The 116536-nt window shown below is 45.6% G+C and overlaps 2 protein-coding genes across 2 annotated transcripts; one reads left to right on the top strand and one right to left on the bottom strand.

The window, feature by feature from the left end:
* The first annotated feature begins 2371 nt into the window (after positions 1 to 2371).
* Positions 2372 to 4696, top strand: LOC135885036 (uncharacterized). The gene is made up of 2 exons (XM_065412676.1): positions 2372 to 3069; positions 4136 to 4696. Exons 1-2 carry the CDS (start codon positions 2538 to 2540, stop codon positions 4594 to 4596), a joined length of 993 nt encoding a protein of 330 aa, XP_065268748.1. The 5' UTR covers positions 2372 to 2537; the 3' UTR covers positions 4597 to 4696.
* A 13790-nt stretch (positions 4697 to 18486) lies between these two features.
* Positions 18487 to 113836, bottom strand: BBS4 (Bardet-Biedl syndrome 4). Its single transcript, XM_065412690.1, has 16 exons — positions 113807 to 113836; positions 102381 to 102432; positions 67226 to 67305; positions 47918 to 47981; positions 46787 to 46898; positions 46004 to 46076; positions 43366 to 43419; positions 37390 to 37517; positions 35780 to 35834; positions 34308 to 34376; positions 32974 to 33126; positions 32651 to 32822; positions 28244 to 28313; positions 23014 to 23155; positions 21707 to 21917; positions 18487 to 18638 (listed from the first exon to the last, which is right to left on the bottom strand). Exons 1-16 carry the CDS (start codon positions 113834 to 113836, stop codon positions 18487 to 18489), a joined length of 1617 nt encoding a protein of 538 aa, XP_065268762.1.
* Between the last annotated feature and the right edge of the window lie 2700 nt (positions 113837 to 116536).

Below are 116536 nucleotides of genomic sequence, written 5' to 3' on the forward strand. Positions count from 1 at the left end.
CTTCCCTTTGAGAATTAGCTGAAACTGTAAGCCTACACTTGCACAGAAGCAAAATACAAGTCTACTTCAGTGTTGATTGAAAACTCAATATGACTGGCATGTCTATGTAATCCAGTTTCTTTCCCCGCTATAGGTATGTAAGACTCGCAACTGCAGACATTCTGCATTCAGGAACGGATTTGTTAAGTTTAAAAATGCTGGACTCCAAACATTTTGGTAAAGGTACAAACAATGATTATACCAAGTAGCTGCAAAATTTGCTGTGTGTGGAGTCTGAGGAAACTATGATAGGAAGAGGATGTTTTTAGTTGCCATATGAATGAAAAGTGAAACAGATTGCTGCAGTCAGAAGCAGCTTTAATGAGAGACATTTTCTTAAGGGAAAAGGGTGTCTCTCTCTCTGTCCTTAATCTATCCAAATCATTGGACAGAATTCTACTCTTACAAACCACAACCTGTTCACCCTGGCCATGCATTCATCTCAGTTATTTAGGCCTACCACAATCATCATCAAGAAAACCAGAGTATCTGTAGTATCTAATGGAGACAGGTTAGGACTTGAATCTTTCAATTGTACCCTGCAGCATAAAGCTTGGTACAATTGAACAATTAAAAATCTTCCATCTGTAACAATTACTCTCCAAGCCATGTCTCCTGTGTGGCACAGTAGATCTAAGTTTTGTAGCAAGGACCCTAGAGTCATGTAGCCCTGTGGGAACTGTATAAGTCAGCAGTTCACCTATTGGGGCCAAGTCTGTAAAAGCATCCCTGTCCTGTAAGGGGACCAGATTGAATTTCTTAGAGTGAATCTACCTGATATAATTGGCTGTAGTTGTGGTTGGTTGAATCTGGCAGCGCAAACCTCTTCCCACATATTGTAAAACTAGCAGAAGGTGGCTAATGCCAGTCTCTCCTCAGGCTGGTATTGCTGTCTGTGGAGTTTTCCTGTAGGGAAAACCAGAGGACTGATGTAACATGGACTTGTGGGTGTCACACATTTAAAATCAGATAAGCCCCAGAGGGTGCTGTGTGAGGGTATAAATTAGGAGCTGTTGCATGCCTTCCTGACACCACACAAAATGGTGTCCAGTCCACCTGTAACTACTGTTGGCTTGTGGATTCAGAGGAAACCCAGAATGGTGGAAAATTCTCTGAGGAAAGAGTCTGCAAAAGGTGAGACAAGATAATCATGATGGTCCCTACGGGCTTTAAAGTCTGAGTCTCCTCTGCATCACCAGGGCAAGAGGAAGGAACCAGCTCTGTAGTGCACATCCTACAGTTAGTGTCTCATTCTAGCTTTGCCTTGAGGTTTGATATTCATTTCAGTCAGGGGACTTGAATAAGAATTCGTTGATATCCAAACTCCTCCTCCTTCACTAAATTGTATCTTTAGTTTTGAAGGACAGTGTTTTACCATTTTTGTAAAAAAGGCCAATTTGCATCTTTGACTAACAGGTCTGAGGCACCTGCCATTAGGATAAATGTACATTATTGTGCAACCTTTGTGAACATAGACTGTGGGCACCAAAGCAGTAGCACTACCAAAGACCATGCATCCTGCCAATTTAGGAATTAATCCTTTGCTTATGGCGGGTGCAAATTTATTCAAAGCCAGCAAAGTATGTGGATTTTTGACCTAGAGACAAAAGAAAAATATGTACAGGCTGTTGGTTACAGAGCAAGCCTGACTGCTGTGATATTTTACACATTTCTTCCAAAAAAAAGTGTCAAGACCTTAGAATTTCAGGACAAAACCTAAGATTGCATGGGCATAGGGCAGAGTCTGGCTCAGAAAGCGTACATTAAAATCCTGGAGTTTTAAAAATATTTTCAAAAAATAAATCTTAACTTAGCTATTTTGACTAACCCCATTAAATAGGCCGCTCCCATAGATCAAAACGAACACTTAAAATTCTACCCATCTTAAAGACCCAGGACCTGATTTTCTTCCCATTTAGATGAGTTTTACACTAGTGATACTAGAGATACTACTGACTTACACCCAATAGGATCTGAATTTGAGTTCATTTTAATTTAGAAACAAAACCCTGAAAAATGATAAACTAGGGAGTAAAAAGTAAAGTTTGTTAGTAAGGTTCTCTGACCCACTAATATTTCTTCCTGGGCTTTCTTGTGACCTGGCATAACTATGGCCTGGTCTACACTATGACTTTAATTCGGATTTAGCAGCGTTAAATCGAATTAACCCTGCACCCGTCCACACAACGGAGCCATTTATTTCGAAATAAAGGGCTCTTAAAATCGATTTCTGTACTCCACCCCGACGAGCGGAGTAGCGCCAAAATCGATTTTGTCATTTCGAATTAGGGTTAGTGTGGCCGCAATTCGATGGTATTGGCCTCCGGGAGCTGTCCCAGAGTGCACCATTGTGACCGCTCTGGACAGCAATCTGAACTCGCATGCATTGGCCAGGTAGACAGGAAAAGCCCCAGGAAAATTTGAATTTCATTTCCTGTTTGCCCAGCGTGGAGAGCACAGGTGACCACAGATAGCTCAGCTCATCAGCACAGGTAACCATGCAGGCTGATAATCGAAAAAGAGCACCAGCATGGACCGTACGGGAGGTACTGGATCTGATCGCTCTATGGGGAGAGGATTCAGTGCTAGCAGAACTTCATTCGAAAAGACGAAATGCCAAAACTTTTGAAAAAATCTCCAAGGGCATGATGGAGAGAGGCCACAATAGGGACTCAGATCAGTGCCGCTTGAAAGTCAAGGAGCTCAGACAAGCCTATCAAAAAACAAAGGAGGCAAACGGTCGCTCCGGGTCAGAGCCGCGGACATGCCGCTTCTACGCCGAGCTGCATGCAATTCTAGGGGGGGCCGCCACCACTACCCCACCTGTGACCGTGGATTCCGGGTCGGGGATAGTCTCATCAGCTACACCTGAGGATTCTGCGGATGGGGAAGAGGAGGAGGAGGAGGAGCAGCTTGCAGATTGCACCCAGCACTCCGTTCTCCCCAACAGCCAGGATCTTTTTCTCAGCCTGACTGAAGTACCCTCCCAAGCCAGTATCCAAGACCATGACCCCATGGAAGGGACCTCAGGTGAGTTTACCTTTTAAAATATAAAACTTGTTTTAAAAGCAAGCGTTTTTTAATGATTACTTTGCCCTGAGGACTTGGGATGCATTCACGGCCAGTACAGCTACTGGAAAAGTCTGTTAACGTGTCTGGGGATGGAGCGGAAATCCTCCAGGGACAACTCCATGAAGCTCTCCTGGAGGTACTCCAAAAGCCTTGCCACAAGGTTTCTGGGCAGTGCAGCCTTATTCCGTCCTCCATGGTAGGACACTTGACCACGCCATGCTTGCAGCAAGTAATCTGGTATCATTGCCTGACAAAGCCTGGCAGCGTATGGTCCCGGTGTTTGCTGGCATTCAAGCAACATCCGTTCTTTATCTTGCTGTGTAATCCTCAGGAGAGTGATATCGCTCATGGTAACCTGGTTGAAATACGGGAACTTAATTAAGGGGACAGAGGTGGCCGTTCCTACTGGGCTGTTTGCCTGTGGCTGAAAAGAAATCCTTCCCTGCAGTTAGCCAAGCACGGGGGGGGGGGAATTGGCCCTGAGCTTTTCGCGTTTGGCTAGCAGGGATCTTCCCTGTTACCAGCCACGCGGTGGGGGGAGGGGTACATTGATCGTCCCAGAGAATTCATGGCGGGAGGGGGGGGAGGCGGGGGGGTTAGTTTGGTTTCTGCAGGGATCTTCCCTGATACCTGCCACGCGGTGGGGGGAGGGATAAAGCGATCATCCCAGAGAATTGGATGGGGGGGGGGGGTTAGTTTGTTTTCTGCCGCTGAAGGTTAACAGGAAAACCGCAGCAGTCAACAGGCTTTGCTTGGTATGTGGGAAAGGAGGGCGCAGAAGCCGAAAGACAATGGCTTACCATGGCTGCCTGCAAGCTGAATTCTGTTGCCCGGACCTGCGTCTGTGATCTCTAACACCAAAGCCACAGGCACTCAATATTAAGATGGAAAATGCGACCTTGTACTGAAATCACATGTGCTGTGTAATGTGAATAGTGTTTTTCACCATGAAAGAGTATAAGCATTGTTCTGTAAAATGTATCATTTTAAAAACTTCTCTCCTTTTTTTCAACCCTCCCTCCAGCAGCTGCAAATTTTTCAAGCCTCCCTCCTCTGTCCCGAAGGCTATCTCAGATAAGGCGGCGTAGAAAGAGGACGCGAGACGACATGTTCACGGAAATAATGGAATGCACCCGCAATGAAAGAGCTCATTTGAATGAGTGGAAGGACACTGTATCTAAATTTAGGAAAGATGCCAGTGAACATGAGGTCATGAGGGACGCTCGAGATGAGAGGTGGCAGGCTGCAACGCTGGGGCTGCTGCGTGAGCAAACGGACATGTTCCGGCGTCTGGTGGAGCTTCAGGAACGGCAGCAGGATGACAGAGTGCCGCTGCAGCCGCTGTATAACCTCCCTCCCCCCTCACCATGTTCCATATCCTCCTCACCCAGACGTGTAAGAACGCAGGGGGGAGGGGGGAGGCTCCGTGCACCCTCCCACTCCACCCCAGTGGACAGCCCAACCAAAAGGCTGTCATTATATTGAATTCGTTCAGTGGCCTTTTACTTCCCTCCTATCCTCCTCCCAAACCTCACCCAGATTACCTTCTTGGTTCTCTCCCTATGTTTATAATCACTTAATAAAGAATACATGATTTTTAAACGATAGTGACTTTATTTCCTTTGAAAGAAAGCTAGGGGAACGGGGAGGGTGGGTTCCTTACAGAGAATGAATGAGTCAATAAAGGGGGCGGGTTTTCATGAAGGGAGAAACAAATAGAAATTTCACACTGTAGCCTGGCCAGTCATGAAACTGGTTTTCAAAGCTTCTCTGATGCACAGCGCTTCCTGGTGTGCTCTTCTAATCGCCCTGGTGTCTGGCTGCGCATAATCAGCAGCCAGGCGATTTGCCTCAGCCTCCCACCCTGCCATAAAGGTCTCCCCCTTACTTTCACAGAGATTGTGGAGCACACAGCAAGCAGAAATAATGGGGAGATTTCTTTGGCTGAGGTCAGAGCGAGTCAGTAGCGATCGCCAGCGACCTTTTAAACGGCCAAATGCACATTCTACCACCATTCTGCACTTGCTCAGCCTGTAGTTAAACAGCTCCTGACTCCTGTCCAGGCTGCCTGTGTATGGCTTCATGAGCCATGGCATTAAGGGGTAGGCTGGGTCTCCAAGAATAACTATTGGCATTTCAACATCCCCAACGGTTATTTTCTGGTCCGGGAAGTAAGTCCCTTGCTGCAGCCCTTTAAAGAGAGTAGTGTTCCTGAAGACACGAGCATCATGAACCCTTCCCGGCCAGCCCGCGTTGATGTTGGTGAAACGTCCCTTGTGATCCACAAGTGCTTGCAGCACCATTGAAAAGTACCCCTTGCGGTTTATGTACTGGGTACCCTGGTGCTCCGGTGCCAAGATAGGGATGTGGGTTCCATCTATCGCCCCACCACAGTTAGGGAATCCCATTGCAGCAAAGCCATCCACTATGACCTGCACATCTCCCAGATCACTAGCTTTTGTAGCAGCACCTCAGTGATTGCTTTGGCTACTTGCATCACAGCAGCCCCCACAGTAGATTTGCCCACTCCAAATTGATTCCCGACTGACCGGTAGCTGTCTGGCGTTGCAAGCTTCCACAGGGCTATTGCCACTCGCTTCTCAACTGTGAGGGCTGCTCTCATCTTGGTATTCTGGCGCTTCAGGGCAGGGGAAAGCAAGTCACAAAGTTCCAAGAAAGTGCCCTTACGCATGCGAAAGTTTCGCAGCCACTGGGAATCGTCCCACACCTGCAACACTATGCGGTCCCACCAGTCTGTGCTTGTTTCCCGGGCCCAGAATCGGCGTTCCACGGCTATAACCTGCCCCATTAACAGCATGATCTCCAAAGCACCGGGTCCCGCGGTTCGATAGAATTCCATGTCCATATCCTCATCACTCTCGTCGCCGCGCTGCCGTAGCCTGCTCCTCGCTGCCTGGTTTTCCAGGTTCTTGTTCAGCATAAACTGCACGATAAGGCGCGAGGTATTTACAATGTTCATGACTGCTGTCTTGAGCTGAGCGGGCTCCATGCTTGCCGTGGTATGGCGTCTGCACTGTTCACCCAGGAAAAAGGCGCGAAACGGTTGTCTGCCGTTGCTTCCTGGAGAGGGGGGAGGATATACCCAGAACCACCCGCGACAATGTTTTTGGCCCCATCAGGCATTGGGATCTCAACCCAGAATTCCAATGGGCGGAGGAGACTGCGGGAACTATGGGATAGCTATGGGATAGCTACCCACAGTGCAACGCTCCAGAAATCGACGCTAGCCCCGGTACATGGACGCACACCGCCGAATTAATGTGCTTAGTGTGGCCGCATACATTCGACTTTATACAATCTGTTTCCCAAATTCGAATTATATAAATTCGGATTAATCCCGTAGTGTAGACATACCCTATGTTACCACTTTAATATGTGCTTTGAGTTAGAGCAGCTTATGATGGAACTGATGGTGCTCTTGCCATATTATGAAACAGCCACATGATACTTTAAGGTTAGGCAGTTTAAATTAATCTCACGGGTTCACAGTTACCAAATTTGCTTAGTGAGAATAATCCTTAATCAGTATGACTTAACGGTTGATAAATGTTGCCACTATCTTCCTGGCTACCTGTTGAAAGAGCCCACACAATAACCAGCTGAAACTGGAAGGCAGCATCCTGCAGTTCTTCACTCCAGCTCCACTTAACTCAAATGTGCTTTTCCAGGCTAAACAATGGAATACACAAAACATGAGTTTCACCCAGAACATTTCTCATACACTTGTAGGGCACTGTATGTCTATGAGGGTCTCCTTCCTATATCTGATAGCAATAGTGCCAGCTCATCACCACTACTTGGTATTTTGAACTGCTTTTGTTGAGTAATAGAAGTGGAAAAATTACTCTAGCTATTCCAAATGCTGTTATTTCAGTTATCCCAGCTGCAATGTCATTATTGCCAGCTCTAACTTATACTCATCAAAGTTGTCTTATTGCTTTGAAACTTTGAGCTAGAAAATGAATCAGCAGAGTTAAAAGCTGATTTTCTTTATGAGCATAAAAAAAAAAATCCCCAAACTGTAGCTTCATTTTTGTAGACAATTAAGCCCTGTATTGTGGGCATGTGAATGAATGTTAGCCAAATGGGCTGTAAAAAAAAAAATCCAGTACTTGTTTCACTTTTGTGAAGGGAAGGCTGGAGTATCAAATATGCTCTAAAATAATTTTGAAACTGTTCACACCTGCATTTCTCTCTCTTCTCTATATTGCTATGAATCATGCCATGAAACCCACATAGGTAGATGATCCAAACCTTGATTAGCATTAGGCTCCTGAGCAGGACTTTCCCAGATGTTCTGTAGGCTAGGCAGTGTCTTACCTTCCAACTGCTGCTGACAATACTTGACCTCAACAGCATGGCATTAAGCCAGCAGGCCTGTGGCTGTTAGTTGCTGGTTAAGGGCAGGTGCGTTTGTGATATGTTCATTTCTATCAGTATCCAGCACAGAACTTGCTCAACTATACAGCTGCAAAATTTACCCTTATCCTTTCTTAAATTTGATCAAAACAATCCATCATTTAAACCTTGCTTTAAACTGTTTAAAATAAAGTCTGGCAAAAATAGCTTGTGGATCAGTGCAGGGCAGATAGCCCTTGAAGTTGCTTCACAGTGGCCTTGGTACTGTGATCCCTGCCCAACAAGGATAGAGCTGATTCCAGACTCAGCCATTTAAATTCTAGGGCTCCATTTTTAAGGGCTGTTTTCTTGCCACATGAAGATGCCCAGAAGTGTCACTAAACTATTTACTTTTCTTCCTGTGTCTCAGCTCTTTCCCTGTGCAATGTGGGAAAGCTGGCTAGGTCCACTTCACTTGGTAGGCCTTTCTTTTAAAAGGAAGGGGGGGGGGGAAGCAGGTCCTGAAATTGTCCTATCATTTACCTTAGCTTTTAGCACCTCTCAATAGAGACTGCATCAGCTGATGGAACCTAGTCTGCTGATTTCACTCAGCTGCAGTTGTGGAGATGCCAATTCTGTGTATCTGTAGACACCTGTGGCCTTTTGTAACACTTGATGTGGTGCAACCTGCAGCGTGTGGGTTTGTCTTTCTCTCTCAAGAAAGTTATTTTAAGAATGGTTAAGAATTTTAAGGTATAGGCTGCTGCTTCTGGCATGTGCAACACTGAAATACAAGGCATTATAAGCAAAATAAAAGGCATGTCCTATGTTAGACTGTGAAATCCATTGGTAATGACTGTGCTCTGCCTTGGTGATTTACATGTTTTAATTATGTGTTCAACTTTCAGGAACAACTGAGTAATTATTTGCCACAGGCAGTTTTCCAATCATTTTCTGAAATATGGTGGTGGCAATTGGGAACAGACTCTTGAGAGAATGGCAAAAGCATAGCATAACCCAGTCTGATTACATTAGTAATCTGTACCAATTTCTGTATATTTTTTTCTCAGAGCTTATTGCTTAGCTGGGAAAAGAACACTATTCATTTGTAGATATCCCATTGGTTCTTTGCATTAATCTTGAGATATCTGGCATAGGTGCTGGTATACATGCATAGACCAAATTATTTTAAAGTGGTGCTGTCAAGTACTTCTGGCCCAAAACCAAGCTATTGGAGGAGGGTGGTAGGGGTGTTGCTTCTGTTTTAGAATATAGGTATCTACTCACTAGCTAATATAATACAGTGCTATTAGAACGCAGTCTACTGAAAAGCATGAAAAACACACATGCAGCAGTTGTACTCAGTCTGGATACTGCACCAAGCAGTTATCAGCAATAAGAAATGGCTGAGCAAGCCAGAGGAACTGGTGCTTCTCAAAGCAGATCCACTGCCTTTATTTTCCTTTGCACTGGGTGAGACTTACTGTTTACAACCCTTTGTCATTCACCAGACAACTAAAGCAGAGGCTACAACAAGGTACTGTATTTGAATGACAGATGTGAGAATACAGCAGAGAGATTACTAAATAGATGAGACAAGCCCCCTTCCAGCTCTGAGTGAGGTTGGGAAGTCTAAACTGGATATATGAATGGAGTTGGATCACTTCTTGCTGCCTTCTCTCTTTTCTTAATAGAATATACACACACACAGGAGCTTAGCTGAATTTGATTTTTTTATAGTTAGATACTGATTCTAAAAGGTTTTTTTGGATTATTAATTTAAATTTTCATAGTTGTGGGAAATTATTGGGGGTCAGAATAATAATTTAATGACATTAATTAATATTAATATTGAGATTCAAAATGTTAGTTACCTAAATGGCACTAATGCAAGCAATACAATACATTTTATACACATTAAGATGGAACTCTAAGTAATTCTCAAGCAGCATTGGTTTTACTTAGGCTATCTAAATTTCGATCATCATAGCTGGAATTACTTTTTCATAGGTTTGTGTGTGTACAGTGAGATCACTAAGACTAATCTTTCCAAGCCTAAATACATACGTGGGGCTGGTGCCGTCTACATTGGGTTTATAACAGGAATGTTCTCAAACTACATAAGAACGGCCATCCTGGGTCAGACCAAAAGTCCATCTAGCCCCGTATCCTGTCTTCTGACAGTGGCCAGTGCCAGTGCTTCAAAGGGAATGAACACAACAGGCAATTGTTGAGTGATCCATCCCCTGTCGTCCACTCCCAGCTTCTGGTGAACTGAGGCTAGGGACACTCAAAGCATGGTGTTGCATCCGTGCCCATCCTGGCAAATAGCCATTGATGGACCTATTCTCCATGAATTTATCTAGTTTCTTTTTTTAACCCTGTTATAGTCTTAGCCTTCACAACATCCTCTGGCAAGGAGTTCCACAGTTTGACTGTGTTGTGCGAAAAAATGCTTCCTTTTGTTTAAAACCTGCTGCCTATTAATTGACCCCTAGTTAGACTCATAGACTCATAGACTTTAAGGTCAGAAGGGACCAATATGGTCATCTAGTCTGACCTCCCGCATGATGCAGGCCACAAAAGCTGACTCACCCACAACAGAATCTTCCAGCCTGCGACCCCTGCCCTATGCTGCGGAGGAAGGCGAAAAACCTCCAGGGCCTCTGCCAATCTACCCTGGAGGAAAATTCCTTCCCGACCCCAAATGTGGCGATCAGCAGAACCCCGAGCATACAGGCAAGATTCTACAGCCGGACCCTCATTTTACCCGCGATGGCACGTTAATGCCTAATTGACTAAAATCACGTTATCCCATCAAACCATTCCCTCCATAAACTTATCAAGCCTAATCTTGAAGCCAGAGAGGTCCTTCGCCCCCACCGTTTCCCTCGGAAGGCTGTTCCAAAATTTTACCCCTCTGACGGTTAGAAACCTTCGTCTAATTTCAAGCCTAAACTTCCCCACGGCCAGTTTATATCCATTCGTTCTCGTATCCACATTAGTACTGAGCTGAAATAATTCCTCTCCCTCCTTGGTATTAATCCCTTTGATATATTTAAAGAGAGCAATCATATCCCCCCTCAGCCTTCTTTTGGTTAGGCTAAACAAACCGAGCTCCTCGAGTCTCCTTTCATAGGAAAGGTTTTCCATTCCTCGGATCATCCTAGTGGCCCTTCTCTGTACCCGTTCCAGTTTGAGTTCATCCTTTTTAAACATAGGAGACCAGAACTGCACACAGTACTCCAAATGAGGTCTCACCAGCGCCTTGTATAACGGAAGCAGCACCTCCCTGTCCCTACTAGAAATACCTCGCCTAACGCATCCCAAGATCGCATTAGCTTTTCACAGCCACGTCACATTGCCGACTCATAGTCATCCTGCGATCAACCAGGACTCCGAGGTCAGTTCTTGTGTTATGAGGAGTAAATAACACTTCCTTATTTACTTTCTCCACACCAGTCATGATTTTATAGACCTTTATCATATACCCCCTTAGTCATCTCTTTTCCAAGCTGAAAAATTCAAGTCTTATTAATCTCTCCTCCTATGGAAGCCGTTCCATACCCCTAATCATTTTTGCTGTCCTTTTCTGAACCTTTTCCAATTCCAATATATCTTTTTTGAGATGGGCTGACCACATCTGCACCCAGTATTCAAGATGTGGGCATACCATGAATTTATATAGAGGCAATATGATATTTTCAGTCTTATTATCTATCCCGTTCTTAATGATTCCCAACGTTCTGTTCACCTTTTTGACTGCTGCAGCACATTGAGTGGATGTTTTCAAAGAACGATCTACAATGACTCCAAGATCTCTTTCTTGAGTGGTAACAGCTAATTTAGACCCCATCATTTTATATGTATAGTTGGGATTATGGTTTCCAATGTGCATTACTTTGCATTTATCAGCATTGAATTTCATCTGCCATTGTGTTGCCCAGTCACCCAGTTTTATGTTCTAATGAAGTTTCTTGCATAATAGCTCAAGTAGGATTATAACCTTTGACCAGACTGAAATCTCAGGGAATTGTGGGATGTCAGACTTCTGTCTGTTGGGTTTCCCTGAGCAAAAGGAACAAACACAGGTTGGCTATTGTATACACAGCATCTGCTATCTCAGAACCAGCAATGGGAAAGGCATATATGAAACCAGCTGTGACTTTTAAAACTTAATCTGGTGTCATCCTGCATCGGGATGGCATCTGAAGAACAAGCCATGGCACCTAGGGGCAAATGAGCTTGTTAAAATGCAAGAGCCAAAAAGCTTCCTTAAGAACGTCTCAGGAAAGCTGCTGTTTGACAATACAGCAGGGATCGGCAACCTTTGGCATGCGGCTCACCAGGGAAATCCGTTGGCAGGCTGGGACAGTTTGTTTACCTGCAGCATCCGCAGGTTCGGCTGATCGTAGCTCCCACTGGTCGCGGTTTGCTGTTCCAGGCCAATGGGGGCTGTGGGAAGGGGCAGCCAGCACATCCCTTGGCCCATGCTGCTTCCTGCAGCCCCCATTGGCCTGGAACAGCAAACCGTGGCCAGTGGGAACTGCGATCGGCCGAACCTGCGGACACTGCAGGTAAACAAACCGTCCCAGCCCGCCAGTAGATTTCCCTGACAGACTGCGTGACAAAGGTTGCCGATCCCTGAACTAGTGTCTGAGCCTCTTTTTTTTCCACTGTACAATATCTGTGAAGCACTGCCACGGGAAATTCTGTTTCTGTGCAGTTTGACTTGTGGGAGGGGAGAACACATGGGAGAACCTTCCTTGAGGTAAAATTAATGTGTCTTTTCTATTATAAATATTCTGGGACGTGAAGTACTTTTTATATGCTATGCTTTGATTTTTGTAGTGCATTTCTGTATAGAGTTTGTCACACTATTTTAGTAAAGCTTTTTTTCCCCAATCAGCTTACAAAAGTTGTCTGTCTTCATAGAAGGGGCTCTGCCAAGTGCAAATCCATCTTCCTAGCTTGGAACAGCATGTGTGTGACTGAGTTCTAGGCTACTCTTGGCTGAAATGACAGCCTTTGCTGCATATCCTTTCCCCTAGAGCCTATTACTAGAGCCCGATGGGGGCACAAAATTTGTATTCGCAAACATGGTCCATGGATATCCTCATCAGTGGATATAAATTTGCAGAGCTCTACTTATTCTAGCACGTGTTCTTGTGAGGTGGCTTAGCACGCCTGTCTTTTGCCTACTTGGAAGCTAGATGGGACAGTGTAAGCTGGTCTGTGGTGTGGATGTGCTTAAAAGAAGCCAGGGGCACCCATGGCTCTAGAAATCAAACTCTCAGCTCTTTCTGACCTGCTGCTGTTTCCCTCTGACATACCTACTGATGGAAAGAGAAGGAAAACTCTCACTTCAGTATTATGTTTCAGGCCAGCAGCTTGTTTGGGGGGAAGGGGAACAAAAACAGCATAAATTCCACTGAAAAATCCCTACACTTACCTTTTTTTCATTACCAGTCTTGCATCACTCTCCATCAGCCAGGTCAGATTTGGAGAGTACTACTGTGAATCCATTGTATGCAAAAGCACATGCTGAGCTCCAGTTCCATTTATTATCATCATCTACAGTCTATATTTACACATTTAAAAATGCTCCCCAAAGTTAAATTCCCTCTTCGCTCATCCCAAGTCTCGAGAGTAACAAGGACCCACAGTCTGAGTCCACAGAAGGAGAATGCTCTGTTTGATCCTCTCTGCCTACCTCTCCCCAAAGGTTATTTAAAACACCGCTCAGTATACCACCCCTGTGTGTACTCTGTAAACATGAAATCCCTGCTGTACAAGCATCAGACGATCTTAGCATCGAGGAGCCTAAAAAAGGGGCTACACACTTCTGGGGACAGGGCAAGTACGGTGTAGCTCTTCAAGTATCTCCTCTGTTCTGAAGATCAAGGTTTGTGGCTCTTCATGAGCCACACCACATTGTGAAACTGTCAGTGGGACAGCAGCTGCTAGAATCAATTAAGTGTAGCAAATGTATTTCATAACCTGCTAGAAACAGTCCTCACAGTCCTTTCCCCACCCCTTTCCTTCCTCTGCTTCCACAGGCACTGTTCAGACTAAGATTAACAGTTCACTACCATGGAGACTAGTATTTGGGGCAGGGGGATCACCTTCCCATAGGCATAGGCAGTCACCACCATTCCATGGTCTGGTCACCTATTTTATGTACGAACACAAGTGGCTGTCCCCTCCCTAGTCTGAAAGGGGTTTTAATGTAAGGTACAAAGCAGTACATCAACAAGAGAGATTAAAGCAACTTTGTTTTGCTTATAAAATTAATAAGTCTTCCTCTGCCCACGTTTAACTGTATTGCACCTAAATGCTGAAGAAACTGCACAGAGAGGTTTGAAGGGGGATGCTGATGCTGAAGCAAATTGTGTTTATTAAAAAAAAATTCTCCATACTTTAGAAGTGAAGAGCACTCCTTGCCCAGCTTTGTGCTCTTCCAGTAAAAATCAATCCTCTCACGTGCACCCCATGGAAATGACAGTAACATTCAGCATGACTATTTCAATATAAAACTGCACCTAACACGATACCTAAATCATAACTGATCATTCTAGTAATTTGCTTCCCGTTTCACCTACCATTTGTCTTGTATATGTAAATTGTAAGCTCTCCAGGGAAAGAACTCTGTTTTGTACAGCACCTAGCCCAGGGGGGTCTTGATCCAGAGGGATGCCTCTAGCAGCTACTGTAATACAAAACAACTGCAACACCAGTTAAATGGGTTGTGACCTACCGTATATACTCGTTCATAAGCCAATTTTTTTTAGTAAAAAAGGGAAGCACCAGAGACGGGGGTCGGCTTATGAACGGGTATAGAGAGGGAGAGGTGGGATACAGCCCCTCCCCCCAACAGAGGGAGCAAGGAGAGGCAGCACAGCCAGCAGAGCCAGAAGGGAAGAGGCGGGGCCAGAGTCTCTCCGCTTCTGGCCACGCTGCTCTCCCCCCAGCCTCCGAAGCAGCTGCAGCTCTGGGGCTGGCAGGCTGCAGCCGTGCCGCTCGGCCCCACCACCCAGAGCAGGCTGTGGCCGCGCCACTCGGGCGCCAGAGCATGCTGCGGCCACGCTGCCCAGCCCAGCCCGCTGGAACACGCTGCAGCCGCGCCGCCTGGTCTGGCCTGCCGGAGCAGGCTGCGGCCGCGCTGCCCAGCCTGCCGGAGCAGCTCCAGCCACGTCAGAGACATCCTTCCCTGGCCCTCCCCAGATAAGGTGGGAAGGGGAGAGTGTGGGGGTCCTGGGCTAGGGGTGGGGTCATGTGGGGTGGGGTCACAGGGGTTACTCCCCTGACTCCCAGCTTCTCCCCCCAGTGGTGAGCTGGAGCCGGTTCCCAAGCTCCGGCAGCTCACCTCCCCCTCCGCCCCTGAATGCTCCGCCCCCCTTCTCCTCCTCCTCCCCCTCCCCTGCTTCCCGCGAATCAGATGTTCGCACGGGAAGCCTGGAAACAAGCAGCAGCAGGTAAGCTGGGGCAGGGGGGCGCGAGGAGGGCTCCAGGGAGGTGCGGCTCGGCCCCGTCCGGCTCCAGCCCGGCCCCAGCCCAGCTGAGCGGCTCCCTCCGGCCCTGGCTGGGCGGCGCGGCTCCAGCCTGGCCCCGACTTTGGCTGGGCGGCGCGGCTCCGGCTCCAGGCGGTGCGGCCCCGGGCCTGGCTCTGGCCTAGGTCCTGGTCCTGGCGGGGATAAGCAGCATGGTAAGAGACCGGGGCCGGAGGGAAGGGGGGGTGTTGGATAAGGCAGGGGCAGGGAGTCCCGGGGACAGGGAATGGGTGGGGGGGTTGGATCGGGCAGAGGTTCTGGGGGGGCAGTCAGGGGATGGGGAAGGGGGGGTTGGGTAGGTGTGGGAGTTCCGGGGGTCTGTCGGGGTGGTGGTGGATGGGGTCGGGGCAGTCGGGACAGGGAGCAGGGCGAGTTGGGTAGGGGGTTGGGTCGTGGGGGGCAGTTGGGGGGGGTCTTGGGAAGGAGTGGTCAGGGGACAAGGAGCGGGGGGGTTGATGGGTTGCGGTTTCTGAGGGGGACAGTCGGGGGGGGGCGAGGTGGGGATGTACTCACTGGGTGGTTCCCTACCGGGTCTTCGGCGGCGGGTCCTTCAGTGCCGCAGAAGACCCGGAGCGCCGCCAGGTGAGTCATCCCTGCCGGGGTCCCGTCGAATCGGGCCCCGCACTTCCTAAAGCCAGCCCTGTCCCCACCAGCTGCTGTCCCGGCCCGTCAGGGTAAGCAGCTGGCACGCCGGGACATTTTGTTTACTTAGGTTTACCTCCATGCTTGTGGACGCGCGAGGTAAACAAACCATCTCGGACCACCAACGGCTTATCCTAATGGCCTGGGAGCCAAAATTTGCTGACCCCTGCATTATAGGATTGGCTTATGAACAGGTTAAAATTTTTCCATTTTTACTTATCCATCTTGGGGGGGGGGGGGGGTCGGCTTATAAACGAACCGGCTTATGATTGAGTAGTTTAAACAGGGCACTTTGGTTACAAACCAAAAATTGTGAACTGTTGCTGTTCATTTAGTGTGTTTACTAGATCAAGATCTCATCAGCCATTTGTCAGCTAAACCCCCAAAATACATTAACTTTGGTTCCTGATTGCGCTTTAATAACCTTAAAATTGCATTAGTGTCATTTTGCACAATCGTAGCTAATTGGAACGTACAACAGGGGGCTGCTGTTATTCCCAGAACCTGGCCCACATTGCACCAGGCATTCGGTGACTAAACTAAGGATCTGGTAAGGTTAACTGCCCTCTCTTGTTGATTATGCAAAATAACACTGATGCAACTTGAACGTCGTTATCCCATAATACAGCTAAAATCAGACTTGTAAATGATGCCTAGGCTAGCTTTCAGAGGTCTGAGCACCTGCTACACTGACAGCAGTGGGAGCTGTAGGTACAGAAAACCTGTGAAACACGCTGTAGGTTCCTACAACACTAATGAAAGGTTCCTTGCACAAGTTTTTAATTCGGTGGCTTAAGGCGTATTAGGGGCTTGAGCCGTGATTAGAGTGATCGCAATCACTGTGGGGCAAGGCGGACAAGGTCTACACCATCCAGACATTTTATGTAGATGGCGGTGGTTCTGTTTTATGTTGAAAAAGCAGGTTTTTTTGGCTGGAGTGTTCAGCTAGGAGATACAAACTGTTAGTGGGTGAAGGGCAGAGAAACTGGCCTAACCTTTAGTTTAACTAGTCTCTTAACTCAGAAGGGAAACAGCCTCATATGGTGCCATTCAGGTGTGAGGTGCTTAGCCTAGCTGCAGCTGCTGGGGAAGAGTTTCCCCTGCCAGGCTGGGGTAAAGTTGACAATAGCTACATTGTTCAACAGGTGAGAGCTATCTTAGCAACAGGAAACTTTAAATGACCGAATTGGTATAACTAGCGGCAAGTTATGAAATGCAAAGCCTAGACCCTGCTCTCACCCTTGTGGGGAAGGGAGCACATTGAGGATCTTGCTGTGTGGTCTTTGCCAAATAAGCTTCCTCAGTCAGGTTGTCCCAGCAACAGCCCTGGCTCAGGCTAACTATGCTACTTTCTTGAGCACTAGTGATTACCACAAAGGGCTGTATTTGAGAAGCCCTTAATATGGTCCCCTCCTCTCCATCACTTCTGGAGAACAAGACAGCCCAAGTGCACAGGCGCTTTGGGTTACCGCCATTTCTTTAGTGGTAATAATCTTCCCCCTCCCAGCACGTACAGGCTGAATGGACTGAAGTTTAAAAAACAAACAAGGTGCCAGTTCTCCCTTGTGGGCTGCAGTCGAGTCTGGAAAGGGTTGGAACTGATGGAACTGTAGAGACGGTCACTACCCAGGTTGTCTAACCTCAATGGCTTTATTAAAATTAGACCAGTTAGTGTCAACAGGATTTAACTTATGGGGGAGGGAGGGGATCAGAAGGTAAGTGACCCTAAGGAAACAGGTTAATTCTCAGTTCCAACACATCCTCGTGCCTGCTACCTCCCAGCTTTCCTGAGGCCGTGAGTCTACGTTTCAGGAAGAGAACTCTCCTCGGGTGTAAGTTCCCAAAAGAGGTTACAGCTGTAACTTCCCCAGGGATGCTGGAAAAGGCAGAAGTGAAAGTAGCCACTCTTTCCAATTCTGTTTGGCTCTATCAGCCTGTCCCTTCTCACTTAGTGACTGTGGGAATGGAATCGGTTCCAGCCTGTCACCACTAGAACTAACAGAGAAATCAGCCAACTCAAGGTGCTAGTAACTTCCAGGAGAGCTGGACATTGAAGGCAAATTACTCCATACTCTTAAAACTCCCACCAAACAGGCATGCAGGTTGCACACATCTCCCTCTGAGCAATGCAGAGTAGCCTCTCACATTATCTTCAATGAGCATGGCCTGAACTGGTGCCCCTCCTCCAGATCTGCGTTTAGGGTTGTTTCACTCCTTGGACTGATCTGGCTTCCACTCACTTGTCCTGTTAATTTTTCTAGCTTCTCCCCTCCTCCAGTTCTTCCACTGACCTTATTACAGGGGGCTAGTAGAGCTTTCTCTGAGCCAGCTAAAAGGCTCACTTGCTAAAGGGGCATGATCCTCTCTGGGCTCTATTTAGAGAATTGGTCCAAGCAACTGCTTTAAAAGCTGTACAGTCACTGTAGTTGGCCTTGCTAAACCATCCTGCTGACTCAGCCCATCTCAGTGATTCAGCACCTAAGCACTGTGTGCAATGCTACAGCAGCCCCTCCCTCAAGGAAGGAGGGGATTGCACCTCCATTACCTCATGCAGTCCCACAGCAGCACTAGTGGGCAGCTCATAAGAACCTCTTCTGGGTGCCATGGAGCAAAGAATCACTGAGACAAGGATGAGGTCAGGTGCTAATGTCACTATCGGCATCCAGCTGCATTTTGCCTAAGCTCACAGTATGGTGAAGTCACTGCAGGCCATGCTGGGGGCAGCTGCCCTTCCCCGCTGCTTGAGTTAAGGGGTGGCAGTGAAATTTTGCTCCCAACAGCCCAGCAGGCCCCGCCCCTGCCCAGCCCGTCCAGTGCTGCTGTTCTATTCTGTGGTCAGCCTGCTTTTGCGCTTCTCTTTTCTCCATTCTTGGGGCTCTGTAGGGGATATGGTCTCTTCGGGGCCTGTTTCTGAGCCCGGTTCAGGTTCCAGAGGCAGCGACGGGGGCTTTGCAAGGGGAGCCGATGCTCCAGCACCTGATGATACAACACAGGGTTACAGCCACGGTCCCATACACTCCTCTTTATGCCACAGGAAACGGCATCTAATTGTTAAAGCAAAAGGCTGTGCCTGCTGCTGTGACCTAGGCATGTTGTATGAATTTGGATGGATTATATGGGCTAAAGGCATTAACACAGCCCAGTCACTGTCCAACACTGACCAGTGTTAAACAAGGCTTGGTTTGACAGTCTCTTTGATGGTATCACAGATGGCAACAACTGTCCTTTTCGGGAACAGAGCAGAAGTTAGTTGAGGTGAGCTGAAGCTGTTGTTATTGCTGCTGTTGGTAAAGTCCCCTCATCCTTGGTGATGGCTGGGATTCAGCTGGAGCTGGCAGAGGTGGTGATATTGTCTGGGTCCCTCTCTCTGGCCTCGTCTGGACACCTCTCAGGAGCAGGATGAAGGCGGCCTGGGGTCTCATGATGGTGGAGCTCGCTCCAGTAGCCTCTGATTGTTCTTCCCTGCTTCTTTTTGTTCCTTCATACTTTTCCCACAAAATCTGTCTTTTAAGGACTCAGAAAGGGAGTGGTGGGTGGAATACCCCAGCCCAGCCCCACATTATTGTGTCCACCAGTTAGGCCTAGTATCCGACACATTCATTAATTTCCAGCTCTGCATCTTCTGTTCTTAACAAGCACCATTTCAACAGTAAGTGGGGAAGGAGCTGTAAGGGGTGTGGGGGCAAAGTGGTGCCAGCTTAGAGCGGGTGTCGGAGGCATGGGGGAGTGGGAAAGGCCAGAGGCAATGCATGGAGTGGTCACATGCCCCCCACAACAAATGTTACGTGTCACCTCTTGTGTTCTCTTCCTTCTTCACGTTATTTCTTCTCTTTCCTATCCCTCTCCTTTTCCCTTCTGTCTAATAAGAGTCTGGCCTAGCTGGCCAAGACTGCATATTTTGCAATACTGCTGTGAGCCTGTGCCCAGAGAGGAAATGAAAAGCAATGCCCTGAACAGCCCGAGGCTGGTACAAGTTTGCCAGGTATCAGAGTGGCTGATGGGACCATGTGCTGGGCCTGTGTTTTTCCAGCAGTGAGTTTGCAAGTGAAACTCAACACTAGAGACAGAAGCTGCATTTTTATCCTTGCTGTTCTTTTCTCTCCTCTTTTGTCTGTGTTTGTCCTGTTTTGTCTTCTTAGGAAATGGGGTTGGACTTTAGCAACAACTGCAGCTCCAGCCCAGCTCAACTAACTTCTCTTTTCTCTCCAAAGGACAGTTATTACCATTTTAATAACTCTTCTAAAAATGCTCTCCAGATAAAGGGAAAGGGCTGTTGTTAAAACGAAAGCCTTGTTTAATGCTTTACATTTCAAAGGCTTTAACTGTTTTTCCTTCTTTTTCTGTATCTTTACTGAAAGGTTACAAAGACATTCAATGGTGTGTTTGCCAAGTACTGGGCAGGCTGAGGTCTCTGTGTGTCAAGCACTGAACCGTGTTTAATGCTGTTTCATGTTGGACAGTTTCAGAGTCATGTTCACACCTTTGACTCTTTGGGACCTGTGACCAGGTGGACTAGGCCCTGAGGCCCCCTGCTGGAGGCCTCGTGGGCCTGCCCCCCAGAAAAAAGCAATAGAAAGGTCCTCCAAGCTGCCTAGAACGGCAGCGGGCTGGATAGATCAGTCTGCTGACAGGAACCGGGGGAGAGGAAGGAGCTGGCTGCTGGGACTCAACTAAGATGGGCCATGGGGAAGTGGCCCAGGGAAATGTAGAGCAGCAATTACTAAAGAGACGCAGCATGAAGCTGCTATACTTAAAAGGTTCCCTGGGTTGGGACCCGGAGCAGTGGGTGGGACTGGGAAGGGAGGGAATTAGAACTGGGGCACCCCACGGAAGCAGGCTACACTGGGACTGACTCAGCAGGGAGCTGTGGTCAGCGAACTGAGCCCAAGAGGGGTGGCTCAGCAGGAAGCTGGGGTCACTGAGGACTCAAGTACGGGCAAGGAGTTCCCAGGGAAGAAGCCCGTGGGGCACTGCTCTGTTCCAGAGTAGGAGCCTTGCAACCTAGCCGGACCAAGCAAGGATACCGTGATGGGCCCTGCTGGATTGGCTAAAGACTGAACCCAGGCAGGGCTGCAGAGGAGGACACACCAACTGAGGGTCCACGATGGGCCCTGCTGGACTGTTTGAGAAGACTGTGCCCAGGGAGGGCTGCAGGACACTGGGGACATTTTGGACTGTGTGCCCCGGGAGGGGTTTGTTTGTTGCACACATGGACAGAGTGAGACTCGGCCAGAGGGCTGCGTCACCAAAGACTTGCCTGAGGAGCGCAGTGGCCAACAGGGGGCACTGTGAGCAGAGGAAATTGAGAACACTGCAGGCGCACACACACACACTCGACCAGGGGTGCTTGTGAGAGGTTAGTGTACTCCGTTATAGGACCATCTGTTCCATCCACATTAACACAACACGCCCCAACAGCTTCAACAAGGAGTAGCCTGTCTCGCTGTTGCCCATTGACTGATGATGATTTTATTCTATTTTCTATCTGCAGTAGGATGGAACTCACTAAAAGGGAGGGGTCTGGCTGCTGCTAGAGTCACCTGGAACAGCCAGTGTTTGTTTTGTGAATGAGAGGATGGCCCCCCTCCATCTTCTCCCCTCTACCAGGAGCCTGCCTCTCTCTTCTGCCCCCTCCAATCTCAGCCATCTGTTTTCTAATGAATGAAGACAAGGGATCCCACTGTTAACATCACCTCCTTCCCAGAGCCAAGGGAGGAAACTGATCTTGCCACTCGCCAGCATGGCTGGGACAGGAAGAGAAACTGTTTGATTTCAGCAACCTCACAGGAGCATTACGCTACTATAACGCAATGCTCGTACTCCATAGGGAGAACACTTTTGTTCCACACACACTTAACTCATGGAGTTGGGCTTGTCACATGCCAAGTTCTTGTGCCTACATGTGCCACCAAGTAAGTGTCTTGCTGTACTCCATATCCCAGGGTACAGGGAGTGGGACAGATGTGCCCACTTGGCAGTGAATACTTCCTCTAATCCCAACACCCTCTCCTCTCATGCCATACAGAGATGCAAAAGAGACCTACCTGTAGAAAGCTGCATAGTCTTCCCATACCCAGCTGCTGAAGACATGGCCTGACCCAGGGCTTGGTTAGAGCCCAGAGGTTGCTGAGTGCTGGAGGGTTTGCTAGATGTAGCGGCTCGCTGCTTTAATTTGGAATCTTTGATGGGTTTAGTCCAGACCAGACTCTCCCCCGCCTGCAGGGCAGCTCCCACCTTCTGGGCCACATCCACCATCTTCTCGTGCAACAGAAAGAAACAGAGGAGAAAATCACCACCAGGAACACTTTCGGCAGGAGCCAGGGCAGCAGCGCCTGTCCAAGCGGGGACCACTATGCCTCAGCTTCCATCTGTGGGTTTTAGCAGCAGCTTCACTCTAGAGCTGGGCTTAAAGCAATGGCCGTGACCAGCTTGAAGGGAACGTGACACACAGTGTAAGGGTTTCCCAACAGGAGATGGCAACTCACAGTGGCCTCCACTCTGGTGGTAGGCGGCGGAAGTAAATGGTGCCCCTCGCTGAAGGTGCACAGCCTGCCTTTCTTGAAAAAGAATGCAATACACTACACTCTACACTCAGCCCTCAGAAACCTGGGTGAGGAGGAGCTGATTGTGAAGGTTTCAGATGAGGTCACTGACTTCTTCCCCAAATCTCAACACTCAGAGGATGGGAGCTGGAAGGAGACACTGCATTTTGTTTCTTACCAGGAGCTACGAGCTCAGATTCCAGTGTCACAATACACTTCACAGAGTTACACATAACTGGCTAGCGCAGCCACAGTGCTGTAGAGAAGCACAGCTCTGACAATCCATTTGCTTCAGAAAGAATCCTGACTTTTTGTTCATAGATTGAAAAGCCTATTTTAACAGCAGAGATGAAGCAAGTAGCTTTCACTGGGCACCTGGTCCAGCTAGGTGTGTCTAGATAACTGACCCATTCTCTATTAACTGGACTCTGGTCCCAAAAGGTATAGGGACCCTCCTGCTCACTGGATACCACTCGGGGTTTGTTTATGTGGTGGGTTACATGCTGTACGGAAGCGTAGTTTCCGAAGAGCACTGAAAGGTTCACATTAATTCGGCCATGCAGACCCTCCTGAGGCACAGTGAAGGTTCCCTAATGGTTCTGAGCCAGTTAGGATGCACTTCAGAACCTTTAGGGACCCTTCAGTGTGCCCAGCAGGGTCTACTAAGACCAATTAATGCACCACACATCAGTGCACTCCAGAAATCCCCCCATCCCCATACAGCACATTACCCCACCATGCAGACAAGTCCTCTTACAGCACGGGATCACCAGCTACTTGCTTCCAGCTGGCTGTTCTTATTAACGTACCTCAGGATCAAAGTCAAGAGCGCTGTTCTCCTTCAGGGCATTGACCTTCTTCTCCATCTCGTGGTATTGGCATAGTGCTCCCTTCTTATCCCCCTGGTTGTAGAGCAGCACAGCGTAGTTCAGATTGACCAGGGGATTACACCTGCAGCAGATAGCCCACAGGATCAGTAACATACACTGCCAAGAGTAACATTCTTAAATCTCAGGTGAGAACCTATCCTGATACTAGCACTGTGCCGAGCTGGCTACACCCAGCAAAGCTGGAGATCCCACGCTACACAGACTAAACCAAACAGCCTCCAGGTACTCTGCATATAACCATGGCAACCTTCCTGGGAAGCAAGTGCTCAGAGTGATGCAGTAAGATTGCTCTAGTGTTACCGTTAAGGTTGTTCAGCTGTTTCTAGTTGAAGCCCCTGGTTTCTGCTGCTCCTAACCTTTCAGGCTGACATGTAATGTTCCATGCTTGATCTCTGCTGGAAAGCAAGTTGTTTTTGAAAGACCGAGCACATCTGGTTCAGCAATTCTGAAGTAGGAAAAATAATACACTTTCCTCACCCACTAAAAAATTGTGCAACATTTGGGATGAGCTCTACAGGCAAAACGGCTGGCGCTGTCCCTTACAGTGGGGTGCAGGAATGGCCCCAGAGAGACAGCATGCATGAGTGTGTTCTGGCTAAGAGTGGGTTTGCTGCAGAGCAAATAGAGAACACCAGGGCAGGGTGAGCTTCTGTGCTTCTTGGCAGGTGTGTAGCTATGGAGGCAGCTGGGGAAGCCTGTCTGATAGGGGAGCCATGAACACAAATTGGGTTTGTGTGCACAGTTGTATACAACTTATTCCAAAATGGCAGCAGGCACCCACCAGTTTGGTGGGGAAATTTTGTGCTCAGTGAACTTTGTGCACTGAGCGAGTGAAGTATTCCACGCAAACCTGGTTTCAATGTTAATGGCTCCTCCGACTGCTTAGCCTCCTGCTAAAGTCCCTCTCTCCAAGCTAAACCTGGTTGGCCAAGTGTCTTTGTACCCGAGGACCATCCAAGGACCACTGGAGGGGAGCCCCACTGTTGCATTCCTTAGCAGATCTGCAGCTGGAGTAAGTGCCTGTAAGTGGTGCTTGGAACTGCACTGTGCGGCACCTTTGTACAAATTTCCTCCATGTCTCCCATCCTCTGCCCCTGGGGGAGCTGAGTGAATTGGCAGCTGCGAAGTCAGGCTGCTTGTCAACAGGAGGAGGTAGGAAGCATCCTATGGACCCCTTATCTGAACACCCGCAAATCTTAAAGTGCACAGTGGTTCAGTGTGGGGGGGTCTTTACACTGTGCTGGGAGAGCCCTGCTCTGATCCATATAAGGCTTCCGCTGCTCTGAAGATTTGCAGGAGAAGGGCTCTCTCCTCACAACTGTGGGACAAGACAAGCTGGTGGCATAAGGCCACACAGTTCCAGGTTCTGGAACTGACACATGCCACTGACAGTGTTTGACAAGCCAGTAGAGCCTCAGGATGCTGCAGAACAAAGCTCTCACATCCTTTTTTCCCCCATCTTCCTTCCCTTCCACCCCAAAAGTCTGTAAGAAGTTCCATACAAGGACAATGTTAAAAATGTGTCAAAGATTAACTTTGCTCCTTTATGTGTATACAGTCTAAGAGAAATAGTCGGTGGTCCTGTACCTGAGGACTGTCTTAATGTGTGTGCACAAAGAGGCACCGTGTCTGTGGCATTCCCCGATGTCAGAGTGCTGTGCGGTGCGGTCCTACCACTCTCTGGATGCAATGCTGAGTGTTTATTTCAGAAACGTAGTTTGGCTCCCAGAATTCTCAGTCTTCAAAACTTCCAGGCTCTTAGTTAACGCACAGTAACCCCATGCAGTACCTTTCCCTCTGGCAGTCCCTGCAGTGCTCTGACAGTGCCAGTTGTGTGGGCAAGCTAAACGAGCGAAACAGTTGACTCCCTCTGCTCTCTGTTGGTTTATGGACATCAGTGGCCAGGTCCCCTTTCTTCCTTGAATAGATAACGCAGCTTACATTCTAACTGAGATTCCCACATTTTGCCTGAGGGCTGCACTGACAACTCACTAGGAGTCTGAACTCGGCACAATCTTTGTAGAAAACTGAGCAAAGCGACTGCCTCCTTGTGGATACAAACAGGTGATCCACTGAGACAACAGGTCCCAGCAGGCAATGCTCTGTCTTGATCCAAGTGGCCTGATGCTTGCAGTGCATTCTGACTTGCAGGCTGAGAGATAGAGAGCTGTGTTTGGCCAGGCCTTCTTTAGAATCAAAATCACCTTCCAAGGGGAGGGAGACTAATAAGCGAGTGGATTAGAGGCACAATTTATAGTTGTACTTCTCCCCCAGGGAGGATGACCTTGCATGTAAGAGCAAGGATGAAGCATCTGCATCTATCGCAACACATGCAGAGCAAGTGGGCAGTGCTTCTGAACGTTGATCAATAAAGTCGCGTGAGGGGGCTGGCACCCAATCCCGGTGTGAAAAGAGGCTGTTGGTGCTGGCCAAGGAGACCAGCACCTTTATTTTCTTCTACAAGACAGAGGCCATGCTCTTTGTGAAAGGTTCAAGTGCTAGAGACTGAAGCTTTGCAGACATTGTCTGATAAGCAGCAAATCAGACTGTGTGCAGACCATGACCAGTGTTCCCTCTAATTTTTCCCACCCATATGCAGAATAAATTTTGTTATGTGCACCAATAGGGAGGTGATGTGACACACATCACCTCCCTATTGGTGCACATAAATTCATGTGGTGGGGTGGGGATGAGGGGTTCAGAGTGTGGGAGGGGGCTCAGGGTTGGGGTGCAGGGTGTGGGTTGGGGTGTGAGCGCTCTGGCTGGGGGTGTGGGCTCTGGGGTGGGGCCGGGGATGAGGGGCTCAGTGCTGGGGAAGAGGATAGAGGTGCGGGGCTGAGGGCTCTGGCTGAGGGTGCGGGCGATGAGGAGCTCAGGGCTGGGGCAGAGGGTAGGGACACGGGGTGGGGTGAGGGTTCCAGCTGGGGGTGCAGGCTCTGGAGTGGGGCTGGGGATGAGGGGTTTGGTATGCACTAGGGCTCCCTGGGGCTACGGTGGAGAGAGCGGACTCCCCCCCGCCCCCCGGCTCTGTCTCCCCGCAGCAGCACCTGGGCTCGGGGGGAGAGGCACCTCTCCCCCAGCTGCGGCAGGTCCGGGCCGGGTCAGGGGCACGTCCCCCAGCCGCGGCAGGTCCGGGGCCAGGCTGGGGTGCCTGTCCCCCAGCCGCGGCAGGTCCGGGGCTGGGCTGGGTGGGGGAAGGGGGAGGGGCGCCACAGCAGGTCTGGGGCTCGAGGAGAGGCATCTCTCCCTGCCGCAGCCCTGAGCGCCAGCACGTTGTATAATAGGCAGCTGTGCAGCTTAGCAGGAACTTAGGCCATGACTATGTGTCATGGGTAAGGAATGCGACAATGCCGTAACAAAGGAGACTGTTAAAAAAGTGATCTGATCGTGTTTAGGACCTAACTTATTAATTTCCTTCAACACAGAAGCTATTTCTAAAGAACTGATCCCACATCTAAAAACCTCACTGCCTCTGTCAGAGCCCAGGAAATAGATACACCGTGGAGAACAACATTTATGCAAAAAACACTGGGGTGGGGGTAAGCGAGAGCTGATTTAGATGAGCTGTCTCCAAAGAGCAGAGAAGGAAGTGGACAGGTAAGACAATCATTATTTAAGGAAGCAATAGGAGAAAGGAGACCCGTATATTAGCCACTGCCAGAAAGAGGAGACATCTTTTATAAAGACACCCACAAGCTCCTTTTCTTTCCAGACCTCAGTCTGGCACCCAGGGCAAATATCACGCTGCTGCTGCTGCTATAAAAATTATTTATGGAGATGGAAACAGAAACTGTAGTCATCTCCCCAGACAAACTGTGTGAGATATGCCAGAAGAGAATATCCGTGGGAATGGGAAAACTGGAGAAAGTACAAGGGATGTCAACTGAACAAACCACAGAGATCCAAAGCTTAAACAGCCTGAGTTTGCCTCCCAGCAATCAATGGCCGTTGGCTTTAATGTCAGCTTTTATGCGGTTTTGTTTTTCTGCTAATTCTACATGGCTGTGGCATCATGAGAGTGCCAGGTAGTTAGGCAGCGTTTATAAAGTTGAATTCTAATTCATGCGCTTTGATCTACCCACAGAACACACTACCAAGCAGCCAGAATGCGCTCCTTAACTCATCTGATCCCCTGACAAATCACAGAGGGCTTAGATTCTGAAAGCTGGGAGAAAGATAAAGGACTTGGTGGGCACTGAATTTGGTTTGAATGTTTGTTTCAGACAAGCAGCGTGCTCCCTTATTGTAGGTATATTGTGTAGTGTTCACAAGTTACCTATGACATGTTATTGGCAAAGGTGCAGTTCTACTCTGAAAAGCAACTCAGTAAAAAGAGCACAGTGGGGAACTGTGTATCTTGTCTCTCAATAACTCTTGTCTAAATGTGCTCAGTTTATGAGCTTTCAAACAGCTTTGCAAATTCTCATTGGGTTCCCTAAGTCAGCCTGAGATTTTCCTCCCTACACCTCTTCATAAGTAACATTATGCAGGCCCCATTTCTTCAATGAGATTGCATGGTTATAGTGGAAACTGAGGGCAGGATTTGTCCACATGATTTGACCACAGTTAACAATACTGCTGATGCATGATTGGGAAGAGACTCCAGCTGTCTCTCCCAGTGCTGTGTAGGGCTAATAGGGGAAAGAACTTTGCTACTAAAGCGAGCAGGTCAAATCTCAATACATATGTGCTGAGTGAGGGGCTGTGTCCATGGTCACTTTGCAGAGCACAACTGCACTAAAATATCAAACGTGTTTAAAACCCTGTTGTTCTTTTTATAGGCTTTGGGACTTCTATCATTTCTAAGGCTCCACAGAGGAAAACTACCCGTCACCACTGCCATCCAGCTCTTGAGAGAGGAGACTAAAAGACTGGTACTGTGTGGTTCACCTTGTGGCCATTACAGATTAAATGTTTACCATTAGTGATGGCTCTCCTTATAGCCCTATTATCAGTATTAACATAATGCCTAGAGGCCCCAACCAAGATCAGGGCTCCATTGCCGTAGGTGCCGAACGTAGACCTAATGAGAGATGGCCTCTGCCCTGAAGAACTTACGATCGAAAGAGACCAGAGGGACAAAAAGGGAAACAGATGAGCAGTGGGGGAGAAGCGGCTTGCCCAAATGACCATCAGGATTAAGACTTACTGGTCCAGCGCTACAGCTTGCTCATAGGATCGTTTAGCATTCTCAACATCTTCGAGGTTTGTCAGAGCCACTGTCCGAAGAAACACAGGAACACAAATAAGCTCACTAGCAATGCAAAGCCTCCAATGCACTCCTCAGAAATGGATTTTTCTGCTTTCCCAGGCATAGAGCCTATTTGCAAAGGATAGTTCTGAATGTCAATGCTTTATTCCACTGCTCTTGGAGCCCCTGCATCAGAATCAGGAACAGCAATGGCACCTCCAGAGAAACGGATTTTAAACTGTTTAGCTAGCTGAAAGCATGGGACAAACATTCTTGAGTTAGAAGGTTCCTATTAAACCTGTCAATCAAGATTTTTGTAGCTAGCTATGCCCACTCCATGGCATGCCTTGCTTATATGCAGAAACCAATACCACTATGAACACTTCCCACACCCAGCCAACTGCAGTAAAGAAAGTAAATGGAAAGAAAATGGTGAATTCTCTGTAACTTGAAGTCTTTAAACTATGATTTGAGGACTTCAAGCGACAAAGAGTTCTGTGGCATCTTATAGACTAACAGACGTATTGGAGCATAAGCTTTCGTGGGTGAATACCCACTTCGTCAGACGCATGTGGTGGAAATTTCCAGAGGCAGGTATAAATATGCAGGCAAGAATCAGTCTAGAGATAATGAGGTTAGTTCAATCAGGGAGGATAAGGCTCCTCTTCTAGCAGTTGAGGTGTGAACACCAAGGGAGGAGAAACTGCTTTTGTAGTTGGCTAGCCATTCACAGTCTTGGTTTAATCCTGAGCTGATGGTGTCAAATTTGCAAATGAACTGAAGTTCAGCAGTTTCTCTTTGGAGTCTGGTCCTGAAGTTTTTTTGCTGCAGGATGGCTACCTATAAATCTGCTATTGTGTGTCCAGGGAGGTTGAAGTGTTTTGAGAATGCTTGGTGAAGATCTTGTAGGTGTTGATCTCTGTCTGAGGGGTTGGAGCAAATGCGGTTATATGCGCTTGGCTGTAGACAATGGATCGTGTGGTGTGTCCGGGATGGCAGCTGGAGGCACAAAGGTAGGCATAGCGGTCAGTGGGTTTTCGGTATAGGGTGGTGTTAACGTGAACATCACTTATTTGCACTTATTTGACCAACACCTACAAGATCTTTACCAAGCATTCTCAAAACTATGATACCCGCACGAGGAAATAAGGGAACAAATCAACAGAGCCAGATGTGTACCCAGAAGCCTCCTGCTGCAAGACAAGCCCAAGAAAGAAACCAACAGAACTCCACTGGCCATCACCTACAGTCCTCAGCTAAGACCTCTCCAACGCATCATCAGTGATCTACAACCCATCCTGGACAACAATCCCTCGCTTTCACAGGCCAGTCCTCGCCCACAGACAACCCGCCAACCTTAAGCATATTCTCACCAGCAACCACACATCGCACCATAGTAACTCTAACTCAGCAACCAATCCATGCAACAAACCTCAATGCCAACTCTGCCCACATATTTACACCAGTGACACCATCACAGGACCTAACCAGATTAGCCACAACATCACCGGTTCATTCACCTGCACATCCACCAATGTAATATATGCCATCATGTGCCAGCAATGCCCCTCTGCTATGTACATCGGCCAAACTGGACAATCCCTACGTAAAAGGATAAATAGACACAAGTCAGATATTAGGAATGGCAATATACAAAAACCTGTAGGAGAACACTTCAACCTCCCTGGACACACAATAGCAGATTTAAAGGTAGCCATCCTACAGCAAAAAAAACTTCAGGACCAGACTCCAAAGAGAAACTGCTGAACTTCAGTTCATTTGCAAATTTGACACCATCAGCTCAGGATTAAACCAAGACTGTGAATGGCTAGCCAACTACAAAAGCAGTTTCTCCTCCCTTGGTGTTCACACCTCAACTGCTAGAAGAGGGCCTCATCCTCCCTGATTGAACTAACCTCATTATCTCTAGACTGATTCTTGCCTGCATATTTATACCTGCCTCTGGAAATTTCCACCACATGCATCTGACGAAGTGGGTATTCACCCACGAAAGCTTATGCTCCAATACGTCTGTTAGTCTATAAGGTGCCACAGGACTCTGTCGTTTTTTACAGATCCAGACTAACACGGCTACCCCTCTGATACTTGAGGACTTCAGTAACTCAGCCAGAGGTTATGGGTCTATTTCAGGAATGGAGGGGGGGAGGGGTGTGAGGTTCTGTGGCCTGCAATGTGCAGGAGGTCAGACTAGATGATCATGATGGTTCCTTCTGATCTTAAAGTGTATGAGACCAGAAGTTGAGTCCCAGTCCCAGAAAGAAGAGAGACATTAGCTATCTGTCTGGATTTTAGGCATCCTGCAATTAAGCTACCTGCTCAAAGTTAGGGCTTCTATACAGGTTACCCAGTGGCGGATTTAGAGTTAGTAGGGCCCTGTGCTCAGCTTCATTTTTGGGACCCAGCCAAGAAAAAGAGCATTCTCTCTTATCTCCCCCCACCCCTGTTTTTCATTCTTTTTTCTTCATCCTCCTCCTATAAGTAATAAGAAGTAAATGAAAATAAAGTGAGGTACCTTGATTGTTTTTGTACTCTAACTTATTTTTCCACAGACCACTTGAAAATCGCTGAGTGTCTCAGTGGACCACTTAATGATCTTTCCAAATATAGTTTGTACCGTTAGCTAACTATTGTAAAGCGCTTTGGATAAGAGCGTTTTATTAAAAAAAAAAAAAAAATGTAAAAAAACACATTGGGGTGCAGGGTCTGGCCATGAGTTAGGGTGCGGGAGGGGGCACAGGGCTGGGGCAGGGGGTTGGGGTGTGGAGCGCTTACCTGGGGCAGGTCCCGTTTGGTGTGAGGGGTGCAGGTGGGGTTGTGTGCAGGAGTCAGGGTGGGCAGGGGGCTGGGGGGCTGCAGGAATCAGTGAGGGCAGGGGGCTGGGAGCGTGAGAGGGGGGTGCAGGAGTCAGGGTTGGAGGTGCAGAGTCTGGGAGGGAGTTAGGGTGCAGGAGGGGGCTCAGGTCTGGCCAGGAGTTAGGATGCAGGAGGGGGCTCAGGGTTGGGGTGTGGAGCACTTGGGCAGCTCCCATTTGGTGTGAGGGGTGCAGGTGGGAATGTGGGGGGGGAGTGCAGGAGCTCCTGTTTGGTGCTCAGCAGGGATGTGTGGGGGTGCAGGAGTCAGGGCACAGGGTGTGGGGGGGCTGGGTGTGTGCGAGAGTCATGGCTGGGGGTGCAGGGTCTGGGAGGGAATTAGGATGCAGGAGGGGGCTCAGGGTTGGGGCAGGAGGTTGGGGTGTGGAGCGCTTACCTGGGGCAGCTCCCATTTGGTGCAAAGGGTGGGGATGTAGGGGGGTGCAGGAGTCAGGGAGGGCTGGGTGTGGGGTGATGCAGGAGTCAGGGCAGGGGGATGGGGTTCTGGGGGTGCTTCCAGCCCCCTACCCCAAGCGGCTCACAGCAGCGGGTTGGGGGGGGCATGTGTAGGGTGAATGCGGGGGCCACACCTTTGCTCTGCCCTGCCCCGCCCCGATTCCATCCCCTTCCCCAAGGCCCAGCCCCCGCCTCCTCCCCTGAGTGTGCTGTGGCCCCGCTCCTCCTCCTCCCTCCCAGAGCACCGGCAAACAGCTGTTTGGCGGCGGGGGAAGCGGCATGCTCGGGGAGGAGGCGGGGGAGGGGAGAGCTTGGCTGCCAGTGAGTGCGGAACCTGCAGCAGGAGCCCCAGGAGCCGGCAGGACCAAGCTTCTGCCCCCGCAGCTGCCCGGCCCTTGGGCCCTCTGTCGTTGGGGGCCCCCATGCTAGGGCACCCTGTGTTTTACTGTAAATCCACCTCTGAGGTTACCCAGGTCGTTAAATCTCCCAGCACCTCTGCCAGAGTAGAGAGAACAAGGTGAATCCCCCTCTTGAATGTACACAATCCCCTTACCACTGGAGTTGCAATGCCTGGTTTCTCGTTTTTCTAACCTTGGATTTAGTGCTGGTGAGGAGTGCCGGTGAGGAGTGCCAGACTGAGGATACCACAGAAACCCCAGTGCTCTAATCACAGAAGTCATTGCATGAGCAGCACCAGTGCAAACTTCTCTGCATCACCCCACAACGGTCCTCCCACAAAAGCTGGGACCAGCCATGGTGGTTTGGGGGGGGACGTACACACTAGTCTATAGCAAGAACTGTATTTCGGCGCGTGAGAAGGCACTGACTTTTGGTCACTGCTGATCTGATTTCAAACCAGTCCATGACCTGGTGATGTAAAACTTTTGAATACCAGAGTGCTGAGTTATCCAGTCTCAGATAACAACTTGCATCACCTCTTGCTTTCCCACCTTAAAATCTGATATTTCCCAAAGACGATATTCATGCAGCTCTGTGGGGTAGGAGTAAGGGGAGAGGGCAGAAGGGAAGGGTCATTTACCTGCCAGGAGCATGTAGAGCTCTCCCATCCGGGGCTGGAAGTTGACAGCGGCGCTGAGAAAGTGGAAAGCAGATGCATACTGCTGCATTGTCAGGTGGACTAGCCCCAAATTGAACAGAATCTTCCAGTCAAAGGGAGCTAAATAATTGGCTCGCTTCAGGCAACTAATAGCCTGCAAAGAGGAACAACATTGCTAGTAACATGCCTTGAGTGGTCAAGACTTTCTCCAGTCTCCGCCACAGAGGGAGGATCCTTGTTTTATATTTGTTCTTACACAAATCAAATTAAATATAGATGGAAATGGAAGGGAACCAGGAACTTACTGCCACGTATTTCTTCTTGCCGAAGAAGCACATTCCAATGTTGTTCCATAATGGGGGGCTTTCAGGCATGGTGTAGGCTACTACCCTGTACTTGGTGAGGGCTACATCAAAATCACCGTGAGTCTGCATCATACTGCCAGCTGCCAAGATAGCCTTCAAAAGAACTCGACAGTGAGTGGTTGAGGCACTGAGCTTCCCCAAACATGGTGAGGAGAAAATGCTATAAAGTTATTAAACTAAAAACAGGCCAATGGTCTGAGTGAAGATTCTCTTTGGGGAACTCTGCTAGAGAATTGAGAACAACTGGGAAATCTACATCCTGGCTAGGAGAGGGCAGGGCATTGGGAAGGGTCCCACGCTTCCCACATTCTCTTTCCTGATCAACGTGGCTAATAAATGCTGCATCCTGACTAGCTAATACTCTTTCAGTGATTCACAATAACAGCTTCCAGAAGTCTGGGCTCGAAAAGGTCCAGATACTAATTGTTTCTTTTATATGACAAACTGGAACAGAAACCTTCCTAGGGCAACTTAAGGGGAGATGAAAACATTCCTTAACTCCAAGGCATATACAGCAAACCCTGGACAGTTCACACTACTGGCTGAGGGTGACAGCAAACTACTGAACATATGTGATTAAAAAGAAAATCAAAGATACTGCACCAAAATTAACTTAGTTTAAACTAAACTACATTTGTCCAATAAATTATTTGTAATACTTCTCAGCGAGCTGGCGTAAAGTCTGGAAAAGTAATGTAGTCTTCATAATAATAATACTTGGTTTGTATTTATTCATTGCTTTGCCATCCATAGATCTCAAAATGATTTACATTATCCCCATTATTCAGATCCCATCCTCAACTAGCTAGACCAAAGTTACACCCCACTATAGCTGGGAGAAAGACCGTGTATGAATTATGATCTTTGCAGACTAGCAAAGGAATGATGTTCCACCACACCATCCTTATTCACTTGTGTCTGTGTTCTGCTCCAGAAAGTCGCAGAGGTACACTGAATTCCTAGGAACGTGGTGCACAGCTCTTGTGATGAATTGCAACAGTTTGAAGTAATAAGTTAGAGAAAAGCAATTTCCATTTGTTAAAAATTCTTGTATGGAAAATATATGAAACTTTCCATTAAAAGCAAATAGGCCCCATAGATAACATCCTCTATCCTCATCAGATGGAGGTCACAGAAATGCGTTTTGGAACAAGCTTTTTGGGAGCATGGCCCCCTTTTCAGCCCATGCTCTGGTACTGGGGATATTTTACACAAGAATTAGTTTTGACGGGCCTGTCATCCTTAAATCGGCTTGTATATATTCTTTATGGTACCTTATAATTGGTGGGATCATATGTAAGTGCATTTCCAAGATGTTCAAATGCCTTCTGATAAACCCCAAGCTGGGAAAAGACAAAGGAGTATCAGAAATGCAGGCACAGAAGGGTTAAACATGCAGATAACAAACAGTGCTTTTGGTTATCACTTAAAGTAAGAGATTCAGAAGAGTTAGCTTTATTCTGTTGCAGTTACATTCTCACGTGTGCAGTGTTCTTACTTCACAATCCACAACCAGCTGGAACAAAATGGATTCCTCTGATAACAGAGGGAACACAACTCAACCCGATGCAGACTGTCTAGCCCAGTAAATAGATTTCTATATAGTTGTGTTGGGGAATAAAAACTATCTGGAGAATTTTTTCTACAAAGAAGCAGGGACTGACTTCCTGAGCACCATCAGCCACAGAACAGATTCCCTGACCACTTTTCCTCCCTCCCCATGCTCTCCACAGCGCCCTTCCCTGGACAGAAATGCCCCAAAGTCTATCTGCTTAGACTGCCCTCAACTACTGAAGTCAATGGGACTTGAGTGCTCAGCAGCACTGCAGGCCCATACAGCAGTGAGGCTAACCCTGATCACATACTTAAGTCCCACTGGATTCAATGGAGATACTCAGGAATTACACTGGTATAATTAAAATATAAATTCAACCCATGGTGTCTCGTGTTGGTCCATGAATTTATTCAAACTCCATTACCTTCCTCCTCCCCCACAACTGCACCAGTGCCTATTGACAGAAGGGATCTAACCCTGCTGTGATTCATGGAGACAATCAAGACTGGCAAGGTATTTGGAGTGAATTTTGGAGTCCAGGGATGTGACACACCACAAACAAGGGAAGTCACAATGTGGACAGTTGTGCAAGTTTCTGCCCATGCTACTCTGCCCAAGCACCATACTTTGCTCTGCCTCTCCTGCTCCCTCCACAGCTCTACTGATGTCCTTCAATCTTGGCCTGCAGCCCCCTTGAGCAAAGGATGACAGCTGTACCAAATACTGCAATGAGGAGGTAGTTTGGGAGACAGATGATCTTTCGCTCATGACCCAAGTCCCTAGTGATAAACGTGCCTGTGTTATTTAAATCAATTCCAATTTTCTCCAAGGTGCATTAGTGTTAAACAATTTCATGGCTGCTTTTCTAGGAGAATAACTCGCTAAGCTCCATCCCCAGAAACAAGGTAATGACTAGTCATGTTTTATTGTACTTGGGAGAATGAGTAACACAATTAGGGCAGTAGCCAAACAGAATTCCTGCTCTGGCTCAGAACCAGAAAATCAAGTTACTCCCCTTCGGGAGCCAAATGAGAAAAGAAGAGACAGAGGAGCAAGCTCCATCTTGTCTGATGTGGCCTTTTGAGAAATATGTCAAACTCACATGGAGATGAATAGAAATTTACTCCATATGCAACTGCCAGGCCATTTAAAATATAATTAGGTCCACATAGTAGCAACAGTGTTTAGTACCTGCAAATAGAGTAAACCCAGGGTCGTAAGGAGCTCTGTGTTTTCTGGAGAAAACCTGAAATACAAAACCCAAAGTTTTACAATGTCTTGGCAGTATTAATACAAGGTGAAGTATGGAACCCCTGAGACTCCACTCAATGTAAGAAATATCCCTCTTACTACTGCTAATATAACCAACTAATATCACCCTCACCATCACCACGTGGTGTTTATGGCACGTGTTATATCTGAGCACCTCAAAATGTTTTACAAAAAGTAATCTCTCCTCATGCCCCTCTGGGAAGTAGGTAGTATTTTATGTGGGTAAAATGAAGTGCAGGAGGTTAAATGACTTGCTTAAGATCTCTCAGTGAGTCAGTATCAGAGCTGGAAACAGATCTGCTTTAACCACAAGGTCACCTTTCCCAAGGCAGAATGCAGGCGATAGCTTTGTGGTTGATGGGTAACATACACTACCCCATTCAGCTGAATGGAGAACAACACTGACTCACCCAAAATGGACACTTACAATGAAAGTGTCACGTGTTTTCAATTGCAGTTTGTGATTCCCAAGCCCTCACCTCTAACTCTACCTCATGTACAGTTTTGTAGGCTCTTTAAAAAGCCTCCCCATTTTCAAGGCCTTTCAAGCAAATAATAAATATAATGAATAATGAGCAGCAAAGAGAGAAAAAGCAGGTTGGGGACACCACATACTAATGAACTAGCTGCTTATACAGAGAGTTAGGTTCCAAACCCCAGTTTGGAAGGTGCATTGTGCTAACACCTATAGGTCTCAACCAGGTTGAAATCCCATTGTGCAAAGTGCTGTACAAGGAAAAAGCAAGGACTGTCCCTTTCTCAGAGTTTGGAATCTACAACAGGCAAGGCATACTTAGGTTGTAAGGTCTTTTTGTTCTCTGTTTGGTTATGATAATACAAATAATAAATTACACCACCACTGACAGGTGGATGAGAAACAGGAGAGGATTGGGTAACAAAAATAGGCTGCTTTAGCTCAGACTAGCTGTGTGCACAGTTCCAATGAACAGCAGTAATTGCCAGTAGTCTTTCCTGGATATTTGTCCACTATGCAAAACCACTGCTAATTTAGCTGGTGTGGGACAATGCAGATCAGGATTGAGGGACTGGGCTGGAAAACTCACAGCACCAGCCTGGCTCTAGCCTCACTTTTAGACCCGCACTTTCATGCACCAAAAATTCACCCAGTGAAGTATATAACAATCCAGTAAGTTCAAAATGGTCGTTGATTGCTCACTGCTCTTGCCAACAGTAAAGCTGTGACAGTCGTGAGTAGCAATCATTCAGCTCTGTGTTTCAGGCTTTAGCACATGAATCATGGGATTTGAGAAGGGGATTTTGTATACATTTGCTCCAGCACCTCCATTCATGTGTCTTCCACTCTTCTCTTGGCAAGGGCTTCAAAGAGGTACCTCTGTCCCTGACACATTGTCAGCTGGAGTAAGAGTACTGCAGCCAAGATCAGAGATGGTCACACAGCTGGGAAATTCCAGATCTGCCCAGAAGCACTGTCGTTTTAAAAACATAAGACACATTCCTGAATTCACCAATCAAAATTCTCCTAAGAGGTGGGGGGATGAAATTCTTACTCCACTGCTTTCTTATAGACTTCGATGGCTTTGTCGGTCTCCCCTTGCAGCAGGTGAATTTTTCCTAGCATCATGTATGTCAGATCATGCCTGTTGAGCTGCAAGGCATCATTCAGCTGGTCTTTCGCCTACACACAAAACCACACACAGAACAGAGAGAGTAAAATCAATGTGGTTGCAGAGTTCACAGTGAAGCAATGATCCAAAAACTGTCAGCTGTGAGCACCAACCCTCGTGTTACTACATAGAGAGAAAAGGGATCAAAGGTTCCAGCCAAGCTTGAAGAATCTTATTATAAAGGCCCAGCCTATGAGGTGGTTGTTGAAATAAGCTCTGCAACAGGAGTCATGAGTTTTTAGGGAGAACACTTCAAAGCTGAGCACTTCAAGCCAAAGCAAAACATATTTATCTGCCAAGAGAGTACAGAGGCCTGTTTGTTCCTGTATGGTATCCGAGATCCCTTGGGGGCTGCTAAGTTTGTTACCTTAACATATGCATTTACAGTTCACTTCTCTGCAAAATGCTCATGCTAGCAATGAGCCAGGATTGCCATGTAAATGCAGAAAGAATTCATCAGCTCTAGCCAGGCACACGTAAATCCCCTCCAATGGGGAACACTTCCAAACTCTTGTTACTATAACATCTTCCTCCCAAGCTGAGCCAGTGGGAGGGCAATAAAAGTTTGCAGCTTTCTAGCACATGGCACATTAAAAGAAGAGATGCTGACAAGGTAAAAGACAGAAACAGCCAGCAGTCTCCAGGGGCTTCATTATATTTTATAGGTCCATGTGATGTTATGTAAGAAGTATGCACTCCCCAGAGATAAGGCTGTCAGACTAATGGGACACTTTATAGCATAACAGGTCCCAAATTTGAGATACCTTTTTCTTTCAAACGTAGTCTCATATACATATATTTTCCCCATAAGCCAAATGAATGAACAGACATCATCACAGATGGCAGGTCCCAGATATGGACCTACCTTCTAAACATCTCGCTGTTGCTTTGCAATGATAGGGAAAGGAGTATGAGTAGAGCCCTGCACACCTGTGGATGCGGACATCCGCGGCCCATGTTTGCGGATTGCGGATCAGATGCAGATACAAATTTTGTATCCGTGCAGGGCTGTAAGTATGAGCTCAACACAAGGATTGCAGTATTCTTAATAGAAGCAGTTTTAAAGGAGGCCTGACCTAAGTACAACCTAGCTGTGATGCCGACTGTAACAGATACAGTGAGTCCACCACCCTGCTTGATGGTGCACTTGGATTGTGTAATTCAATACTGATTTTAAGATGAATACAGCTCCCACCTGAGGCAGCAGACAATATTTATTCTCTGCCAGGGATTGATTGGTAAGAGAATTTTTACATTTTTAGAGGCGGGGAGTGGGAAGATCATATTGGGAACCAATCGTTCCCTTGAAATGCTGTGTTTTCCATCTCAAATGGACACCTCACAAAATCAACACCAGCAGCTCAGTTCTCATCAGGGGAAGCCATGCAGTAACATCTAAGTGACTAGCATAAAATGACATGTTTGGAGGGAGTGCAAGGGGATCGAGAGTCCAATTTCAAATTTCCTAGGTGTTCTTTTATTAGTTGCTAAGCGCCAGAAGCACTGCCAATGCATCCACCCCCATTCAGCCACTCCACAGCAGCGGGGCTGCTCTGTGACCTCTGCTCCAGGCTTCCTGTGGGAGTAGCTTCCACACCACTAGCAAGCCCATGCCATGGAGGCAGGGAAAAGAGGTGAGCCCCTCCAGCTCAGCTGCTCTGCAGTGTACAGGACCCCTTGGTACCTCCAACATGGAATCTCCAAATCCTGCCCTCAGCCCTGTGCAGAGCCCTTCCTCAGCCCCTGAGAACTTCCCACCACTGAGCCCAGCTGCTTGGACCATATGCTGGGGCCAGGATTTGGGCCTTACACCATTCCCATCTTCAGGAAGGTACATCCCACGGGTTATAACCACCTCCATGAGGCTAGAAACTCATCTACACCTTTGTAAAAGGCTCCAAGACGGAAGGAGCATCCCCTCGTGTCAGAGTGTGGTTTGTTATCCAGCTAGACAGGCAAACTCTAGGGGTCATCTCAGAATGGCTAGAAGACTTCTTTGAAAAATGGAAATACTCTCTGGAAAATCCTAGTTCAGACAAGGCCCATCGGACCCTGTCTAGACTAGACTTCTTGGTCGCTTTGTAACCCAAGTTCACTGGTTGCCAGTTTACTCAAGTTAATTCCCACAACTGCAATGGCAAATATAAACACCCCACATTGCTTTTAAACAGGAAATGAAGTTTATTCTATGGCTTAGCCTAGAGTGAAACACAAACATTTGGGAAGATGACCACATTTGCAGTTATAGTCCTGTTGGTTAACTTGAGTGAAGTGTCAATCTTGAGTTACAGCATGACCAAGAAGTCCAGTTTAGACAGGGTCTGGGAGGCTTCCACCATCCCCTTTCGGCCACCTCCAAACCTCACTTCACTCTGCACACTGCCAGGGGGATACATCTGTTAGTTAGGGACTCATTAGTGGCTGATTTGTAAAGGGTTGAATGCCAGAATTTTACTGATGTAGCTTCTCTTGTAAGTTTATAAACAGAGAGCTCTGTTGTATTAATGTAGATCAGGGGTAGGCAACCTATGGCACGTGTGCCGAAGGCGGCATGCAAGCGGATTTTCAGTGGCACTCACACTGCCCTGGTCCTTGCCACCGGTCTGGGGGGGGCTCTGCATTTTAATTTAATTTTAAATGAAGCTTCTTAAACATTTTAAAAACCTTATTTACTTTACATTCAACAATAGTTTAGTTATATATTATAGACTTGTAGAAAGAGACCTTCTAAAAACGTTAAAATGTATTACTGGCACGCGAAACCTTAAATTAGAGTGAATAAATGAAGACTCGGCAAACCACTTCTGAAAGGTTGCCGACCCCTGATCAGGGCTGGTGCAAGGCAAGCGTCCTAGGCAAAACTTCCACCTTGCGCCCCCACCCCCACTCCCTGGAGCATCGCTTATTATAAAAACTTTCAAAAATGAATACAGTGGAGTTATACCTTACGCGGGGGTTAGGTTCTAAGGTCAGTGCGTAAGAGGAAAATCGCATATAGTGGAAATTACCATGAAGTAGAGTACACACAGTATACACTAGAACAGGGGTTCTCAACCTACGGCACGTGTGCCAATGGTGGCACGCGAGCCGATTTTTTTTTTAATGGCAGGCTGTGGGTCCCGGCCACCGCTGAGCCCGCTGCTGGCCTAGGGTTCCGTTCACTCAGCCGGCAGCGGGCTGAGTGGGGCCGGCCGCGGGCTGAGCAGGCCGGCGGCCAGGACCCTAGACCAGGAGCGGGCTGAACTGCTCAGTCTGGGGTTCCATCCACCGGCTTCTGCCAGCCGGGGTCCCAGCGGCCGGCCCTGCTCAGCCCGCTGCCAGCTGGGGTCCCAGCCGCCTGCCCCACTCAGCCCATGAACGGAACCGCAGGCCGGTGGATGGAAGCCTGGGTGAACGGAACCCCAGACCATTCACCCAGGCCGGCAGGAGGCTGAGCGGAGTCTCCGGCCGGGACCCCGGCTGTCAGCGGGCTGAGTGGGGCCGGCTGGGACCCCAGACTGGCAGCAGGCTCAGAGGCGACTGGGACCCGCAGCCTGCCATAAAAAAAAAAAAAAAAAAATATCAGCTTGCGTGCCACCTTTGGCACGCGTGCTGTAAGTTGAGGACCCCTGTTCTAGTGTATACTGTGTGTACTGTACTTTATGGTAATTTTCACTACATGCGATTTTCCTCTTATGCTCTGACCTTAGAACCTAACCCCCGCATAAGATGTGACTCCACTGTAGTGTAAAAAAAAATTTTTGGGCCCGCTTTTTGGTGCCCCCAAATCTTGGCACCCTAGGCGTCCGCCTAGTTTGCCTAGTGGTTACACCGGCCCTGCCCCTGATGTAGATGGAATAAATAGGCCCAAAGAATCAAAAGTGTTAACATGACCTTCAGAGTATGTCTACACTGCAATTAGACACCCTCCCCACTCGCAGGGTCCCAGAGCTCAGGCTTCAGCCTAAGCCTAAATGTCCACACTGCAATTTTACAGCTCCACAGCCTGGGCCAGCTTGCATGGGCCAGCTGTGGGTGTTTAACTGCAGTGTAAATATACCCTAACTGTGCAACATTAAACAGTTTTAAACAAGGTTTGGTATACAGAGACCTCAGCCTGCTTAGTGCCACGGTAAACACACCATTAAAAATTCTTTGTAACCTTTCAGTACAGAAACAAAAAGGAGGGAAAAACACCTAAAGCATTAGAAATGAAAAGTATTAAGTGAGGCTTTCATTTTAACATCTCTTGTTCCCTTTCCCTTTAGCTGTTTGACTTTCCTTTGTTTGAAAGTCTCCTAGATGGTATTAAAGATGGTAATAACTGTCCTTTGGGGGAAAAGACAAGTTAGTTGAGATGGGCTGGAGCTGTCATTAAAGTCTGATCCTGTTTCCTAGAAGGCAAAACAAGACAAACACATAGAAGGGAAAAGAAAAGAACAGCAAAGATAGGAAATGCAATTTCTGTCTCTGGTGTTGATTCTCACTTACAACCTCACTGCTGGAAAAACACAGGCCCAGCGCACAGTCTTATCAGCTACTGAGAGAGTTGGCAAACTTGCACCAGCATCAGGCTATTTAGGGCATTGCTTTTACCTGCCTCTTTGTGGTCACAGATTTACAGAAGTGTTGCAAAATATTCAGTTTTGGCTAGCTGAGCCATACTCTTATTAGACATAAAGCAAGAGAAAGATAAGAAAGAGAAGAAATAAGTTGGGTCAGGAAAAGAACACACAAGAAAGGGTGTGGGGCAGATGAAGTCTCACATCCCAGTTAGTGTTCAAGATTTAGCCAAGCCGATGGAGGTAGCAGTGTCGTCCGGGTCCCTCTTTCTGGCTCAGTCTGGTCAGGCCATCTCTCAGTATTAGGATGAAGAAAGTCTGGGGTCCCTGGAGATGGTGGGGATGGCAGCCATGATAGTGAAGCTTGCTCCTTTCCTGTCTGTCAGTCAGCATTGTGGTAGCCCCTCTGCTTATTTTCATCTCTCAAAGTCTCTTTTTGAGAACCCCACAAGTCAAGTGATGGGCAGATTATCCCATCATTATTTTGTCCACCAATTAGGCCTAATTTCTAACAGACCTACTTTGGTTCACGGATTTCCAGTCCCACACTTCTCTTGTTTACTAGGCATGATCTCAACAATCCTTGAGGTATGTCAATAGGCCGTTTTGTTTGACTAATTTAGATTGGTGTCTCCATTTTGTATCTTTTCCCATCAACATTTATTGGTATTGTGACATTTTATAAAACTTTCACTCACTTCTTATAGTTGCACTCACAATTAGGGTACACCTCTACCTCAATATAATGCTGTCCTCGGGAACCAAAAAATCTTACCGTGTTATAGGTGAAACCGCGTTATATCGAACTTGCTTTGATCCACCGGAGTGCGCAGCCCCGCCCCCCTGGAGCACTGCTTTACCATGTTATATCCGAATTCGTGTTATATTGGGTCGTGTTATATGGGGGTAGAGGTGTAAATTTGTAGACCCCATTATCACAACAGATCAAACATTTGAAACAGCTAAGAAACTAGCCTGACTGTACGTGATCCCTTTATCAGTAAAACTACTGAAAAGAGAATCTCTAGTGATGTCTTAAGGCTTGTCTATATGGTGGGGTAATGCGCACCAGAGAGGTATGAACTCTACAGCACGTGAATTCTGTTGCACACTATCTGGCCTGTGTAGACCCTGCTGGTGCACACTAAAACTTCCCTAATGTGAGAAGTTTTAGTGCACACCAGCAAGGTCTACACGGACTAGTTAGTGCACAACACGTTGGTACGCATTAGAATTCACACCCATCTGGTGTGCACTGCCACACCACGTAGACAGGCTCTCAGTGATGTTGTTTGGACAAGACAAGCACTCAAGTTACCTTGTTGAAATGCTTCAGGTACATGTAGCACACGCCCAGGTTGTGGCAGATCTCCTACGTATAAAGGAAAAAGCTGCATAAGGGTGAACTTGACACTGGATAATCAGAAAGAGACTAGTAACAGTTATTGGTTTGGATGGGAACCTCCATGGACTTTGTAGTTCAAAGAACTTGCTACACTTCAGCCATTTTGATAATCTATTTGGTTTGATCCTCAGCATAAAGAAGAGTACATCCCAGGGGAGGTGACAGCAAGAGAGCAGTGAGGACAAAAGAGGGAAGGCCTGTGCAAAGGGATCTATACTTGGCTGAGACTGCACTGGATTCCCAGTGGGGAGATATGAATCCATCACATGTGACCTCTATTATACCAAGAGGCCCTCTCAAAACATCCCTAGCCTATGATAAACACAATTTGAAAGTGGGCCTAGCTGACCAGAATACAGGTCCAGTACCAGAGAGGCTGAAATCCTTTCAGCATGCTAAATATGCTGGTGGCACCATAGGAAACATTTACACCAATCCAGTTCACGACTAAGAATTTGTTAACAGACAAGCTACATGCTGTCTTTTCCCATTTTGGGGGATGTGAGGCACAATGCCAAGCAGCAGAGCAACCCCATAAGTTTCCCTTCTTCCTCTGCTAAAAACGTACCCCACTTTACTAGTGTAGAAATTCTCTACATTCCCTAGGTAGATCTCTAGCAGGGAGAATGCAGTCTATGGAATATTTTACCCTATCACAACAGAATGGCCCTCTCCTATGCACAACCCTTTCAGTTGTGAAGAACGGTAAAGACACAAAGCGCAACTCAAGGCTGGGTTGAGTTGGTAGGGTGCTTCCATACAAGGAAAGTGAAAGTATCAACTCTGACTCCAGCACTGAGCGTGTTATGGAGATACCTGTTGATGCCTGCCAGATGGGGTAGTAAACTATAGGTTTAAAGCCATGCCCAGCACATGCCACAGATAGTTTGTTTTCTTAGGGTAGGTCTACACTGCAATCAGGAGGTATATTTGCAGCACTTGGAGACATACTCAAACTAGCTTTAATCTAGCTAGATCAAAGTGAGCTCAAGGAACAACAGCAGTGAAGCTGCAGCAGCATGGGCTAGCGCCACCTGCCTAGGATGCAGCTGCTGTCCCTACTGCCATGGCATCACTGCTATTGTTACTCGAGCTAGCTAGATCAAAGATAGCTGGGGTGGGTCTACACACGCTGCAATCACATCTCCCGACTGCAGTGCAAACTATCCTTAGGAAAGAACGGGGTTGAAAGGCAATCCATTTGATAAAAGCAGAGCTTGGTGACAATTTTTGGCTGAAACATTTTCCAGGTAAAAATGCAGATTCGAAGACCCCAAAATATTTCCCAAATTACTGTTGGTTTTGCCAAATTGTTTCAGTGGAAAAACAACAACAACAAAATTTTTAAAAAAATCAAAACGTTTTGATTTTTCAGTTGGAAACAACTTGCATGTAGAAATTTCCTTTATTTTTATTTTAAAACAATCAAAAAGGTTTAAAAATGGTCCAAATGTTTGTTTACGCTGAAACATTGCTATTTTGTCAAAATGAAACATCTTGTTCAATCCAAAATTATTCATTTTCTTTTTTAAAACACTCTTTGATTCATCAAAAATTAAAAAAAAACACTTTCGTTTTGGTTTGACCTGAAACTATTTTTAGATTTTTCAGAATTGCCAGCGTGTCCTGAAACGTCCATCATTTGCACAGCTCCAGGAAAAAGTTGTACTCACTGTTCAGCACAGAGTGGGTGGAAGAAGAGAAAGCAGTACCAAATACCCACACATATTGGGCCTAATTTATAGAAGTGCTGAGCACCTAAAGGCACAGATGAAGTCAATGGGAGCTGCAGGTGCCTGAGCCTCTGGGAACCAGGCCCAATACACTTTGTTTTAAGCGTGCATATGATCAATGGCTTGCAGCATGAGAGCTCATGTGCAGAAACACAGCACTTCCCTTGGAGGCTGTTCTCAAGGATCTGTGAACCACGACCTCTCTCTTTCCTCACCTCCCGCCAGCTCACTTTACACTCATTGCTCTTTGTAGATCTCTTCTTTCAGCTCTTCTCCTACTTGGGAGGGTTTTATTTATTACTAGTCCTGTAACAGTGGACCTGAATTTTGCAAAGACAGACAATACTCAGTGCAGCCCATTGGTTATTTGGGGGCGGTTTTGCACTACTTTAGGTACCAGTGGAACAAGTTACCCAATTACCCACAGGATGGGGAGGGATAGCTCAGTGGTTTGCTCAGTGGTTTGCGCATTGGCCTGCTAAACCCAGGGTTGTGAGTTCAATCCTTGAAGGGGCCATTTAGGGCTCAGGGGCAAAAATCTGTCTGGGGATTGGTCCTGCTTTGAGTTAGATGACCTCCTGAAGTCCCTTCCAACCCTGATATTCTATGATTCTATATCAGTGGTACTGGAGGGTTTCTGGACTGGACAGGTGCTTTCCATATCTACCCTTGAAGTAATCTAGCTCAGTGTGTACTGTACATGGCTATGCAGGGTTTGACTGGAAGGCTGATTTCCTGCAGAATACAAACATGTTGCATGGGTCTATGTTTGACTGTGCCTCAAGAAAGATTCTAGTGGCAAAAGGCTCTGTACTTACCCAATCCTTCTGGTTGAGTTTAGCTGCTTCATTGTATACTTCAATAGCTGCTTTGTGTTTTCCCAACAGAAACCTGTGAAAGAATTTCAATTTTTACTTTTCTCTGCCCTTTAAGCGTGAGGTCACACTGTGCAGCCACCAACCTACCAGCCAAGGAGAATGATATTATTTACATACCCCAAAGGTCTGCATACTGCTTTGCAATCTACCAATGACATACCTCTGTCCTAAGAAGTCTACAATCTAAGTAGGAAGAGGATCTCTTTGTAGTGAGTCAATGCTGATCTCTAGCAAGCCAGAGGATCACTGATGAGAGAAGTGAGTGCTCCCTTCATCGTCATGAATGCACTGCCTCTGCAATACTCTCTTGACCCAGGGAGAAAGGCACCTAATAATCTTTGCAGATCTGGGACTAACTCCCACAGAGACAGGTGCCCAACACAATCACATGCACACAGGCAGGGCTCAGTGGTACAAACCTGCACAGCACATACCTGCATTAACAGCTCTTGATCTAATCATCAGTATTACTTTTCCCCAAGCATTAAAAATACAACGAAGAAAAAAGTCATGAAAGAGCATCAATGATTACAACTAGACAGATGCACTGTGCTAGAGATCCTAATTTAATAGGGAGTTCTCGTCTATGGAAACCAATCTAAGTGCCGATGGTGAGGAAACATACTTGGGATCTAAATGGTATTAACTTTGCGTCTGGAACAAAAACAAAGCTTGCCATGTACTGTGTGACACTTCAGACTGCAGGAATAAAATTACACTCACAATGATCGCGCCACCTGTTTGAGGTTGTCAGCACTCTGAGGATTTAGAATGGAACATGTCTGAAAAAGTTCTAGGGATTCTTGAATCTTCCCTTCTAAACGAAGTATCAAGGCTGCAAAGCAACACACACAAGGCAAATTAGTCCATTACCCGGTAGGGAAGACAAGCCACATCACTGGCAGGCCTCGACTGTACAGGGAGGACAGATGAACTGTAACAGTTTCCATTCAGTTGCTCCCTCTATTACAGCAACATAACCAGAAACTTTCATTTGAGCGGGCTGAGGTGCCAGCGCTGACTGAGCTAGGGTGCACACAGGACTGTATTTGCTTCGAGGCTGAAAACCACTTTAGAGGGGAGGGAGCCCTAAGTCTTCAGTAACAGAAAGTCTGAAATTCTCTTAGCCCCTGAAATGCTCCAGTGTACTGCAATTTGAACTGCAGCACTGATGCCCACTGATGACCTTCAGATCATCCCCCCGCCTGCATTCTGCCAACATGACACAGGGAACTTCAGCCTTCAGGGCCATGTTCCTTTACAAAATAAATCTTTCTTTTCATCCCTAGAACAGATTGTGGTACTCTAAAGAATCGAGGGTGGTTTGAGATAATACTTTTCATTTTCATAACATTCCAAGGCAATGAATTGGCACTGGTTATGTTCTGACTGTGTAAGCAAACACAGGAGCCACTGCATACTGAACATTAATGCGTCCTTAAAGGAAACCATAACTAAACAGTTACCTTAGAGAACATGGTTCTAACAAAAAACACATTTCATATGACACAGTCAAATGCAGAGGGCCAATTATAACCAGAGCCAAGCATCAGCAGTTCCAGGAAGATCTGAAGATATCAGGTCACCAAGAAAAACTCATGTACTCACAAGAAGAACCAATCCTCATCTATTCATTAAAGTGTTAACCCTGGATTTCAAAATTAAACCAGGCAAGTAGAAACATTTCAGAAGTTATCGCATGTCTATTCACTCAACCACATTTTCATTAAATCCTGCTAGAGTTCACATATGGTATTTATATTTGTGGTTTTTTTTTTTAAAACAGGGAATTGCATTTCAAAGCAGAAGTAACTCAGGATGACAGATTATTTTCATAGTCTTCATCTGGCATACCTTGAACATAGACTGCATATTCACACATTCCCTGAGTCTCGTGGAGTTGCTCTTTGATAGCAATCTGAAACAATGAAGTGAAAATTATATCAAACAGAATTCCTGTCACCAGAGCATCTGTTGGACAGTTGAACATTATTCCCTTATATTAAAGGAATAGGCAATCCAATAATATAATAGTTTACAAAAAAACCTATAAAAATCCTTCAGATATCAGTATTTCAGTAAAGAGAAACTGTATATTTAAGGTGATGTTTATTTCAGTCTGGCTAAATATCCACGCCAATCTAGTTGGAAAGCATGTTTTCTATGTACTGTGATTAACTCAACTGCACTACACCAGTGCTCATAACACAAAGGCACAATATCTTCAATCTTTAATTTACCCTGAATTTAACAAACTGAATTTGAAAACAAACACCATACAGTGCCTTACTGCACTGCTCTTGCTGATTTCCTTCCACTTATGGATCTGGCAAAGAAGACACTAGGTAACTTCCACATGCAATATAACAATAATGTTCATCAATCAGAGTTTGTGCTCTGAGCTGCCCTGTAAAATGACTTCTGAAATAAATGTTTCCACTTCACCCGTCAGCTGTAGCAAATTCCTGGGGATAAACTCCAGTTCTATTAATGTTTTAGACTTCCAAAATTTTAACAATGGTGCTATCAAGAACCATAACTAAATTCTCAATACTTGTAATTTGCAGAGCTCAGCTTTCAAAGAATGTTTATTTCCATCACACAGCACTTTTGCAGCAACAGGACTGGACCTGAGAAACTGAAGGCAGTGTGTGCATGGATGTGTGATTTTTTTTAAAGGAATATTTTGATCACCCTTCTGAATGTGAGGGAAGGTTGTTCACGATAAAGATGGTACCCATACAACAGAAGAATGGGGAGAAGAAATCCAAGACAGAAGCTCCCTATCAGAGAAAGTTTCAGTAGAACCCCTTTACGTTCTATATGGAAGAACTGCACTGGCAGTACTGTGGCCCTTTTACTATTGCCCCCTTCATTCCTATTGCCAAAGATAATTAGATATTCCCCAGAGAAAATCCCACATGGAATCTATAAAAACATCCCATGCTAACAGAGGCCTCCACTCCAGGTGCTTTGTGAAGAAATGAATAAAAGTGGAGCAGCTGCAACTGAATCAACAAAACCAGAATGAACAAGTGATACTTCTTGGAGTAAGGGGAGGAAGGAACTGATAAAAGTGTCAAACCCTTACTGGCTATGTTCATGTGACTGACGGTCCGGGATCAGGCTGGAGATACTCCATAGTGCCAGCTAATCTGAAGATTTCATTCTACTATACTCTGGTCATGTAACAGAATGAAAACATTTCAAAAACCAGATTGGACCTTTGAGAGGACAAGGAGTATGACTAAGAATTGATTGCACTGATCTTTCACAGAAGAAGGGCTCTGAGGTTTCTCCCTCACCCACAAACTGGCTCCTTAGGAATGGAGAAGATGGGAGTGGGAGAGGTGGAAAGGGGACTTTGTCTCTTTCCACTCTAGCAGTAAGTTGGTGCTGCTCTGATACTCCTGCCAGCAATGTTATCAGCACCAGCAACCCCCACCTCAAGCAAGGAGCTGAACGAAGGGACTGGAAATAAGGGGGGGGAAATTGACCTAAAATCTAGCTCATAAGGAGTTTGAGGGAGTATGAGTGGGGAGGTTATTACAGTGAAACCTTATCACTGTGAAATGTTTTGTGGGGTTGAAAATGAGGACACTCTCACTTTAGCATGTGTGGATGGAAGATGCATATGCTAAGATCCAAGGTGAAAGAAAACCCGGGGTGAGACAGCAAGACAATACAAGAGAAAAGAAACCCCAGGCAGCCCTTCTGCTTGGATTTGTATCTGCTGATCTTTTAGCTAACAGACTCCTCCCACAAATCTGCAATTTTGCATTTACAGATTAGATTAGTACTAGATGTTCATAAGAAGATCTCTCACCCATTTCTAAATACTCCATTGTAACACCAGAACTTAACTGTAGTCAGCCATTTTGTGTGTCCAGTAGGGTGAACAGATGTCCCGATTTTATAGCGACAGTCCCGATTTTTGGGTCTTTTTCTTATATAGGGCTCCTATTACCCCCCACCCCCGTCCCGATTTTTCACATTTGCTGTCTGGTCACCCTAGTATCCAGCCACTGCTAGATGAAAACCAAACACCACAGAGTCCTAAAAATTATTCCTAGCTAAGAGACAAGGACAAACAGCTGCATGTTTGCAATTTTGCTAATTTAAATGTGAGGAGGGGAAAACGTTAACAAATCATAAAACCATAAAAATAAAAATGAATAGCGATCTTGTATTTGGGTGCTTCTAATATATAAGTTTATTATGGCTAGAAATATTAGGATTTTTTTATTAATAAAAATAATAAGCAATTTGCTAAAACTAGAAAAACTGGTAACCTACTAGGGGTTACTATAAATTATGTGATTTGTAAAAGTTAGCTATAAAAAAAGTAAAAGTAAACACCTTGGAACAGCCCAAGGGAGCTTTTCTTTGGGCAAGAAGCTGACACCTAAACTCCCCAGCAGCTGGACAGAAGGAGGGCCCCCAGAAGCCTGGCTGTTGATTACTCAAAACCATCTCAAACTCTGGGTAACTATAAAGTTTTGGAATGTGTAGGGACGCATAGCTCCCGAATCGTCAGCTCACAGGTGCGGCACACTGTGTCTGTGGCTACAAGGCAGGAGTGGCCTTCACCCCAGTGTCTGTGATTAGGAAACTTACTGGCTGACTTGATCATCACCCTCGCAGCTGGCTTTCACGTGCACAAGATATGGGTTTGTTATCTTATGTTGTTGTACACTGTATGCTTCTTCTATGCGCAAGAATTTAACCAGTTAGAAGGGTTGTAAGCAGGGAAGTAGAAAGAATAAAAACCTCAGGGAAAAGTCCCTGAGGGTTTTTTTTTTTGGCTTTCTGGCTACCACAGACCAGGCTTTCTGTTTCCTTTCTTCTCTCGTCGCCACAGGAATGCTCTAAAACCTACTGCTACAGCATGAGTGTGTGTATGTGCTTGAAAGCTAATAAAAAGTAGTTTTAGGTAAAAGCACTCTTGTTTGTACCAATCATTTATCAGATGGAGGAGCTGTGTCTCATGGATTTATTCCTGAAGAGAAACAGTTAAATTATCACTACTTTGGGTTCAGAAAGCCCTGGGTAACACCCACTTATTGATTATGGGAAGCACATTTTTCCATCCACACAGTATCAGTCTCTTAGAGCAAGAGAGGACAACAGATAGCTCTCTTTTAGAGACATTTGATTAATTCTTTAAGCCCTGAAAAATCACATCACAAAAGTGCTTGTGCTAAAGACAATGAACTATAATCCCAGTTTTTCCTCCCCAATTTTCCTTAACTTGCTGACAGAATTTAGGAATCTTGGTACAAGAACAAACAGGGTGAATTTAATGAATTAAAAACACGTGGTTATTTTAATTATTCCTTCCTTGTGTGTAACAGAAAGCGGAGGGGATTTTAAAAATGGATGAAGGGGGAAGAAACTGGATTTGAAGCTGCAAAATAATCTATGAAGATGCACACAATGAAGAGCTGGATTTCAAAGTGAAGTCTTTGACAATCTCTGTTTACTCTCGGGTAAGTGTGTATCTGCATCACAAAACTACTGAACACAGTCTGGCACCAATGCCTATGCTACTGACTGTATAGGAATAGCAGAGGGTGTCACAGCCTAGGGCTGTGTACAGAAGTTTGTCTTGCATCTGGCCGGCTTCCAAGGCATCAGGATTTAACAGCCAGTACCATCAATCTCTTATTTCAACAAGCAGTAAAATTTACCAAAAAACCCTCAGAAACACCAAAACAAAATTGGAGGGAGTGGAAGTGTAAAAGTACTAATCAAGTTAACCCTTTCATTTCTGGAAGGTGTAGGTGGCGGAACAAGTCATTCTGCAATGATGCTTAGCATCATTGGAAAATATGGGGATTTTAAAAACTCTTTAATAGACAGAAGTCGGGGGGAAAAGTCAGGCAGAATTCAGGTCAAAGTTATGAAAATCAAGAACTAATGCAAAGGAGGATGCCTCTCTCAGAGAGCTGATAAAGGAATGACTGTTGCCATCAGAGTTTACAGATCAGAGTCACTTCTTAGCTAAGCCTTGACAGGGCAACTGTCAGGGCCAGTGCAAGGAAGTTTCGCGCCCTAGGTGAAACTTCCACCTTGCGCCCCCCCCCCCAGCCCTGCGGCAGCTCCCCTCCCCCCCGCCCTGAGGTGCCCCCCCCCACTATGCTCCCCCCCCCGGGGAGCCATGCGGCAGCTCCCCACCCCAGCTCACCTCTGCTCCGCCTCCTCCCCGAGCACACCGCCCCCGCTGTAATTCTCCTCCCCTCCCAGGCTTGCGGCGCCAACAGCTGATTGGCACCGCAAGCCTGGGAGGCGGGAGAAGTGGAGCGACGGCGTGCTCGGGGAGGGGGCGTAGCAGAGGTGAGCTGGGGTGGGTAGCCCTGCGGCAGCTCCTCCCTGAGCACACCGCCCCTGCTCTAATTCTCCTCCCCTCCCAGGCTTGCAGTGCCAAACAGCTGATTGGCGCTGCAAGCCTGGTAAGCGGGAGAAGTGGAGTGGCGACCGCGCGCTCGGGAAGGAACGCTGTAAAAAAAAAAAAAAAAAAATTGGGGGCACCACTTTTTGGCGCCCCCAAATCTTGGCGCCCTAGGCAACCGCCTACTTCGCCTTAATGGTAGCACCGGCCCTGGCAACTGTTCATTCAATAAACATCTGCGCAATAATGGATTTTTAAGGAATAACCCAAACACTATTTAAACCTCATGCTCTGCAGTGGACTAGATCACTGTGGCTGTGACAATGGGAGGGGCTGATCCACTCATTCCCTCATTCTTTAAGACACTAGACCTTTATATACTTCTTTCTGGAGTCTGCTTTGTGAGCGTGTACCCACAAGTGTGTGCACATGAGCACATTCATGAGCAAGAGAGAAAGGGATATCCTTTCGTAGGCCATAGCCCTGACCAATCCTTCTGACTTTGTTCTCAATGTTTCATTTTGTGAGCCACCAAGACTTTACAGACTATTGGGGCTTCACAGACCAGTGTGAGAGCTGCTGCTTCACAACTGATCTACAAAGGAAAAGAATGTTAGGTTTGTTCCTCTTTAAATGCAACCAGCTTAATAGAGAGGGGAAGTGATTTTTATTCAGACTGTCAGCACTGATTTTGTTTACACCTATTTAACTCCAAGATTTGAGAGAAAAGCTTTCTGTGTTAAGGATTCAAAGTGCACCTTCAATTAGTAGCTGAGTGAGCTCCCAGTCAGCCAAGAAGTTCTCCAACAAAGATAAGGGAAAGCCAAGACCTGACATCCCTGACATTTCTAAGGGGGGGGGGGGGAAGAGAAGGAGGGAAGCAAGCAGGAGTAGCAAAAAACCAATCCAACCGCCAATTCCCCTCCTCCTATCTCTTTGCAGGTCCCCTTTAATGAACTGTGTTAATCTTGTCTAGAGAACATACTGTTTAAATGACTTACTATACTCTTTGTCTGCTCTGCGTTACAGTTCTGCACCACTGAACAGTTCCAGCCTATTCACCAAACTGAAGACATATCAAAAGGTGCAACATATTATGTGTAAAATGAATGACCTTCAATCAAGCAAAGTCAAGACCTTTCCTCTCACTCTCTTATGGGAGGTGTTTGCCCAATGCAATGTCTTACTGCAGAGGCAACAGAATCTTTGAGAGACTCTGCACTATGCAATAGAGTTATAATCATCTGGGAAAACCTATCTGTCACTAGAAAAAAAGGGAAGCCTGTATTCATTTTGATATTTGAGTTTTAAAAGGCTGTAAGGAGAATCAACTGGGGGGGGAAAAAAAAACACAGTTAAGAGTAACTGTTCTTCAAGATGTGTTGTATGTCAGTTACACTACAGGTGTGTATATGCCTTGTGCGCCGGTGCCAGAGAGTCTTCCTTAGTGGTACATGTAGGGGTGGCCCTGCTCACTATCTAGCTCTTTGTGCTATGAGCAAGATATAAAGGGCAGAGTTGGCTCCACCTTCAGTTCCTTCACACTGGAACCTGTTAGTAGACTCTGATGCATCAGGGAAGGAGAGTGGGTCATGTAATGGATATAGGCAACACATTTTGAAGAACAGTTACGAGAAGGTAAGTAACTGTTTTTTCTTATTTGAGTGCTTGCATATGTCAAAAAGAACAGGAGTACTTGTGGCACCTTAGAGACTAACAAATTTATTAGAGCATAAGCTTTCGTGGGCTACAACCCACTTCTTCGGATGCATATAGAGTGAAACATATATTGAGGAGATATATATACACACACATACAGAGAGCATGAACAGGTGGGAGTTGTCTTACCAACTCTGAGAGGCCAATTAAGTAAGAGAAAAAAAACTTTTGAAGTGATAATCAAGATGGCTCAGTACAGACAGTTTGATAAGAAGCAAGTGTGAAAATACTTACAAGGGGAGATAGATTCAATGTTTGTAATGGCTCAGCCATTCCCAGTCTTTATTTAATCCTGTGTTGATTGTGTCTAGTTTGCATATCAATTCCAGCTCAGCAGTCTCTCGTTGGAGTCTGTTTTTGAAGTTTTTCTGTTTTAAGATAGGTAGGTACATGGTATATACCTCACGAGGTAGAGCTCAGAGCCTCATTGGAAGAGAGATTGTAGGACTACCTTGCTACATTTGCATCTTACCTTGAAGTGGCAGAGAGCGCATAATGTCTGGTGAAAGCATGATCTGAGGACCACGTTGTTGCTGTGCTGATGTCCACGATGGGACATGTGCCAGAAATGCTGCTGAGGTTGCATGTGCTCTGCTTGAGTGCACTGCGAGTCTATCCGGAAGCATTACTCCTTTAGCAGCATAAGCCACCGCAATGCAGCTGGTGATCCATTTGGAAAGTCTCTGAGTTGTGACTGGATGGTGCCACATACGTTCTGTGTATGGAACAAAGAGATGGGAAGAGGCCCGAAAGGGCTTTTCCTATGCAGGTAAAAAGCCAACAAGCGACAAACATCGAGAGTGGTGAGCCTTCTCTCACCCTGTGTGCATGCAGTTTTGGAAAGAAAACTGGCAGGTACATAAATTGGTTCATGTGGAATTCATAGATCACCTTGGAGAGGAAGTGAGGGTGTGATCTAAGATGGACCTTGTAGAAAACAGTATACGGTAAATCAGTGACCAATTCATTCAGTTCACCTACCTCCTGACAGAAGTGATGGCCACTAAAAATGATACCTTTGCTGATAGGTGCAAAAAAGAGCATAACACCAAAGACTTGAAGAGAGGTTCCATTAGTGCAGACAACACCAAATTCAAATCCCAGGAAGGTATTGGTTTTCAGACTGGTGGGAATAACCTCTCCAGACCATTCAAGAATCTGATAGTGATGGGGTGAGTTAAGACAGTCTTGCCATTTATCAGAGGATGGAAAGCTGAAATGGCAACCAGATGTACCCTAACAGAGCTGAATGCTAGACTGAAATCTAATTTGCAAAAAACAGTCTAGGATTGTCTGAATGCTGGCCTGAGTTGGACACACATTATGGGAGGCTCCCCAAATGGAGAAATGTTTCCACTTAGGTAGGCAGCTCTGGGGGAAGGTTTTCTGCTATTAAGAAGAACGTTCTGGACAGCAAATGACCAATGCACTTCCTCTGCACTCAACAGCATGATTCATCAGTGGTGAGGTGCAGTACTAGAGGATTCAGGTGCAGCATGGATGCATGGTTCTGCATTAGGAGGTCTTTGGTCACTGGCAATGGTAAGGGTTCCCGAGAGGACAGTTTGTGGAGGTCTGAATACCAAGTCTGTCTTGGACAAGCTGGAGAAATAAGGATCATTCTGCTGTGATCTTGCTTGAGTTTGATGAAGACCCTGGGAATCGGAGCACTAGTGAGAACACATAGAGGAGGTCCTCGTCCCCCGGAAACAGGAAAGGTTTCAATACGGACCCACATCTGTGACTTGCCTTGGAAGAGAAATGGGGACACCTCCTGTTTGACCGAGTCATAAATAGTCCCACGGACAGAAAGCCCCCTATGTGAAACATCCAAACTAGAAAGTTCATGTTGAGAGACGTTTGTGGTCCAAGTTGAAGGATCTGCACAGACAATGCACCAGGCCATTTTGAACCCCTAGTAGGTGAGATGCCTTGAGAGTGACTGAGTTCCAAATAAACAAGTTCCATAACTTGACTGCCTCCTGGCAAAGGCTGTTGGATCTGGCGCAACCTTGCTTGTTCTCATAAAACACTACTATGGTGTTATCGGTGAGAACCTGGACAGTCTTGCCTTGGATGTGAGACTGGAACTACTAACATGCATAAAGTATCACTTGCAACTCAAACATTTATATGGAGCTTGGCTTAGTAGGCAGTCCACAACCCCTGGGCCTGGACGGGGCTTGGATGTTGTCAAAGCTAATTCCCCACTCTGGCACTTCGAGTGCAGAAGGTGGGGACCCGCAAGGATTCTAACAATTAATACTGGCCACTCCAGGCTTGTATTAAAGTCCCAAGGTTACAACTTCTCTCTGACTTTGGATGGGTAGATGCTGCCACCGGCCAAATGCAGAACCCCTTTGAGAACCAAGGAAGGCTCATTTGGGAATTCCTTCCTGTGGGGTACCCTCCTTTCACACACCCCCTCCGGGAAAGAGCTGAGAAAGAAAAACAAAAACAAAACAAACAAAAAACCCAGCTGTTGCCACCAGCTAGTTAAACAACATATGCACAAACCTCTTAGGACACAAAAACCCAATCCTGTTCTTAAAAAAGGTAAATTTTATTAAAAACAAAAAGAAAAAAAAATACATCTGGAACTTAGGCTCTTGCTAGATTTAAAAAGAACAAATATAATAATTAAGCATCAAAAATGGTTTTCTTGAGGTCCAGCTTAAAGGTTACAAGCAAAACAAAAGCACCTGGGGTTAGCACAGAGGAGTCCACAAGCCATAAAGAAATAAAAGAGATAAACCTAACTGCATCTTCCTAGACATTTCTTGAGCTACTTACATATCTGGGATTTCAAATGAGGAGTTTCTAGGTATGATCTGATGGTTTTCCATACCTGGCTTAAAGCGTCTTACAGCATTGCTGCTCTGTCTCTCCTCTCCGGGAGAACAACCAGAGATAGACAAAGGGAAAGTTTTCCCCCCGATTTTAAAAAGTTCTAACCCTCCCATTGGCTCTTTTGGTCAGGTGCCCACTCCCTTCCTTTTACCTATGGGCTTTTTTAACCCTTTACAGGTAAAGCAAGTAGAGAACAGCTACTAACAGGGATTCTGTAGCTAACTGGCTGGCTGGGTGTCCATAAAAGGGAGCTACCCCCCCCCCTTCATTTATAATACGCCCCCTCCCCCCCCCCCCAATCATAGACGGTGCTGGCCAGACTGGTTCAGGTCGGGTCCACACCGGCTGGGATTTCTTCCTGGAGGTTTAAGAAACAGAGTTAATAAGATACATGCACCTCTAATTTTAGTACTAATTACATGAAGAACTAAACAGTATTTTTCACATTTCAAAGACTACAATGACTTAGAATACAGGAACATTTTTATCAGGCTGATTCTGGGAAACTTTCCCAGCAGAGTGCATCAGCCACTTTGTTAGAGGCTCCTGAAATGTGTTGTATTTCAAAATCAAAGTCCTGAAGAGCTAAACTCCACGGAAAAAGATTTTTGATAATTTCTTTGACTGTGTGAAGCCACTTCAGTACATCATGGTCAGTTTGCAGGTGGAAACGCCATCCCCAAATGTATGGGCGTAGCTTCTCCAGAGCATACACAATGGTGTAACATTCTTTTTCTGAGACTGACCAGTGGCTTTCCTTCTCAGAAAGTTTTTTGCTGAGGAACACGACAGGATAGAATTGTTGACCTGGTCCTTCCTGCATTAAAACTGCTCCTACATCACGCTTGGATGCATCTGTGATTACGATGAAAGATTGGTTGAAGTGCAGGGCCCTTAGTACAGGGTCAGACGTAAGGGCCACCTTAAGCTTGTTAAAGGCTTTCTGACACTTTTCAGTCCACTGAATTGCAATTGGCTGCTTTTTCCTAGTCAGGTCTGTCAGTGGGGTGGCAATTTGGCTGTAGTGTGGTACAAATCGTCTGTAATATCCACCCAAGCCCAAGAAGGATTGGACCTGCGTCTTTGACTTAAGGACAGGCCAATTTTGGATAGCATTTACTTTAGCCTTTAGGGGTTGATAGTTCCTTGACCCACCTGGTGTCCAAGGTACGTTACCTTGTTTAGGCCTATTTGACACTTTTTAGCCTTAATGGTTAATCCTGCCTCCCTTATGCGCTGGAAGACAGCTTGGATGTGTTCCAGGTGTTCTACCCAGGAATCTGAGAATACAGCCTCATCATCAAGATAGGCGACTGCAAATTCCCCAACTCCAGCCGGAAGGTTATCACCAGTCTCTGGAAGGTGGCGGGTGCATTTTGCAGTCTGAAAGGGAGCACATTAAATTCATACAGCCCTACATGGGTGATGAAGGCTGACCTTTCCTTGGCGGGGTCATCTAGCAGCCCTTGCCAGTACTCCTTAGTTAAGTCTAAGGTGGAGATGAACTGGGCAGGTCCCAGTTTCTCCAATAGCTCATCTGTGCGTGGCATTAGATAGTTTTCTGGGTGAGTTACAACATTTAGTTTACAGTAGTCCATGCAAAAGCGGATTTCCCCATCGGGTTTGGGAACCAGAACCACTGGAGAGGCCCTTGCACTCTCAGAGGGGAGGATTACACCCATCTGTAACATGTCCTTGATCTCCCTTTCTATTGAGGTTTTGGCTTCAGGAGCCATCCGGTAAGGTTGGGCTCTAAATGGGCAAGCATCACCTGTGTCAATGGAGTGGTACACCTGTTTTGTTTGTCCTGGGGTGGCTGAAAACATTGGCACGAAGCTGGTGCACAGCTCCTGGATTTGCTGTTGCTGCTTATGCCCTACGCCACTGTTGCTTTTTCCTTCATAGTAGACTCCTTCAGGTCACTCAGCGTCATCTCTCTCCTGAGCTGTAAACTGGAGAACCTTGATTTCTCGGGAATAAAAAGGCTTTAGAAAATTAACATGGTATACTTTAGGTTTTAGGGTAGGGCCTGGGAATGCTATGAGGTAATTAACAGCTCCCAGGCGCTCTCAGACCATAAATGGCCCCTCCCACGATGCTTCCATCTTATTGGCCTGGAGCAGTTTCAGGACCATGACTTGGTCACCTACTTTGAAGGAACGTTCTCTGGCATGTTTATCATACCAGGCCTTTTGCTCTTGTTGAGCATCCTGTAGGTTTTCTCTAGCAAGGGCTAGAGAGTCTTTGAGGGTGTTTTGCAGGTTGGTTACAAAACGTTAAGTTCCTGGAGAAGATGTAACCCCGTCCCATTGCTGCTTCACCAACTGTAATGGTCCTTTAACTTTGTGGCCATAAACGAGTTCAAAGGTTGAAAATCCCAAACGGGGATGTGGTACATCCCTGTAGGCAAAGAGCAACTGCTGCAATACTAGATCCAAATCATTGGAGTGTTCATTTACAAAATTTACATATCATGGCCCCCAAAGTCCCATTAAATTTCTCCACTAGGCCATTCGTTTGATGGTGGTAAGGGGTGGCAACCAAGTGGTTTACCCCATAAGCATCCCAAAGACGTTTCATGGTCCTGCCAAGAAGTTAGTTCCCGAATCCGTAAGGATGTCGGAGGGCCAACCTACCTTGGCAAAAATGTTTGCCAATGCCTGGCTCACGCTTTTAGCCCTGGTGTTGCTTAGAGCTACTGCTTCTGGCCATCGGGTGGCAAAATCCATGAAAGTCAGTATGTACAGCTTTTCTCTGGGTATCTTTTTATGGAAAGGGTCCAGAATATCCACAGCTACACCCTGAAATGGAACCTCAATGATGGGGAGTGGCTGGAGAGGGGCCTTGACTTGGTCTTGGGGCTTTCCCACCCTCTGGCACACCTCACAAGACCAGACATAGGTAGAAACGTCCTTGCCCATTCCCTCCCAGTGGAATGACTTCCTCAAACAGTCTTTGGTTCTGTTCACCCCAGCATGGCCACTAGGATGGTTTTCTTGAGGTCCAGCTTAAAGGTTACAAGCAAAACAAAAGCACCTGGGGTTAGCACAGAGGAGTCCACAAGCCATAAAGAAATAAAAGAGATAAACCTAATTGCGTCTTCCTAGACATTTCTTGATCTACTTACATATCTGGGGTTTCAAATGAGTTTCTAGGTATGATCTGATGGTCTTTTCCATACCTGGCTTAAAGTGTCTTACAGCATTGCTGCTCTGTCTCTCCTCTCTGGGAGAACAACCAGAGACAGACAAAGGGAAAGTTTTTTTCCCCCGATTCTAAAAAGTTCTAGCCCTCCCATTGACTCTTTTGGTCAGGTGCCCACTCCTTCCTTTTACCTATAGGCTTTTTTAACCCTTTACAGGTAAAGCAAGTAGAGGACAGCTATCAACAGGGATTTTGTAGCTAATTGGCTGGCTGCGTGTCCATAAAAGGGAGCTATCTCCCCCCCTTCATTTATCACAGATGTGCTCCCCATCCCATGGCTAAGGCATGTGTTACCATAGTCATTGATGGGAGAGAAGGGAACTCCTTTGCACATGTTGGGTTGGCTCAGCCACCAGTTCAGAGAAGACAACATGGTGTCTGAAACACAAAACAGCTCATCTCAGAGGTGAATCTGAGGATGATAGACCGAGCTGAGCCATGCCTGCAGCGGTCTGAAGTCTGGTGTGCAGGGTGACGTATATACATGCCGCCTCATGACCTAGAATCCTGAGGCAATCCCTTACAGTGGTCCGGGGATGCTCCTTGAGGAACACACATAGGTCCCTCAGAGTTTAAAACCTGGAGAGAGGCAGAAATGCCTTGGCAGATGTTGAAATAGGTATCACTGCTCTACAGCCAAAATGCTTCTGAAATAAATGTAGTCAAACTTTACTAATTCTGGGTCACTGAGAATGAAAATGATGCTTAAAATTGTTGATTGGCTCTAGTTTTCAAGATATGCTATTGGGTCAGTATATACGACCCTTGACTTGGGAATGGCGGAGGATAAGTGAGTTATAAAGGGAAGGGATCTCAATTTAAACCAGAAATGACTAAAATACATCTTTGACTGGATCTATGAATAAATCTATGACTGGGTTTGGACAGTACTTGCTTTTTAGGCAAAACAATGAATGATGCAATCTGAAGCTGGTATTGCGTCATACATGATATGAATTGCATCATGTTATTCCTAGAAGTCATGGATGATGCAATCATAACGAAGCTTACATCACTCTGCTCAACAAATTGCCCTAGATCAGCTCTAGAAATCATACAGTGTCGTGCTCTCTTATTTGTCAGTGTTTGATTTTGCAAAGGGACACATTTCTGTTTAGCCAAAGTGAGCAGAGATGCCTCGTACTTGTGTGAACAGTGCAGATAACTTCTGCTATGTTTGTGGTGAAGTGACTTTTGCATCACAAAAGCGCAGTATAACCACTATGGTTAAGAAAGCCTATCACCTTTATTTGGCTGCAAAATTGGAGATCAGGACAAGAGGTGGGCCCCACACATATGCTGCAACACTTGTGCAACAAATCTTTGCCAGTGGTTGAACAGGAAAAGGAAATCTATGCCTTTTGCAGTGCCAATGATTTGGAGAGAGCCAACAGATCATACCAGCAATTGTTACTTCTGCATGGTGCCTCCAGTTGGGAAAGGTGCATCAAAGAAGAAAAAGTGGACTGTGCATTATCCAAACATTCCATCAGCTATACGCCCAGTATCCCACGGAGGAGGGCTGCCGGTTCTGATGCACCAGAATCATTCTCACTTGAGTCAGACGAGGAAGAGGAAGAGGATGAAACTTCTGGTCCTGAACCATCAATGTCACAGGACCCACATTTTCTCCCATCCTCCTCCTCTGAACCACACCTCGTAACACAAGGTGAACTGAATGACCTTGTCAGGGATTTGGAACTACCCAAGAGTAAGGCAGAGCTGTTGGGCTCCAGACTACAGCAGTGGAATCTCCTGGCAGGTGATGTTAGGGTTTCCATGTTCCGTGACCGTCAAAAGGATCTTGTCCCATTCTTCTTCATGGAAGGTCATCTTGTAGCCTGCAACAACATCGATGGTGTGATGGCAGCCCTCAACATCGTTCACGATCCAGATGAGTGGAGACTGTTCATTGATTCATCGAAGACGAGTCTTAAAGCTGTTTTACTGCATAATGGCAATGTTTTGCCATCAATTCCAGTTGGTCATGCAGTCCATATGAAGGAAACCTATGACAACATGAAACAACTTTTGAGGTGCATAAACTATGACCAACATCAGTGGCAGCTTTGTGGCGATTTGAAGGTTGTTGCTCTCTTGCTTGGTCTGCAGACTGGATACACAAAGTACTGCTGTTTTCTCTGCGAATGGGATAGTCGTGCAAGAGATTCCCACTACATCAAGAAAGATTGGCCACTCCGACAGTCATTGGAGCCTGGGAGGAAAAGTGTTCAGCATCCACCACTTGTTGAATCAAGGAAGATTTTGTTACCACCCTTACACATCAAGCTGGGTCTGATGAAGAACTTTGTCAAGGCCATTGACAAAACACAAGCAGCTTTCAAGTACCTCCGTGGAAAATTTCCAAGGTTAAGTGAAGCTAAGATAAAGGAAGGTGTCTTTGTTGGTCCTCAGATTCGTGAACTTCTTCGAGATGATGCATTTGACCATGCACTGCGTGGCAAGGAAAGCCTTCCAGTTAGTGGCAATAAATTTTCTCGGAAACAACAAGGCAGACAACTACAGGTTGTTGGTGGAAAACCTCCTCAAGGCATACAAAAGCCTTGGTTGCAACATGACACTAAAGATACATTTTTTGCACTCTCAGCTAGATTTTTTTCCACCGAACTGCGGAGCAGTGAGCGACGAGCACGGCGAGCGATTTCACCAGGACATTGCAACAATGGAGAAACGCTATCAGGGCAAATGGAGCCCATCAATGCTTGCAGACTATTGCTGGACAGTGACAAGAGATGCTCCATTTAATGAATACAAGAGACAAGCCAAGAAGCGCCGAGTAGACACTGAATAGGACTAAACTATGTACAGAATAGTTTTTTGCCTTTTGTTTCATAATAAATTTTATTTATATAACCCTTTTGCTGATTTTTAAAGTGTTACATAAACAGGACAGGTGAAATATTATCATGTAAAGCAACCATAAACACATGAAAAGACCTAGGTTTACAATTTATGATTAAAACTCTACTATCTACACAATATACATAGACCTAAAATGTAAAAACTTAAATATCTTAGAAACAGTAGCCAATCAGTTGTTTTAATTGTCATATTTGAATTCAGCACATCAAAATACATAATAAATAGCACATTTTATCTCTGAAGCAGACGACTTCTCAAAAATTGTAGACCAGTGATAAGTTAAGTGTAGCATACCAGTCTCCTGGACCTAGAGAAAAGATAATTGTGGCCAGGGAAACCATCCAGAACGTCTTCTTGACATACCTGTTCAGGTTCCAAAGATTTAGGATTGATATGAGACCTCCTCTGGCTTTGAGAATGAGAAAGTGTTGGGAATAAAAAACCCTGACCACTGAGGAGGGGGCACTTCTTCTATAGCTCCCAAAGAATGTAGAATCTGCACTTCTTGCCTTAGCACAGACTCGTGACAGGGATCCCTAAAGAGGGACTGGGAAAAGGGGTGGGAATAGCAAGGAAATGCAAGGTATATCCTGATTCCACTGTGCTTATCGCCCATTTGTCCAAGGTGATGGACTGCACCAGGCATGTAGGAAATGCGATAACCTGACCTGGAAATGCAGGGAAGGGCCAGAGAGATCTAGGCTGGGGGACATGCTGTCCTCTACATAAAAAAAGAGTCAAATCTACTGCTTCAAGCCCATGGGATGCCTCGAATCTGAAGTAAGTGGAAGGCATCTATGTCCTCTGCAATCTTTGCTTTTTCTTAGGTTGGTCAGCCTGACAGAAGAGGTAGCATTGCTGTCTAGACTGGTATGGAGAACGATATTTTGTCCTTGTCGTTGCCAGTAGAGGCCCAAGGATTTCAGAACTATTCTCGAGTCCTTCAGGGTATGCAAAGCCTGATCTATTTTGGATGATAACAAGGAATACCCGTTGAAGGGGAAGTCCTCAGTTGTCTATTGCAATTCTTCAGAGATGCAGTCAGGAGGACTGGTGCATTCTTACAGTTGTCACCATGATCCTGGCTGCAGTCTACCACATTCAGGAAAGCCTGCAGAGCTGAATGAGTGATGAAGCGATCCTCAGCCATAACGAATTCAAACTGCTCCCTTGAATCTTCAGGCAGCTTGGTGACAAAGTGGGATATGGCTTCCCAGTTGGACAAGTCATAGCACAACCGAAAGGTATGATAGTTGGCAATCCAGAGTTGTAGACTTGGCATACAATAATTTTTTCTGCCAAAGAGATAAAGTTTTTTTAGTCTTTTTTGTCCTGGAAGTAGTCTTAGCCTGGCCCTGACAATTTCTCTCATTCACTGTGGCCACAGCTAGGATGTAGATAGAACTTCTCAAACTCCAGGGATGGAGCCTGGTATTTCTGATCCATTCATTTGGCCACCAGAGGAATGGAGGAAGAGGTCTGCCATATTGTTTCAGCTGGCTGCATGATGGCATTGCATTGTTCATAGGCAGGGCTACCTTCCCTGCCGCAGAAAGATGGAGAATGTCAATGAGCTTGTGTGTATTCTCCTCTACAAGTTCCAGAGAGGCTGCCATTCTCCTGAGTAACTCCTGGCATACTTTAGTCATCCAGTACTGGGGATGATGCCTCCCATACCAGGACCTTGTCAGGTGATGAGGAAGAGGCGTGAGGTGTTTTCCCCCAAGGCAACTATTAAGGCCACTCCCCCGGTACGATACCAGGCCCCAGGCTTGTCTGGCCCAAGCGTCCCAATTCTTGGACAATCTCTTCTCAAAGCCACAATAATGATAGCAATTACTAGAGTAAGCTTTAGACTTTGGGTACCAGGACACCTGAGAGTTGACTTCAGAGTTTGATGATGACTTGGAGAAAAGGGTGGAGTGGTGCCTGGAGGGGTCTTTGGCAATCTTAATCAGGACCTATGTCAGGAGCATGGTACCAGTGGCAGCATGGATGGCTTCCTGGCTGCTGTTAATATATGGTGTAAGGAATCCAGAGCCAGTCCCACACTAGGGGGCAGTATCGAGCCCAAGGCAGACAGTGCTATGGATGAATGACATGGTGCCGATGATCTATTCTAGAAAGCTGCATTGGTACTGCACAAGGTCTTCGCTCTGAAGCAAAGACAATGGCAGCACCAACAGTCATAGTAAGTCTCTAGCCGTGATGTAAGCCTCCATCATAGTTGATACCAACATGAGCTGCTGATCTGTAGTGATCAGGGAAGACTGATCTGTCACCAAAGTAGTCTGTCTTGATGGTGCCTGAGAGGGCACCAGAGCTGATGATCTAGGTCTCTGAATGACCCGGTACCGGGGAGTAGAAAGGCACAGGGCACCCTCTACCTTTGGTACCTGACTGACCCTCTGTGGGAAGAGTCCTGCACCCTAGACGCTGAGAAGCTGGATGCAGACTTTTGCTTGGACTTTTGAGGCTACAACTCTGATTCTCTAGGCCTTGAAAAGGACGGACCCAGAGATGGGGATCTTCCGAGACCTCTTTCAGCTGATATGACCGGAGGAGCACTTCAAAGAGCTTCCTTTAGATGAACAAGGTGGCTTTAGTGTCTTAGTTCTAGTCTTTAAGCCATGAAAGATAAAACACCCATCTCTGATGTGGCCATCACCCAAATACTTGAGGCAGTAGGAGTGAGGGTCATTAACAGGTGTAAACTTCTTGAATTCTAGGCAAGGTTTGAATCCCAGGGACCCGCCAGCTGGAAAAATCCCCAAAGTAGCGCTAAATCAAATGAAATAAACTTAAAATTATAAAGGAAAAAAGAAAAGAAAAAAGTCCAAAGACTTTTGAGAAACAAATTGAGTAGTAGTTCACAAAGAGCACCAATGATCTGACCACCAACGGTAAGAAGGAGTGTGGCCAGGGATGGGGCCTTCGCTATGGTTACTGCTCTTAGGATGGAAGAATCCCATGCACTGCTACAGACTAGGGACCGAATGGCTGGGTAGCAGTTCTGCAGAAAAGGACCTAGGGGTCACAGTGGACGAGAAGCTGGATATGAGTCAACAGTGTGCTCTTGTTGCCAAAAAGGCGAGCGGCATTTTGGGCTGTATAAGTAGGGGCATTGCCAGCAGATCGAGGAACGTGATCGTTCCCCTTTATTCGACATTGGTGAGGCCTCATCTGGAATACTGTGTCCAGTTTTGGGCTCCACACTACAAGAAGGATGTGGAAAAATTGGAAAGAGTCCAGCGGAGGGCAACAAAAATGATTAGGGGTATGGAGCACATGACTTATGAGAGAGGCTGAGGGAACTGGGATTGTTTAGTCTCCAGAAGAGAAGAATGAGGGGGGATTTGATAGCTGCTTTCAACTACCTGAGGGGGGGTTCCAAAGAGGATGGAGCTCGGCTGTTCTCAGTGGTGGCAGATGACAGAACAAGGAGCAATGTCTCAAGTTGCAGTGGGGGAGGTCTAGGTTGGATATTAGGAAAAACTTTTTCACTAGGAGGGTGGTGAAGCACTGGAATGCGTTACCTAGGGAGGTGGTGCAGTCTCCTTCTTTGGAGGTTTTTAAGGCCCGGCTTGACAAAGCCCTGGCTGGGATGATTTAGTTGGGAATTAGTCCTGCTTTGAGCAGGGGGTTGGACTAGATGACCTCCTGAGGTCCCTTCCAACCCTGATATTCTATGATTCTATGCTAGGGAAAACTCTCTGGCACTGGTGCACAAGGCATGCCCATACTTACTGTGAATGCACATACGCAAGCACTTGAAGAAGAACTTAAAACTGTACAGATTTGTAAACAAGGCAAAATATAGACAGACAAAAAGTAGTTTTCACATTTGCTTTACCTATATTGTCTCTCTGTCAATTCAGGAAAGAATGTAGTTGGGACCCATACTACTCTCTACCTAAGAGTAATTCGGCAAATACCATTTTTTCCCCTTAGGTTTTATACCTAGAAATGCTAACCAAAGGTCTAGATCGTTAAGTACTATAAACTGTCGTAGCTCCGCCGAACACGTTTATCACAACTTCCTATAGAAAATACAGATCTGGCTTAGAAACTAAACAATGAAACAAGTAAACCATTTCCCACTGACCAGCTCTTACCTTACATGCATCATAATCTTTGCGGATATAGTGCAGGTGTATAAGCCAGTTCCTTCTCTCCAAGATTGGCAGCTCTGGCACTGTGTGGAAAACATTAGCAGAACACACACAACATTGAGAAATGATCCAGCAGAGAACACTCACGCATGTAGGGTAACCAGATGCCCCAATATTATCGGGACCATCCTGATTTTAGAGGCTGTGTCTTAGAGTACGTCTACACTACCCGCCGGAAGCAAAGTCGACGGGGGAGCCGCGGCAATCGACCCCATGCCATGAGGACGCGAGATAAGTCGAACTAAGATACGTCGACTTCAACTATGCTATTCTCATAGCTGAAGTTGCGTATCTTAGGTCGATCCCTCCCCCCCAGTGTAGACAAGGCCTTATACACACAACTATGCTTCCCGCACACCCCCCCCCCCCCAAAAGCATCCCAATTTTTCACACTTAGCTGGTCACCCTACACACATCGGGCCAGAAAAATTTCTCTTTGGTAAGGAAAATCTCCACATGCAGGACAACCTAAACTAGATCTGCACCAGGGAGCACTATTAGTCTCTTGACTCAAAGCCGGGAGTCTGCCTTTCAGTGTTAGAAAGCAAAAGGAGTTCCAAACGGATAGATAGAACATACTGTTCAATGAACAGCCTAAATAAGCCTCTTTCACTGAAAATCCGAACAATAGCACTTCATAAGACGTGAGACATCTGCTCCTTCCAGTGCAGCTTGCTGGAGCAAGCAATGCCAACACCTTGCCTTTGCATACATTGTAGTCTAATGCAGAGGTTCTCAAACTTTAGCAATCTGAGGACCCCAAATTTTGATTCAAAATTTTTTCACTGACCCTCAAACCCCCGCACAGCTCCAGGCCCTGCCCCCACTGCACCACTTCCCCCAGCTGTTCCCCGGCGTGCAGGAGGTGATGGGAGGGAGGGGGAGAAGATGAGGGAGGGAAGGGGGGGGGAGTTGATCAGCGGGGCCCGCGGACCCTTGGAATACCCTCGTGGACCCTAGTTTGAGAAACGCTGGTCTAATGCCAACAATGGTTTGTTCGGTTTTGGGCTTCCGCAGACACAGAAAGAGCTTGGGGAATGGACATACTAAGGAAGCTGTTAATAATTTAAAGAAGTCAAATTTAGTTCTTTGAAACTGTGCAAGATTACAAAATGTCACACCTTTGTGGGATATGGTGAAGCCACTGATGAAAAATCTCTTTGATGTAGTGAAGAAGAAAGAGAAATATGCTCCAGTAAATCAATTGTTAGGAGCCTGCAGCAGTCATGGCAAGTCACAAATGGGTATTGCTTGGCTGGTAATGCTCATGTTGGGTTTAAAAGTTTAACCCATTCCTGTGCATTTCTTTAAGACTTGAAATATATTATTTGTTTCTCATTTCTGCAGTGCAGATGCTGGCAGCCCAGAAGTAACCATAGCAACTGGCAAAAAAGCTAAATGTTTGCAAGTCAATATAATGACAGACGAGTAGAAGCAAAGCAAGGCAAAGATTGTTGCAGCAGCAGAAAGGATGATAGAGCACTAGGACACATTCCTCCCTGTCCCCACCCCGTGGAATGCAGACCCATCTATACAACTGTCAAATAGAGGTGTGCACTTGGCTTTCATAATGACAGCACAGACAGATAGGAATATCACTTTAAATTTTCCATAGCAACTGCCACCAGCTTTCAGCACAGGTCAAGATCAGATAGGAGAAAGAGGAAATCCAGCAGATTTCAGAAATCCAGAGTGGGTCATGGCAGGAGATCCAAGTATTATCATCTTTTAGAAACTTTTAACTTTACTAATGTAATTTACTAATTTACTTTTAACTTTATGATTTGCAGCGAATAGGAAACATGCATTCTATACTACCACTGTGGCAGTCTCTCACAGCTCACTGTTACAACATGTGAGAAGCAGAGAGTACTTAAAGAATGCAGGTTAAAAACAAGTGAAAAACACCACAATTCCCCCCCCCCCCCATTTTAGCTGACAAGTTTCTCCAGCTGTGTTACAAACACCACTTCGAATAATTGAAATGGAAAAAAAATGTAAAAGCCAATTTGCTTTTCACACTACATTTCCAGACAAATCTATGTTAAAATGGCAGTACAGTTAAGAACAGCACACATCAGTAACTTGAGTAAAAATCTGTCTGGGCAGGGGGCTGGACTAGATGACCTCCTGAGGTCCCTTCCAACCCTGATATTCTATGATAACACACACTACAGGGACGATTTAATTACTGCAGAAAACTAGAATTTTAAGCCCAGGAAATTCAGAGTTAGACTTAAAAGAAGTCAAAATATGTTACAACCTTAACTCTGCCCTGTTGTGGCAATATGCAATGACCCTATAATTATGTTTAAGATTAAGATTTTGTCACTGTTATTTTTAGTAAAATTCACAAACAAGTTGTGGGGAATAAACAAAAATTCATGGGAGCCCATGACCTGTCTGTAACTTTTACTAAAAATAAACGGGGGGAGGGCTGGAAGTAGGGGGGGGGGGGAGAGAATGACAGCTGGAGCCCCATGGTGGGAGGGGGGGACTGACAGCCCAAGCCCCAGCTGCAGGGGTGCACAGCCCCAGTTCCAGCTACGGGCACACAGTCCTGGCTCCAGCTGCAGGTGCGCAGCTGCAGCTCCAGTGCAGCCGTGCACAGTCCCAGCTCCAGCCCTGGTCGCAGCTATGCGGGTGCACAGCCACTGACAGCTGAAGCCAAAGAAGTCACGGAGATCCGGTAAAGTCACGGAATTTATGGTTTCCATGACCTCCATGTTAAATCATATCCTTAATTATGTTTAAGGCATTTTAGCATTTGTGGTCCCAGATTAGATGAGCCTAAGTTTTGAAGTGTTTCCTTTTTTTTTCTCCTTTGGGTCACTACAAGGGCAGAGTTAAGTTGTTGCTTAAATAGTTGATTTGTTCAAAGTTGTTGATTCATCAGGAGGACTGGCAGGGTAGAGCTGTCACTTTGCAATCCTCTTCAGCTATGCAGGATGCCTGCAGTTCTATAATGTCCTTCATGTGCAAGTTACTTACGCTGCAATAGTCCAACAAAACATTCTCCTTATAGGACATTGTTGGCAAAGTTATAAACTAAGATACTGTAAATCACAAAAGGTGTAGTAAACTGGCCACTACCCAGTTCTAAATCCCAATACATATTAGCCTGATATGGATCATCAATAGTCAAAACTGTAATAGCCATAGTCAAAACTGTAATATACTTTGCCAGTGTTGTACTGCACTGAGCAAGAAAGCCTAGTAATACAGTTTAAAATTAGAGCGTTCTAGTCCTCCCATCTCTCCAAGGAGACAAAAGACAGACCACTTTAAGTTAGGTTTCCCACCTTTCCAAACAGATAACAGAGCTAATTTTCTCAAAAAAGATATTTTGATAAAGAGTATAGTATTACGATAGATAAAACAAAAAGAAGAGTAACCATCTTGACTATATTCACTTCCACAGCTAACAGAGATCTTTCCAGTGCCAGGGGTCAGTGTGCATTTTCTGAAGGAAAGGGAGATAATTTACAGATACAAGAGGAAAGGATACGAATCCCTAGCTGTTTCAGTGTCCCTAACTACAAAGAAAAGACATACCGCAATTGTTTTTTTCTCTGTCTCAAGGACTACTGGTTCAATAGCCAGGCATTTTTCTATATTGATGATTACCCACAGAACATCTGAACTAGAGTGAGCTGGGCTGGCAAGCAACAGCAGTGTGTCACCTACACATACAGAGAATTTGTAATAGCCTAAATAGCAGGGTTTGACCAGACCAATCCATGGGAGTTGCAGTGAGAGGTCAAAGAGCATAGATGAATGGGGGCACCATGTTTCAACCCTCTAATGAATTTGAAAAAAGATCAGGAACTATTTATTATAGCAGCACATTGGAGACCTCTACATGGCATATACTATGTATTTGGAATCTCATCCTAATTAGAGACCGAAACACATACTCTCACTTGACTTGATCTCATGGTCTTCTCAGCACTGAGAGAGACTATTGAATGTGGCTGGGCCCTTGCCAGGTTCAGTGGAGTACATTTATCAAGCTGCTCATACAGGTTCTACACCATTCCAGCCAGACATAAAACAGACTGTTCTCTGTGAAGCAGTTTGTCCAAGACCCAGGTCAGAGTTGGCCTGAATTTTTACCTCTGTGTTAAGGAGGGAGACTGCTCCGTGACTTTCATCCTAATCTTCTGGGCTTCTCTCTTATGAGATTACAAATGCAAGTCTCATTCAGCGAATCGGCAGCGATTTTGGCCTCAACCTATGCTTAAATACTTCAGTCAACGCAGATGCCAGATTCTCCTATGTGGTTTGATGGAATCCAAAGGGGAATCCGCCCAGACTCACTGTTTTCCCGGTGGCAGTGATTGATTGCACAGCCCACTTCCACCTACATGATTTTTCTGACAGTGCCCCTTTAAGGAACTAATTGTAGTGGAAGACACAGACAGAATCCGTATAAGATGTCCAGGACTGTGTGTCTTCGCAGCACTGTCATCTCTCTTCATTTTGCTTGCCCTATTAGAGATTTTTCTCCAAGGACTGAAACTCAGAATTCATACCTTCTGTGAAAACATCCACATGAAATTAATTTATTTGTGATTCTTCATATTGTGTAATTGCAGCATATTTATATACAAGCCATTAAACAGCACTCTTCAATTTTAATTAAAGGCTTATGAAGCCACTGGAGTGTTAGAAATATCTTGAAAGGCTCCAAATACAGGGAATGAAATATCAGGAGAAATGATTCCAAGAGCAGCAATCATTCTCTAGAAGAAGAGGATGCCAGGTGCCAAAAAGAACTGCCTTTATACTGTGAACATGGCTAGAGTACACAGGCCTTCAAATTGACTTTTCACTTGCCCCCACATTTTCTCAGTTGTGCCAGCCGAGTGGGGGACCTTAGCATTGTTCCATCTCAGAGCTTTGATCAATGGATGGCCAGACATTCCTCTTGGGGTGGAGAAGAGATTCACAGATGCTTCCTGCACCCAGGCTCTCAGCTGCTGGCCTCACTGGATGAAGAACTGAACTGGGGCAGAGTCATGGCCCCATTCAATATGCTCATCTCTCCTAGCACCTCTGTTTATTTGAGATACTTTGAGCCCTGCTCCATTTCACTTTCCCCCCAAATGAGCTTTGAAAGCCAAGCTTTAGTGGATTGAGGTGAAACTGGGAGGAAGGCCACCAATCACGACAAGAAGCAAGCAAACAGGAGTCACAAGGAGATGGGGTAAAGAGGAAGAGAGAACCACCACACAGAGGACACGTTAAAAGATGGGGACCAAAACCCCAAATCCCAGAACATGGACACCAGGGAAAGAGAGAGAGAGAGAGAGAGAGAGTGTACAAACAGAGGAGAAGAACTTCATTTCAGAATCAGGATTTCTTATTAAATGCATTATTTGTATGCAGTAGCACCCAGAGGTCCTAATCAGAACCCCATTGTGCTGGGCATGGTACACACATATAATAAAAAGATCATCCTTTCCCTAAAGCTTACAATCTAGACATATGAAGAGACACAGCCGGTGAAGATAAATGAGGAGGACGACAAGATAACAGGGAAGCTATCCAATTTATTTATAATAAGCAGCAGTCTTAGTATGCTCACTTCCAGCCATCATCAACAGGGGATTGTACCTGAGTTTCTCTCAGCTGCTGATTTAACTACTTATTGCAATAAACTAGGCCAATCGGCATAAGACATTCAGAAATAAAACTTCTCCATTTAATTTTTGAATCCTCTCATTTGACGGTGGGTTTGTGCATGTGATTCTGCCTTGAAATTAAAGCCCTCTGTACATTACTTACTGTACTGTCTCTAATAGCATCTCTATAGTGGAATGAAACTTGGCAACTCCATTAGAGACCTTGGACAAATCCAGATGGGCTAACATTGGGTATACACTTTGGTACCCAAATATTTTTTTTAGCAAGAGAAAAAATTGAAAAAGATGGAACAGTTGTACTATTAGAGAGAATACGAAACATTGAATTTGGAAATGGATTCAAATGCTTTTTGCCAAGTTCTAACTAAAAAGGCTACATTTTAAAATGAACCATGCAATCAATCCCTAGGAGCTTGGGCTTTTAGGTGTTTTTAAAATTAAGAGAAATTGACATAATTGACCAAGTCCATCCCTCTTGTAACTACGTTTTTTTTAAATTAATGGGATTATAATAAGGGGAATTTGTCCCCAGGGTATCTTAGCTTGAATTTCTAGCCCCACTGAAGTCAATGGGAGTTTTGCCATTGACTTCAGTGGGACCAAGATTGCACTCTGAATGTACTGAATAGTTCTTTTGTCAGAGGTTTTTTTTTATTATTTTAAAATCCTAGCTGCCAACTGACTTTACAATGAACTCATGCCAGTGTATGGGCACGTGCATGGAGAGAACATCGTGATATCAATAGGAGTCCGTGGAGGCTATGCTGAGCTATCAAAGTAATAACAGAAGTCACATTACCCTAAGGGGCAAAAATTAAAAATCAAAAAGTGGCAAAAGTTAGTGCTGGTAGAAGGTGCTGGCCTGACAGTTCTTGAGCCTGAAGACCTCAGTGTAACTATTGGGGATTTACACAATGGACAGTGGGAGTGAGAGCTTTTCACACACTGCCTTGCACCAACATGCCTCAAACTAGTTCTGCAGCGAATATGTGCAGAGAAAGGAGAATTCAGTCTCCACGACCTATTTGGTCCAGACTTTAGTGCAGGGGGTTACAATTAATGCCACTTGTAGCGGGGTGAACAAGAATCCAAACTGCCCTGAGACAGAGTTATCTGAGGCTTTTATATAGCACTTGACACCATGGTAGCCAAGTGCTGCACAAAATTAATGACAACAAAAACCTGAACAAAGAGGTGGTTTTCTCTCTGCTCCTTTGGGGCAGACTTTGTGTAGGGTTTTTAAAATGAATTGGAGCATTGATGGTATGGGAAGGCTCTGTCAAAAAGGTAAGTGCTGTACCTTGATCTGACCATCACCAGAGTTGGGGGGAGGGACCAGCTCAGGGATGGCACAGGAGTTCAGTCATTGTGGCCCATTAAGCTTGTGGTCGCTTTATTGACACTGCCCACAAAGGGGGGGAGGAACTAGTGCAGTGGTGATGTTGACATATTACACATCAGTAATAAAAAAGGGATGCCATAATCCAGTGTTTGTGTCCTATTGACCAATTTAAAAGAAGCAAGTTTCTATTTATACAGATACCCCCTCCAGGGACCAAACATGGTGGGGAAAGAAATCCTATACATTTTCATTTAAAACATTAATATTATTTTTAAACTAAGTTTTGAATGTGGCAGTAATTCCATAAGCATTCTGAAATTCGAGAGATGCTCCAACACTTTATAGCAATGATTGTAATTTCTTAATCTACTGGAGCAAGACAACCAGGGCTTACATTTTTTTCAGAATTGTCATGTAGTTTGGGGACAGTTAACTACTGGGCAGAACTGTGGTAACATTCCAGATTCAAGCCTCTTGCTTTCATTGCCATATTTATTTAAATACTGGAGGGAAAGAGGGTTACAAACATCTGTGCATTTCTCCTTCATGCTTCAGCTTCCAAATCTGCTAGTGCAGTGAATTAAAATACAATTTTAAAATAATAGTGGTAATAATGGTAACAAGGATCTTTTAAAGAACTTTAACATAACAAAATAATAAGGCACAAAATCAAAGAGATACAATGAACTCCTCAAAACATCCAGTGGATTGCTTTCTCATCAGTAAAGTACAGATGGTGGATAGAAAACATTTTTGAACTCTAATACTGAGATTTTTAGATTTAGAAACAAACTACTGCTTTGCAGAAGGTGAATGTTTTTGGAATCCCTTGCTGGGCAGGTAAGCAGATGGATTTAACACAGAGATTCTGCTTCTCTCCCAAAGGTTTATATTCAGACTATAACAATATAGTAAAAGCTTTAAAAGAAAATCAATACAAAAACACAGCCCATGATATACACAGACCCATCTTTGGGGGTTGAGGACATCATAATCAAGGGCACACTGTCTTCAGAAACTCATTAATGCTATCAGAAAAATACCTCAAAATATAAAAACACTGAACAGGAAATTTTAGATATTGCACACCACACACTGAGTATATTCGCATATAAAATTACACACACAATGCATATACAAATGCATACACATGAAAAGACGAGAAATCTCTTAAACCTTTCTGCTCCTTGAGCTGTAGCCATCCTCTCTTTGTTCACTTCCCCCTTCTTTCTATTTTGCAAACTGAAGCCAGAGTAGCTTTAAAATCAAACAATGAACCTGTATGGTGTTTAGTCATTTACAGTCAGCTGGGGTTAATAAAACTTGTCATATACAATTTTGATGCTGGTAAGAAAGCCATAATTCAGAGCTGTGATCTCACTATCATATATTAATAGCTTCACTTTACACAGAAAACTGGAATGAAACTAAATAATAATAATAAAAAACAGTTTTAAACAAAAAGCAAACATTCCTGACTCTACACCTCCCCCTAGTGGAAAATAAGCCAAAGTTAAATACAAGAGCTTTCTGTTACTGTAAAATTGTATCTTCAGACTCCTTCAGTAAGCTAAAGGGGAAAATTGCAAATTTGGAGAATTTCTATTGTTAGGCTACTTTGCATAACTAACAAGATATTAGCCCAAAGTTAAATAGTCTGTGTCTCATTTAAGACAATTACAACTCTGATTTACTCCAAGTAAAAACGTTTTTATTTGTAATTTGCAAATAGCTCCATTAATTATTTTAAAAGGAACATTTTGGCAATAAATACTGCTTACATTTCACCCATTAAAGGTGAATAGGGAGGATCTGAAAATAAATAACCTTTGGCTACCTAGGCCTTCATCGTTGCCACAGCCATTTGGAAATTCACAACATTAGAACTCAGTGAAAATAGAACCACTGGAGTTACTGAAGAATCTCCACTAGTTGTTAGCAGCACAGGGCTGAACAAGTTCTGATATCATTCAGCAAAAGGCAGTAGCACACATGCACTTCCCTGCTTATTACAATACAAAATACTGTTTCAGATCCAAAAACATTAAGATGGGTGAAACTAAATTACAAACATATGCATCTTAAAATAAAAAAATCTGAAAAGTATTTGCTTTTACTTTCCTGCCAGAACCTGAGCTCATAATTCTGTGTTTCCCTGCATGAACCAACGAGATCAACAACAAAAACTGCAGTGCAGGGAGCTGCATTCGTAACACAGAAACACATGAACTTGAGTCTTACCAGTAAGAAAAACAAGAATCTAAAACAAACATTGGTATTTTTTTTAAATGTCAAGTTAATCTGGAAGGAGAACTATCTTTACCGTGACAGTTAGCTCCCACCATTCTTGAGGGTCCTCTAAATCCTGAGCTCAGCCTTGAAAACTTCTCCTCCTATTTAAAGCATTCTATCCTCAGATCCTGTCTCATGCTCACCATCTTGCTAGCCAAGAAATGGGTGGAGCTACCGTTGGGCTTCCCTTTTGGTCGATGGTGCTCCTAAATTGGACAGAGAAGAGGGGTCACTGCTGAGTACTCAGTTTCTATTTATTTCATGAAGAATAAACACAAGGTGATGGTACTTTTAATGTAACTAAGCATCAGAGTATATCTTGCTTATGTCTTTTCTTTATTAATTATTTCCTTATGCTATGGCTACACTACAGTTTAAGTCGACATAAGTTATGTTGTTCAGGGGTCTGAACTAGCCACCCCTTGAGCGACATAATTTATATCGATTTAAGCAACAGTGTGAACAGTGCTAAGTCAGTGGGAGAGCTTCTCCCACTGACACAACTACCACTGCTCGTGGGGGCTGGAGTACTTTATAAGAGAGCGGCTACACAGAGAGCTTACAGCGGTGCAGCCATACACTCTAGTATAGCCATAGCCTTAGACTGTGATAGTACCTATACTATGCTACGTGTTTTCTGAGACATAAAAAGACACAGTACCATCCCAAAGAGCTTAGACTCTTAAAGACAAAATAACTGGACAAAGGTGGAGGGAAGGAGATGAAATATGCATGTAGAATGAACAGGAGGTGGTTGGATGCTGTGTATTTGTAGCCATGTTGGTCCCAGGATATTAGAGAGACAGACTTTTGAGCTACACAGAGCTCTTCTTCAGGTCTGGGAAAGGAACTTGCAGTATCACAGCAAAATGCAACAGATTGTGTAGCTGGCACATAGTGTAAGGGACCATAGAATGGCCTGTTAACACCTCTGCAATGGTCGCATCATTATTTTTGTATTTACTTGCATAAATTACCCCAATTGCCCTCCAACACATCAATTATTAGCTGGCTCATTTCTTGTAGGTTTCCCAGCAGAAAAGGGTCTTGAGGAGGGTTTTGAATTATCAGAGAGTAAGTGGCCCGGTGCATTAACTCAGACAGAATATTCCATGCATGTGGGTAGAGTACAAGAGACAGAAGGTGGCTATGGGAGAAATGGATGAATGGGGCAACAAGGTCAGCATCACTGGCAAAGTGGAGGTCTGAATAGAGATACCAAAAAAAAAAAAAAAACCCAAGGTCAGGTAAGCAAGGAGGGGTGCAGTTACACTGGGTACTGATGGTAAGAACAAGAAGCTTGATGTGGTTTGGCGAAGTTAGAAGAGATAGTTTAAGAGTCGGTTGACATTGCCAGAGCACTGAGCAAGGAGGATGACCTTGGCAGCTGTGGTTTGAATGGAATGAAGTGGGGACTAACTGGGGGTTAGGGAGACCAGAGAGGAGGAGGTTGCAGTTATCCATGTGGAAGGTTTAATAAGGCTTAGAAGAAAACTTTGACTGTCTGAACAGAGAGGAAAAGTCAGATATTAGAGATGCTGTGAAGCAAAAATGGCAGGATTTAGACACAGTCTGGATGTGAGGGAGGGAGCAGTCAAACATGGCTTTCAGTTTGTGGGATTCAGTGACAGGCGGATGGTGGTGTTGTCGTCAGTAGTGTTAGAGAAAGAGGAATGGGGAGAGATTTAGAGGAAAAAATGAGTTCAGTATGGCCATGTGTGACAGGTTTGGTCACAGGGACCTCCTTGGGACTGTCACCTGACGTGCTGAATTTACCTCTGAGACCGTTTTCCCTGCCAGCTTGGGACTCCAGAACCCTGCCTTGTTGAGCCAGACATGCTAGCCTGCTGCAACACAGACCCAGGTCTGGGCCTCGCCCCCAAAGCTTCAGACTTTAACCAAAAACCGCTCAGCAGGTCACCTATCTCCAGCACCCAGACACCCAGTTCCCAATGGGATCCTAACTCCAAATAAATCCGTTTAATACCCGGGGGAGCAAACAGCTATGCATATTTCTCTATCAGTGTTATAGAGAGTGGACAATTTATGAGTTTACCCTGTATAAGCTTTATACAGAGTAAACTCATAAATTGTCCGCACTCTATAACACTGATAGAGAGATATGCACAGCTGTTTGCTCCCCCAGGTTCTAATCACTTACTCTGGGTTAATTAATAAACAAAAGTGATTTTATTAAGTATAAAAAGTAGGATTTAAGTGGTTTCAAGTAATAACAGACAGAACAAAGTAAGTCACCAAGCAAAATAAAGCAAAAACACACAAGTCTAAGCCTAATACATTAAGAAACTGAATACAGGTAAAATCTCACCCTCAGATGTTCCAATAAGCTTCTTTCACAGACTAGACTCCTTCCTAGTCTGGGCCGAATCCTTTCCCCAGGTACAGTCCTTGTTAACAGACATTTTAGGTGGAAACTAGGGGTTCTCTCATGACTGCAGCCCCCTTTGTTCTGTTCCACTCCCTTTTATAGCTTTGGCACAAGGCGGGAATCTTTTGTCTCTCTGGGTCCCCGCCCCTCCTTCTAAAGGGAAAAGCACCAGGTTTAAGATGGATTCCAGTATCATGTGACATGGTCACATGTCCTGTGAGACCTCATTCTTCATTACCCACAGGCCGGCCTGCAGGCACCCAGGAAGGTTTGCAAGTAAACATACCGTTTACAACCAATTGTCCTAGTCAATGGGAGCCATCAAGCTTCCACACCACCATTAATGGCCCACACTTTGCATAATTACAATAGTACCCCAGAGTTATACTTCATATTCCTAGTTTCAGATACAAGACTGATACACACATACAAATAGGATGAACACACTCAGTAGATTATAAGCTTTGTAATGATACCTTACATGAGACCTTTTGCATAAAGCATATTCCAGTTACATTATATTTGCACTCATTAGCATATTTCCATAAACATATGGAGTGCAACGTCACACCATGTTTAGTTTAAGTTGTTGATGTGACATTCATGAGGAGATGTTGGAGAAATAAGATGAGATCCAGGTCTGGCTAGAGAGAGATAGGTGAAGAGTGAAGGGGAGCTTTCTGAGTAATTGGCATAAAGCTGGTAGCTGGAGTTGAGAGATGCGATTTCCCAAAGGAGGAGAAGAAAGGGGGCCAATGACAGCCCTGTGTCCTCCCTATGGAAAGTGGAAGAGGAGAACAGCGCCTATACTATAAAGACACTAAAGGTGTAACTATGCAGGGGGAGAACCAGGAAAGGAAAGCAGCACAGAAGTCAAAGCAGAACAAGCTAGCAAGAGGGAAGGTATGATCAATAGTGCTGAAAGCAGCAGAGAGGTCAAGAATGAGGATAGAGAAGAGGCCCTGTGATGTGGCCAGGAAGAAGTTATAAGAAATTTAGGGGAGAGCAGTTTCAACGGAGAAGAAAGGGTGATAGGCAGATTGGAGAGGATCCAGGATGGAGCTGGAGAAGGGAACTTGAGTCAACAGTTAGCATGTTTGATGACCCATTGATTATGAGAGACAATGTGAGAAAAAGTGCAGTGTTTTTTTTTTACAAAGAAAATGGGAGAGTGAAAGAAGAGAGGACAAATCTGTAGGGAATAAAATCTGCATGGTCTGAAAATCACAGGTAGGGAGATGGAATTGGACAGCTAAGCACTCTCCCAAGAAGCCGCATATTCCTTTTCAGGATTATTTTTGCAATACTGATTCCAAAACTCATTAGCCATAAAATCCTCCTTGAAGAGTGGTTTGAAATGGACATTATCATATGGAACCACACCAGCAAGGGGAGACATCCTGCCTGTTCAAAGCTGGCAGTCTTCACTACCACCTTACAGTGAGACAATTACTGTGAAAAGAGTAGCTTTGTGCGATAATGGAAGCAGCATAGGCTGTGCAATGAGATCAGCATTAAGGTCTAAGTGGTGCAGTTTTGGACATTAATATCAATAGATGATTACCATGTAAACCCCACAGCCCATGAAGGGGAATATCTCCCTCTTAAAAGAAACACCTATAACCCTGAATGGATATTACTATTGTAATGTGCATAACCGGCTTGTTATTTATAGTGGCAGGAGTACTGGATTTGATCAGTGTTGCAGAAGTTTCCAGTCTAGTTCTCTGTTCCCTTTCGGAAAGATGCATCCATTCTTTGGCCTGAATTCTTCGGTGCCTGGTCTCTGCTGAAAGGTCTCTTTTGTGTGGTGGACCGAGCTAAAGCCATTAAGCCATTTTCCAGTTATGATAAAAGAAATATTGAAGAAAATACTGAGAAGGAAGAGGTGTGGTAATTCAATAATGACTTCTTTGAAACTTCACACCTGATATGTAAACAATCCCCAGTAAACTATACTCGCTTTGCTAAATGTAAAAAAAAGAATGTGTAACAGTCAGGTCTGGCAGCAATGCCTATAGTTTAAGGTGTCTAACACTTTCCGTTATAAAACCCAGTTTTCAGTTGTTTATCACTGTGCCAAACTTTAAGCATTCCAGCTAAAATGTTCCATGTCACATGTCTGTCTCAGGCTGAACTTTTGCCTATGCAAACTTTTTTCCTCCCCCTTGTGTGTATGCATTATGATACAGTCTTTAATTGCATGATTACATACTTCCCCCCCCATGCCCCCTCCCCCCCACAGGACATCTGCCCCATTCAGTGCACAAGATAGATGGGGCTCAGGTAAATGAATCAGGACTGTGCAGTGAATAAAGCTGTTTACAGGACCCCTGCCTCATCGGTTGCAGAAATTGGAAGGCATACACTGAATGATGCAGGAAACTGCAGGACGAGAAAGGGTGGTTTCTTTTAAGACAGTCCAGTGCTACCCTAGAGAACTGGATACTATCCCTGACTCTGCCCCAGAATTGTTATGTGCTGCTGGGCAAGGGAGCTCTGCTGTGAACATATAAAGCGCTATAAAAATACTAAGTTCTCTGAAAAATAAGACCGTAGGCATCTTAAGTTGAGCACCCAAATTAGAGGACACTTGACAATTTTGCCATTCATCTCTCTGTACCACAGAACCCCCTTGTAAACTGAAGATAACACCACTCTACCTAACAGGGGTGTTGTGAAGATAAATTCTTTAATGTTTGTAAAGCTCTCAGACACCTCAGTGATGAGCTCCATAGAAAAGCCCATGAGGAAATTAATAATTTTGAAATCAACACAGGATTTGGATAGTATAAGGTAAATAAGGCTTAGGCCACACACTGAATGATGAGGATAAAATATTGAATAATTACCCATTCAGGGAGCACCTTTGTTTCTGTGCACTGATTGAGGTCGGGGACATGGCCAAAAAACTGAATATGTGCATGTCATTGAAGACTGCAGCATAATGCATACATACAAGAGTGGTGAACTACGGTTACAGTGCAATCTTAATTCTGGCATTTCCTAACTTCTGAGTTTGCAAAGTTAATGTTCTCTCAACACAGGGTTATTTGTTTAGCTTTGTACGTAATTAAAATAAAGTTGTGAATGTTTGAAAATGCAGGCTTGAGAATGCAGATTTGGAAATATTGTTTACATTTAAATGGTGCACATAAAGGTAGATGTAAAGCTGGTAGGGTTTGTAAATTACACAAGGGAATTTGCTTGGGATTAAGGATTTTTCACGGAGATTGAAAGCCTGGGAGACTAAGGCTCCTTCTTTGTGCCACCTCACTTTTCTCATTTCTATAACAAAAAACAAATAAAACAAAACAACCTAGGAAATTGCATAAATAAATAAAACCTTTTATGAATTCAGCAATGGCAAAGTTGCACACTCAATTAAAAGCCAGGAAATCATCCTTAACTCGGCCACCTGCTGCTTATATATTACCATACACTCTTTGATTATATGATAAGATGTTATCTGAGATTCAATGTTTATCTAAAGTTGTAAAAGCAGGAAGCCTCAATCATTATCTAAATATACCTCATAACAGACCTGCGATGTAGATACGGATCTTCATTTTTACAAGTTGGGAAACTGAAGCAGAGTGGCTAAGTGAGTTGCCATCAGCTGCAGAATCAGGATTACAACTCTGAACTTCCTGATTTCCAGTCCTGTGCTGAAATCACTAGGCAACACCAACCTCAGCAGAAAAAAAAAAAAAAGATGTATTATTTGAGAAATAGTGCTTGATCATGTAATTACAGATTTTAATGTACTCGCACAAGAGCGCAGAGGTGTACTAGCACACTGAACCTTCACTTTGACATTCCCTGACTTTTGAGTGATTTATGTTACAACCATGACTTTTTCTGCATTTAAATCTATGATAAAACCTACAGATTTACTGTAGTCAGGAAAATGCAATGAAAATACTCTTGATAAGAAATATTCTACCAGGGGGGGAAAAACTAATTTAAACCTCTATTCCACACTGTAACATTTACATCAGATGTGGAATCAAAGTGCACAATTTCAATAAGAAGGTTAAAAGCATATTTCATATATATTATACATGAAGCATTTACTCATATTTTAAATTATTTCCCCCTCCAGGATTATTAGGTCCAGATGGGCCAAAATCTTATTTCAGTTTGTAACTCACAAAAAATTGGATAATAATTTGGATGATGATAATAGTGAGCTCTTATAGAGCACTTTTCATCACCAGATATCAAAGTGCATTTCAAAAGGTCAGTATCATTATCCCCATTTTACTGATTAGGAAACTGATGCACTGAGCAATAACGTGACTTGTCCAAAGTTACCCAGCAGGCCAGTGGCAGAACCAGGAATAGAACCCAGGTCTCCTGAGTTCCCCTATTCCCTATACCAAGATACTGTGTTTTGCAGTGGCATTTCTTTCTGATATTTCTTCTAATAAGTTCTTTTCTATTTAGCACACTTTAAAAGCATTAATTAATTTAATTCAGGGTGGTGGTTTTAATCTGGATTTTTCAGGCAGAGTTTCGCTCTCAGAACTTCAAAGGCAGCTTTGAATTTGACTCAAAGAACGGATTTATATTAATTTGAAAGTATTAGGAGTTCAGAAATGACCAGTTCTGCAATGCACAAAGTCAACTTATCAGGGTACTAAACCATTAGTGATATTCAGTGTGTTTGATCCTTTAGCACGTTTCCAGGAGCAGAAGAGATTCCCATCTGTTGATCTGCCAGTGTGGGGAGTACCTGGAGAGAAAGTCAGATGCATCCCATGGACAGATCATAAACTTCAGACATGTCAATTTCTGCAAAAGCTAAAGCTATTTTATTAACTAAAAGCTGAGAGACAAAGTGTGTATTTTGAGTTGCATTACTTATCTGTAAGCGTACTTCCCTAGCTATCATGAAGGGGCAATACTAGAGAAGATGGGGCTTGTGCTGTTGCTTGTCAAATCTGCAAGTATGGTTTCTAAAAATATACATTTTTAATCACTATTTCCTCCACTTCAAAGACCAGCTCTATGCCGGTCCAAAAAATAATGGACTATCAATATTGCTGTGTGTTAAATGCTGACAGACAATTTAGCTGGACAAAAACAACATAAATTGCTTGAGAAGATTTCAACACCCGAGTCTAAAAAGCAAACTATATTCTGACAAACAACAAGGAGTCTGGTGGCACCTTAAAGAGAGTAAGGTAACTTTCACTCTATGCATCTGAAGAAGTGAGGTTTTTACCCACGAAAGCCAAATAAATCTGTTAGTCTTTAAGGTGCCACCAGACACCTTGTTGTTTTTGTAGATATAGACTAACATGGCTACCCCCTGATACTTTATATTCTGACATGTTAGAATTAGCTGTGAAAACTTTATAGAGGTCATCCACATGTGAATCATATCTCTGCATGCTGAACAAGTAACAGTTTTAAGCTATACATAGGGACAGTTACAGTACCAATTAGTGTACAAGTAGATTTAAACTACAGTTTTAAGACATTTTTACATTACATGCTTCCTATATTCCCATTAAATTTATCTGCAACAGCTAGTTCCTACTATGCTGGATCCTAGTGTGTTTATCTCTGATAAACCTGTTTCATCGATTGTTTTAAACATAGTGCAGTAACTCGCTTTGTCTCAGTGATGGAGAATACATTAAGACAGAACGAACTTCAGTTCCAGCACTAGTGGCTCAATGAGGTGTTTTGATTAGCTGCCATGTAAGCTGTATAGAACAGAAGCAAATTCGCAGGACCTGAAATATCCAGACACCATTTATTCTAAAGAAACAAACCAATACCCAAGGCATATAAATAAAATTAGGCCCCAATTCAGAGCAAAGCCATTCAGCAAAGTTTAGCCTATGCTTAGTGTTTTGCTGAACTGGGGACTTAGTGAATGTCCAGGTCCCTACATGTGATGTTTGGAAACATCATAATGTTAGTTAAGGATGCTAAGTAAAATCCAGGAGTTACCAATTTCCTCAATTTAAAGGGTTAATATAGTTATTTCTCTCTCTACATTTTTGGGTGCTGGATTTTTTTTTATTGGAGTCCTTGTGAAAAAGGGATGCTGAGAGAGCCCTAAATTGTGATTCCCTGCTGTGATGAGCACGGTATAAATGCCTAGCTAGCTAGATTTTATTGCATCGTATCAGATTGAAACTCCCCTACATTGCTATGTCCATGCAACCTGCCTCCACCCTGGAACACCATATGCTACTTCTTTAGCAGCAATTGTACTAGACTTAGGCCTGGTCTACACTAGGAGTTTATGTCGAATTTAGCACCGTTACATCGAATTAACTCTGCACCCGTCCACACCACGAAGCTATTTAGTTCGACATAGAGGTCTCTTAAATTCGACTTCTGTACTCCTCCCCAACGAGGGGAGTAGCGCTAAATTCGACATGGCCATGTCGAATTAGGCTAGGTGTGGATGGAAATCGACGGTAATAGCTCCGGGAGCTATCCCACAGTGCACCACTCTGTTGACGCTCTGGACAGCAGTCCGAGCTCGGATGCTCTGACCAGCCACACAGGAAAAGCCCCGGGAAAATTTGAATTCCTTTTCCTGTCTGGGCAGTTTGAATCTCATTTCCTGTTTGGACATCGTGGCGAGCTCAGCAGCACTGGCAACGATGCAGAGCTCTCCAGCAGAGATGGCCATGCAATCTCAGAATAGAAAGAGGGCCCCAGCTTGGACTGATCGGGAAGTCTTGGATCTGATCACTGTGTGGGGCGATGAGTCCGTGCTTTCTGAGCTGCGATCGAAAAGACGGAATGCAAAGATCTACGAGAAGGTCTCTAAAGCCATGGCAGAGAGAGGATACAGCCGGGATGCAACGCAGTGCCGCGTGAAAATCAAGGAGCTGAGACAAGGCTACCAGAAGACCAAAGAGGCAAACGGACGCTCCGGATCCCAGCCCCAGACATCCCGTTTCTACGAGGCACTGCATTCCATCCTAGGTGCGGCCGCCACCACTACCCCACCACTGACCGTGGACTCTGAGGATGGGATATTGTCGACGGCCGGTTCCTCGGACATGTTAGCGGACGGGGAAGATGAGGAAGGAGATGAGGAGGACGAGGCAGTCGACACTGCTTACAACGCTGATTTCCCCGACAGCCAGGATCTCTTCATCACCCTTACAGAGATCCCCTACCAACCGTCCCCAGGCGTTAACCCGGACACAGAATCAGGGGAAGGATCAGTCAGTAAGTGTTTTAAACATGTACACATTTATTTTTAACAGAACAGGAATATTAACAATATTAACAATGGGTTTTTCATGATTAGTTTGCCCTAGGCGCTTAACGTTTCAGTCCTTGGCAGTGCAACTACTGAAAAAAAATCTAACAATGTCCGGTTTAGCATGATTGTTTTGCCCTAGGCGCTCTACTGTTTAGTCCCTGCCAGTGCAGCTACAGTAAAATCCGGTCTATATGTCCGGGGATAGAGCAGAAATCCTCCTGGGACATCTCCACGAAGCTCTCCTGGAGGTAATTGGAAAGCCTTTCCATCAGGTTCCTGGGGAGAGCGGCCTTATTGGGTCCTCCGTGGTAGGAAACGTTTCCGCGCCAGGAGACAATCAAGTACTCGGGTATCATTGCCTTTCAGAGCATGGCGGCATACGGCCCTGGTCTTTGCAGGCTTTCCCGAAGCATCCGTTCTTTCTCTGTCTCTGAAATCCTCATCAGAGTGATGTCGCTCACGGTGACCTGCTTTGAATTAGGTAGGGGAATGTTAGTATTGGGACTGCTTGCCTGTTCCTTTACAGAACTGTAACCGGCGGTTTACAGCCACGTGGTGGAGGCGGGAGAGGAGCAGCATACAGGGATCTTTCCCTGGGACAGCCGCGAGGGGGTGGGACAGGGGCAGAGTTCATGCTTGCCGGATTGCTGGCAGCAGGGACTGGCATTGCTTTCAATGTGAAAGGAGGCCAGTGTTATTATTAAAGTTTTAAGCAGCCACAAGTCTACGGCTTACCATGTCAGCCTGTTACCCAAATTCCGCTGTCCTGTCCCGCTTGTCTGATCTGCACTGCAAGACCCCATGCACTGAATGCGAAGGCCGAAAATTCGACCTTGTCCTGAGTGCGCATGTGATAGGTGCTGTGCATGGTCTTGTTCACAGAGAAAGACTATGTTCTTTGTTCACAACGAAATTTATCTTTCTGAGGAATTCACTCCCTTTTTCCCATCCCACAGCTGCGACTGTCTCCCGACCTACCCTGGCATCACACTCCCAGAGGCTAGCGCAGATTAGGCGTAGGAAGAAGAGGACACGGGAGGACATGTTCTCGGAACTTATGGGCTGCTCCTGAGCCCAGGCAGCCCAGCAGACCCAGTGGAGGGAGAACTTGTCCCAAATGCACCGATCACACATGGAACGGGAGGAGAGGTGGCGGCAGGAAGACCAGCAGGCGACTCAAACGCTGCTTAGACTAATGAGGGAGCAAACGGACACGCTCCGGCGCCTTGTGGATGTTCTGCAAGACCGGAGGCAGGAGGACAGAGCCCCGCTGCAGTCTCTCTCTAACCGCCCTCCCCCGCCACAAAGTCCCATACCCCCCTCACCCAAAGTCCCAAGAAGGAGGGGCGGCAGAGTCCGTGAAAACTCTCACTCCACCCCTGCAGACTGCTCAAGTACCAGAAGGCTCTCATTCCCCAAAATTTGGTAAGTCCTTTCCTTCCCGCCTCACCCAAGCCCCCGTCCCAGTTTCATCCCCCAGTTTCATGTGTGGTTGCTAATAAAAAATACGTTTCTGTTAATTACTGTTTCCATCATGTTCTTTTACAGGAGAGTCTGTTTGAAGGGGGGGAAGGGGGTTGGTAATTGGACAGGACAGTCACCTTTACCAGGGTACAGAGGCGGGGGCAGGTTCAGCAGCAGGGCACACACACATTGCAGTCACTAGTTACCCTGGTCAGTCTGGGAGGTGGTTTTCATGTTCTCTGTGGGAGGGAGGGGGGGGGGGGCTATGTGACTTTGTGGCGGGGGAGGGCGGTTAGAGATCTTATGCAGCGGTCCTTATCCTGGATCACAGAGCCACGCAGCAGGGGATCTGTAACCGTCCTCCTCCTGCCACAAAGTCACATAGCCCCCACACACAGAGTCCCGAACAGGAGGGGTGGCAGGCTCCGTTGAAACAACCAGTCCACCAGTGCGGAGCCTGTCATTCCTGGAGTATAGAAGCGTCCTTTGCATCACTACACTACACCCGCTCCCCAACACAGTCTGCGTCCCAGGTTCAACACTTTACCGCGAAAACAGTAATAAAGAAAACGGTGTTCATTAACAAATTTCAAGTGATTTTATTTTTAAACGTGTGTTGGAAGGGGGGTGAACGGGGTATGTAACTGGAGAGGATAGTGAACATTTACTGGGTAAAGAAACGGGGGCAGGTTCAGCTTCTCTGGAAACAAACTTAATAGTCACAGGTTACCCTGCTCACTCTGGAACCTAGCTTTCAAAGCCTCCCGGATGCACAGCGCGTCCCACTGGGCTCTTCTAATCGCCCGGCTGTCTGGCTGGGCATAATCAGCAGCCAGGCTATTTGCCTCAACCTCCCACCCCGCCATAAAGGTCTCCCCCTTGCTCTCACACAGATTGTGGAGCACACAGCAAGCTGCAATAACAATGGGGATATTGGTTTCGCTGAGATCAGAGCGAGTCAGTAAGGTTCTCCATCTCCCCTTGAGACGTCCAAAAGCACACTCCACCACCATTCTGCACTTGCTCAGCCGGTAGTTGAAGAGTTCTTTTTCACTGTCCAAGGCGCCTGTATAGGGCTTCATGAGCCAGGGCATTAGCGGGTAGGCTGGGTCCCCGAGGATGACTATAGGCATCTCCACATCCCCAAGAGTTATTTTGTGGTCCGGGAAGTAAATACCTTCCTGCAGCCGTCTAAACAGACCAGAGTTCCTGAAAACACGAGCGTCATGAACCTTGCCCGGCCATCCGACGTTGATGTTTGTAAAACGTCCCCTATGGTCCACCAGTGCTTGCAGCACCATTGAAAAGTAGCCCTTTCGGTTAATGTACTGGCTGGCCTGGTGGGCCGGTCCCAGGATAGGGATGTGAGTTCCATCTATAGCCCCACCGCAGTTTGGGAATCCCATCGCGGCGAAGCCATCTATGATGACCTCCACGTTTCCCAGGGTCACTACCTTTGAGAGCAGTAGCTCAACGATTGCGTTGGCTACTTTCATCACAACAACCCCCACAGTAGATTTGCCCACGCCAAAGTGGTTCGTGACTGACCGGTAGCTGTCCGGCGTTGCAAGCTTCCAGAGGGCTATGGCCACTCGCTTCTGGACACTCAGGGCTGCTCGCATCCGGGTGTCCTTGCGCTTCAGGGCAGGGGACAGCAACTCACAAAGTTCCAGGAAAGTCCCCTTCCGCATGCGAAAGTTTCGCAGCCACTGCGATTCATCCCAGACCTGCAGCACTATGCGGTCCCACCAGTCCGTGCTTGTTTCCCGGGCCCAGAATCGCCGTTCCACAACATCAACATGACCCATTGCCACCATGATGTCCTCGGCGCGGGGTCCCGTGCTTTGTGACAGGTCTGTGCCACTCTCAGACTTCAGGTCCTCACCGCGCTGCCATAGCCTCCTCGCCCGATTTCTCAGGATCTGCCTCTGGGAAAGGTGGATGATAAGGTGCGAGGTGTTGACAACGGCCATAACTGCAGCGATGGTTGCAGCGGGCTCCATGCTCGCAGTGCTGTGGCGTCCGCGCTGTCACTGACCAGAAAAGTGCGCGAACTGATTGCCCGCCGGCGCTTTCACGGAGGGAGGGCGGGAGTGACGGTTCGATTACAACAGTTACCCAAAACCACCCTCGACACATTTTTTTCCCCAGAAGGCATTGGGGGCTCGACCCAGAATTCCAGTGGGCAGCGGGGACTGCGGGAACTGTGGGATAGCTGCCCACAGTGCACCGCTTCCAATGTTGACGCTTGCCCTGTTAGTGTGGACTCACAAAGTCGAATTACTGTCCTTAGTGTGGACACACACGTTCGACTTTGTAATATCGATTCCACATATTCGATTTAAGTAAAATCGAACTACTCTCGTAGTGTAGACATACCCTTAGTTCTAGATTATAATACTTAGTACATTGTATAGCATCCTTAATCTACAGCAGGGGTCGGCAACGTTTGGCACGCGGCTCGCCAGGGTAAGCACCCTGGCGGGCCGGGCCAGTTTATTTACCTGCTGACGCGGCAGGTTCGGCCGATCGCGGCCCCCGCTGGCCGCGCTTCGCCGTCCCGGGCCAATGGGGGCAGCGGCCAGCACATCCCTCACCCGCGCCACTTCTCAGTATCAAAGTGCTTTGCTAGCATTAGTGAAACCCGACCTCATTTTTGTGTGATAACTAAATATTAGACCCATTCTGTAGATGGGGAAAATGAGAGGTGAAGTGATTTGCCCAAGGACACAGGAAATCAGAAGCAGAATTAGGAACAGAACCAAATCTCCTATTCTAACCACTAGACAACACTTCCATAAAATAACAGAAGGGCTAGGAATTGGGGGGGACACTTCAGCTTTTATATCCACTGCTTCATTGAAATTCATAAGAGAAGATCGTCACTTAGAAAATGATCTAAAATGATCTAAATGATCTGGACAGGAGTCCATTTTGAGTAAGCACAGCTCAAGGAGAGTATCTATCAAACAACCTGCTTCTTCATAATCCAACAGAAGTATATGCTCAATATTCACTAACGTTCCTGGACGTATACTCTATCTACTGCATTCAGAAACATATTCAGGTTCCCGTTTAAAGCTTTTCTACCCTACCGTAAAATGCTATTGATATATATGAACCAAAGCCTGGGTCAAACATTGTTGTATGACTCAAAATGTATTTAAAGTTAGTCCACAAACCTATCAGCCATGACTTGACTAACAGGAGAGGCCAAACTTCATTTTCTAAATAACCTTTTCCATGACAAAAGGAAATAAATTGGAGTTATGTTCCGTAAGACCAACAATACACACTGGGAAAAGTGCCTTCTCCTATATAGTATTATCAGTTACTGTAAAATGATTTGATTGGAGTGCTTGAGGAAAGGAAATTGGAAAGATGGGAGCCAGTCAATTTCAATTCAAAACCAGTAAAGCATTTCAGAAAATATCTGATTAATTTAAAATGCAGTAGGGAGATTAAAATCCCCTCTCAGCAGGCTGATATTAACTCCATCCTGATTCGAGGAGCAGAGCTCCCTGTATTCTATCACCATTTGCTTGGGAAAAATAAATAACAGAGAGAGTTATAGATCTTGATGTGGCAACAAAGGGAATTGATTTTCAGAGCAACTCTCCCCATGGGGAATAAAGGACAAAATAATGAATGGTTTTAACTACTAAACATGTCAGTTCCTGAATAATGGTTGCCACAGAACACTGCTCTGAGGTGTTCACTTCCCACCAGTCTCTTTAAGGTCAGATTTAGAGATTTCTAACCTGATTTCTGCATCACCCCCTAACCCGACAACCTGCCCCAGACCATTTATTTATACACTCCCACAATGATCTCATCATTTCCTTTTTAGATTGAACTGTCTGTAAAAGGGACACTCTTTAATCTCAACCTTCAAGTCTTCAGCTGTCAAAGAGCCATGTGACAGGTTAGCCTTGACAGGCAGATAATTCAAACCACAATTCTTTCAGCCCAGGGTAAATCTTTTGTTAAAGGAACCTAAAAGCAGGTTGGAAGATGTTGGTTCCAAGTTTCTTACTGCTCCTGTCTTGTAGCACAAGTTTGCAAAGACAGGAGCAAACTTTCAACTTTGCATCAAAATGAGGAAGCCATCGCAAAAACACCAGGAGGAAGTCTCTGGATTCTAAAGATCTATAGTAACAGTATTCTGTGGAGCCTTATCTAGGACAGTGGTTTTCAAACTGCGGGTCGCAACCCAGTACTGGGTTGCGGAACATAAGGCACTGGGTCACGGCAGCTCTGGCCATCACCACCGACTGGGCTGTTAAAAGTCCCATCGGCGGTGCTGCCTGGCTAAGGCAGGCTAGTCCCTACCTGTTCCAACATCGTGCTGTGCCCGGAATCGGCCAGCAGCAGATCTGGCTCCTAGGCGGGGGGCCACGGGGCTCCGTACAACGCCCCCGCCCCAAGCACCAGCTCCGCACTCCCATTAGCTGGTCCCTGGCCAATGGGAGCAGGGGTAGGGGAGCGGTGTCTGCAGGTAAGAGCCGCGCAGAGCCACTTGGGAACCTCCATCTAGGAGCCAGACGTGCTGTTGGCCACTTCCGGGGCGCAGCACGGTCTGCAGTGGCAGGACAGGCAGGAAGCCTGCCTTAGCACCGCCGCTGAGTGGGAGCCAGCCAAGGTCAGCCCGCGCCCCAATCCCCTGCCCCAGCCCTGAGCCCCGCCCCAAACCCAGAGCCCCTTCCTGCACCCCAAACCCCTCATCCCCAGCCCCACCCCAGAGCCTGCACCCCCAGCCCAGAGCCCTGACCCCCTCACACACCCCAACCCCCTGCCCCAGCCTAGAGCCCCTTCCCACACCCTAAACCCCTTATTCCTGGCTGCAGCCCTCACCCCCACACCCCAACCCTCTGCCCCAGCCCATAGCCCCTCCCACACCGAAAACCCCTCATCCCCAGCTTCGTTGGGTCACGGGCATCAATAATTTTCTTCAAGAGGGTCGCCAGAAAAAAGTTTGAAAACCACTGATCTAGGACCAGGTCACTTGCACACTGTATGTAGAAATAGCTAATTTATAACCAGCTTTTAAATTGTTTCACAAATATGATCCACAGTCAGGAAAGGAAGTTTAATAGCAGTCTTCTACCCAGCACAAAGAAAAGCAATCTTATGATCTCAACTCAGCATAATAAATAATAATATTACTTAGCTCTTATGTTGAACTTTTCATAAGTAGATCTCAAAGGGGAGATCCCCTTTTTACAGGTGGGGAAACTGAGGCACAGAAGGGAAAGGACTCGCCAAAGGTGCCATAGCAGGACAGTGGCAGAGTTGAGAATAGAACCCAGGTTTCCTGAGTCAAAGTCGAGTGCTCTGCCCATCAGGCAACACTGCTTTTAGAAGGCATTGATAGTCAGACTGCATATATTGGTATATAAAAGTCTACTCAGAGAAGACATTATTTCAGTTCTTCCTTTGTGGATCTTTAGTCCCAAATGGATGCAGCCAGCAACCATTACTGTGCAGGCAAAGGAGAGGGGATTGTGCTCTGAAACCCACTCCCTGCCTCTGCTCTTTTGGAGAAGCAGATTTGCTCAGCCAAGTTCCGCTCAGATACTAGTGCCTCATTTTAAAAAGTGCAATGTTTCCTACAGTGCCTTTCCCTGAAACTTTCCAAGAACTGCACCATACCTGAGGAGCAGCAGCCTTAAGTGAAAAAAAAAAAAAAAAAGAAAAGAAAAGAAAAGAAAAAAAAAGACTGGGAAGGACAGATGTCTACAAATTGGAGAAAGTTCAGAGGAGAGCAACAAAAATGATTAAAGGTCTAGCAAACATGACAAAAAAGGAAAGATTGAAAAAATCGGGTGTGTTTAGTCTGAAGAAGAGAAGAGCAAGAGGAGCATGATAACAGTTTTGAAGTATGTAAAAGGTTGTTATAAAGAGGAGGGTGATAAATTGTTCTCCTTACCACTGAGGACAGGACAAGAAGTAATGGGCTTAAATTCCAGCAAGGGAGATTTAGGTTAGACATTAAGAAAACTTCCTGACTATAAGGGTAGTTAAGCACTAGAACAAATTACCTAGGGAGGTTGTGGAATCTCTGTCACTTAAGGTTTTTAAGAACAGATTTGACAAACACTAATACCTAGGGTTGGTCTACACTAAAGCCGTAAGTTGACGTAACTTAGATCAGTGGCTCTCAAACTTTTTTTTACTGGTGACCCCTTTCACACAGCAAACCTCTGAGTGCGACCCCCCCTTATAAATTAAAATCACTTTTTATATATTTAACACCATTATAATGCTGGAGGCAAAGTGGGGTTCGGGGTGGAGGTTGACAGCTCGTGACCCCCCATGTAACAACCTCATGACCCCCTGAGGGGTCCTGACCCCCAATTTGAGAACCCCTGACTTAGATCAACTTACACTGGTGTCTACACCGCACTATGTCGACGGGAAATGCTCTCCCGATGACTTCTCTTCTGCCTCTCGGGGAGGTGGAGTACAGATGTTGACTGGAAAGTGCTCTGCCATCGACTTAGGGTGTCTTCACCAGACCCGCTAAATTGACACCACTGCATCAATCACAGCAGTGCAGATTTAGCCATAAGTATAGACAAGCCCTCAGTCTCGTCTCAGTGCAGGGGACTGGACTAGATGACTTGAATGAGAATACCTACTACAGTAGGGCTAGCTTAGGGCAACAGAGTAGAAAGTAAGGTCACTCCTCATGCTTGCAAAATACTTTCCCCATAAGACAAAAGAATTCACGTTCATTGAGGTAACGTGCCCAGGATGCAACATCTCAGCTACCACCACGTGATAAATCTAGTTACATGATTACCATATCTGGTCAACCGAGAGAAAACTTCCCGATGCGCACTGTACTACTGTAAAGCCCAGAGGCGCTAAACCAAAATCAGGGCCCCAGTGTACCAAGTGCTGAACAAACAGCTGACATTCCAAGGCCCTGATCCTGCAAGCATCTGTGTGCAGGCGGATACCAGCGCCCTACTGAAGTCAGTGAGGCTCCATGTGGGCACAGAAGTTCACTCAGTTAGAGCAGCTAGCGGGGCTGGGTCTGCAATTAACAAACTAACTGGTCTCCATCAATTTGTAGCTCTGCTTGTACTGATGTTGATTTGATTGTATTTTATTTATTTAAAATAAAATACATATCTAAAACAAGGGAAACTGCTACAAGATAATGTTACCTTTTCAGGCTTGAGTATCTTGACAGTGCTCCTTTAAAACAAGCGCAAACACACCTCTTTATAGAGCAAAGCTTATGCAGATGTCTCTAGCCCCCTAATTTAAATCATCAACTCTTCAGCTGAATTAGAATAGGCTTCTTGGTTAATGCAGGAGCCTCATCAAGAGACTCTAGTAAAGTACTAGAATGAATCACTGAAAAGGAATATTGCTCTGCTCCCCCTCCCCCAACTCCTCTCTGTAAAAGTACACACCATACGCCACTCTCCCTTCCCATCCTTACCATCACACACACACAAACAGTACACTGTTATGTCACTTCCCATTACAAATCTTGCTCTTGCCTTCATTTTCCAGAGATTAACAAACAGGCTGATCAAATAAGCTTTTGCTCACTGCACTAAAAGCAATGGAGGCAAACAGTATCTGGCAAAATGGAGCCTTCCAAAGCTTCCCCCTCAAACACTACCTGAGCCATGCCAGGTATTGCAGAGAGGATGCCCACCTTTAGTGCAAGGGACACTGCCATGATGAAAAAAAGAGGCACAGGCCTGATTCTCCTCTCCCAGCAGCATACATTCTGTATAACTGCTGAAGTCAGAGTTACACTGGTGTGGAAAGGAGAATCAGGCCTATAAACGAGAGGAGAATATTCCTGTTTCTTGTTAGTTGTCACTTAGGGCCGGTCTACACTGGGGGGAAGGGGGGTGATTGATCTAAGATACGCAACTTCAGCTACGCTATTCACGTATCTTAGATCGATTTACCTTGGGGCCTCATGGTGCGGGATCGACGGCCGCGGCTCCCCCGTTGACTCCGCTATCGCCGCTCGCTCCGGTGGAGTTCCGGAGTCGACGGGGAGCACGTTCGGGGATCGATATATCACGTCTTAACGAGACGCGATATATCGATCCCCGATAAATCGATCGCTACCCGCCGATACGGCGGGTAGTCTGGACGTACCCTTAGCCAAGCTACACGTATGTTGCTCTCAAGTCTTTCCTCCCAAATCCATTGATTCAGCCCTCTAATCAGAGATGAGCAACAAAAGTAAATTTCCCCTCATTTTTCAAGATCTTCCTAACAATGTGGTACCCAGAACTGAACACAATGTTTCAGGCAGGGTGGATAAAAATCAATGATTTAAAAAAACAAAACAAACAAAAAACAGATTTTTTTATTTAAATCGGATTTTTTTGATAAAATGCTTTTTGAGGGAAAAACCTATCTACAGATAGTTTTAATTAAGATATCTTTGAGCTATAATGTATCTCATCATGGAATAGGGATTATAAATTCTAATTCTATAGTATGAGACAATATATTCATGTAATGTTTAAGAAAAGTTTTGTAAATTAGTTCCAATAATTCATGGATTAGGGACCCAATCTTATGGGGTTCCAAGGGCTTCTGTATAGATTATTTGGTTAATTTTTCTATCTACTGTGATAGACCAAGACCAGTTGGGAACAGCAGAGTAGCAGAAGGCAGATATACTGGCCATTGGATAAGTAGTTTTCTGTTCCCTGAGTGACCAGAGCAGGGGCTGCTCCAGGCTAATAGACCACCTGATGCCAATTAACCTGCTAAGAGTCAGGTGAGGCAGTTAAGCACCTGACTCTAATTAAGGCCCCTCTGATGCTATAAAAGGGCTCACTCCAGTCAAGCCAGGGGGAGCCAAGGAGCAGAAGTGTGTGTGAGAGGAACTGGGAGCAAGAGGTGTGCAAGAAGCTGAGAGTGAGTAGGCGTACTGCTGGAGGACGGAGAAGTACAAGTGTTATCAGACATCAGGAGGAAGGTCCGGTGGTGAGGACAAAGAAGGTGTTGGGAGGAGGCCATGAGGAAGTAGCCCAGGGAGTTGTAGGTGTCGTGCAACTGTACCAGGAGGCACTCTAAACAGCTGCAGTCCACAGGGCCCTGGGCTGGAACCTGGAGTAGAGGGCGGGCCCGGGTTCCCCCCATACCTCCCAACTCCTGATCAAACACAGGAGGAATTGACCTGGACTATAGCTTCTACCAGAGGGGAAGGTCTCTGGACTGTTTCCTGACTCACAAGGTGAATCTGTGAAGCGAGCAAATCCGCCAATAAGTGCAGGACCCACCAAGGTAGAGGAGGAACTTTGTCACACTACCCAATGGGAGTCAGCGATCAGTCTAAAAGATACCATCAGAGATGCTTAGTTTTGCAGTTCTCAAACTGTGGATTTGTGTCTCCAGAGATAACATGCTTGTTAACAGCAACAATGTTTTTAAATAAATAAATAATATATAGAGGTGAGAAATAACAGACCCTATTGTCCCTCTGCAAATTTGTGTACACAAAGTCAATCCCTTACCTCTCTCTAAAAGTGCAAAGTTTCAAAAAGTTAATGAATAGAAGATTGTTGGGGGCGGAATGGATTTGGACAAGGAGAAGAAGTCTGGAGATAAATGTGAGAAGGGAGGGACAGACAATAGAAACAAAAGTGAAAATGTTTGAGCAGCATATTCCAGAAATCTTGAGGTCTTTCTGAGTGTAGCCTTCATTGATTTGAGATCTACCATACCATTCTCTCACTAGAAGGGAAAACCTATAATGGCAGCAGGATGTGAAAGGGACCCAGTTTGGAAATATTTTAATGAAGTTCCTCTACTTGTGGGTAAGACAGGCATGCATGCAAAATGCAAACAGTGCAACAAAGAAATGCAAGGCCTGGTTGCCCGAATGAAACATCATGAGATGTGTTCCTTCTCAGGAGGAAGCTGCGTTGAAGATGATGAAAGGAACATGTCTGAACATGCAGGATCTTCAGGTTGGTAAACTTTTTTATTTCATACTTCTTTCTTAAGGACTGCCTGTCTTCCTTCTGGACTATTCTCGACTTCGCATGTTTGAGCAAAAAATATAGTTGTTACTCTATGGTACTATCATTTTAGATACAGTTGTGATAAAAAATAAATAGCTGAAATAGGCAGATCTTCCTTTTACAATTTCACTTTAAAGTAGTACTGAGTGTCAGTGAATACCCACTTCGTCGGCATGCATCCGACGAAGTGGGTATTCACCCACGAACGCTCATGCTCCAATACGTCTGTTAGTCTATAAGGTGCCACAGGACTCTTTGCTGCTTTTACTAATCTGATGACAGTTTGTGAACAAAATCATGAAAAAATAGATGGCACTGTCACAGCCAAAGTTCTCAACATTGGGCTTAAGAGAAATGTTGAACACATGCTGAGTGCCCTGAAGCCTATTTCTGCAGCCTTGAACAAAATGCAGGGAAATAGCTGTTTTATTGCTGACACTGTTGAAATTTGGAAGGAATTGAGTGAGATCTTAAAAAGAGAAATACGCAATGACAGAGTTAAATTACAAGCATTAAAAAAAAAAAAAAACAACAACGAATGGGACAAGCACTATCTCCATCTCATTTTCTTTCAAATATTCTCAATACTTGGTACCAGGGCCAAACCTTAACTGCTGAAGAAGAGGAGTTGGCTATGACATGGACATCCAGCAATCATCCCTCCATAATGCCAACTATAATAAACTTCAGAGCTAAGGGTGAACCATTCAAGAAATATATGTTTGCTGATGATGTTTTAAAGAAAGTCGCACCAGTGAACTGGTGGAAGTCACTTAAGCACTTGGATTCAGAGACTGTTAAAGTGATCTCACTTTTAACAGCAGTCAGTAGCTTCTTCTGCTGGTGTAGAAAGAATATTTTCTTCCTTTGGACTAATTCATTCCAAATTGAGAAATCATTTGGGACCTGAAAAAGCAGGAAAGCTTGTTTTTCTTTTCCAGATTATGAACAAACAGGAAAATGAAGGTGAAGACAACTGCAGAAGCCAATATTTTAAGTTTCTCATGTTGACCTGGCTGACATAGTCGATTTAATTTTTGTGGGTGTTTTTTTTAAATATTTCATTTAACTATTTTAGTTAAAAACAATTTTAACAAAAACAAATCTGATTTTAAAAAATGTGAATATATAACTAAATTCAAAAATTCATTTGCTTGTTTTGTTAAAATATTATATGTTTGCTGTTGAAGAAAAAAATCCAGAATACATAACATTGTTGTTTTAGTTAAATAAAACAATTTAAATGTCTGTCTGGTGATGTTCTCTTCCTAATACAGCATGGCAAGAAAATCCTCAAATATTAATGATTAACCTGTTGTATTGGAGATAGTTCACCTACCGATGGCTTCATAAATATCTGCTTCAATTACCTTTGGTAAATGAAATAACCAAACAATCATTCATTTTCTGATATAGCTTTAAAACTAATCTGAAAAGTTTTCAAAAAAATCACTTTAAAAATGTATAGTGTGTACCTTCTAAAAATGAAACCTACATCTATCTCTGAGTTGTGAAGAATATGTATTAAGGTTATAACAACCAACAAGAATGCACTTTTATGTAGAAATCCATGATTAAATCAAGTCTTCCTGACTAGTGATTTAAATCAAATCCACCCTGGTTTCAGGTGTGTTCTGACCAGAACCACATCGACTATCCACCTACCTTCTACCCAAACAATTTATTGTAAAGTCCTATCTGAGTATCTGGCTACTGTCACCCCTACGTCTCTTTCACTATCACTGCTCCAAGTGCTTCCCTCATTTGAATTTTCACTAAGCTTTCAGAAAAATCCTTAATTATTAAAAAGCTCATTTCCAATTCCACTTTAAGTTCATATAGCAGACTGAATGATGTTGGGTCTTCTGGGACTGAGAGATAAGCTCTCAGTTTGACACAGAGAGTAGTCTTCTAATATAGCAACAACAAAAAAGTTCATAGAATTAGTATGAAGACTTTTCAAGATTTCGGAGAGGTTTTCTTAAAATATTATTAAATAGCACATGGTCAGGGGGTTACACAGAACAAAAATCCCACCTGCCATAATGGTGGTCCCATCAAGGAAGTCTTAACTGCTGGAGCTCATGTTTCCCCAAACTATCAACGTAAATTCACACAAACAGATGCAAGACACCTGACTCTCAATTTAACAACTAAGCGAATGCATGACATCTTCAACCACAATCCACCTCCACTGGTGTGTTAGGTTGATGGCAACATATTTTTGGGGGATTGTTAAATTTACAAATTAATTATGCAGGAATGGATTAATAGATCTCAGCACTACAGGAAAGGGCCTTGAAGCAAAAGTTTGTCTTTTGACAAACTTCACATCAAATCTGTGGCCCTCTACAGTTGCTATTTTTAGAGCACTGTAAGTGTACACCATGCTCTAGAAACAGAAAGACAATGTCCCCACCCCCATGTAATTCATACAAATATTACATAATGCACACACATGACACTGCACAACGACTCAGGCGTGGGAGCATCACGGGAGAGGAGATCAGAGTAGGAGGCTTCACAGAAAAGGATGGATGTGAAGGACCAGGAAAGGAACATAGCACACAGAAAGTGGGAGGATCAGCCTATCTAGGAAGACATGGGTCAGTCATTTCAGGATGATACAGCCATCATTTGCACCCCAGAACAGAAGGCTGTCAGGGGAAAGGCATTTTGGGGCTAAACTACTTTGACAGAGACCCTGCAGCTCTAACAGTCTCTCCCTCTCAGCTCTACATGAAAACTGATATGTGCTGTACAGAGGCTTGAACTCAATGGACAGGTCAGCAACCTTAAAATCTGGGTTCTGAAACCACAGAGTAGCAGCTTTGGGATATTGCCTCATATCCTGTTCCAGTGCTAGAATTCAGCTGACAGGACTCAACAGCCTTCTTTCATTTAGTTTGACCTCCCCCTCAGGAGAAACAAAGTGGCTTCTCTGAACTCCTGAGCTCAGCCATGGCAGAATTCCAATATAACAAATGAAGAGCTTTGCCTTTAGAAGCCAAAGGTTATGACACATTATCCCGCTGTCATGAAGATGGCAAATAAGTGCCCATTTAGTACTCACGTTGTATCTACACCCTTTAAATAGAGAGCCAAGGGAGATGATGACAGTTAGCACTAAGGCTCTGCATCACAGGGCATTTAGAACTACAGCCTGGACTTCCCACAGAGAAGGAGGTAGAATGTCTTCCAAGCATCACTAGCTGTGTTGGAAGCAAAGCTGAGTGCTCCCTGAATTGTCTTAAATGAGTGATAGGCCCTAAAAAGGGATTAATGGCATTATGGAGTTCAGTATTAATTCTCTCACCAATTTCCAGACCAAATTTGCTCAGTTTGCAAGTAAAATAATAATAATCTATCTGGTAGCGCCACAAACCCTCAGGGATCTGAGAGTCAAGCTGCATTTTCCCCCCCATTTCATATAGCATCACGAATAAGAGGTTCTGCAGGCCAAATGAGGCCTTCCTTTAAATCTGTGCAAACCCACTTAAATACCACAGCGAGTTTGAGGGCAGTTACAAAAACATCACTTTACCTCCAAATCAAGGAAATTTTATATGAAAAAATCAATTAAGCTTAATGAATCTGGAGTTCCACAATGGCATCTTTAGGGTAAAGCATCACTTTAAAGAATCCAGGAATTTATAGAATAGATAATGAGCAAACCCATATTAATCAAGAGGGAAATGAAAATCAAACTGCAGAACAGCCCAGTAAGTATATATCTAACAAAATAAATGCTTTCTTAGAACATACACCGGGGTGACCAAACTGTGGCTCGCGAGCCACATGCGGCTCTTTTACAGTTAAAGTGCGGCTTGCAGTGTCCCCCACCCCCATTCTCCGCCTACCAGACTGGGAAAGGGAGGGGGGAGAGGCTGTGCATGCTCAGGGCTTCTGCCCTGCTGCAGGGTGGTGGGGCTTGGACTTCTGCCAGAGACAACTGGTGCCTGCTGGGGGGGTGGGGGGGCCACAATTTAAAGGTTTGCCCCCCCAGGGACACCCCCCTCTTACACTCAGCAGTTCTCCCTGCAACTCCCAGCTGTTTGCCGCTGCCTCTCCCCATGACCGCAGCTTCCAGCTTGCTAGCTCCAGCAGCTGCTGTGCAGGGAGGGAGCCCAGTGGCACCGTGTGACCAAGTGTGGCCAGCAAATCCTGGCAAAAATCGGGGAGGGGAGGGGGCATGTGACCCCTCATGTCGCCTCTGGCTTCTGCCCAGCAGGGATGGGGGGGTCTCAGGGCTTCAACCACAGGGGGCATGCCTGCCGGGGATCAGGGTTTCAGCAGAAGCAGGGCTGAAGCCCTGAGCCCAGACAGGTGCCTCCCATGGGGCTGAATCCCCAAGATCCCCCTCCCTGCAGGGCAGAAACCCCTAGCCCCATCACCCTGCCACAAGGCTGAAGCCCCAAGCAACTGGCAGGCGCGCCCCAGCTCTTGAACTTCGGAGGGTCAGTAAGTTTGGCCACCACTGCCATACACACAAGTGATTAAAGACCAGATGGTGCAGTAAATGAGTATACTTGCTTTTCATCTCTGGAAACAAATGATTCATATACAGATTGGATCACAAGTGGGAATAAGTTTAGTAGTGGACATGTGTGCTCCTCAGACAGGTTTACACATTATATAGCAATCTTTTTACATTCTCCTACCTAAATAATACTACTGTAAGCACATCCTTAAACAAACCTTTTCTTGGGCGGGGTTTCTGAGGTTCTGTAGCTATTGGGAATGGTGAAGCCTGAAATGATAGAAAATAATAGTGTTAAAATGGCAAGGCTTCAAGGAATTCCCCCACAAAACTCCCCAAAAGGACAGCTGGCAAATGTCAAAGCACAAAGCAAAAATAGCAGCATCTCTGCTAAACAGAATCTACTGTACCAGCCAGATGCTAGTCATTTCTGTTGGAAGCTCAATCCAGATTTTTGCTATTTGTGTAGATTAAGAAAAATCTCTGATCTTAAGTACAAGTGTTTTTACTGCTAGCTAACATCAGTATAGATAGTACACCTATATTTATTAGGGTTTGGGAAATGAGAATTACATGGGCATATTTTGCTTATTGAAAATGCAACCATATAAAAAGCTCCTTAAAATCAGAGGGAATGGCAGAAGTCCATTACACAAGAACAACAGCTGCCTACACAGATAATTACAGCACTGTGGGTCTGAAGTGGTTCGGGTAAGGAGAATGGAAGGTTCTCTGTAGTAATGAGTAGTCCCATGGGACTCGCTGGAACTACTCACATGAGCAAAGGTTTGCAGGATTTGGCCCTAAGGAAAGAGTCCTAATATTAACTGTGAGAGGCATTTGATTAACAAGGTGTTTCAAAAGGCTCTCTGTGCTGTTCTGAAGACATCACTGGTAGGGTCTGATGCTGGAATAGGGTGGTCTAATTCTTGTACCCTAGCATACCACCTTTTCTGGATGAGGAAATGTAAGCTATGGAAACTACTCTGCTGTGATATGGTGGGGAGATCTATTAACCCCCTTTCTATTCTTGGCACTGGCAAACATAGGCGCCGACTCCGTGGGTGCTCCGGGGCTGGAGCACCCACAGGGAAAAATTAGTGGGTGCTCTACACTCACCGGCAGTCAAGCTCCCTTCACCCCCCCGCCCCACCTCCTCCTCCTCCCCTAAGCACGCCGTGTCCCCGCTCCTTTACCTACCTCCCAGCGCTTCCCGCCCGGCCACTGCCAAACAGCTGTTTGGCAGTGCTTAGCATGCTCCGGGAGGGCAGGAGGAGTGGGAATGTGGCATGCTCAGGGGAGGAGGCGGGGCCAGGGCAGGGATTTGGGGAAGGAGTTGGAATATTGGCAGGGAGGGGGCGGAGTTGGGGAGGGGACTTTGGGGAAGGGGTTGGAATGGGGGCGGGGAAGGGGTGGGGCAAGGACTCATGGAAGGGGTGGAGTGGGGGTGGGGCTGGGGGCAGAGGAGGTGTCAAGCTCCCAGGGGAAAGAGGGGAAGTCTGCGCCTATGTTGCCAGATGGAGGATACATTCTTAGCATCCCTGGCCATTTAGAGACATCCACTCCCACTGCTTTTGATGCAAAGCTAATTGTGAAATTGCTGAGCATTAGTGAAGATGAGATCTTTTCTACATTGAGAGAATATGCACTAGGATCATAGCAATGCACTGGAGCAGATTAAAGGCACACTTAGCCCAGACTTCTGATTCTGACTGTGCCAAATGGTAAATGCTTCAAAGAAATGCCAAAGCCCTGCACACAAGACAGTACACCAACGTTTGATTCCAAACACATCAAAATCTCAAGCAGAAGAGTGCTGCTTGTAGCAGACCTGACAGATATTGTAGGTATCCTGTTGACAGCAAAGAGGAGAGAATTATTCATATAAAGATCACAAAAATCCTTTTGCTGTTCTTACATCTGACTCTCACCCTGGAGCTAAGGCAGACACTTAGGAAGTTAAGGTAGGCATTGACAAACGGGAAACATCCTTTAGAGACAAAAAGCATGACTGATTCAAAGTAGGTTTCTACACTCAAAACATTGAACAGATCTACTTCCTGTGTGCATCTAGGATCAGATCTGCCATTTTTAATAATCAAAGTTAGGTTTGATTGCTTTTTAACTCCTGCAAGCCAACAGAACTGAGCTAGCTTCTATTCCATCTCGTGCATCACCAACAGTTAAGGTTAAGACCAGCTTTCTGTTTAAAGCTTGCCTCTAAGTGCTCTAAAATCTGCCTGGTTACCTTGATTGCTGTGAAATTAGATGTGTCTCATAGGGTCTCAGGGTTCTGTCAGTGATCGAATTTTGGAACCATTTGATCAAGAGGTTCTCAAGATATAGCCCCTAGAAAAAAAAACTGCTTTTCTTAAAGTTGACACATTTTGACAATTTGAAGTGTTGTTGTAGCCATGTTGGTTCCAGGATGTTAAAGCAAAAAGGTGGGTGAGGTAATAACTTTTATTGGACCAACATCTGTTGGTGAGAGAGACAAGTTTTCCAGCTACACTGACCTCTTCTTCATTCTGGCAAGGTTTTTTGAACAGCCCTAGAAGAACAGCTGCCATAGGAATTAAACCAGGGCTGAGATCACGCACCCTTCCCCCAATACAGTGCCTGGCACCCACCAGCCTTTTGGTAGAAATCATGTGCGTAATAGATCAGTGGTTTTCAAACTGCGGGTCATGACCCAGTACTGAGTCGCGGAATGTAAGGCACTGGGTCACAGCGGTTCTGGTCAGAACCACCGACCGGGCCATTAAAAGTCCCCTTGGTGGTGCTCCCCGGCTAAGGCAGGCTAGTTCTTACCTGTTCTGACACCGTGCTGCGCCCCGGAAGGGGCTAGCAGCAGATCCAGCTCCTAGGCGGGGGGCGGCCCCTGCCCCGTGTGCTGCCCCTGCCCTGAGCACCAGCTCCGCACTCCCATTGGCCAGGAACCGGCCAATGGGAGCTGGTGGGGGGGAGGCGGTGCCTGTGGGCGAGAGCCACGCAGAGCCATTTGCATGCCTCCGCCTAGGAGCTGGACCTGCTGCTGACCGCTTCTGGGGCGCAGCACAGTCCGCGGTGCCAGGACAGGCGGGAAGCCTGGCTTAGCACCCCAACTGCACCTCTAACCGGGAGCCGCCCTAGGTAAGCCTGCGCCCCAACCCCACGCCCCAATCTCCTGCCCCAGCCCTGAGCCCCCCCAAACCCAGAGCCCCTTCCTGCACCCCAAGCACCTCATCCCCAGCCCCACCTCAGGGCCTGCACCCCCAGCCCAGAGCCCCCTCCCACACCCTGAACCCCTCATTCCCGGCCCCATCCCTCTGCCCCAACCCTAAGCCCCTCCCACACCCCAAACGCCTCATCCCCAGCTCCGTAGGGTGACAGGCATCAATTTTCTTCAACTGGGTCGCCAGAAAAGTTTGAAAACCACTGTAATAGATTACACTGTGCAGACATGGACAGAAGAATTAACAGAATGTGTAGCCTTCAAAATTTCACATCACCTGGATAGCTCAAGAGATAAGCAGTAGTTCTTTAACTCTAACCCACACAGCCAGTGTCAGTTTGAGCCCAATCTTGGGCAGAAATCTGGACATGGTCTCAGGACATATTGCTTAAAATCTGTGCATCAGTGTTTGGAGTTTTTTGGGGGGGGGAATGGGTGGGAAATGTAATAAAGTATTCTTGTAAAATAAAATTAGACGCGCAAATGCTTGTTTCCAGTGAAGGACATTTTAGGGGGAAGAGGAGTGAGAGGGGTTTGGGGCTGCATTGAGGGGAGAGGGATAAATAAATAGGGATGGGAGGTAAGAGGGATGGGGAGGTTCAGAGGAGGGACACTGGGAAGGGAGACTGGGGGAGAATAGATGCAGGGGTGCCTGTCACCCCACATTCTCCCCTGGTATAAGTGTTCCAGGATATGGGGGCTCCCGTCCCTCTAGGGGGATCTGAACTCCTACATCCCTTTCTCCACCCCCTCACCCCCACTCATGTGAGCTGGCCTTGCTTCTCTGGTAGTGTCTGAGCTGCTCTCCCTGCAGTGGAATGCTTCTTCCACAGCAACTGTCAGTAGCTAGGTCGATGGCAGAATTATTCCATTGACCTAGCCATGTCTACACCAGGGGTCAGGTTCATTTAACTATGATGCTCAGAGGAGTGAAGTTTTCACACTTCTGTTAACTGTAGCTATGTCATCCTAACTTGTAAGTGTAGACCAGGCCTCAATCTAGGACAAATTTTTGCCACTTACAACACTGGAGATTGTGGCAGCTCTTTTGTAAATCTCCCTTTGGCATACCAGTGCCTAGCTGTGAACATTTTATATGATCACATCTGTCTTGGGATGGCAGGTCTACAAATTGTTAATCATACACTCAGGAAAGAGTTAAACGGAAGTATGGATATAAAAGTAGAAAAACTCCCTCTCTCTCTCTAAATTGACTAGCAACTCCTTTCACTTCCACAGTTCAGACTTTCAGTAATGCAAAAAAATCCAAACACCAGTCTTTCCTATTAGGCATTATCTTATAGACTTACAAAGGTGGGTGAAGAAAGTTATCTACTGTGCCGTGTCCTGCAACTTCCCAGGGCCCTGTACAAGTACATTTTCTACTGGTTTGGGGAGTCTAGGCTTACAATGTCTGAATCTCACGTTTATGTTTCATGTTACTACCCCCCCAGATAATGTCACAGCACAGAATTAGCCACACCACACAATGTTATCCAATTCCATCCAAGATTGCTACATCTCTAGACTTCAGCACACTTGTTGGAAGTGCTGAATCCATTTAGACTGGAGTATGGTCATTCTTCTCTTTTACACTGGAAGCAACTCAGTGGAGAACAAGCAATATTGCTGAAGCTCCGTGTCCCCGGTGAGATGATAAAAACTCAGAGCTCCCATGATGCAGCGTGCTTGTCAGGTGCTATTAAAAGACCTTCTCCACCTCTATGGTGGACAGATTCTACCTTCGGGAAAGTCTTAGATTCAGTTAGGAAACTAATTATGGTGATTAAATTTCTGTTGTAATCAGTTCATAAATCTCTTTCAGGTCTCCAAAGATTAAAACATAAGCTGATTATACTGAGAGCCGAGGGTGACAGAGTTAGACTACCTGTCGGGTGTCAAGGCAAAGGAAAACTCTCCAGATGAAGAATACCCTTGCCCCTGTTGAAACCTAGAGTAAGATTGAATGTCTATTACATTGTAAATATTACTGTCCACAAAAATAGCACAAAGAAAGAAAATTTGGGGGACATTTAAGTAAATAACATATGGGACAACAAATCTAGCACAAGCAGTGAAGTGACACATTTAAGTTTTGATGCTTTGATGCTGCTTTGTGATAAGCATTGTACTTTTCATAGATCAAAGTGTTAGTAGTTTAAGACTGTAAGGCCAAACTGAAAAATTCTTAACGACACGCTCAAGTGATTTAAATAAAACTAGGTCACACACTGGCTCTCAGAGCATAATCCTTTTACCAGGTGTGTCATGCCAAGCTGAAACACAGCAATTAAACGATTAAAGACTCAAAATTAAATTGATTTTCATCTGAAAATCAATCTTGGGATGAATTCACTGAAAGCCCAGTTACTAGTCAAACTCTGCAGCTGTGGGTACCAAAATGTCTATAACATTTAACATCAGTGGTTCACTCCACCTTTGAAAGGAAGTAGGGATGGATGCCCTCCTTAAGAACCCACTGCTACAGCAAAGTACTACTCTATTGACCAACACCTTACTCAACCAATATCCCCCAAGTGTATTCAGAACCTGCTCATTTTAGAGACTACATTTTATTTATAATAGCCTGGCAGAGCCCTGAGTGAGCAAGCTAGATTCTGTTCTAAATCACTCATCATTAACAGAATTGTTAATTGACTTCACAAATATATAGGGCTGGAAAGGATCTCAAGAAGTCATTTAGTCCAGAGCCCCTTGATCTGAGGCAGAACCAAGTAATCCTAGATCATCACTGACAGGTGTTTGTCTAACCTATTCTTGAACACCTCCAATGACAGGGATTCCACAACCTCCCTACATGACCTGTTCCAGTGCTTACCACTGCTTATAGCTAGAAAGTTTTTCCTAATACCTAACCTAAATCTCCCTTGCTGCAAACTAAGCCGATTACTTCTTGTCCTACCCTCGGTGGACATGGAGAACATCTGATCACAGTCCTCTTTCAAACAACCTTTTACATATTTGAAGATTGTTATGTGCCCCCCACCCTCCTAGTGAAATAGTGTTTTCTAATATCCAACCTAGACCTCCCCCACAGCAACTTAAGACCATTGCTTCTTGTTTTGTCATCTGCAACCACTGAGAACATCCTCTTTGGAACCCCCCTTTCAGGTAGTTGAAGGCTGCTATCAAATCCCCCCTCACCCTTCTCTTCTGCACACTAAATAAGCCCAGTTCCCTCAGCCTCTCCTCGTAAGTCATGTGCCCCCAGCCCCCTGATCATTTTCGTTGCCGTTCACTGGACTCTTTCCAATTTGTCCACATCCTTTCTGTAGTGGGGGGCCCAAATCTGAATGCAATACTCCAGATGTGGCCTCACCAGTGCCGAATAGAGGGGAATAATCACTTCCCTCGATCTGCTGGCAACGTTCCTACTAATGCAGTCCAATATACCGTTAGCCTTCTTGGCAACAAGGGCACACTGCTGACTCATATCCAGCTTCTCATCCACTGTAATCCCCAGGTCCTTTTCTGCAGAACTGCTGCTTAGCCAGTCGGTCCCCAGCCTGTAGCGATGCATGGGATTCTTCTGTCCTAAGCACAGGACTCTGCACTTGTCCTTGCTGAACCTCATCAGATTTCTTTTGGCCCAATCCTCCAATTTGTCTAGGTCACTCTGGACCCTATCCCTACCCTCCAGCGTATCTACCTCTCCCCCCAGCTTAGTGTCATCCATGAACTTGCTGAGGGTACAAAACTATCCCATCATCCAGATCATTAATAAAAACAACGAGGAGTCCGGTCGCACCTTAAAGACTAACAGATTTATTTGGGCATAAGGTTTCATGGGTAAAAACCCACTTCTTCAGATGCATGGAGTGAAAATTACAGATACAGGCATAAATATATATTGGCACATGAAGAGAAGGGAGTTACCTTACAAGTGGAGAACCATTGTTGAAGGCCAATTTAGTCAGAGTGGATGTAGTCCACTCCCAATAATTGAGGACTTGTCAATACCAAGAGAGGGGAAATTGCTTTTGTAGTCAGCCAGCCACTCCCAGTCCCTATTCAAACCCAAATTGATGGTGTTAAGTTTGCAAATTAATAGTAGCTCAGCAGTTTCTCTTTGAAGTCTTTTTTTTTTTTTTTTTTTTTTTGAAGTTTTTTTGTTCAAGTATGGCTACTTTTAAATCTGTTATTGAGTGTCCAGGGTGATTGAAGTGTTCTCCTACTGGCTTTTGTATGTTACCATTCCTGATGTCTGATTTGTGTCCATTTATCCTTTTACGTAGAGGCTGTCCAGTTTGGCCAATGTACATGGCAGAGGGGCATTGCTGGCACTTGATGGCATATATCACATTAGTAGACATGCAGGCGAATGAGCCTCTGATGGTGTGGCTGGGTCCTATGATGGTGTTGCTAGAGTAGATAGCGGGACAGAGAAGTCAACGGGGTTTGTTACAGGGATTGGTTCCTGGGTCAGTGTTTTTGTGGTATGGAGTGTAGTTGCTGGTGAGTATTTGCTTCAGGTTGGGGGGCTGTCTGTAAGCAAGGATTGGCTTGCCTCCAAAGGCTTGTGAGAGTGGGGGATCATTTTCCAGGATAGGTTGTAGATCGTTGATGACGCGCTGGAGAGGTTTTAGCAGGGGGCTGTACATGATGGCCAGTGGTGTTCTGTTATTTCCCTTGTTGGGCCTGTCCTGTAGTAGGTGATTTCTGGGTACCCATCTCGCTCTGTTAATCTGTTTTCTCACTTCCCCAGGTGGGTATTGTACTTTCCCTGACCTTTTTCTTGTTGCTAACATACCTGTAGAAACTCTTCTTGTTACCCTTAACATCCCTTGCTAGCTGCAACTCCAGTTGTGTTTTGGCCTTCCTGATTATACCCCCTGCATGCTTGAGCAATATTTTTATACTCCTCCCTAGTCATCTGTACAAGTTTCCACTTCTTGTAAGCTTCCTTTTTGTGTTTAAGCTCACCAAAGATTTCACTGTTAAGCCAAGCTGGTCGCCTGCCATATTTGCTATTCTTTCTGCACATCGGGATGGTTTGTTCCTGCGCCCTCAATAAGGCTTCTTTAAAATACAGCCAGCTTTCCTGGACTCCTTTCCCCCTCATATTAGCCTCCCAGGGGATCCCGCCCATCAGTTCCCTAAGGGAGTCAAAGTCTGCTTTTCTGAAGTCCAGGGTCCATATTTTGCTACTCTCCTTTCTTCCTTTTGTCAGGATCCTGAACTCAACCATCTCATGGTCACTGCTGCCCAGGTTGCCACCCACTTCTACTGCCCCTACCAATTCTTCCCTGTTTGTAAGCAGCAGGTCAAGAGGAGAATGTCCCCTGGTTGGTTCCTCCAGCACTTGCACCAGGAAATTGTCCCCTACACTTTCCAAAAACTTGTCTGTGCCCTGCTGTATTGCTCTCCCAGTAGATGTCAGGGTGACTGAAGTCCCCCATTAGAACCAGGGCCTGTGTTCTGGAAACTTCAGTTAATTGTCCAAAGAAAGCCTCGTCTACCTCATCCTCCTGGTCTTTTGGTCTATAGCACACGCCCACCACGACATCACCCTTGTTGCTCTCGCTTCTAAACGTAACCCAAAGACTCTCAACAGGCTTTTCTCCAGTTTCATGCTGGAGCTCTGAGCAATCATACCACTCTCTTACATACAGTGCAACTCCTCCACCTTTCCTCCCCTGCCTGTCCTTCCTGAACAGTTTATACCCATCCATGACAGTGCTCCAGTCGTGTGAGCTAACCCACCAAGTCTGTTATTCCAATCACATCATAGTTCTTTGGCAGCGCCAAAACTTCCAATTCTTCCTGCTTGTTTCCCATGCTTCTTGCGTTCATGTACATAAGAACATAAGAATGGCCATACTGGGTCAGACCAAAGGTCCATCCAGCCCAGTATCCTGTCTACCGACAGTGACCAATGCAGGTGTCCCAGAGGGAGTGAATCTAACAGGTAATGATCAAGTGGTCTCTCTCCTGCCATCCATCTCCATCCTCTGACAAACAGAGGCTAGGGACACCATTCCTTACCCATCCTGGCTAATAGCCATTAATGGAGTTAACCTCCATGAATTGATCTAGTTCTCTCTTAAACCCTGTTATAGTCCTAGCCTTCACAACCTCCTCAGGCAAGGAGTTCCACAGGTTGACTGTGCGCTGTGTGAAGAACTTCCTTTTATTTGTTTTAAACCTGCTGTCCATTAATTTCATTTGGTGGCCCCTATTTCTTATATTATGGGAACAAGTAAATAACTTTTCCTTATTCACTTTCTCCACACCACTCATGATTTTATATACCTCTATCATATCCCCCCTTAGTCTCCTCTTTTCCAAGCTGAAAAGTCCTAGCCTCTTTAATCTCTCCTCATATGAGACCCATTCCAAACCCCTAATCATTTTAGTTGCCCTTCTCTGAACCTTTTCTAATGCCAGTATATCTTCTTTGAGATGAGGAGACCACATCTGTATGCAGTATTCAAGATGTAGGCATACCATGGATTTATATAATAGCAATAAGATATTCTCCATCCCTTTTTTAATGATTCCTAATATCCTGTTTGCTTTTTTGACTGCCGCTGCACACTGCGTGGACGTCTTCAGAGAACTATCCATGATGACTCCAAGATCTCTTTCCTGATTAGTTGTAGCTAAATTAGCCCCCCCATCATATTATATGTATAGTTGGGGGTTAATTTTTCCAATGTGCATTACTTTACATTTATTCACATTAAATTTCATTTGCCATTTTGTTGCCCAATCACTTAGTTTTGTGAGATCTTTTTGAAGTTCTTCACAGTCTGCTTTAGTCCTAACTATCTTGAGCAGTTTAGTATCATCTGCAAACTTTGCCACCTCACTGTTTACCCCTTTCTCCAGATCATTTATGAATAAATTGAATAGGATTGGTCCTAGGACTGACCCTTGGGGAACACCACTAGTTACCCCCCTCCAGTCTGAAAATTTACCATTTATTGCTACCCTTTGTTCCCTGTCTTTTAACCAGTTCTCAATCCATAAAAGGATCTTCTCTCTTATTGCATGACAACTTAATTTACGCAAGAGCTTTTGGTGAGGGACCTTGTCAAAGGCTTTCTGAAAATCTAAGTACACTATGCCCACTGGATCCCCCTTGTCCAAATGTTTGTTGACCCCTTCAAAGAACTCTAATAGATTAGTAAGACATGATTTCCCTTTACAGAAACCATGCTGACTTTTGCCCAACAAGTTATGTTCTTCTATGTGTCTGACAATTTTATTCTTTACTATTGTTTCAACTAATTTGCCCGGTACTGTCGTTAGACCTACCGGTCTGTAATTGCCAGGATCACCTCTAGAGCCCCTTTTAAATATTGGCATTACATTAGCTATCTTTCAGTCACTGGGTACAGAAGCCGATTTAAAGGACAGGTTACAAACCACAGTTAATAGTTCCGCAATTTCACATTTGAGTTCTTTCAGAACTCTTGGGTGAATGCCAACAGTAACAAGTCACCAGGACCAGATAAGTTTATAAATTAATTCCAAAACCTCCTCTAGTGACACTTCAATCTGTGACAATTCCTCAGATTTGTCACCTACAAAGGATGGCTCAGGTTTGGGAATCTCCCTAACATCCTCAGCCGTGAAGACTGAAGCAAAGAATTCAGTTAGTTTCTCTGCAATGACTTTATCATCTTTAAGTGCTCCTTTTGTACCTAAGGTAACTAGCTGATTGCCCTGCTTTCTCAGTATGAATCAGGAGGCACCCTCTGTTGCACCCTCCTCCTTGTATTTCCTCCCAGTATCCCATTTACCTCAAGGCTTAGGTCACCGTCCCCATCAGAGCAATAGTGCACCTGGGCCCTTTTCAGCACTGGGTTAGGAAATCATCTAGATAAGGTGGTGGGAGAATGCCAGAGCCCTGTATCTCCAGCAGAGCTTACACCAGCATTAGTACTGGTGCAACTGCCCTATTGTTGCATCACAGGTACTAATGTTGCATCTGCACCCATCCCCCCCCCACTCCCCAGCATTCCCAGTCAGAGAGATCCACCCCGACCCCCCTTGTAAGGGTCCCTCATTTTGCGCCTCCCACCCCTTGGGCTGGCTCCTCCATAAGGGCATCGAGACACTTCGATTGGGTACGAAGTCTAATTTCCAGGCGCAGCCAGGCCGAGCGCGGCCCTACGATGGCTAACGCCGCGGGCGGGGGGGAGCCTCCTTACAGACGAGGCTTGACCTGGTCTTTTCAGCCCCGCGCCCGCTGAGCGCCGAAAGCCCCGTGCACAGCAGCGCCCCGGGAACCAAGGCCTCTGCCGCCGGAGCGGGGCTAATGGGACTTCGAGGCTCTGCGGGGAGCTGGGTGCAGGGCCGCACCTCAGGGAGCTCGCATGGGGGCGGGGCAGAGGAAAGAGGGCCTCAGCAGCAGGGTCCCAGCAAGGATGGGGGTTCCTGAGGGTCCCCGGCCCCCCTCACCAGCTCGGCTCCGAGTCTCAGCTCCGCCATCGCTCTACCCCCAGGTCCCGCTCATCGGAAGTTGTCAGTTACCAAGGTTACCAGCTGACCCGGAAGAGCTTAGAGGAGGAGCCATAGAGAGGAGCGAACGGCAAGAAGGCGCGTCTCTCCGCCTCAGGCCGGGGAGCCCCGCCCCTACCCACACTGGCCTCTGGGGGCGGGGCCGGCGCCGGCTGGGGCCTCCCAGCTGCGTCCAGTTAATCGCTGAGCCACCCCTGGGCGCTGCCCTGGCAACGGTCCCCTGCTGGGTGCTGCGCCCGGTGCTCGGCCCGGCTGGCTGGGAGCCGCCACCAGCCGCCAGAGTTCGCGGGCACTAAGGAGTCGGTGACGACAATGGGCCCAGCTCAGTGCCGCCGAGCGCTCGCCAGCTCGGAGCCTGTCCTGAGAGCGCAGGAGCCAGTGGGGGATCCCCGGCTCGGGGGGTGGGGTGAAGTGAATCCGGAGCTGGTTGGGGGAGGGAGCGGAAGCGAGCTGAGGACTTTGCTCAGCTGTCTCTTCCAGGGGAAATGGCCGGGCAGAGGGCCCGGGGCCCTGACTGTGAGCAGGCTGGGGACAGAGGGGAGGGCAGCCGTAGGAGCAGGTCTGTCAGTCGTTATCAGTTTTCACTTCCAGTTCACTGCAGGGTTGATTATTCTTGTGTAGGTTTCAGAGTAGCAGCCCTGTTCATCTGTATCTGCAAAAAGAACAGGAGTACTTGTGGCACCTTAGAGACTAACAAATTTATTAAAGCATAAGCTTTCGTGGGCTACATCCCAAGAAGTGGGCTGTAGCTCACGAAAGCTTATGCTCAAATAAATTTGTTAGTCTCTAAGGTGCCACAAGTACTCCTGTTCTTTTTCCTGTGTAGTTTGTCCCATAAAGCCTAGTTCAGTGCTTTCCTGCTGTTTGCATGCAGCAGGTTGTAAGGGCTAAAGCCCCAGAGCACATAGGCAGCACTTCTAGCCCACTGATTTGAATGCAGGTGACGGGGCCTAGAGCCCTCTGAGGACCTGGGTCTACTTTGTTTTGTCTTAGCTAGTGGAGGTTACATTATTTAGAATAGCAGCATAAAAGATTGGGTAGGGCAACCAAATTTAAAATGTAAAGTACTCTAGTCAATGGGTGATCCTACAGCACTGGTAATGCCTGGGTGAACTTAAACCAAAGCTGATAACAGTAAAAGCTTGAATTATTCTACCCTCTGTGGACCCACTTCCAATAATGATACAAAAATTTCCATGAACTTCAGAGAATGCAGGATCAGCTTAGTATACTCTATGGAGCCAAATCATTGGTTAGAATTAAGGCTAGAGTAGTAGTTTTCCTTGCTTCTAACTTCGCACATGAGCAAGTTTGAATAAAGAACATAAAAGAATTAAAATCGAATCTTTATACTTAAACTGAGTAAACTTTATTCCATATTATTCAGGGGGAGGAATCACTCAGTGGTTTGAGCATTGGCCTGCTAAACCCAGGGTTGTAAATTCAATCCTTGAGGGGGCCATTTAGGGAACTGGGGTAAAAATCTGTCTGGGGACTGGTCCAGCTTTGAGCAGGGGGTTGGACTAGATAACCTCCTGAGGTCCCTTCCAACCCTAATATTCTATGATTCTAAACTGAACAGCATAGACAGAACTCAGACAATCACTTCAACTGAGGCCTGATCCTTAAAAATTAGCTTGACCTAGCTGTTACTCCAGGTTATGAAAAATTTATAGTTATGTGGACTTAACTGCTGCTATGGAGAAAGAATTCTTTCCCCCACCTAGCTACCACATCTTGAAGAAATGGATTAACTGCATCTACACACAGAAAAAAACCCTTCCCTCCATGTAGGAAGTGTCTATACTACTATGCCGTTGTAGTAGCTGTAGCCTAGAAATGCCCAAACTATACAATTAAACAGTAGGAAGACTAAGTTTGTATACAGTTTAAAACCACCTGTAGGAGCCATGTGTATCCTATAGCTTGCAGGTACTAGTTAGAAGAGAACACCTATAAACCCCTGGCAGAAATGGCTGTGAAAGTCTTAATGCCTCAGCTGTTGGCTGCCTTTCTATTCACAGAACTGGATAACAGCTCTGGGAAGAAAAGGTAACATTGCCATGGAAACTGCAGGCACCAGCTGAGTTAGAATCTCTTGCCAAGATCAGCTGCTGGCTCATAGGAAAATGCCTCTCTTTACCTAGCACCCACCATGCTGTTGGAACTTAAGGGAGGAAAGTTTACAAAAAATATTGAAGCAGCTGAAAGGAACGAGCTTTTAGTAGAGCTACCCTATGTTTCCTTCAAGGAGGCTAGTTACCTGGCACACCAGCAATCCCAAGGTGGCTGAAGGCACATATCTTAAACAAAGTGGAAAGAGTACCAATACCTGGTACAATCAGCCATGAGTTATAGGCAAGCTATATAGTAAGTTATTGCTTATGTATGAAGTATGGCTGCTTTTCACACTCACCAATAAAACCATTCAGACCAGTAAGAAACAGAAAGCACTAACAATATGCAAGTTTGGAAAGGCTAGCATAATACAAGGAAATTTATTGTTCTGCTCTGAAAAGTGGCTATGTGAAAATGGCACCTTCCTTACCAGCCATTGACTTCATGACTTTTAAAATCCCTCCTCCCACACCCTTTTTAGGTCTGCGTGGCCACCTTAGCAAGGCACTGAGCACCCTCAACAACCCTAAAAGTGGCTGGATTCTAGTCCTG

Source organism: Emys orbicularis, chromosome 10 (assembly GCF_028017835.1).
Source record: "Emys orbicularis isolate rEmyOrb1 chromosome 10, rEmyOrb1.hap1, whole genome shotgun sequence".
Classification (NCBI taxonomy): Eukaryota; Metazoa; Chordata; order Testudines; family Emydidae; genus Emys; species Emys orbicularis.

Bases quoted from the DNA above. Each gene is read 5' to 3' on its own strand.
- BBS4 (XM_065412690.1), bottom strand. From the start codon at position 113,836: ATGGCGGAGCTGAGACTCGGAGCCGAGCTG. The intron at 34,377-35,779 runs GTACTAAACACT...GTCTTTTCCCAG, and splicing joins TGGGTTTACTCTATTTGCAG to CTTGGGGTTTATCAGAAGGC. The intron at 23,156-28,243 runs GTAAGTCTTAAT...TATCTGCTGCAG, and splicing joins CAAGCTGTAGCGCTGGACCA to GTGTAATCCCCTGGTCAATC.
- LOC135885036 (XM_065412676.1), top strand. From the start codon at position 2,538: ATGCAGGCTGATAATCGAAAAAGAGCACCAGCATGGACCGTACGGGAG. The intron at 3,070-4,135 runs GTGAGTTTACCT...CCCTCCCTCCAG, and splicing joins CCCCATGGAAGGGACCTCAG to CAGCTGCAAATTTTTCAAGC.